This window comes from Gossypium raimondii, chromosome 5, assembly GCF_025698545.1.
Source record: "Gossypium raimondii isolate GPD5lz chromosome 5, ASM2569854v1, whole genome shotgun sequence".
Lineage (NCBI taxonomy): Eukaryota > Viridiplantae > Streptophyta > Magnoliopsida > Malvales > Malvaceae > Gossypium > Gossypium raimondii.
This window is the reverse complement of record NC_068569.1, coordinates 11,612,933-11,757,111: the sequence shown is the minus strand read 5'-3', so window position 1 is coordinate 11,757,111 and position 144,179 is coordinate 11,612,933. Positions and strand designations below refer to the sequence as shown.

General features: G+C 32.1%; 13 protein-coding genes and 2 long non-coding RNA genes across 21 annotated transcripts; 6 read left to right on the top strand and 9 right to left on the bottom strand.

Annotated features, from left to right (window-relative positions):
* The first annotated feature begins 18,435 nt into the window (after positions 1 to 18,435).
* Positions 18,436 to 21,888, top strand: LOC105770207 (uncharacterized). The gene is made up of 6 exons (XM_012591303.2): positions 18,436 to 18,715; positions 19,102 to 19,270; positions 19,399 to 20,088; positions 20,460 to 20,904; positions 20,987 to 21,068; positions 21,442 to 21,888. The coding sequence occupies exons 1-6, from the start codon at positions 18,686 to 18,688 to the stop codon at positions 21,646 to 21,648; spliced, it is 1,623 nt and encodes a 540-aa protein (XP_012446757.1). The 5' UTR covers positions 18,436 to 18,685; the 3' UTR covers positions 21,649 to 21,888.
* A 2,606-nt stretch (positions 21,889 to 24,494) lies between these two features.
* Positions 24,495 to 31,547, bottom strand: LOC105769253 (auxin response factor 6). 5 transcript variants are annotated; one of them, XM_052630946.1, is made up of 16 exons: positions 30,534 to 31,547; positions 30,169 to 30,244; positions 29,861 to 29,973; positions 28,970 to 29,071; positions 28,831 to 28,887; positions 28,593 to 28,748; positions 28,375 to 28,459; positions 28,036 to 28,126; positions 27,778 to 27,942; positions 27,563 to 27,685; positions 27,201 to 27,276; positions 26,930 to 27,077; positions 25,602 to 26,767; positions 25,229 to 25,419; positions 24,790 to 24,956; positions 24,495 to 24,687 (listed from the first exon to the last, which is right to left on the bottom strand). In XM_052630946.1, exons 2-16 carry the CDS (start codon positions 30,179 to 30,181, stop codon positions 24,626 to 24,628), a joined length of 2,715 nt encoding a protein of 904 aa, XP_052486906.1. In that variant the 5' UTR covers positions 30,182 to 30,244; positions 30,534 to 31,547; the 3' UTR covers positions 24,495 to 24,625. The 5 variants fall into 5 exon arrangements, with proteins under 5 accessions (XP_052486906.1, XP_052486904.1, XP_052486905.1 ...); XM_052630944.1 differs by lacking the exon at positions 30,169 to 30,244 and having other exon boundaries at positions 29,861 to 29,982; XM_052630945.1 differs by lacking the exon at positions 30,169 to 30,244.
* A 10,682-nt stretch (positions 31,548 to 42,229) lies between these two features.
* LOC105769859 (protein PLASTID TRANSCRIPTIONALLY ACTIVE 12, chloroplastic) lies at positions 42,230 to 47,446 on the bottom strand. The gene is made up of 10 exons (XM_012590795.2): positions 47,235 to 47,446; positions 47,102 to 47,145; positions 45,966 to 46,628; positions 45,240 to 45,352; positions 44,587 to 44,846; positions 43,923 to 44,044; positions 43,470 to 43,538; positions 43,211 to 43,264; positions 43,016 to 43,120; positions 42,230 to 42,764 (listed from the first exon to the last, which is right to left on the bottom strand). Exons 1-10 carry the CDS (start codon positions 47,266 to 47,268, stop codon positions 42,666 to 42,668), a joined length of 1,563 nt encoding a protein of 520 aa, XP_012446249.1. The 5' UTR covers positions 47,269 to 47,446; the 3' UTR covers positions 42,230 to 42,665.
* A 37,957-nt stretch (positions 47,447 to 85,403) lies between these two features.
* LOC105768749 (CSC1-like protein ERD4) lies at positions 85,404 to 89,229 on the top strand. Its single transcript, XM_012588892.2, has 6 exons — positions 85,404 to 86,011; positions 86,732 to 86,889; positions 87,003 to 87,278; positions 87,372 to 88,210; positions 88,288 to 88,543; positions 88,643 to 89,229. Exons 1-6 carry the CDS (start codon positions 85,741 to 85,743, stop codon positions 89,018 to 89,020), a joined length of 2,178 nt encoding a protein of 725 aa, XP_012444346.1. The 5' UTR covers positions 85,404 to 85,740; the 3' UTR covers positions 89,021 to 89,229.
* Positions 89,230 to 89,295: 66 nt separating this feature from the next.
* LOC105768750 (phospholipase A1-Igamma1, chloroplastic) lies at positions 89,296 to 91,144 on the bottom strand. The gene has a single exon (XM_012588893.2). The coding sequence runs from the start codon at positions 91,018 to 91,020 to the stop codon at positions 89,440 to 89,442; it is 1,581 nt and encodes a 526-aa protein (XP_012444347.2). The 5' UTR covers positions 91,021 to 91,144; the 3' UTR covers positions 89,296 to 89,439.
* Positions 91,145 to 92,433: 1,289 nt separating this feature from the next.
* LOC105768751 (proteasome subunit alpha type-2-A) lies at positions 92,434 to 96,551 on the bottom strand. Its single transcript, XM_012588896.2, has 12 exons — positions 96,492 to 96,551; positions 96,280 to 96,363; positions 96,108 to 96,184; positions 95,939 to 96,003; positions 95,470 to 95,516; positions 94,641 to 94,716; positions 94,340 to 94,407; positions 93,730 to 93,799; positions 93,545 to 93,630; positions 93,270 to 93,332; positions 93,035 to 93,100; positions 92,434 to 92,787 (listed from the first exon to the last, which is right to left on the bottom strand). Exons 2-12 carry the CDS (start codon positions 96,318 to 96,320, stop codon positions 92,739 to 92,741), a joined length of 708 nt encoding a protein of 235 aa, XP_012444350.1. The 5' UTR covers positions 96,321 to 96,363; positions 96,492 to 96,551; the 3' UTR covers positions 92,434 to 92,738.
* A 4,571-nt stretch (positions 96,552 to 101,122) lies between these two features.
* Positions 101,123 to 105,624, top strand: LOC105769580 (uncharacterized protein At4g19900). The gene is made up of 5 exons (XM_012590300.2): positions 101,123 to 102,567; positions 102,643 to 102,792; positions 103,663 to 103,791; positions 104,401 to 104,595; positions 105,382 to 105,624. Exons 1-5 carry the CDS (start codon positions 101,258 to 101,260, stop codon positions 105,566 to 105,568), a joined length of 1,971 nt encoding a protein of 656 aa, XP_012445754.1. The 5' UTR covers positions 101,123 to 101,257; the 3' UTR covers positions 105,569 to 105,624.
* Positions 105,625 to 107,235: 1,611 nt separating this feature from the next.
* On the bottom strand, positions 107,236 to 108,541 carry LOC105768972 (protein EXORDIUM-like 7). Its single transcript, XM_012589285.2, has one exon. It carries the CDS (start codon positions 108,486 to 108,488, stop codon positions 107,490 to 107,492), a length of 999 nt encoding a protein of 332 aa, XP_012444739.1. The 5' UTR covers positions 108,489 to 108,541; the 3' UTR covers positions 107,236 to 107,489.
* A 1,916-nt stretch (positions 108,542 to 110,457) lies between these two features.
* LOC105768970 (pentatricopeptide repeat-containing protein At4g19890) lies at positions 110,458 to 113,101 on the top strand. Its single transcript, XM_012589280.2, has one exon. It carries the CDS (start codon positions 110,681 to 110,683, stop codon positions 112,757 to 112,759), a length of 2,079 nt encoding a protein of 692 aa, XP_012444734.1. The 5' UTR covers positions 110,458 to 110,680; the 3' UTR covers positions 112,760 to 113,101.
* A 639-nt stretch (positions 113,102 to 113,740) lies between these two features.
* On the top strand, positions 113,741 to 116,495 carry LOC105768971 (uncharacterized). Of its 2 annotated transcripts, none has more exons than XM_012589281.2 (6): positions 113,741 to 113,907; positions 114,628 to 114,852; positions 114,945 to 115,121; positions 115,231 to 115,455; positions 115,565 to 115,693; positions 115,910 to 116,495. In XM_012589281.2, the coding sequence occupies exons 1-6, from the start codon at positions 113,833 to 113,835 to the stop codon at positions 116,141 to 116,143; spliced, it is 1,065 nt and encodes a 354-aa protein (XP_012444735.1). In that variant the 5' UTR covers positions 113,741 to 113,832; the 3' UTR covers positions 116,144 to 116,495. The 2 variants fall into 2 exon arrangements, with proteins under 2 accessions (XP_012444735.1, XP_012444737.1); XM_012589283.2 differs by lacking the exon at positions 113,741 to 113,907 and adding an exon at positions 113,959 to 114,036.
* Positions 116,496 to 116,642: 147 nt separating this feature from the next.
* LOC105768973 (hypothetical protein) lies at positions 116,643 to 117,288 on the bottom strand. Its single transcript, XM_012589286.2, has one exon. It carries the CDS (start codon positions 117,111 to 117,113, stop codon positions 116,838 to 116,840), a length of 276 nt encoding a protein of 91 aa, XP_012444740.1. The 5' UTR covers positions 117,114 to 117,288; the 3' UTR covers positions 116,643 to 116,837.
* Positions 117,289 to 118,599: 1,311 nt separating this feature from the next.
* On the top strand, positions 118,600 to 124,318 carry LOC105769357 (protein NARROW LEAF 1). Of its 2 annotated transcripts, none has more exons than XM_012589938.2 (6): positions 118,600 to 118,842; positions 119,769 to 120,214; positions 120,484 to 120,627; positions 122,083 to 122,323; positions 122,557 to 123,057; positions 123,472 to 124,318. In XM_012589938.2, exons 1-6 carry the CDS (start codon positions 118,782 to 118,784, stop codon positions 123,888 to 123,890), a joined length of 1,812 nt encoding a protein of 603 aa, XP_012445392.1. In that variant the 5' UTR covers positions 118,600 to 118,781; the 3' UTR covers positions 123,891 to 124,318. The 2 variants fall into 2 exon arrangements, with proteins under 2 accessions (XP_012445392.1, XP_012445395.1); XM_012589941.2 differs by having other exon boundaries at positions 119,709 to 120,214.
* On the bottom strand, positions 122,845 to 123,543 carry LOC128041244 (uncharacterized). Its single transcript, XR_008195965.1, has 2 exons — positions 123,394 to 123,543; positions 122,845 to 123,097 (listed from the first exon to the last, which is right to left on the bottom strand). It is a non-coding gene; the product is annotated as an uncharacterized LOC128041244 (long non-coding RNA).
* Positions 124,319 to 125,411: 1,093 nt separating the features above from the next.
* On the bottom strand, positions 125,412 to 128,287 carry LOC105771288 (uncharacterized). Its single transcript, XR_001126450.2, has 2 exons — positions 127,781 to 128,287; positions 125,412 to 127,626 (listed from the first exon to the last, which is right to left on the bottom strand). It is a non-coding gene; the product is annotated as an uncharacterized LOC105771288 (long non-coding RNA).
* Positions 128,288 to 133,465: 5,178 nt separating this feature from the next.
* LOC105767500 (protein CYSTEINE-RICH TRANSMEMBRANE MODULE 4) lies at positions 133,466 to 134,517 on the bottom strand. The gene is made up of 4 exons (XM_012587054.2): positions 134,392 to 134,517; positions 134,191 to 134,270; positions 133,885 to 134,077; positions 133,466 to 133,774 (listed from the first exon to the last, which is right to left on the bottom strand). The coding sequence occupies exons 2-4, from the start codon at positions 134,219 to 134,221 to the stop codon at positions 133,726 to 133,728; spliced, it is 273 nt and encodes a 90-aa protein (XP_012442508.1). The 5' UTR covers positions 134,222 to 134,270; positions 134,392 to 134,517; the 3' UTR covers positions 133,466 to 133,725.
* Between the last annotated feature and the right edge of the window lie 9,662 nt (positions 134,518 to 144,179).

Below are 144,179 nucleotides of genomic sequence, written 5' to 3'. Positions count from 1 at the left end.
TAATAATTCCATTGTGCACCCTTACAGGATAAAACGATGGACTCCTAAGTATTCCCCATCTAAGTTTTAATAAGCCAAAGCATCTTTCAATAATATTACGCGCTGAGGCATGTTTCATATTAAAAAACTCTTGCGGAGAACTTGGCTGATAACCCTGACGCCACTCGTTCAGATGATATCGCTGTCCTATAAATGGTGCAAGAAATCCCTCACAATTTGTGTATCCAGCATCAACTAGATAATAACAACCTATAAAATAATTTTTTTTATAAAAATGATTAATTCCGCACACAAAGTTTGATCTTAATGAATAATTCAAATTCCTCTAACTATACACTTTACCATGAGGAACTTTTAGACCATGTCTTCTACTAATGGCATCTCGAAGCACCCGTCCATCAAGAATCGAACCTTCCCAACCGGAAGAACATAAACAAATTGCATCTCAAGTGTACAAACACCTAGCATATTTGTTGCTATGTCACCTTTTTGCGTTCGATATCTAGGTTTATCAACTGTTGGCACCCTAATCTTGATGTGGGTTCCATCAAGAGCACCTAAGCAATTCTATATCACATGATATAAAACCTTGAGTTAGAATACTAATTTAAATCTAAGTCAACTAAATGTTGTACAAGCTATATATAAAACTCAGTCTAATACCTTAAACCATTTCCACCTTGTGTCAGAAGAATCGGCTGTAATTGGCTCCACTTTTTAAATAACACATCTTGTAAGCGTATGACAGCATTTAAAACACTATGAAATGCTCGCTAACAGGTTTCCCCAGACCTTCTAAAGTGATGCTTGATAACTCGATTTTTCGGTGATGGGATATGATATGTAAAAACATTGCTACTTGCTCATCAACAAGCATGTTTCTTGACGACTTCAATCCCCCTATCGATTCTAACATCTCACATAGTTTAAAAAAGGCAGTTCTATTCATCCTAACTTGTTCAATACAAGTCTCATCACTAGCATATACAAGCCTTTTCACATAATCCCGTTTTGCATAAAAATCTAAGGTATAAGACCTAATCCTTGGTCTATAAGTCTGTAGGCTAAGGCTGGCACCCATTCTAAATAAGAACCAAATCGCAATTCTACAGATTTCCAACCATAGTGTCAATGCAATACCAATTCTTTTACGCCTCTCACGTTGTGCAATTAAAGGCAGACGGGCCATTACTGCAACATATTAAAATTATAAGACACAATCAATAAAACATCGACACTTGAAAACAAACTGAACCATTATTAGTGCCACTGCTATCAAAGAAAGTAGAACCAATTTTATTTATAAACATGCTTTCGCTAAATAGTACTTTATGAAATTAGTTGATTGTATCAATCATACATATTTATTTATATTTTATATTTTTATTTAAAAATAATTTATTAGTTTATGAAGTTAGTTCATTCTGGCATGACCATCAAATATTTACATAACACTCAAATATTCATTTCGTTTTAATTATCTTTTAATCAAATACATTAATGCGGATTATGATTGTTTAATTAAAATACTTCTCAAAGCCCGTTTAATGCTCTGCCTTATGATTAGTTTTGTGTCTTTAAAAGAAGAAAATTTATACCTTCAAAGAAAGAAGACAATTTTGTAGCACATTAATGCCAAAGTTTATGCCTTTTAAATTGAAAGATATTTAGCTCATAAATATTGCCCATTAATGTCACATTATATTACACATTTTAAGTAGTAAATATACATCAACAGTTAAAAGATAATTAAATTTTTAAGTTAAATTTATTTACATCAATAAAAAAATATGTACAGTTAACCAAAAGGTATTAATATTATGATTAATTACTTTGACTAATTTACTTAATTTGAGAGATAATTATAAATTTGTTTATGGAATTTCAAGTAAATGAAGCACACCAAACGAGGCAGTTTGTTAGTTCAATGTCATGGAGGAATTCTTCACAGAAAGTTTGTAATGAAAAATAGTCGAAAAATAGAAGCTAGTTCAAATTTTATGAAGTTAGAAAATTTTCAGATTGAGTAATTTCTGTAACAAAAAATAGAAGCTAGCATACAAGTATTTGTTAGTTCAATGTCATGGAGGAATTCTTCACAGAAAGTATTTCAGATTGAGAATTCCTAGATTTTGCAGAGAACCAGGCCCTAAGCCCCCAGCATCCCAACAAATGTAAAAATAAAGAACCATAAAAACAATAACAGAAATGTACACCTAGAAAATCGGATATATCAATCTAAAATGAAAACATTTATTGTCAGAAACTAATGCCACATCTTATTATCCCACCAAGGCGCCGATAACAATTTTCGCTTTTAGATATTTAACAACCTCATTCAATCAACATTTCTGATAAATGATTCCATAATCAGAAGTTACAGCATAAATGCCAATTACATAACTGGAATGCAAATTATGATCTCTTCCGGGAAAAACAAAAGGGCTACTTTAATCTTCATTTTTAAAAGCTTAAGCGGCCGCTAACAGCAGAATCAAGTTAGAAGTAGATTTCCATTAAAAGGGTATATCCAAGTAACCTCCAAAGCACACCAAACGAGAGATAATTATAAATTTGTTTATGGAATTTGTTCACTGAATTGGTTTTATTTGTGTCAAGTTGACAATGTTTTTCTACCCTGAACTGTTGTAAGGTTGAAGAGTAATGCTGTTTTGAGTTCATGATAGCTTCTCTATGCTTATGCTCTTATTTTTGTCATTGAAATTTATCCTTATTTATTCATTTTTTTGCCATCAATGACTAACAAATCAAGAACAAATCAAGTTCCAGTTTCACATTGTACTGACTAAGAAATCAAGAACAATTTCCAACAGACAATCAAAACAATTTCCAGAACAAATCAATAACAATATCAAAACAAATTACAACAATTTCCAGTTTCATCTTCTACTCACTAACAAATCAATACAAATCAATAACATTTCAAGGGAGGATAACCAACTGTTGACCATATAACTAAAATGGTCTTGAACAAGAAAGAGGGCTGCAGGTATCCGATGATTCTTCTAAAGAGATGCTAGTAATCTTATAAAACAAGTGGTGTATTTGCTTAGTTGAATATAATGTAATTCCAACTGTAATTGCCGATGTGATCAGTAATCCCTCTACCTATCAAAATTTGCTGGATTAAACTCATTTAGATAAAGGATGATTACCAACAGGTATCTATGCATAAATATGCACAATTAGCATGTTCCATTGGAAAATATTGTTCTAAACTATGACTCTTTTGTTGCAGCAAAGCCTACCATGTTATGAGGTTGAGTCAATTTTGGGCATATTTCAGCAAAGCCTACCATTATCACCACTGCCTCTAAAGGAATGACAGTCCCTTACATCACTGCAATCTTTTCTATACCAAATTTTCTTACACCTTAAAATAGATATGGTTTGAAAAAGGAGTGGAGAAATAGTTCAAAGAAAAATAGTTTCTTCAACTACCACGTATCTAAGATATGTCCTAAAAGATAAAATGATTGCATAACATTAGGCGTCTTTACATTTCATTCATTATCTTTGAGTATTGGCAACAATGTCCAGCATAAAGGAAAAAGTCTCAGTTGGGTTTAAGTAGCAAAGCTCACCAATAAGATTCGAACGAACAACTAATACTCATTTTTTATTCCCAACTAATATGCATGTCAAAGACAACATCAATTAGAATGAAAAAGAATAATGATACATTAATCATTCTTGCCAACCTAACTTAGTTTTACAGTTTTCTACAAGTTGCATTCTACAATATTAAAAAATAATTAATTAAATTTAATAAAATCAGACCTATAATTCATACCTTGCACCCAAGTAGCTTGAATAGTGATGCAAAAAATGAGTAGCACCCTCAATTGTTTTTGAAGAGTAAATTCCTTTAACACCTAAAAGTTGAGAAAAAGAACAACTGATTGAAATATGGAATTTTAAGTTAATCATCTCATTCGAAGATTCAAAGAAACATTAACCAGTCAAAATAGATGGAGTAAACCAACAAGCGCACAAATTAATGTAGAGAGTGAGACTACAAAGAATAAAACATGAATAAACTCAACCGTTTTTACATGAAATTTTAATATGGAAGTATCTTACTTAGGTGGCTAACTAGAAGGTCGAAAAGAAAACAAGAGGAAAAGAGAACAAAGGGAGACACCATTTATGGAGATGCTCAACCTAAGTTCCAAATTACATAATCACGATTAATGACAAACACGGATTGAAACATGCTAGGAAGTTTAGGCGAAAATTAATTACGCATCGATTGCATGCCAATGTCTTGTGCCCTAACATAGAAAGAAAAAGGGTAAAACAATGGGGCTCGGGCTTGTTTATGTAGAGTTGCACATCAAGCGAGAAAGAAGAAAGAGATCGTGGCCCGAAAGTGCAATGAAGAAGACACTAACAATCTGACCATTAAAACTCGATGAGAGAAGAAGAGAGTTAGAACAATTACAGGATAATTGAGAGCAAAGAGAGTTAGAAACCTTTACCTTTCGAAGAGCGATAACACTGAAACCCACCAATTGAGAGCAATCGAAAGAGTGACACAGAGAAAAAGAAAAGAAAAAGGTCGACTGGTTGAGAAGGCAAATTGAAAGAGTGACTGGTTGTAAAGAAAAAGAAAAGAAAAGGTTGAGAGACAGAGGAAGAGGCGAAGGAATGGGGAAGCCAATCGGGAGGCGAAGGTAGAACGAAGGTAGAACGAAAGAAGAGGCGACGGTATGGGGAAGCCAATGGGAGGGTAAAACAGAGAGGGTAAACGATGCAGCACCTAATCTTCTCAAAAGGGCTGTATTACAAATCGGTGGTTTTCACCGATTAGATCTGTATTGTATTACACACGTATTAGAAACACAGTGAACCAAACGACGGAATAAAGAGGTATTAGGTGGGGCCAACCGATTAGGGGTGCCAACCAAACATAGTGTTAGTGTTTTAAAAAAATAGTTTTATAATTAAATTTTATTAAAAAATATATCAAAGACAAAATGATAATTTTGTTTCCAACATAAAAATATTGTACCCATCAATACGGATTGGTATGCACTAATATAAATACGATAAAATAATCAAAATATATTGAAATTTTAATAGACAAGACAAGAACAGTACGTAGTAATTAGTACATATCAACATGGTACTGACAATGAATAAGAATGGTGAAGCTTATTCAGACATTCATCTAAGAACATTTTAGCGTCGTCCATTTTCCCAGCCTGATACAATAACTGAATTGTCAAGTTAATTTCAACCGGGGGTTTTGCAAAACCATCTCCCTCACATGCCTTTGAACAAGTACAACTTAGTATTCCCTCCATTATCATGTCCGCATTCAATGGAAATCAAGTTTAAAATAAGAGCTGTTGTTTTCTAGACTACACGTGTTCACTACGGCTAAAAGTCTACGGAATGTCTGTTTGGTCTAAAATTTCAGCAATTTATTGAGAAACATTAAAAAAAAAAAAGTTTGGATTCTTCTCATCAACTGAATGAAACATGTGGACAAAGCTATGAAAATTCTGGGCTGTCCTGCCAGCCTAAATAAATTCTAACCAGAAAATTAAATGAAGTTACTGGTTATTTGACCAACATTTTCCAGCCACTTATCAAATTTGTGAACCAGATTTTCCTTTCCCATTCAAAAATGTTATTTTGGTGTAAAACCATGTTTTTATACTTTTTATCCTTCCATTTTCCTTCTTAAAATCTAGATTGTAAGTCATGTTGCATTTGTAATAAAAAAAAATATAGATTAAAATTTTGAAAATAATATTATTGGAAAAAACAATTATAAACATAAAAGATATTAACAATGTTGTTATAAAATAAAGTTTTTGGTTACGTAAAAATAAAAATGGCATTTAGGAACTTGCGGAAAATGATGGGAGAGGATATGGAACTAGTATCCTAACGAATTCTCATGTTCCTCTTTTTCAAGACTTGAATACTAAAATAGATAGAAAAATCAGTAATCGGTGTTTAGTAGTTTGAATTAAGATAATTTTTCATAAAATTCAGCAAAATAGTATATTAAAATAATAATAATAAATATAATCGAATAAAAAGAATCATTAAAGCCAAGAAATAAACCAACCAGGCAACCACAAGAGACTGTATAATCAGTCTCAAGTCAGAAATGACATCTTTTTAAGGGCACAATTGGAGGCCAATCTCAAGCCGTATTCAATGGCTTTTTACTTACTAAATGCTATTAAGATTAGCAGTTGGACACATTCCCATGGCCCCCACAAGCCAGTTTATAGTTTATACTTGCCATCTTCAAACAAAAAAGTTTTTAACAGTAATTTTGTGAGAGATCCAAATAAATGCACAACAAAACAATGAGACTTGCTGTAACATAGATGTGTTCATGGCCTGAAATATGAGAAGGTTTGGGTAAAAATATACGCCCGAAATATGGGTTTGGGCAAAAAAATGAGGCCCGATTTAAAAATGGGCCGGACCTCGAGCACCACTTTTTTGGCCCGAGCCCGGCCTGGCCCGGCCCGAATATAATAAATATTTTTATTTTTTTTAAAATTTTAAAATACTTTTTTTAAATTTTTTAAATTTTAAATTTTTTTAAATATTTTTTTAATTTTTTTAATTTTAAAATATTTTTAAAATACTTTTTTTATTTTTTGTTTTAATTTTTAAAATAATTTTTTGATATTTATTTTAAAAAACAGGCCGGGCCTAGGACCTAGGCCGAAATTTTTTTTGGCCCAGCCCGAACTCGACCCGGCCCATGAGCATCTCTACTGCAACATGGGTTCATTTAATCCAAACAATTATGACTGCAAACTGAAAAATTAATAAATCATGATGAAGGGTGTTCATATATATGAGCTCAATAAAAATTTAGATTTATTTATATCTTTACATTTTTTAGGTGATTAATATTTTAACGATTTAAGTCACATTTATATTTCCTCAGTATAGAATATGCATGTCAATTTTATATAAATTAAAATTTTCTAATTAACTTTTAGGTAAAAAAACTTCAAACCATTCCATAAATATTAAGGTAAACCACCTATTTAGTCACACAAGTTTACCCTTGTTCCTATTTCGGTCATCTATTTTTAAAAAAAAAAATTATTTTAGTCACTCATATTAGATAAATTGTCAATTTTAGTCACTCTCATTAAATAAGTTCTTAATTTTAGTCACTCTACCGTTAAAATGGGTTTGTTCACCAAACATAATGCTGACGTGGCTTGGTATAATAACAAAATTATCCCTCAATGTTTACCCATTTTATTAATTTATTCCGATTTTGAAATAAAAACAAAATTAACCTCTAATAGTTACACATTATATCAATTTGGTCATGATTCTAAAAATTAAGAAATACAAATTAAAATTTTAAATATATATATAATTCATAATTATTAAAATTTATAAATTATAAAAAGAAAAACGCTTGGTGTGCATTTGTTTTAAGTGGTTTGTAATGAAATTTGATTTCCTTTTTAACAGCATTATCTAATTAATTGCCTTTCAAATTCTAAAATTCAGAAATCCTTCTTGTTATTATTTTGATTTGAATAAATAATCCAAATTGCCAATGAAAATTTAAATGGAAAATTAAAGTCAATTTTATATAAACTCAAAATGGTAAGCACAAAATTTTTTGAGAGACTGAGGAAGAAAAATTGGCATTGATTGAGAAAGATGAGAATGAAAAGTGTGGAATTTAGGGAAGGAATGTGAAATATATTAACTTTTAATCATTTTAAATATATTTTACATATTTTTATAAATTTTGAATTTTAAGTATTTTTGAATTTTTGAATTTTAATTTATATTTTTGAATTTTAGAATCATGACTAAATTGGCATAATGTGTAAATATTAAAGGTGTAATGACTCAATTTTCAGTAGTGTCGAATAGTGATTTGATATCACTAAAATCGATGAAAAAGTTAGAAAAATTTATTAATTAATAATTATAAGTTAAGCGTGATTTTAAAAATATTTTTGAATTAGTGAATTTTGTGATTTAAAAGAAATTATTAGGTAAATTGGGTCGAAAACGAGGTATCGAGACCTCGATATTATAAACTAAGTCGCAAATATTTTTATAAATATTTACAGAGTGTCATTAGAATAGTATTAAAGTTTTGTTAAGAAATTTTAGTGTTCCGTGGTTAATTGATTAAAAGGACTAAATTGAAGTAAGGGTGAAAGTTGAATAACAGATTAAAGAAAAGTTAAAAGGATTAAATAGGTAAATATGCCAAGTCCCATAGATGAGGCGACATAAGTATGATAAAATCTTAGATTTTTATGTTTTAAATATATTATTTTATTTTATTTTATTTTATTTTAAATAAACAAAATTGTTGACAAGTGTGTGGTGCATATGATGAAATGTGGAAAAATGAAGTACATATATTAGTAATTATTACATATTTACTTAGTATTTAAGTAAAACTATTATATTATTATATTATATTATTAGAAAAAGCAAATGAAAAAGAAAGAAACAAAAACAAAAAGAAACAGAGAGCAAAACGTAACAGAGAAGGAAGGAAGGAAAGATGAAAAGAAAGAAAGAAAAGGGAAAATTGAGGTTTTAAGGCTTTAAAGCTAATATCGAGCCTGACGTATCGGCTTAAAAAGGACAAGAAAAGATCGTTGAGGATTAAATTCGAAGAGAATTCCAGTTTGTATTACTATAATTCAAATTTATTTATTATTAATTGTTATATTTAAATTATGTGTATGGTAAGTAAATAATAAGGTAAGTGAAATATAAGATAAGTATTGTTATTAAGTTGAAAGAAATTCAATTGAATAATGGATATATGAATAGAATTGAAATGAATATTGACTTGAAAATGGAAAAATAAATTTTGAAATGAATTATAATTGGGAATTGAATTTGGAAAATTGAATTGAATGAGTGAAGTATGTGTTGGTATTGAATTGTGTTTTGATTAGTGAATGAAAAAGTATAATTGATATTGAAAATGAATTCTTGAAAATTGGATTGTGAAATTTAAATACCCTATTAACTAGTCGGGCTAAGTCGGATATAGTTGGCATGCCATAGGATTTGAAAGAGTACGGGATTTATCGGCTTTGCCGATCAGGCACTTTATGTGTCGTATCTCAAGCACTTTATGTGTCGTATCAGGCACCTTGTGTGTCGTTTCAGGCACTTATGTGTCGTTTATTGATCGTGTACTATGTACCGTTTTAGGCACAATGTGCCGTACTGGTGTGTTTGGGTTGGAATCCGTGTATCCGTCAAAGTCCAGGCTGTTAATAGGGTGAATAATTGAAATGAGAAAATCAAATGAATTTGATTGATTGTCGTATTAAATATGAGAAAATTTAAAATGGTGATATGTGATTGAGATTGAAAAATAGCTAAAAATTGTATTGTTATTGTCAAGTAATGAAAATTTATGAATTAATTGATATTTAGGAAATTGGATAGTTACATGCTTGGTAATTATAATTCTTTATTTCTATTATAATTTGAATTATGGTAATACCACTGAGTATACACATACTAAGCGTACGGTTCTGGTCCAGCATCCAGAGCAATCTCGGCCTCAGATAAATTTTAGTGATGTGCCTTTCTTTTGATATTGTGGCAATCTAGGTAATGTATTGATTAAAGTATGCTATGTATGTTATTTATTTGTGAATTAGTGATAAGTTATCCGATATGTCCGGTAATGCTCCGTAACCCGGTTCCGGCGACGGATACGGGTTGGGGGTGTTACAAAGGGTTAATTTTTTTTTCAAAATTATAATTAAATTAATAAAATAGATAAACAATGAGTACTAATTTTATTATTATACTAGGCTATGTGAGCATTCTATTTGGTGTCAAACTCATTGTAATGATAGAGTGACTAATTTGACAACTTATCAAATAAGAGTGGCTAAAATAACAAATTTCTAAAATGGGTCACCAAAATAAGAACGTAGGGAAACTCGGGTGACTAAATTGGTAGTTTGCCCCAATATTAATATATATATTATTTTAGATCAATATGATAAATATATCAGATCGGTTCGAAAATTTACATGCATAACAAGTACAATTGTATTTAAAATTTTAACTATTAAATTATTAAAATATTAATCGTATAAAAAGATATGAAAGGGTGTAAAACTATTTTAGTTTAACATTAATGTAAGTGGATAATTGCCTATAAAAATTTAATATTAAGAGTGTTTAGTGTGATGAATAGTTATTATTTTCCTAAGAATTTAATTGATAGGAAAGTAATTTCCGTGTTTAGTATGTTAAAAGATATTAATTTTCGATTGAAAATTACTTTCTTTTACGTGAATATAATTCCTTTAAATATTGATGAGAAAGTAACTTCTTTTCATAAAATTCGGAAATTAAAATTTATTTTTGAGACAAAATTAATATTTTTTTCTTATATATTTTCATTACTTTGATGCAATACTTTTCACCACAAAATCATAAAAATTATGTAATATTGAACTAATTTCAAATGCTATTAAATTAAATTTAAAATTATATTCTAACTTATTACATATGAAATGTTTAAATATCATTTTCAATTTAATTATGTATTAATGAGGTAAATATCGTTTTTATTTAAATAATTTAACATTATTAAAAATAGATCAAATTAAATGTTTGTTAATAATAAACTACTTTTGTTAATAATAAATATCATTGGAATGTTAAAATTAATCATATTTGTATTTTATTTGAATGGGGTAATTTGAAATTTACCATTATATTCTTAGTAAGTGTTAATAAATCAAACATATCAATGTAACTTTTCAAGATTTTAATTAGTACTTTCTCAATATACAAATGTTGTAATGTTACATTCTAGGCAGAGGTGAATTTGAAAGGGGTAGGCAGGGACTTGCTCCCCAAATATCTTTTTAATTTAATCTTCTTATAAATAGATACATTATAAATTAATATAGTGAAATTAAACATTTTCTTCATAATTGAATTTTTTTCAATAAATATATAGTTAAATTTCACTTTATCCCCTTAAAAATGAAAAAAAAAGTTATTTTTAGTCCCTTCTAAAGGATAAAATTACAAGTTAATACATAATAAACTTATATTTTAATCTATGAAAAATTATATATAAATTCCAACCCCTACTAAAAAAAATTGGATTCGCTCCTGATTCGAATGACAATCCATTGAAATATTCCCGTGGAAATGTATCAAAGGCCAGCTAACATTAAACCCCAATTTAATCTTGATTAAGAACTGAGAATTTTGAAATTATAGTACGAAATGATATGAATTTCACTTAAGTCTCACACCTGTTAATATAATAGCAATTAGGTTCTTATTGTAAACAACTTCTTAGATTAATGACAAAAAAATCATATTGTAAAGCATAAAAATTTGGATTTGATCATAAACAATTCATCCTCATCTCTAATTATCAAAAATAAAATAAAATAGCAAAGTTATGAAACCATAACTAAATCAAAGATTTAGAATAAGATCATGATATTTACACATTATAGAACTTTAACCTCATAAGTTTTATTTTCAAGACTTTTAACCTTGCCAATAAGCGAAATTCTCATTAGAAATCTTGCATGATTTTTTTTTTGAATTTCTTCAAATTTAAAGTGCTTTATTTGTACCAAAAAAAAGGTGAGTAAACTGGGTTTCGGAGCTTAATTTATTTTATATATTACAAAATCAGGAAAAAGAATATCAACAATAAATTTTATCTTTGAAATCCCAAGAAAAAAAATCTTAATTATTGCTCCTGACTGAACAAATTTAAAATTCAAAATCTAGCATCCTCAATTTATTTTCCTATTCCGAGATTGCAATCCCTTCAAAAAGAAAAGTAAATAAATTAAGAACCCTCTTCTTAGCATGTGGATTACATGGTCAAAAAGGGCAAGCCGAGTCAAAACAATTCATATATACGTCATATATGAATTAAAGGGCCGGGTAGCCGGGGGGTATCAAGCCCTACCAACGACGTCCATGCCAATGGCAATGCCCTAAAATACAAAAAGGACGTAGATGAGTGAGTGTGACAATGGGAACATTACATGTGAACAGATATCCATACTCACAATTAATGCACGCAGTCCCACATTCTGTATAAAGAAGGTTTTTTTTTTTTTTTTGGAAACCTTCCTTTGAACAATTATTTATTAAAAGCTCATCAAATAAAGGGGGCGTAGGACCCCCATCATCAAAATTGTCATATCCTAAGAGATTAAGGTAGGGGACCCTTCAACTTTATGTCCTAGGGCAGTGAATTAATGGATAAAGTGTTTGCTTCTTTTTTAATTAAGGAATTGTTGTTGAGTTTAATGCCCTAAATAATTCTTTAAGTATAGACCTGCAAAAATAGGCCTTGGAATCCTAGAAAGCCAAGGTTGTTTTCTTCCAACAATGGTGTTCGGGGTTACGAATTAGGTTTTCTTTTTCTTTTAATTTATGCCTTGGATTTTGTAGCCTATAAACATTTAATAAAATCAATGATTATTGGGTGAAGATAAATTTTCTACTTAGAATTTTGCTAAGTTGTTTTATTATTATTATTATTAACATTACGTCTAGTCTTTTATGACATTGTTATAATTGTAACGAAAATTTCCAAGCATAATTTAATTTTCAAAGGCTTTGGTTATTAGAAAACAATGCAATGTCATTAAACAAAGGGTAATTTTGAAAGATTATTTGTATAAAATGAAATACAAAATGGGAATATATTAAAATTATACATAAATTATGCTTCATTAATCAATTTAATACAAAAATATTAAATTTAGTTTAATTTTCATAAATCATTAATATTCGATGTAACGTCATTTTAAGTTTAGTTTTTGTATATACGATGAGAATAAGTAGGTTTATTTATTTTTTCTAAATATTTATAATTGAATTAAAATCAAAATTTTATGTGTATAATTAAAATAAAATAAATTACATGTATTATATATTACAATTAAATTTAAGTTCATGTATAACTTTAATATTTATCTCCATAACTAACATGGATTGTTTTTACAATTATTATTTGATTAATGATTTTTTTTTGCAATGTTGAGTTAAACTAAGTTATGGTATGAATTGTTTTACTTCAATTTGCGGTGCATTAAACATAGCGTTTATAAATATTTTATTGTATGTTCCTTTTTTGTTATATTTTATGTGTTGAAAATATTATAAATTTATATAAAACATTACATGTTAATAATTTATTTTATATGGAATTTTTAACATGTTGATATATTTATATTGTGTTGATACTATTTTATGTAATGTCTAATTATTTTTCATGTACTTGTGATGATATCTCAATCCATAGCATATTTCCTATAATTTGCCATAATAATTTAATTTTTATATTATATTGATTTAATTGTTAAATCTAAATAAAATTACTTAAACTTTTCATCATCATATTTTCATTTATTAATGTAATTATTATAAATATAGTTTAAAATCTTAATCCAATTGTATTAAAAATTTCTTAATCCAATTTCAAAGAACGACGGGGACATATTCTAGTATTAATTAATCTGATTGATAGTTCATAATGAAAATTAATGACAAAAGATCTTTCTACCTACCTATCCCAAATTACATCCAGTGAGCAACAGTATCAAATCAAGTAAATTATATCGGTATTAATCTAATTATTAACTTTTATAAGAAGTTATAAAATTATCATTTAATTATTTAATTTTTCCTTTTTGTCACTCAATTATTCAATTTTTATTGCTAGCTATTAAAAGATAATTTGACAATTTTAAAATTGGTACTATAACAATATTAACCATTGACATTTACACATTGATCAAATTTTTTGGCAATTTTACTTTTATTTGTGATATTGAAGGTTAATTCTAAAATAATGAGAAAAGAAGAAAATATTATCCTAACTTTTGGGTGTTTTCATTTTTGGTATATTTTTATTAAATTTATGATGATTTGTATCTTTTAGCTATTTAGGTGAAAGGATCACAAAAGAGAGAGCACTAAATTTTTTTTTAAAAAGAGGAACCAAATTACACAATTTGTAAACATTGAGGGTTAATTTTTTAGAATCAAATTAAAATGACACAATGTATAAATGTTGAGGTTTAAGTTACTATTATGTCAATTTTAAAAGTTATTACGTCATCTTTTCGTCTACCATTTAACGGCGGTGAGTAAAGAAGAAAAATCAAATAGTTAAATAACCATTTTGTAAATTTTCATAATTATGTGTTAAAATTTATCAATAAAAATTAACCTAATTGGCGTCGTATCTAAATATATATTTTATCCTAGCCAAAATGTCATTAACAAATTATATGGGTACAAGGTTTATTTAAATATTCTTTTGCATGGATTAATTTAGTTACTTAGCTGTGTCAGGTGTGCCTTTCTTTCTATCAAAGTAGGAATAATGGAATTAGTTAATACTTAATACCTAAATAGCAATAGGGTTTAGGGCAGGGGACCATAATTGAATTCAAAGGCAGAAAGGAGATATAAAAAAGAAATCACAATTATAGCTTTATTATATCATCCAGTTAAATAATACTAACAATACAAAAAATATGTATGGGTGGACTAGATTAAATTAATAAAATTTTGCTTTTTATAAATGTATATGCAACACATGATAATCTTTCCATGTTCGGAAATTTTAAATTTATTCCAACAATTTGATAACAATATTATGTTGTAAACTATGAAAATTTGAGTACAATCTCAAATTAATTAACTTAAAAACACAATTTCTTTAATTTTGAGAATAGTTTTCATATTTGTTTTCAAATTTAGGGACTCAATTTGGTTTTTCATCTTTTATTTGGAGACGATGGTTTTTATTCTTTAAGATAAACAAAGAGACTTGTCATGCAGTAAAAGAAATTCTAAAGACATACCATAAATTTTTAAGTTTAAGAATCAATTATGATAAATCTGAACTCAAGATTAACAAAAAAAAAAAATTGTCACATGAAATTTAAAAGAATGTTCAGGGACATATTGCAAGTGCAAGCGTGTGAAGACATAGGAAAATATCTTGGAATTGATATTAGTCTCGTGAACAAAAAAAGTAAGTTCTTGCAACCTGTGATTGACAAAATGGAATTTAAGTTATCCTTGTGGAAATCGAAATGACTTGGATAGGCAGGAGGTAAGTTAACCCTGATTGAAAGCAGTGCTTTCACGTGTACCCATATATCAACAATCATGTTTCAAAGCTCTAAAGAGTACCAGTGATAAAATGAATCAAATTGTGAGAATTTTTTGGTGGGGTGATGAACCTGACAAAAGGAAAATGCATCTCATCAATTGGAATAGAATTTGCTCAAACAAATCCATAGGTGGCCTTGAATCAGAAACATGCATGCAATGAACAAAGCACTATTGGCTAAACTTGCTTGGAGGATCACTAATGGTGATAGCTGGTTCATTCAATAAACTTTAGTCAAGAAATATTGCATAAGGAATAACTTTCTCCAAACAAAAAGAAAATTTAGGGATTCATGGGTATGGAAAAGCATCATAAAGGAAAAGGATTTATTAAGAAAGAACATCTCGAGGCAAATTCAGAGCGGGTGAGGTATAAGTAATGGAGAGAGAGATCAACAAGGGACAAGTAACATGGAACCTCTGATGAATCTGAGTTGGCAGAATCTTTCTAGTCCAAATCCACTACTTGAGGGACCTTCTAAAACAAGATGGATTCATAAAAATAATGGAGAGTTTTCAATGAAGTCGGCCTACATACAAGCACTAAATAAGAAAGATGGAGTAACAGACTCACTCAACCAGGATATTTATGGAACTTCATTTGGCTCAGTAAACTCCATATAAGGTGATTATTTTCCTATGGAAAATTCTTAATGAAGCCCTCCCATGTAAGATTAATATTAAAAGGAGAATTAACACAGTGGTCACTACATGTATGGTATTCATATTCGAAGGTTAATTCACAATTGATAAAGGAATGACTAATCCAAAGCATTGACGTGGCTAGATTAGAGAACGAAATCATGAAAGAACACTTTATGGATATGAAAATCTATCTTCGGAAGATTTAGACACACAGAAATAAAGTTATGTATGAGAATCTTAGACCAAACCCGATTGCAGTAATTAAAGAAGTGGAGGTGTACATCTGACATATCCAAATAACTTTTAGAATGTTTCATAATATACCACCATAAGTTGGGAATAGAGCCGTTGATACAGAAAACATACCTTTGAATAACATGAAAATGCATCTCATTACAATTGAGTGGCATAGAAGAAATGATCGCATGGCATGAGTGGTTCACATCAGAAACCTAATATAAGAAACGATATTTTCATTGAAGGCAACCTTAGACATAGAAATAGCATTATGAGAAAATTGATGCTGTTAAGATTTGTGCTATTAGTGATATGGCAATCTGACATACAGGCTTGCAACATAAAAATTAAAGACAAATTAATTAAGAACATCATTAGAAAGATATCTATATCAGTATACTCGGAGCAAAAACCAATCCTAAACAGCATCCATTACCTTAGCAAATTGATCAGGATTGACTTAAAAAATTGGGATGTATGGAGAAACACTTAAATGGATTCAAAGGAAAGTGAAGAAGACGCTAGTAACGTTGTAATTAATTTTAGTGTTTTTCTTTAATTTTATCTAGTTATTTGATTCAATATATATAAAAAAGAAAGTATATATACGATGAAAATTAAATCTAAAAATGTTAAAATAGTAACAACCTTCTCTTTGTCATTAGGCCAAAATATCATGGACTTATTTGTATAATTATTAATTCAAGTAATCATGATTAATCAGCCTATTTTCAGCATCTTTTAACGATGAATTTACCAACCTTCTCTCCTTAAAGATATCAAAATGTTTTAACGGCTAACGCCTTATAAGCAAATCCAGTTCTTGATATGTATGTGTGGCCCTCAACAATTAACAAGGTACAGAAGAAGATGCCGGGAAAAATAAAGCTGAAAGGAAAATTTTCGTAGTTATAAAGAGGGGAAGATGGGTTTGTTTTTATTGCGAAAGAAGGGGGGTAAGAAAGCGTCATATCTAAGAACTAGATTTGGTAGAAAGTCATGTCAACCACGTTATTTATCTTCCAAGTATCAACAACAACTGTAAAGATCTTTCAACTTTCACCATTCGCACTTTGTAATAACAAAACAATCCTTATTGGCCACCTCTCAACTACTATTTCTGCATATTTTCCTCTCAGTTTCTTCTTTTTCTGGGGACTCCCTGCCCTGACATCATCTTTTGCTTCCATTTTACCCTTTTCTTTGTCCTTGGTCAAACCACAAGTATACCCTCTGTCCAAAACATCAAATCAAATGTTAAATCGGTCAGGTTTTTAATTCATTTATCATTAAAAATAATTTCATCATTTTGTGCTAAAGATAATAAAAGATGATGAATATTTTATAATTTTTTTATGAATTAAAACTATGTAAATTATTTTTGAATTAAAATTTTATATTTTCAAAGATATTGTGGAGAAAAATATGTTATCCACGTTGGTCAAACATTGGAAAAATGAGGACCACGCTTTAAGGACAATCAGTCAAAAATTCCAGCTCTTTAATACTTAAAGTAAAAGATCTTAAATTTAATGATTAGACTCTATCGGTAATGCTCCAGTTTGTCATTATTAATCATATCAGCTATGATTTAATTACTACCCCATTTTCCATTATGCTTAATCCTCTAATAATTTCCTTTAAATTTGTTTGTTTTTCGTAAAAATTAAAACTAAAAAAAAGCAGTAAAAGAGAGAGAGAGAGAGAGAAAGTGTTCATGAATATGGGGGTTTTTTTTTTCGTTCTGTTCTGCAAATGTTCATGATTGATGATGACCCAATTTTTTGATTTAGAAGGAAATGGCAGTTACTATACAGAGCAAAAATGAAATTCTACTTTTTTCATCATTACAGTTCTTGAAAAGGCTATGGTGGTTTTCATGATTTGAGGTTTCAATGTTTTTCTTTGTCTTTTGTTGAGAGAGTAACAAAAGAAACCCCACTTTTCTAATTAATAATAAAAATGTTTTTCTTTTTCTTCATATTATTACATTTACCTTCACTCGTTTTACAATTTAAGATTAATTTTATTGGAATGGAAATGATATTCAAATAATTTTTCTTTTAACAATAGCAACTCCAAAACTGAAAGTAGTTTTTTTAAGTGATCGGCAATTCCTCGGCTAATTTTTTTTGACTTTAAAGGTTGAAAGTTGGAACTTTAAAAAGAAGCGCCGACCAATATTTTCACACAAGTCGGCCCATCCTGATACGGCCACGTCAGATGGACCAATGGAGGTGCTGATGTGGCGAGATCAGAAATGTAGAAGGTTGTAATGGGGAGACGTGAGAATAAAGAAGCGAAGATCACGATTTGTGAACATTGGTCACTCTGGTCAAACTCAAGTCCGCTACATAACACTCAAAAACACGCACTGTCATGTTTTTATTTATTTACATTTTCTTTCCTATCTTGCCGTCTCTGTCTCTCCTTGTTTAACTTAGAAGCTCCACCAAGAACGAAAGTTGGAAGGGAGGGGAGGGTTTAGACTATTATTTTCATTTTCTTTCCTATCTTGCTATCTTTGTCTCTCCTTGTTTAACTTGGAAGCTCCACCGAGAACGAAAGTTGACAGCAAGAGAAAGATCTAATGGAGTATGAGAGAATGGACAAACCTCAGGTAAGCCTTTTTTTTTTCCTTTTTTTTTTGAGATTTTGTATGCTAATAATGGCTTTGGGTGGTGAATGGTTTATTTATCTGATCTGGGTTTTTTTTAACAAATTTCTCAAATTTAAAAGCTTTTGTATTTTAATAATAATTGCCTTGGGTGGTGCTTGATTTCCTTGCTTTTGTATGCATGAAGTTCAATCCTTTTTTTCTTTTATTCAAAATTGGTTGCAAAATGGGAAGGTTGAATTGGCTCGTATTACATTTTCTTGGTATAAATGGGGGCCTGATTTTGAGTTAAAGTTTTCTTGTAATTGATCAGAGTATAATATGGGGCCTGATTTTTGAGTTAAAAGTTTTCTTTCTTTTAAATCCCTTTTTTATAATCTATACTCCAGAGTGGCATTTCACCAAGTAAATTAAGGATGAAGCTGATGGGGCCTCATCATCATCGAAAGAAGGATGGATCAAACAGCAATTCTTCAAGGACATCTCCATCTAGGATTGAGGATGCTGAGTTTGTCAACAGTCTATTAACCTCTAATAATGAAGATTTTGATGAGGAAGGTTTGTTTCTTTCTCTTATATTGAAGTATGTTTCTTGGCCTGGTTTAGGGTGGGAGCTGGATGAATCCAGCCAAGTGTTTTTAGTAAGATTTGCATGCTGATTTAGAGCATATTTGACTGAAATGCAGTTCCCAGCTTAGATGTTGCACCGGTTAAAATATCCAATGAGATGGTATCGGGTTCCACCCTGAATGATCAAATTTCTGGCCAAGCAAAGGAGATGGTGCTGCAGGAGAGCATTGAAATGAGCCGTGCTAAATCGCAGCAATTCCCTCAGAGTGATAATGGGAATTCCAGTGCAGTTCATCCAATGAGGACGCTGGAAGATGAAAACCTTGATTATGATAGTAATGCTAGTTCGTCGAGCTTTGAGTTTCATAAAGGGGAGAGAGGAGCAGTACATAACTGCCTGACGAGGTCATACTCGAGACCTGTGTCATCTAAATGGAACGATGCGGAGAAATGGATAATGAACCGGCAAAATGTTCAAGCTACTTATGCTAAGAAGAATGCATTTCACAACCAAGTTAGTCGATATCCAATTTCACATATGGTGAGAGTTGCTCCGGAGTCTGCAAATTATGATCAGAGAACGACTGTTAATGGCGTATCTGACACTAAGAGGGTTGATTTCTATCAGCATGCTGTGCAGATGCCATTCGAGAAGTTCTCTTTTGTTCCTTCCGGAGCTCATCATTTTTCAGCAGAATCATATGGAGGGAATCTGTTATTTGATCAGTGTCCTCAAAGTAAGGATTTGAGGGAAGTTGCTGAGAGGGATTTATGTTGTACAAAAAGCTCCGAAGAAGATACTACCGGTAAATTTGCATATTGAGCTTTTCTAGTTTTTTTCGTTATGAAAATATATACTCATATACTGCGTATGCAGTGATGCACCGCGCGTCCAGGTTGATTATCATTTGATCACCACGACGAGCACTTGCATTACGATGTGATTAAGAACATTGAAATGCTATGACTTGAGTGGAAGGATTGTGAGGGTTAAGCCATTATAATTACATATGCATATGCCGGTTTCATATATAGGCTTGACACCATCAAGTAGAGAGTACAAATAAGGGATTATCTCCTTCATATCCAGATCGTTTTTCTATTTTGCTGTGTATTGATCATAGTTCTGTTTTTTGTATCTACTATTTATCTCATACTTTAAGATTTGGCCTTGCAGTTTTTCCTGCAGTACGATCTGTTTGTATGAGAGATATGGGAACAGAAATGACCCCAGTTGCAAGTCAAGAGCCTTCTAGGACTGCTACGCCTGTCGGGGCAACAACCCCACTCCGAAGTCCTACATCTTCAATCCCATCTACTCCTCGTGGAGGGGCGTTGTCAATGCCTTTGGACTACAACATAGATGATGAGTCACAGCATTGTCCTGAAAGTGGCAAGAAAGAATTGTCTGAGCGAGAAGCAAAGCTCAAGACAAGAAAAGAGATTGTAGCCCTCGGTGTCCAGCTTGGAAAGATGAATATTGCTGCTTGGGCAAGCAAAGATGAGAAGGAGGCCAATGCATCGTCAGGTGATACCACTCGTATGGAGGAGCTCGAGCGGATTGATTATGAAAAACGAGCTGCTGCATGGCAGGAAGCTGAAAAGTCAAAGCATACAGCAAGGTTCTAATATGTACCGATCGTTTGTGCTTGTTAAACGATTCCGTCAATTTCTTTGTTCTGAATGCATATAAAAATTTCTCAGGTATAAGCGTGAAGAGATTAAAATTCAAGCATGGGAGAGTCAGCAGAGAGCAAAACTAGAAGCAGAAATGCGGAGAATAGAGGTATCTGAAATCCCTTATTTCATCACATACTCAAAACTACTTCTTATTATAAACATTTAAAGATTATTGATCCTTTTGATGACAACTGATGGTATTAAAGCTCAATGAAAAAGAGTAAATCTGAACCAGAAATTAGTAGGAAAGACGTGTTTTTCTTAACCTCAAATCTTCTGACACGATTCAACTGTAACGAACCTTGAAATATGGATGGTTTTAGGTTAAGGTCATGCAGTTAACTTAGTTAAGTGCCATTACAAATTAATCAAAAGAATTTGACTCGGGAAGGATAGCAATCAATGATAGGGGATAATTCATGTGGCCATATGCTGAGAAATAATTATGATAATAACTATACAAGTCTTCCACCTTTCAGGCCAAAGTAGAGCAAATGAGAGGCCAAGCTCAAGCAAAGATGGTGAAGAAGATTGCTATGTCTAGGCAAAGGTCAGAAGAAAAACGAGCTGCAGCTGAAGCTAGAAAGAATCGGGATGCAGAAAGAACTTCTGCTAAAGCAGAATACATTCGACAAACAGGAAGAATGCCATCATCCCCTTACATGTGTTGTGGTTGGCCGTCATAATAATATTAGTAAACAATCAATCAATAAGAGCACAACATGCTCATACACTTATTGAGCCGAAAGTAGCACCTCTTATAACCTTGTTTTGAGTAGCATTAGTGATGGTGAATGAGTGTTGTATTTATAAAACGGCCTAGGTCTTCTTTTTTTTTTTTTTTTGTGAGTGTTGTTTACGTGGAAATGTGAAATGAATAGTGCAATTGATGCAATTAATGAAATCATGCATATTTTTGTCCTTAACATACACAAAGGAAGAATATGTCTCTAAATTGGGAATGACATGATAGAGCCTATAAGTTGAAGTTGGAAGTGTCTTTATGCTCCATTTGAGACTGGTTTAGTCTGCAAAATATAGGTGCCAAAGAGACTAGCCACTGGTCGTGGTTCGGATCAGCCTGTATACTTGAAAGACTTGGGCTTTAGCCTAGCCACAACGTTCCAAATAAACCAGATCCTTATCAACCAAACTTTGCAGACTGCAAAGTATGCTTTGTTCGGTACCAGTTGTTGGTGTTTACCGTAATTTGGGCTCCTGGATGAATCTAAATGGCTTGATATTTTCTTGGTGAATGGCCATAGACCACCCATGATCCATAAACCGTAGTAACTCATGCACGTTAGTACTCGTCTCTGGTTTGGCTTTGGCTTCAGTGAGCGTTTTGAGCTTGTTTTAAGTCTCTTTTCCCACCTTGGATTAATAGCTATGGTTGGTTCTTGATATACTAATTTCTAGTCTTTTGAGGGTTTCAAATTACCTTGGCCAACTAGTTTTAACCAAACACTGCAACAGTTTCCCGTTTCACGCCATTGGAAACCAAGACCAATTGCCAAGCATGTACTGATCCATACTTCCTACCGAACCATTATCTTGTAGTTTCAGTGGCTTTCTAAATCAAGTTGGATGACTTTTGTTTCTGTTTTTGTAATGGTTCCATGCAGATTTTAAAACTGCTGATAATTATGTTCAAGAAATGTCGCTGCTTATCTTTTTATCCAGATTTTAGAACTATCTTTTTAGGACTCAATCCAGTAGATAAAAACAGCCTACATACGTACAATGAAACTCAAGATTTGTGTTTGTTAACAATATCTTCAATCTTCCCCACATCCATGGAGATGTGGAGGGAATAAAAGAAAAGGAAATGTAGCCATCACCAAGTGACCAGAGAGGTAATGAAGGAACAATCAACTGTCCTTTAAAGCTCTGACAAAATCTTTTGAAGAAGAACCACTCAAGTCTTTCCTTTCACCATTGCCGAATCTCTTACGCCTAAAAATGAAATCTTCCAGTACTTTGACAACAACAAAATGAAATCTTCCAGTACACACCACCAGGGTGCCAACGACACACATTTTAACGCATTGGACCGTGTCTTTTTGCCCATGTTATTACATGGTTTTGGCAGAGAACGGGGGTCAAGCAAAAGCCATTGATAGGGTGAAAGTTTAAAAGGACAATAGGACATCTTTGCTCGCAGTCACCTCCCACCCAAAACATAAAGAGCTTTTTGAGAGGGCGTTGCTGGAAACCCTCCTTTAATTTTTTATTCTGAATTTGGGACTATTATTGTTTGATGGGATGCCCTACGGCCCTACCCTTTTTGTCACCATTTCCATCCCTCCAAACACATGAGTGTGCCATCTATTGTCAAACGCCCCCACAACATGGAGTCACAAAAAACACATAAACTAACCCTTCATTTCCAACTTTACATTGTGGCCATCCAGTCCCCACATCCCCCTAAAACAAGATACCTCAACTACTATCTTATATTTTTATCCTTTTTTTTACTCACAAAGATGATTATATCATGTGTTGAGATTCGAACTCTAAATTTCTTTAACAACGACTCTCAAAAAAATGACATATATAAAATCAGAGTCCTACACTCTAAATTCTCCTCTTTTAAGTTCACTGAACTTTATCCACAAGTGGGATAAATTCCCATACAAATTGGCTTGTGACTCGAGGGTAGAAGAATGAGGAAACGTGGCTCACATGTCAAGTCTACTGACATCAACCCTGGCCTATCAGTTAGGCCAAAGAGTTATCGGAAACCTTCCATTTCATCTGTTGCATGTGATTTGCCTTCTATTTCTCCACGAAAAGAGATCTATTTTGTCTAAAATTCCAGGTGAGAGATAATAATAAGTTGAAGGTTTTTCTAGAAATCTCATGCACATTAATTGCATTTGATGAGACAGTATTGCAGCAGACATCTTTTATCAGCTGCAGTTTTAGCTAGAAGGCATAAAAACATGTCTTAGATACGATGTTTAACACCTAGGAGAAAAGGATTTTCTTTTGTCTTGTTGATCTTCAGAAACTTTTCAATTTGATTTAAGATTATCATCCCAAAGTTATGATATAATCGTTGTGTCGTCCAGAAGAACTGCAATAGAAATCATCAAACGTTTCCCAGCCAAGGTGGCATCATTTATTATAGCCTCCGACACCAGGACCTTTTTGTTTCCAGGTTATGTTTGAAGAACAACCAGTCTCACTATCATCAAAAGGGTGTGACTCAGCCGAAACCATAGCTTGTCTCCCTTTCAGGTTGGAATTTGATAAACCCCCCAGCTCGGTTTATGAGCCAGCCGATGATGATAGTGAAAGTAGGGTTAATGTTCACTTTCCAAAAGTTGGAATAAAATGAATACGAGTGGGCCATTTTCACACCAAAGCAATTCAGAAATGGTTGGTTTTCGACAACTAATTACTATAGGAGACCCACTTTGATATCAGATATATACGAGTAGTTTCAATGCTTAGGAAGCTTTCGAGCTCGTTGTCATTTGTTCAGTAATTTTCATCTTAAATAAGTTTCCGACTACAGAAGAATATATAATGGCAAAAGCTAAAGCTTGCTTCACAAATATTTTGATATCCTAATAAATATGAATTGTACATATTTCCATAACAAAGGAGACGAAGATCTCATATAGTTACAGTATTTAACTTATGTATATATATGCGCTATATTATAAAGTTCCAGCTAGAGTTAGGCAGCTCTTTTCCATTAGGCAGCTCTTTTCCACCTATATAAGGATTGCAAGAGGCACACTAACATTACAGGGAGAAAAATAGCATCTTAACAGGTAAGATTATTCAGTAGTCCAATGACCCCACAGAGGCAATACCAGAGCTCAAATTTCTCGAGTCCTGCTGGCTCGCATAGTCGTCACAACTGCCATTCAAGAGCCTCTGAACTGGAACAGAGTTTAGAAGCTCCAGGCCTCGTTTGCCCATTTGCTGCACTTCTTGCGGTGAAAGTATCTTGATGCACCACACACTGTTCACAAACTCCCTGATGGAAAACGGAATATTAAGTAAAGTTCGGAATTAGCAAAAGAACTTAGCATGTGGAACCCAAAATAGATTTAAATGCATGCACTCAAAAAGGTTGAAATTTACCCCAAGTTCTCGTACACGTGCTTGTGGATGTATGTGCATGCACGTCAAAAGTGTTTTAAGGTAGAATGCAACAATTTCTTGATCAAGTGGTCCAAGAACTTGACATACATCCTAGAGTTCAAGATGAAACTATATCCATACAATAGAAGGGGAATGGAAACTTACGGCCAAGGATCATCACCAAGGAGAAGAACATCATTCTCCCGATCAACAAATACAAGCTGCCAGCCTGATCTCAAAGGGTCCTCCAACTGGCCTTCAAGGCCAAACATGCGTGCGAGTTCACTGCGCAGCTCATTGTAGCTGCTAAATTTGGAGATATCCAACGACCTCCCGAAGGACCCTGATTTATAAACCTGTTCCATAGTAATAACATTTACGTCAATTACAAAGAACCAAAATAATTGTCAGTAAAACAAAGGCAATAAAACTGCCAACAGATCAAACTTTCCAACATGCAAAAGAACCAAAATTCACAAGCCAAATGGAACTCATAATACCAGCCAAATTCATTAATCTAAAACACAAGGCAACTGACCTTAACAAAGGTTCTGGTTTGTGGGTTTTCTTGGCCCACATTCTCTGGAGACTGCAAGAATCCCAATTCTTCAATGCAACTGGAAGGTGTCATTGCTGGATTAACTGAAAAATCAGTGCCTGCAGTACTCGCATAATTAGAAGAGAAGGGTATGGTAGTGGAGTCACTCTCGCTGCCAACTCCCCTAAGGCTTGACATCCCGTTTTGCAATAGAAGAGATGAAGGCTCTATATTAACACCAAATAAGAGATGGCTCTGTGGATCAGTACCCCCTGCTTGGTCTATCGAGCACTCCCTGCCAGGAAAGGGTGGCAACGAAATAGAATTATGAGAAATGTTTGTTTGGGTGGGCCCCAACTGTTCCACCTGGGGCAGAACACATTGTGGAGATCCAGATGACAGAACTTCAACAGCAGCCCGCTTAGATGGCCATGCAGCAGATGTTATTACTGGGTTGGATCTAGGCAAGTTGAGCAGACCGGACGATTCATCTTGGGGAAAGGATCCCAAAAGACCATGCAAGGGAGATACAATAGGGCTGGTCATGGTGTGCCCATTTGAGTCAGAAAAACTCTGTTGTTGGCATAGTGAAGGTATGGCTTGGAAAGGTGACGACCGGGACTGTGAGGCCGGAGTATACTGTGACATGGCAGACACTCCAGTAGAAATATGCTGATGATCGACCAGTTGCTGGTGTTGCTGTGACAGCGGATGCTGTAACTGCTGTTGGTGTTGATGGTTATTAAATGAATTCTGCTGCTGCAATTGTTGCTGAACAAGAGGCGGTTGGGTTTGAGCCTGAGTCTGAGACTGATGTTGGTTATCTTCAACACCCTGAAGAAAAGCCTGAGGCTGAGACTGCTGCAACATCTGGGACTGCATTAAAGCAGCAGGCCTGCAGGATAGATTTTGAGGTTGCTGGAATTGCAGAAGGGTAGTAGTTGCTGATTTGGAGGGATCCACTGCTCTCATGTCTTGCAGCGCAGCAGCAGCCATAGCTTGGTGAATGTCAGTCTGCAAACCCAGCATGGAAGCAGCATCCAGCCTTGGCTGCATCCACGGTGTAACTCCAATCCCTGGAAAATTCAGAGATGGCATTCCTCTACCTGCATCTCCTTGTAGCCACATAAGTGGAGAATTCATGCCTAGACCATCATCCTTGATGCCTAAGAACAAGAGAGTCAAATTAAAAGGAATAAAAATGTCAAAAAGAATCACACACAAATAAAAGGAATAAGCTTTTCAAAGTTCAAATTCAACAGGTATAAGAGAAATAAAACAAGTGGTTGAAGCTGCACAGCCATGGATTTAGCAGCAGACTAGCATACCGTGGAAAGAAGGTAATCCTGCTGGCCATGGTCGCTTAAGTCTTAATGGAAATGGTGATGGATACATAGGGAATGTTGTCAATGGTTCAATCTCCCACAAGGAGACTCTAGGCTGCCTGTCTCCAGCTGTTGATTCATCCCAGCCAACCTGCATGAATAAGTTCAATTCCACAAAATATCATCACCATTGATAGAAAATCTAAAACAACAAAAGTACAAGATTCTCAATAAGATAAAAGGAAAAATATAAAGGTAAACATTCTCAACATGCCTTGACTGATCGCCAATGTGAATTTGGCCACCGGACAGGATCCAAGTCACTTATGCCAGTGATTGTACCCATGTATCTGGTAAATGCAAAACCATCAAACACAGTCCATAATGTTCAAAAGTAAACATATGAAACAGGTTACCAAAGAAAGAGACAGTGAACTGTTAGATGATTGACCAAGGCATTAGAAAAGTGCATTAATAAAACAACAGATCTAATATTAACACATGCCATAGCTGCAACTTAATCATTTTATGATGGAAGGCAGTCAGAAATGATAATCTGAAAAGGTACAAAATGTAAGGAAAGCTACTTTAAACATTCGGTACAAAATGAAAAAGTGAAAAGGTATAATAACTTACCGGCGAACACTTGATTCTTCTGTTTCAAACAGCATTCTAAAGCGCATACCAACAGAAACTCGAGTATGATAGACAGCTTTGATATATTTTGTTAAAGGTATTACAAATTCTGATGGACTAGCCCTGTATAGAAGAGGCATAAGTTTATAGGGGCTGAGAAATCACTAGACTGGACACTTCAATGATTAGTAAGATGCATAGCAATAGCACCATACCTTGGGTTATAAAATATAGTGAAGCGGCTATTTGTTGAAGCTGCATGAGCAGCGGCAGCAAGAAGCCCTAAGTGCATGCTATCACTCGATAAAACAGATGAAGGCATTACAGTTTGAGGTCGATTAGCTCGTCGGATGCCAAGAAGTAATTGATTTTTTTCATTCCTGTCAAAATAACCTAATATGTTGGTTTGAGCATCAAAATACCAATAACACGAGCAGAAGTAAGATACAATGGAAGACAAGCCAGCTACCTACCAGATAAAAAGAACTGAATCACCTGCAACTAGTCTTTTAGCACTTACAAATACGCTCCATCCTGTTGTCAAGAGGTGCCTTTTGGGCTGACCTGTAAGGAAGAAATCAACAACTGATAAGTACAATTGTAGTAATCAAATCACCATATGGCACAATCGGCCAGAATTATAATTAAGGTACTGTCAATCGTGTATATGACAATTACTCTAACTTCTTCAGCACGCATGATGAATTGAAAAAACCATTCTCTACAACTTTAAAAGGGAACATGAAGGAGAAAGTAGCATTTCTTGGTTATAAAGTTTCATATTTGAACACGTGGATTCCTAATAAACTCACCCCGAAATATATGCCTAAATTTCCATTCATTATCGTGTAAGTCCCTTGCAATCAACTCTTGAGCAGGAGGCTGCTGGGAGAAGTCCTGGAGGCAATCAATAGCAAAAAATTAGAAATAAACCATTGCAGTCAATAAAATTTTATTTTAACTGAGCAAAAAGGAAAAATGCAATCAAAAGCATAAGAGGACATCAATGCCTATGGTGGCAACAGTTTACCAGTGGGGGAAACACTTTTTCAGCAGCTCGGCGAGGAACAGAGAACCCTCCATGAGTGCTTGTGTCACTGGCTGTTAATGTTTTACAGAAATAATTTGTTGGCTGTCTGCTGGAAGTGCCCAATTCTGCTGGAAGGTAAGCCTCCTTCTGTTCTTGCTATGGAACAATAAAATTCAATACTTTAAGCAATCAATAAGATTGACAACATCACAATGAGAACACAGGCAAAATCACATACCGGATTCAGTGGTTGCAATGTCATTTGTGCATATACTTCATCTGTCTCAACATCTGCCTGAAGTTGACAAATTTTGAGGCTTTAGAAACAAATCTATAGGCGCAAATATCATCAGAAAACCAAATTAAGCAAGCCTTACATGCATGGTGACATTATGGAGCTGACATATAAGTTGTGGAGGTAAGCTTGGGTAGTTAGGTACGTGGACATCCACTTCCTCCTTGTTGGTTGATGCAGCTACCTACAAAGAAAACCATCAATAAATGCCTCAAAAAGCAAGTTGGCTACCCAATATGATGACTACTCAAGTAGAATGGAATGGACCACTATATTTGGAGAAAACCATGTTCATAACTTCCATTAATATATCTGATACGCCAATGATTCTAAGACCGGCATGCTATAGAGAAAGGGAAACCACTTTCTTTTTCTTTTCTTTTCTTTTTTTGAGAATTAACTGTCAACACCTTAAGTTGTCTCATATGTGTTTACATTAAAAAATATGTTTTTGAAACATTTCATGCTTGTGAACATCAAAAGTATAGACTGATAATTGTTATTATTACACAAATGCGTGCTTATATGCCAATCCTAAACAAAAAGAAAATAGTTTTCAAATTTCCAAGTATATCGAACAACAAAAACAACCAGATCCTTTCATCATAAGCACCAGAGGGGACTCGTAATCTGGAAGAAAGCCATTTCAGCTCCACCAAAGAGGAGAAAAATGCATGGATTATCACTCGATCAACTTTGTTTGAAATTTATTAAGGATAAGATAGACACAAATGCACTACAGATCTACTAGACGGTGTTTAGTGCTGACAAGGAGACATTTGAAGATCATCCTTCTGTTATTTACACTTTCAATTAATGGGAAAAGGACAATAATGATGCTATGCTGCAAAATAACTTTTTCACTTTTCCCTAGGAAAAGATAGTGAAACAATCATAATTAAGCAAAATGCAGGTTGATGCATACATACCATCTGTAAAACACAAAATCTGCTTCAAGTTCAAGCATACGAACCTGTTCGCTATGACCCTGTGGGAAGTAAACAACCCTACTTCCAACTGGAGGTAGAGAAACAAGAGGACCCGCACATGCATGCCAAAGTTCAGAGTTCAGAACTCTCTTCTCTCCTGCAAAGTCTATTTTTGCATTAATTTAAAACTGCTTTTAAAAAAATAATGAAACTGAGCTAATATTGATTACAAACACCCCCACTTAGTAAACTAAACATGTAATATTAAGATCAGGGGATGCCAAAAGATAGAAAATCCGAACTCCCAAGAAACAGAGGTAATTAACGCTTGAAGAGAGCACAAAAAACAAACCCGTATAAGACATGATGAAAACGCTACTTCAGTAAGATATAACACCATAATAAACCTCAGCTTGAAATGGACAAATCTACGAATGAAATAAAAGCAGAATAAAGTTTTTTTTTTTTAAAAAGGGCACTTCATTAAAAAAAAAAAAGAAGGAAAGAAATGGCTTTGCATTTGAGAGTTGAGAGTTTCAAAAAGGAAAAGCCACTGAAGGATGGAAGTTATTGGTATGGAGTTGTTTTAACTTTTTCTCCTGCATTTTCTCAAGCCATAAACAAAGCCAAATATTACAAACACATGAGAACTTCAACTTTGCCACCCTTCACCGCTATCAAGAAACATAAGCAAATCCTTGGAAAAAAGAACCATACCTTCCGGAGCTTGTGGACTGAAACCAGCTGAAGAAAGCCTCATTCTTTTTTGTGAATAGTTCAGCAAAAACTTTAAATCCCAAGTTAATACACTCAGAAGAGGATTCCCACCAAAAAAACCACTTCTTCAACAACCCAATGAAGCACCAAAATCCTTCAAACAAGGACACCCACACTCAAAAACCTCCGTTTCTACTCCTTTGTCTACACAAGTTAAAAACACTATGCCTAACAAGAACCAGCTCCAATTGATAAAAAACCTGACAATTTACCCATCAAACACGACTTCTAACAACAACGCGAAAACAAGACTTGCTTCTTCTTTTTTTCAACCGAAACCGGTTTTACTACAAAAGATAATCGCTTTCAGCCTCATTCGCCTCCAATCAATCTTCTTCTCCACCCAAATACCCCAAGTGCTGTTCTTTAGAACCAAAACTTAATGCTCAAACAAAAAAAAAACGTAATCTGCTCTTGTTTATGTTCCAACACGTTAGCCCCACATTTCACCTCCCAAAAACAAAGACTTTTGGTGTTTTGATCCTTAAAGTGTGAACAAAACAACAGTATTTAAGTCCCTCTAAGCTTGTAACCAATAACACCAGCAAGCGAAAACAGCCAATAGATCTCAACTTGAAAGATACCGATTTACTCAGCCCCTCGCCAATAAGTTTTTTTTTTTAAAAAAACTCAGATCTTTCTTAACACTTCCAAAGCAAAGATAAAATGATGCAAAGGTTACAATACAAGCTAAAAGAACCAAACAGCAGTGTCATTATTACTACATCCATTTGGGTTTTCTTCTCTCAGAGCTCTCTCTCCTTAGCATAGTCCAACGTTTTCAAAAGAGGCCTTGGGTACTTATAGAACTTTTGTTTGCAGAAGTTGAGAATTCAAAAGATGAAATTTTCTTTTCATGGTTTTTGAGGAAGAGGCTCTTTTCTGTTTCCAGCAATGGAAATATTGGTGATCACCGAGGGAGAAATGAAAGCAAAGGAAAGATGGAGAAAGAGAGAAAGTTGCCTGCTGCTTATTACAAGTAAAAAGAGTAAAGAAAATTATTAGCACCGAGCCGAGCCGAGCGGAGCCGTTAACATGGAAGGTAGCCAGCAGCTGGGGTAAATGGGGTCACATCAAGGGAGAAAGGATGGGGACGACCAAATCTAGAGAGAAAAAAATGGATGGACCCCACAAATCTAAGCTCTGAGCTGTTGCTTTTTTGACATTATTATTTACAGTTTTTCATTAAAAATATATAAATTATTAATAATTAAGTACTTTTTTTATATTTACATATTTAATCTGTATATATAATATCGGAAATCGAGTGTAGATGGTGGGTACTCTCACTGAATCCAACCTCCAGATTCATCCTCCCACTTTATTTTTATTTTAATTGTATATATAATTCTTAGTTTATTTTTATTTTATTTATTTCAATTATTGGTAATTGTGAATTGGCCTTCATGTGGATCCAATTTACTTCGGCTGCCACTGGTTGATGTTCGTTCATGATGGAGACATAAAATATCTATGCCGACTTCTTTGAAAGGAGGGAAAATAATAAACAACTTAATATATAGGTACTCCATAGATAGTTGTATTAGATTCTAATTTAATCCAGTAAAACATACTCTCTTTTATTTTCATTTAAATTAAAACAATACTAAAATATTAATTTTTTATACATTTTTTTGAACAAATTTAAGTGCCAAATATATATATATTCCACTACTTTTCCCCCTAAATCCTAGGTTTAAGGCTCGTTGGGTTGCAAATGTAAGCGTAATTCATTTTTAATGAACCCTCTTAACCAAATTCGACTTTAATTTTTCTTCCCACTGTGTTCTTTTTCTTTAAAAAAATTATTTATTTCTGAAAACATTGGCATCTACAGAAATGAAAAATCAAACTTAGATATTTCCAACGTTTGCTTAAAAACGTGAGATGCAATATAATAAAGATAATCGACACTTTGACCAAAAAAATGTGTTGTTTGAACCTAATTATGTCAAATAAAAACAACCTAAATCTTTAGTTATTCGTTTAATTAATTAAGACAACACAAATCACCTATTTTTCAAAGTTGTCTTTTAATTATTAAATGAAAATTCCAAACAGAAAAACCACGTCGGGGATTATGTTTCAACCAATATCATTCATTCAACTTTGTTCCAAACTTTTATTTAGTTATTTATATTGCTTCAAATTTATGCAGCCATTGAAAATGCAACCACTCTTTCATTGTAGTATGCCTCAAAAACAACATAAAATAACAACGATACGAAGATAATTACATACATATTTATCTATGCAAGGTCTTTTTTTTTTCATGGTGTGGGTTCCCACAAATTTTCGTTTGATTCCAAAATCGACCAAAACAAAGTCACCTGACATGAATTCCATGATTGGAGCTTATTGGCCCATACATGAAGTAAATTTAATCTCCCTTCGTGACTTTTAGTGGACCTTTTTTTTTTTCTTTTTATTTATTTCCTTATCCTAAATTACATTCTCAATTTTGGAAAAATATTGAAACGCCAAAAATATTACTGTCACGTTTCGACATCATCGATTTTTAAAATATGTAACTAGAATTTATTTTATAACAAAATTTCATAAATCCGACACAGTGCATCAATATTAATTACAGTATTCTTGGACAAATATCTAATGAAGAGAACTAGAAAAGGTGTAAATAATGACATTATTTTTACTAATATTCTATATATGAGTATTGGAAATTTTAGGTCCAATATTCTCTTTAGAATGTTAGTCATTATTTTAAAGGGGTAAAATAAAATGCCACTCAATTATGCCCTCTAATCTCTGACCGTAATATGACATGATTTACTTTTTGACTTCACCATATTCTCATTTAACAATAACGTAGGGACAGGGAAAAGTAAAGAGTCATTTTCTTCGACTTTTTTTTTTTAATTCACAAAAAAAAAACGGTAATTATAAAAGGAAGGACTAGCGATTTAGAGACATGCAGTATAGAAAATGTATAAAACGGATAGAATTTAAGAGAAAAATATACTCTCTCTTTTTTAAGTTTCACAAGAGATATTGAAACTTTAATACATATTTCTTACAAAATATTAATTAAATGAAAATTGAAAACATGGCCTTTTTTTTCTTTATTTAGCTTGGTAAATTAAAAGCTTTATGATTAGCATATCAAATATATTTTTAATAAAAATTTCGTATGATTAAGAAAATGATTAGGGGGTACATCTGTGGACCTTTGCTTTAATTAATTTCCACCTACAAATCATATATCATTCTTTGGGCGCTTATAGTTAAGCTTATATATGTGAGTGACTTGGTCAGAATAATCCAATACTGGGGGCCAAAGTGGAGGAATTTAATTATGATATATTCTAAGGCGGTCCAATTTTCATTATCAAACAATTCTTAAAAATAAAAATAAGAAAACCCTAGAATCAAGTGATATCCTAATGGAGGAATATATCACAAATCTTCTAGCCTAGGTTGAAAAGATAAATTAAAGCTTCTGTTTAAACTAAAAAAAAAAAATCAATGCTTCCTATATACCAATCTTCCCCAATCCGACTATATGTATATAAAGTTAAACCTTAGGTTTAGGCTTTTGACTCTTGTTTTTTTTTTTTCTTTATTAATTTTTTATGAAAGTTTGGAAGGAGCAATCATTTGAATCAAGAATCTCTTTTCTTAAAAGAGAGGTATGGCAACCAGATTTAGTTAATTATGTCTTCAACATTTAAAATTACTATTAGTTATATGAATTATTAGATAAAGTAACCATGGTAATTGATTTGATTTTACACCTCCAGCTAGTGTTGAATGTCAAATGTATTTTAATTATCGAAAAGGTAAAATCATTACTAAAAAGTAATTAATCAATAATGTCGTTGATTTTAAAGTTTCATTTTGCTGATTAGAAAAATATACTAACTTAATCTCTAAACAAAGTCATATTCATCTTCTATTTTTTAAAGTAATAAATCAGATGTAATGTCTCAATTGTAATGTATGAGACTTGAATCTCATATATTAAAATATGTCTAGTAGAGTTTATATGAACTTGAGCTCTCCAACCTCAATAGTTAATTTTAGAGTGTTATTCTTTAAAGGTTTATATTAACTGATATCAGAGTCGGATTTTATGTCTTTGAGTTGCAATCATACGACATGGGTGGTGATGTCGACATTGTAGTGTTCACCCGCAATTAGATTAAGCTAAATCAAAACTAGCCCACCTGGGCATTAGGGTTGCGGAGCCTAGTAAATTATTATGTGCCAATTGTAAAGTATGAAAGTGTAAAATTTCTTAGTGAAATTATATATACCTAAGCTCTCCAACCTCAATAGTTAACTTTTGGGATGTGGTCCTCCAAAGGTCCATATCATTATTAAAAAATTACATTTTAATCAAATATCATACCGTTCAATAAAAATTTGAAATCATTAAAATGGTATTAACAAAGGTTAGGTGTAATGATAGAGTATATTATACTTTAAATGAGAGGCGAGACTCGAACTTAAGAGATGACATTATTGAAAAAAACAACCATAAACTTCATAGACGATAAAATAAACACAAAAAATACACAAAATACGTGTTTGAATCAAAGAATTGCGTTATGGGCTAAAAATAATAAAAAGGATGAAGTAATATTTAATTTTGAATTTAACTATTTTTAATTTGTTTCATCATTTTTTCTCAATCAACATGATATCGTAATTGCATCATCATATAAATTATATTAAAGAGTTATTAAAATCAGACATTAAATGTTACTTTATACCTAATTAAAACAATTTACGGTTTGGGTTTTGTAAAAATGGAGAAACCAGATTTAATTAGACAAAGAGTTTGGTGAGAGAAAGAGAAAATTTTCTAATATAATGACGGCGATAATAAATTGCTACCATATTTGCATGAGGCAATAAATTTGGCATCCAAGTGAACCCAGAAGTGGAAATTAATGATGTCATTGTGATTATCAATTTTGATCTATAAATTAATTTAGGGCTTAAAAAGAGGCTTCCGTATCCATTGTAACGAGGAAAAACCTAATGGTTTTGGTACAGTCAGACGTGGATAATAATGGGCTTATATTTAACCTTAAAAGATTTGATAAATCAAAATAAAATGCTAAAAAATAGTTTATTATTATTTTTAAGTGTACCACATATACTTATAATTATAAATACAAGTCTAAATAACTATAAGCATAAGCTATTATCAATAAATTATCTGATAGCTCACTAAATAGAATTAAACTATCACATAATAAACGGACTAATAATTAATATAATCTAGATTAAAGTCAACAAACTAATACTAATTGGACTAAAACTTTCACACATGATGACACTCAGAAAACTACTCATAATACCTCTATCTTTGTCAACCAAGCTAAGAATTGCAAAAATAATAATAATAAAAGAATATTTTTTTTGTTTTGAACCATATGGTTATAAGTTATATTTGCTCTTTTTGATATAATACTTAGAATTACTTATAGTCTATTATCAACTCATAAATAGGAGGGTAACGTGTTTCAACGCACTTGAATCCAGGTCTTCCTGCATTAGCAATAATACCCATGTCAATCGAGCTAAGACTCAATTGAATGAATTTATTTTTATCCTGCTTTTTGTTTTTATTTTTGCAATTCAAAAATCTTAACAGCAGTGCTAAGTTGAAGAGATCCAGGCACAACCGAGTTTAGGTTATTTTATTTTATTTTATTTTATTAAAATATTAAAACAATCGTATAGTTTAGGTCACACGGATTAATTACAATAAAATTTTAGAATTATCAATATATTGAGGAAAGTTTTTATAACATTTTTAAAACTTATGAATAATATATATACATTGTTATTAATACTTCCTATCGGTTTTTTTAAAGTATATGTATTTATTACGTGGTTTAAAATATGCATTAGAATCCCATGGGGAAATTAGAAAAAAAATTCAGGGGTTAAAATTAAATTGTAATTTTATTATAATAAAACGTATTTTTAAAGGATTAAATTAAAATTTTATCATTTTTAGGAGGCTAAAGTGTAATTTTATCTTTAATAATTTAAAATTTTAAAATCTTTGAGGGGAGTCAGACCCTTCCCAGCTCCCCTAGATTTGTCCCTGCCTGTACGCTTCAAGTTTTTATATTTCAGTCCATTTATTTTTATTTCAAAAAAATAATATATTATGTTTTTTAGATTTAAAAATACAAAATCGTTAAGAAATTTCTTGTTAATTTTAGGTCTATTACAACATTTTTCTTATTAGTTGATGCATGACTATCAATTGAGTATTTATTTATTTTAAAATATCATACCAATAAATTTAATAAAAACTTTTAATGAATTTAATAATTAGATTTGAAATTTGAAATTTAAAAGCTACAATATTTCAAATGTATAAAATATTTTAACCTTTTATATTTTTCAATTAATACTTTTAAAAATAATATTTATTCTAAAAAGAAGAAGAGTAATAATAATTAATAAAGGTAGAGGGAAAAAAAAAGCAACTATATTTCATTCCTTTTTTAAAAATTTAAAACTAAAATGCCCACCATATTTCATTTTTCACGCGGTCAATATTTACAATTTCTGCCATTATTGTTTTCATTTTATTTTGAGTGGTAACTTCAAAAAAAAGAGCCTGGGGAAATTTATTTCCTGTGCCGCTTCTCCACCGTTAGGGTCCTGACGACGAGCATTACCAATGGTCAGTCCCTGAATTGGTTTTTGTACCTAAATCTTTTGTACCAAATACCACAAAAGAAGAATGAGAAACAACAGATAAAAATCGACAAAAATCGTCCATAATAGATCGAAGACTCACACGTTCAATTTATGAATAATAAAATCAACTCCAAATGCATAAAATTTTACAACTTCCATTTCAACTAACAAAGTTAAATCCTCACTCATTTCTAAGGTGAATTTCAAAGACGTAAGTCTTTAGATGCATCATTCCCATTAAACTTTGAAAGTAAGAAAGTGAAATATAGGTTAAGAGATAAAATATGAGATAAAAAAATTCGACCAAAAAAAGAGATAAAATGAAAGAGACAACTAAGATTTGTTGGTCATCATTATATACAGGGATGAATAATTAGGGTTTTTATTTTTAAGAATTAAATAATAGATGGCTTGGTTTATATACATTTAGCAAATCTAATCCCCAAGCAAGTTTTCTAACTTTAGATGCACGTAACATATTGACTGCAATATCAAATGCCATACCTACCCAAATGTCTTCAATAAAATAATACATGTGTTTCAAGACAAAAAGCACCCATCTTCGCAACTTGTGATTTTGTTAATTAAATCAAATTGGAATTTTTTGTTTATGTTTTCTTGTTTGGTTAGAATAAAATTTTAATGATTTAGATCACCTCATAATTTCATTTTCATGGATTGGGTCCACTTGGCTATCAAAACAAAAACTGAAAATATCCCCTTTATCAATTACTTGTATCATTTAGTAATGCTTTCAAAGAAAATATCATTTAATAGTAATCACTTTATCTATGCAATTTTTATTATTATGTAATCTTGATTCAATCCTCTCCATGTGGCATTGATGAATTGTTTATATTGAGCAAAATAACTTGCCAAATTCATAAGAAAGAGAATTGCATAAAATGGCAATACCTTTCTAATTCTTACAATGGAACCATGCCATCCCTATTCATGTATAAGAATCCGACTTCTTTCACGTGAATAATGGAACCTAAAATAATTTTGGTTTTGTATTTAATACTTCATCACTGTAATGAATACACTCAAAGCAAATTTTGTGATACTGTATAATAATAACAAATCATCATCTGCATTTACTTTTAAGGTTTTCTTCAAAATGTTGGTGTATAAATCTATACACGATAATGACCATATACAAACCGATCATTTCCCTTATTTATTTTCTCAATAAGTGCTTAAAAGTTGTTTAAAATTGCAAGGAAAATGATAAATTACAAAAAAACTTACTAAATTAATCTTAAGTTTATGATTTTGCGGTCTAATTATCAAAAGTTATATTGTGATCACTCATTTATCGGGTAGTTATAATTTTGAGTTTTTATTATTATATATTTATTGATTTCTTATTATAACATTCATGATGTAGGCAGCTTCATTCTCATATTTTTAGAATAAACTACAAATTGGAAAAATATTTCTATAATTTAAAAATATATTATGATTTTTCATTTTTATATTTTTATTTTTAGAATTATCCTTAAAAATATTTATGAGAAAAATTATATTTCTCAAAAATATTTTTTTTATAACTAAAGCTCATATTTTTTAGAATTATAGTTAAAAAAATTAAAAGTATGAAATTGATATTTTGCTATAGTTTAATGTCCAAATTAGTTATTAACCCTTAAGTTAACATGTCATGTCATTATTTTATTCGAGGGGATAATGGAAGCTAACGGACAAGTGATTAAATTATTCTAAAGTTATTGTTTAAGTCAAAAACATTTTAGTAACTAACTTATAATTTTTGAAATTGAATGATCAAAATGTAAATTTATTAATAATTAAATGACTTTAGGTGTAGTTTATATTTTTCTTATTAAATGAATATATTTTAAAAATACATTTTCTTTAGGAAAACCCTAGATAAAAAATTTCAATAGTCTACCAATTATTAACCCCGACATTAAAAGACACGCTAGAACTTAACTGTGGATAGTTGTAATCGTAATTCTCTAACAACTAAGATTTTCCCTTTGTATTATTATTAAATTACAAAGTTGAGTGTATATATACATATATAATTGAGACAAACACAACAACAAAAGGACAGTAATGGAGACTAGATGAGATCAGTGTCAATATAATATAATATCATAGAATATAATGTTAATGTGGAGCCCGTTGGTTTTAATCATGACAAACCGGTACTGGATGGGTCATTAATAATGATTATTAATAATAACGAAAGTAGTTTAGCTAGAGTTTAAACATTATCGAGTGACCCTATCTAAACAAGAGGCAATACGGTGCGAGAGACATAAACATATTTAGAAACCAAACAGGGTTGACCAGATGTTTCATGTCTGTGATTATGTTTCAATCTTAACCTTTTTTTTTCTTTTTATTGCTTTAATTTGTTTATTGTTAATTGCGGGGGGGGGGGGGTATTGCATGGGCATGTTTTTGGGTGACAAAATCTCCAATAAGACAGTAAATCTATTACCATTTTTTGTGTTAATTGTTTGACCAACATCATCCCCTAATTATTTTCAAGCCAACAAATGTAAAAAATATAATAAATTTTATTATCTCTACGAAGAAAATAAGTAAATTGGAAGTTTATCTACTAATTTTAATTTAAATCTCACTTATGTAAACTATGTATGAACAAATTAATTTTAATGTTGATGAGAACAATTGATGTAATCATAAAATATAATTAAAAAAAAAATATTCCTCAGCAACTAAATTATCCCAATGTGTGTGTACTTTTTTTTGGAAGGTAAAAGGTCACTCTCTTGATTTCCCTTTCTCACATCCAAAACTTAAAAAGTCTAACATATATCGTAGGCCATTGATTCTTGTGTTGAAAAACTTTACATCATTTCAACAATTTCTGAAAGAAAAACCACCATTGTGGAATGTTGTACTATAATTGTAAAATGCTTTAAAGCAACAATAAATTTCTTTAGTTGTATAGAGAGAATTTGTAGTACTTTAAAACAATATAATCTACTACTTTATTTATATTTTCCTGTGGTGGATAGGGAAGATGTTATAAATACTACACTTCAGATTTTAGAGTTATCTAGTGTCAATTTAAAATTAATTTTATAACAACATTAAATTTGAATATTTGATACTTATCTTAATCTAATCTAGAATATTTGAAAGTCCTAACTAAGAATCTACTATTAGTGCATTATTTTTAAATTATTTTTGGTTCAACATCTATTAGTGCATCATTATGATGTAAAAGGGACCACATTTGAATTTCTTACATCAAATAAGGTACACAAAAATATATGGGACAGTTCAGAAGTAATAATTTTAAGTTGCAGATTGTGTTGCTTACGGAATTTATTAATTTAAATGGAGAACAATGGACATTAAATTAAAAAAGAATTAAGTTAAAATGTTTAGATTTCTATGTGGGGGATATGATAAAATAAAATATACATGACTTGTGCATTGAGAGATTAAAAAGAAAATAATGCAAAGCACTTTTAAGATCTTGCAAAGGCATCAAGATAGATAGTGTGGGACAGTGGGGAATAAATTAAGGTAGATGGGGACAGCTTCTCTTCATAATTATATTTACAATAAATAGTGATATGTTAATAAAATTATTATTAGATTTAATAACATAATCTATAATTGTTCATAGCCCTCTCCAACCTTTAAATTGAAAGATAATATGCTTCAGCGAATTCGAACACATATCTTCCGGCATTGGCAATAATACCAATATCAATTGAACTAAAACTCAATCGATTCCTAAACATAATTTTAATTGTATGTAAAATTTCGAATCATGTTTATATTATATTGATTGAAAATATAATATATTTATATATATTTGGAAGTCATTAGTTCAAAAAAAAAAAAAACTCAAGTTTAGAAATATGGAGAAAAGGGAGAAATATTTGGTTAGATGAGATAAATCTTTTGATGCAAGTATGAACTGGGGGGTTGCATGTGATGCATGAACGACCGTTGCTACCACCTTTCGAGGTACCAAAACTCTCTCTAACTAATATAATTGCTATGCTTTGCCCTTTATTTATTTATTTGTCTTTATATTTGGTCCATTATTCTCAGCCACACTACATTAAAAGGAAACAAAGAAAGTGATTTATATGCTAATCATGGAATTTTTGTATCTTTCACAAAGTTTGGAAGGTTTTCAATAATGTGGGGGGAAAGTTATGAGTTTAGGTAACAAAATTGACAGAAATAGGTTATTTGGATATTTATATAAAGAGATGATAAGGGTAGGTTAAATTTGTTTCAATTTTCTTTTATATATTTAGAGATTGGGATACATTATCAAATATGAATATTTCATGAAAAATAAAGTAATAAAGTAAATGTGAAATTGAAGTGGATTTGGAGTTCAGAGTTGATGAAAGAATATATTGAGTGTATGTGTGTTCCAATTTGGAGTGGGAGGTTGTAAATTCAACCATCAATGGCTTAGGAAATGAGATGAAACGGTTAGTGGTTTATAACCTGAACCATAAATCTATGTGTGAAAGCAACAATGTATGGGCTGCCTTCACTTGCTCCACTTTTTCCGGCAACTTGCAATTTAAAAGAAAGAAAAAAAAAGAAGATAAAAAGAGCGAGCTTTTGACCAGATCGGATTATTGAAGGCCTCAACTCACTATTATTATTATTTTGGCTTTTCTTTTTTCCTTTCTAAAATCTGAAAAATATGGGTGAACATAAATTGAAAATGATGGGAATACACTGAGAGCGAAAGTTCCAAAATTTTTTGAGTCTTCTTAATAAGAAAGAAAATGATAAAAATAAAAATAAAAAAATACCAGAAGAAACCAAGAAAAGAAAAAGACATGCGTTGATTTAGATTTATATAATTTTAAAATATTCTATATTTTCGCCCCTACAAATGAATGAATGAAAAGGGTAACTTTTTCTTTTCAAATTTTCCCATCTTTCCTCCAAAAGACAAGTGAATAAAAACTTGTATATATTTTTATGTTTTTACTTATTCAATTTTTCATCTTCCAAATTAGCCTCAAATTTTATACAAACGGGAACCGGACCCAAATCTCTATTTCATATAGTAGAGGTCCTTTTTAACAAATGATGTGACAGTAATTGAAACATTGACACATGAAAAGCTACCCCCCTAATCTAAAATTGCAAAAGAACCTGTTTGGCATCCTCATTCAGCTGTCATAAAGTTAGCAAAATGGCCTCCCCACCCCCCACTTATCAATCATCAATCAATAAAAGAGTTGGAAGATCCTTTGGAGGTTTCACCAAAATTACCATCTTCACTTTCCCTCACTTATCCATCTCTCAACACTCTCTTCTTTCACTTTTGTAGCCATTCATTTGATGACTTGCAAATCATATTGTAAGCTGCAACCTGGTGGATAGCCCTCACTCCTCTTCCTCAAAGTCCATGAGAAAATCAGTCAAGTTCTCAGAATCATTGACTGCCTCTTCCAAGGACATTGGATCCTCCTTTTTCGGCTTACCCTGCATACTCAAGGGACAATGCATTAGGAATTTTGCTTGAAACAGACTGTAAGAAAGTGAGCAACAACAACTCCAAATTAGCATTCAAGTCTGGACGTGTGCTGTCACGGCTTTCTAACCTCTCAAAATTTTCCTCACCTCAATCCATGTGATGCTCGTGCAAGATAATCACAGCCCAAATAAAAGAAATAAAAATCATATGACACAACTTCCCAGCCAGACAAAAGAAAAAGAATGACATGAGCACGCACCTTTGACTTTCGAAGCTGAGGTGTACTTTTAAGAACACTCCAATTGCGATTGATTTTCTCTTCTTCTCCTTCACCATCAACTTCACTGTCATCATCATCTTCATCCTATAAAGAATTTAAGCATGAAGTAATCACTTCCAAAATAGATATGAAAGATAGGATGAAAGCTAAAACAGAAAAGATGACTAGACTCACTTCATTTTCACCGATATCAACAGCTCGGGCCATAGCATCATCTAAATCTGTCATCTGCAGTAATTACAATTTTATCAATAACTAGTTGAAATCACTTCTAATGATGTTTCATTTGCTTCAATGGTTCTATCATGCATCCTTTACCCAGTTAAAAATATTGAATCTAACTCGACAACCAATAAATAAATGTGACGTAGCTAATTGAAATGGCACAACTGGATTTTGTTCTTCAATCCATTTATAGTCATTTTTTAGTTACCTCGAGTTCTTCAGTCTTCTCCTTTGCCAAAATTTTCTCAAGTTCCTCCCTCGATATGATTTTGCCATGCTGATCAAAGTAAGGAAAAATAAGCACTTGATAGAGGCAATAATAGACGGGGAACAAAACTTAAGCATGGGACTTAAAAAATGACCAAGAACAAAGGGAGGAGGATGGGACACGGAAAGTTCTTCAGCAGAAAGCTTATAGCACTGGTGAAGTACTACAAATTGCAACAAGCCACCAACTATATGCAACACTTACTTTTACTGCCAGACCACAGTTTACGAGGCTACATGAGCCTATTTAATTATTTAAACCGAACTGCATAAACCATTTCACATTTTAACAGAATGACTGATCCTAAAATAAATAAACCATTTTAACTAAAATAAAATCTGCTTATTCAATTTGAGAGGAGTAAAAGAATAGGTCTAAACTTAGAATATTAACCTCCTTCAGATAGGCCAGCATGTTTGGCGTTGGTTCATGAAAATCTGGTCCTCTATAATCAATCACTTCATCTGGATCTTGAATGTAGTTCACAGTTGGGTAAACAGGATCTCCACCCCAAACTGCAAGGACCAAAGGAGTTGTTAAAATGCAAGAACCAAATATAAAACACGATGATGCTAACAGGTTTTGCTCCTTGCCAGTGATTTTCTCGTGATAGTTTTAGCAGGTAGGAGGAGCAAATAGGAAGGAAAATCACTAGATCAATATCATTATAACTGCCTAAAACAGTGACAATAGCATGCACGGTTAAATTTAGAAGTAGCACTCCAAAATATCACACCTACAAGTAGAGGCGAAGAAGCATGAATTTCAAATTTAGACCTCAGTTACAAATGTAATATGGGATTGGGAGTACAAGAGAAAAACATAAAGGAAAAAAAATACATCTTTTATTCTAGACCATAAGAGTGAAAACATGGGTCAAATACTAACTTCTACACTAATATATCCATTAATATGCATCGTAAATCTAACCAGGAAAGTAAAATTTTACAAGCTATATAGAGCTGCCAGTGTTTCAGAAAGTACAATAACTATATCTGCTTAACAACAAACAAAAAATCTAGGCACTAAGAAAAACTTATCAGTATGAAGTGCGTACTTTGCTTTATTTGATCTTCTTTCATTCGCATTGCTAGAGGATCCCTTCGAATACGGGCATCAGTGCCCATCATAATCCTGTATTCTCGATCTGTTTGATAACTGAACATTTCAATCAGTTGAGCATTTTCATCTTCACCAGTCTCTTCAAAATGTTTCTGAATAGCTTCTCGTGAAGTGTCTTTTTTCCATGCTTTCACCCATTCAGAGTAGTAAGCCACTGGACCAATTCTTTCTAGTCTTTCTTGTTCAGCTTTCAACCTGCAAAAATCAGCACCTAGCTGAGCATAAAAAAGTTCTTTTCAAAGACCTTGATTCCAAAGCAAGTTTTTGCCAATAATAATCAAGATGCAAGTTTGATGCCTTGCAAAAACATGAGAGAAAAAACCATGGCTAGCATAAATAGAACTCAGATATTTATAACTAGTTTATTAGCTCATTTCAAACATCGTTTGGGTACCTATTCTTGATTAAGAAAACCTCCTCCTTTTTGCACCACCTTTTACCTATTTAACTTCACACTTCAACTGTTATTCACTTTCATTTAGTTAACAGTCCATATCTCCTAATCCTGTTTCAGCCTTTAGATTTTAATAGGAGAAAGGACGAAAGAGAGAAAGTGAACGTTTCTAAAGCATCACATATGGGTTAAACCTTTCTTCCTTGAAAAGATGGCGCCTAGCTCTGTAAAGGGAAGTTTCAGTTAATGTTGGATGTTCACCATAAAGCTTCACTTGCCCAGTCTCAGCCATTGCTTTCAGAAAAACCTAAAAAAATAAGAGACAATTTCAGTTGTCAGCATCAAATATAGAAAATCAAAGCCTCTTTGAGAAGAAACTGAAATGCATAGAAGTGCGGTATGCATATATTTAATCATGGAATGAGGCTACTTTAGGTTTCAGCACAAAGCAACGAAATAAAACAAGGCTTACTTAAGCATCATAAAGTAATTTGACTTGTGAGAAATAGCAATACATACAGAGCTGCTGGTGAATGGACTCAAATAAGAACATATCAGGATTTGAAAGTCAATCCATCTCTTTTGACAACATTTTGAGGACATTCATATGGAGAACAGTGGTGAATTGCATAAATGAAAATCATCCGGGAGTATGATCATTGCCTTAGATATCATTGAGGTGGGACCAACTGATCCAAATTCAAACCTTTGAAAGCACATGTTTCATTGCATGAAAACACATGGAAACTAACCGTTTCTCTCTATTTACATACACACACATGCCCATGCACATATACCCTCCACATCACACAAGCACATAAAAAAGGTTAAAATAATAATTTAAAAAAAAAAACTTTTGGGCTGCTTGGTTAGAGATGAACGCAATTTCTAGCAAAGATAAAAGAAATTTTTGCACTAACTGTTTCAACATCAGGTCGTCTCCTTTGCCATCTAGACCATTGTTCTTTTTCTGGCTTTCTCCAATTCCACCATAGTTCTTCACTAGTAAGTGGTTCCTCTAGTGGTTTCTTTACTTTTGGATCAATAAACGGATGAGGGCGTCCAAATTTCTTGTCTAATTCATACTCAGTTTCTTCATCTTCTTTAGTTTCTGTCTGGTAAATTACATACTCAGATGAGGAATCTTTAGGATCGTCAACTATGTCCTCCACAATTTCAGGCACAACAGGCTCGTTTGGTTCAGTGCTCACTTGAGAAGATTGAGCAGCAGCCGATGTTTTATGCTTCTTCCTCCTACTTCCCGGGCTTTTTCCATATGACGGGGATCCTGCAGAAGTTCCAGTTGGTTCAGGTGCCCTGGCAGCCCTGACTCGACTAGCAGTGCCTTCAGGCCAGTACTCCTCTTCTGGAATACTTGCACGTGCACCAGATGCTGGTTCAAGCTGCCCAGAAGTCGAGTCGATATAGCTATAATATGGAGGACGCTCGACAGAGACATGCTCAATTGGCTCCTCTTTCTTCTCACACTTAATACAAGGAAATAAATTAGCTCTCTTCGACACTTTATTCAAGCCAACTCTAGCTTGCAATATTCCTGCTGGAAAATAGCCTATAGACGAGATCTGGATAATTCACAAAAAACGGAACGATATAGTAAATGAAGCTAAACAGAACAAAATCAAGCAATTTTCATTTTTCACTGAACAAAAATGCAAATTTTTGAACAATTTACTTCCTAATGTATGGTAAAATATGCAGACAGAAAAGTAGAAAACACAAAGTTAAAAAAAAAATAGTCCACTTATATTTTGATATCTGTGAAGTTCAGAACTGTATACTATTTTCGCATCATAAACGAACAAACTAAACAGGAAAGTTCAATGTTATAAAGCTTCTATATTTTGATTTCTGGGTTCAACAAACAAACACATGATTAAAGCAGATTACCAACTATATTTATTAGTCATATGAAATAGAAAATTACTTTTAGACTGAAAAACAATATATCAGAATTACATGCTTAAAAGTTCAAACTCAATCATAAAAAATAAATATCATGAAATTTCACCACAAAAAAAAATGAAGGAAAAAAAACCTGTAAGTGATTGTAGCCTGGTTTCCCAGCAGTTAGGAATCTATCTGCCAAAAATCCCCAAAAATGGGAATTTAATGAAATGTAAACGAAAAAAAAATCTAATAATTTTAGCAAAGAGGAAAAAAGAACGCACCTTTACATAGAAAGTTTACTGATAAAGATGACATTTTCAGTTTAACTTAATACTTGACATATAATTTGAGAAGAGAGAAATAAAATTAATCAGTTTGGGCACTGAGAAAAAGGAGAGGCATTAGCTAAGAGAGTGGGGGGGGGGGTTTGGTCTGGATTTTGGGGTTTAGCTTTAAGGACAGTGAGTGCGAGGACGTCTTTGAAAATTTCAAGTTTCAGTGAGCGGATAAGGGTCGTCAACACGGTGTAGCTTAATCTTTTAGGTTGTTAACGTTAGCTAGTATGTTTTACCCAAACTTCGCACGGGTTAATTTTGGATTAAATTATAAAATAAAATTTGAGAGGTTATATTGGCCTTACTTTTCATATATCACTTCCTATATTTTTATTAAATTTTAGAGGTTATTTTCTAAGACTTTCTCAATTTAATTTCTTAAGTTTAAATTTATTTTTATAATATTTTAAAATTAAAAAATACACTTGATTACCATATGCCAAAAGGAATATTGGAATAGACTTAAGTTAACAAATAATTTTAAGAATGTTAACGATTCTTAAATTTTACATCACTGTTTTAATTTCAATAAGATATTTAGATTAATTAATAGTATTATAAAAGTGTGATACCAAATTATGTCAAATATTAAAGTATAATTCGAACATAATAGAAAGATTACAATATAAATTTATTCATTAAAATTTACGATTATCTTTTAATGCCAGAAAAAAAAAGATGACTTAAACATGCCTTATATAAGGAAGCCTTACATTATAAAAGTTGAGTATAAAAATTAGAGTGTAAAGATTAAATTTTGAGTGTAATACATAAATTAACATATTCTTATATGATATTAAAAAATAGAAAATTCAAAATTTTAATTTAACTAATCTTGTAATGCAGAAAAAAAAAACCTTTTCGTGCTTGTCACGGAAAGGAAAGCCCTAAGTTTTATGTATAGCTTATAGATATAGATAGGAGTGTAATTGAGCCAAGCCAAGTCTAAATACAGTTAAGCTCGAGCTTGATCAAATATTTATTTTTAAACTTGAGGTCGATTGAATATTTATTTTTAAGCTCGAGCTCGGGTCGAGATATAATCGAGCTACTTGAGCTCAACTTAATTAAACTATTTTACCAAATTTTGTGTTCAAGTTCAATTCAATAATTAAGTTTAAGGTTGATAATATATATTAAAGGCAATAATGTAATTTGATAATATAAAAATATGAAAAGCTCGATAAGGCTCGCAAGTCGTTCGAGTCAACTATTACTAAGTTGGAATTCAACTCGAACGATAACTCGAGCTGCTCAAGCTCGGCTCAATAATTATCGAATCAAATTCGAATTTAAGTAGCTTGCGAGCACCAGTGTCTCATTTACACCCCTAAATATAAATATGGTAAAGGGACCAAAAATTATATATAACAATTTTCATATACAATGCAAAAGAAGAAGAAAATGTGAGATACGTGTTAGCATGAAATCTTTATCTAATGTGTTACTTATATTTTTTGCCCAACGTAGCACTTGCATTTGAAAAAAAAATTATACATATTCGTATTTAATAGTAATTATGTTAACTTTTAATGTTTAATTGAGTTTGATTTCATCAAAATTTATAAGTAATTAAAATAACAATAATTATCTTTTATCAAATTAACCCTAAAAATTTGGTGTAATCTACCCTTTTTTAGTGTATAACCTATTTTCTTTAATTTCTTTATCGTTAATTATTGAATAATGCATAAATTAAATTTCTTATGATTAATACATCATTTAGTATTTGGGTTTGATTTTTTAATGTGGTACTTGTATTTGGCAAAAGTTACACATGAATCCAAAGCTATCCATGTTAACTTTTAGTGTTCAATTCGAGTTTTAGATATTAACATTTAACTTTCATCAAATCAACTTTGAAACTCGAATTGAATACTAAAAAGTTAACATGGTTAGCTTTGGATACTTGTGTAACTTTTGCCAAAAACAAGTACCATATTGAAAAAAATTAAGTATGTAACACCCCTAACCCATATTCATCACCGGAACAGGATTATGGAGCATTACCGGGGTTTACGGATCAAACAGACAAAAATTTCAAACGTTCCATAACATATCAATATTCATAATAAAACCAATCAAAATCATATATATTGTCCCTTATATGAGCCCTCAAGGCCCTAAATACTCATTAGAAACAAGTCGGGACAAAATCGAAAACTCAAAATTTTTTCAAAAAACATAGAAAAATTTCAAAGCTGCAGGGGTCACACGGCCATGTGGTCAGGCCGTGTGACTCACACGGTTGAGAGACACGCCCATGTCTCAAACAAGAAAATGACCACTTCCAAGTGTAACACCCCTAACCCCGTATTCGTCGCTGGAACAGGGTTTAGGAGCATTACCAAGATCTACCGATCAAACTCAAATATTTCATATTACTTCACATTCATATCAGAAATTAGTCGTAAATTTATCATATCGTCCCTTATATGAGCCCTCGAGGCCCAAAACATACATTAGAAACAAGTCGGGATTAAATCAGAAACTCAGAGAATTTTTTGTGAAATTTCAGAATTTTCCAAGGTGCAGGGACACGGCCAAGTGACATACTCATGTTTTAGGCCGTGTGGCATTTGAAGTAGGGCATGCGGTCGTATTCCTAGCCTACGTAACTCTCTGATTTGCAATACATTTCAGTGCAGGGGTCACACGGCCAAGCCACATGCCCTTATGCCAAGCCGTGTGATCAATTTTGAGCATTCTGTTTTAAAATTTTAAGATGCAGGGGACACACGGCCAGAACACACGCCCATGTGCTAAGCCGTGTGTAAGGTCATTTCCAAGCCTTATTCTTCACCCAATTTCACCTTCCACCTATATAAACATTTAAACACATTCAAGAGCCAATTCAAGACATTTAAACCTAGTCAAATTCAAGTCTTATGCATGACATATTATAATACCTATAATCAAATGTCCAACTTACCAAGATAGTCTAATACTTATAAACATGTTTTACTAGTTTTTTTATTTAAATAACCCAAATAATTTAATTAAGTACCAAAATGCCCCACCTTTTTAATTAAACACCAAAATGACTTGAAATCTACAGTAAAAATTGGTGGAGCCAAATTATATGGCGCCACCAACTTGCCACGTCAGCAGGGAGCATCAAAAAATTAATTTTTTGGTGGAGCCATGTAAAATTGCGCCACCTGTATAAATACTATGGAAATACTGCAAGTTAAATGGGGGACTTCAAAACAATTTTCCATTTTCTAGTGGAGCCAACTTAAATGGCGCCACCAGACCAGACACCCTTCTTTTATTTTTTATTTTTATTTTTTTATTAACTTTTGTCTTTTTCTTTAAAGTTTTTTCTTTTTTTAAGTTTTTTCTTTTTTCTTATTTTATTTTGTTTATTTATTTTATTTATTTATTGTTATTAATTTTAAAAATTTCAAATTTATATTTGAAATTTTTATAATATATATTTTAAAATATTAAATATTATTTTTAAATTATTTTTAAATTTTGAATATTGCTTTTAAAATATTAAATATATATTTTAATAATATAAAATATTTAAATATTTTAAAGATATGACCTTTCAAATTTATTATTGGTTTTTAATATTTTAAATATTATTTAATTTTTTATAATATTTTAAATTATGATTTTAAATTATTTTTAATGTATCGCTTTTTAATAAAATAACCCAAAAATTTAATTAATTATCAAAATGACCCATTTTTTAATTTGACTCCACCAACTTTTACTGTAGATTTCAGGTCACTTTCGTGTTTAATTAAAAATGAGTTATTTTGATAATGAATTAAATTTTTGTGTTATTTTTATAAAAAAGCCAAGATATTCAAACCATTTTTAAATTCTATTTAAAATTTAAAAATAATATTTTATTTTAAAAAGTGAAATTTGAATTAATTAAAAAATATTTGTTAAAAAAGATTTATTTGTTAAAAAATAAATTCATTTAAATATATATATATTAAAAGTAAAATTTAAATTAAAAGTTAAAAATATATATTATAAGATCACATCATGTCAGTAATGTGACTAGACATGAAATTAAATATTAAATAAAAAAAACAATCTTATATAAAGGGGGTTTGGTCCCCCCTAGATGTGCTCATGGGCCAGGCCCATAAAAAAATTTCGGCCCATGTCCTAGGCCCGGGCCCGACCCGGCCCAAAACATGGGCCTAAAATTTTGTCTAGGCCCGACCCGGGAGAAAATTCCTAAGCCTGGGCCTGGCCCGGCCTATTTTCTTAATAAACATCAAAAAAATTTAAAAAATTATTTTAAAAATAAAAAAATAAAAAAAATATATTTATTATATTCGGGTCAAGTCGGGCCCAGGTAAAAAAAGTGGTGCCCAAGGCCCGGCCCATTTTCTAAATTGGCCTCATTTTTTTGCCCAAGCCCATATTTCGGGCCTATATTTTTACCCGAACCCTCCCATATTTTGGGCGGGCCGTCGGGCCGGGCCGGGCACCTCTAGTCCCCCTTAGAAGAAAGAAAAGAGAGAAAAAAAAGTTAAGTTAGTTAATTTTTTATTATATTTTATAGTTATTATAATATAATAATTATTTATATTGTATTTTTGTGTTTTTTTTTATATTATGCAAATATCAAAATGTCTTCTGGAGATACGAATGACAATTCATCGAGGATCGACGAAACAGTAAAATTAATTATGAATTAAATAAAAAATCGTTTTAGTTTTTTTTCTTGCTAAGCACTACTTTGCTCAACATGTTTTGATTCATAAATGTGATCTCTATTTAGTTATTATTATTCCTTTTAACTATTTTCTTGCATGAAATTAATCTATATGTGTTGGTTATAATTTTTAATTTTAGTACACATTTATAAATTTATATATTATTTTTAAATTTTAGTACACATTCATAAATTTATGTACTTAATATATATTTTAATAGACAAAGACAAAAAGATTTTCTTAATAGATTTAAAATGTTTAAAACTTAAAGAAATTAACTATATTAAAAATGTTATGTATAGCCAATTTTAAAATTTTAATATTTTTATATATTTTAAAAAAATTAAATATATTAAAAATGTTAAGTATAACCAATATTAAAATTATAATATATTCAATATATTTTTAAAAATATATTTTAAAATGTTAATATATTTAATATATTTTTAATAGGAAAAGAGGAAAATGAATTTTAATATATTTAAAATTTTAAAAACGTAAAAAAAATTAAATATATTAAATTTTAAATATGTTAAAAGAAAATGTTGAGTAAACCAATTTTAAATTTTCAAATATATATTTCAATTTTTTAAAATTAATAACAATAAATAAAATAAATAAATAAACAAAATAAAATAAGAAAAATATAAAACTTAAAAAAGAAAAAATTTAAAGAAAAGACAAAAGTTAATAAAAAGTAAAAATAAAAATAAAAGAAAGGTGTTATCTTCGCTCTCAATAATTACATACAAGTCCAGATAACATAAAAAGCGGGATGCAGTTCACATTGTGCGTGTAGGATGAACCAAATCCTCATTGAATTTGATTTTTCCATTAAAAGGGCTCGTACATGTTCTCGCAAGACCTCTATAAATACTTCACGGTATGAAAAGTTCTTAATGTTAGTTGCGTTCCAGGTTCTCTAATGGATTGCCCCGCAATAATACCTACAGCTTCTCCCAATTCAACCAGGTCACCATGAGTGGGGCTCTGACCATAACATAACCGACAAATCCAAGGTCTGGTATGGTGGGGCCATTTAAGTTGGCTCCACCAGAAAATGGAAAATTGTTTTGAAGTCCCCCATTTTTCCAGAACTTGCAGTATTTTCATAGTATTTATACAAGTGGCGCCATTTTACATGGCTCCACCAAAAAATTATTTTTTAATGCCCCCTGCTGACGTGGCAAGTTGGTGGCGCCATATAATTTGGCTCCACCAACTTTTACTGTAGATTTTAGGTCATTTTGGTGTTTAATTAAAAAGGTGGGTCATTTTGGTACTTAATTAAATTATTTGGGTTATTTAAATAAAAAAGCCTATTTTACCAAATACACTATCATAAACTAATATCCAATATACTTATATGATTTTCCTCATTCAACCCTTTAAACATACTCATCAAGCATATTAAGACGATTTACATATCAAAACATATCATTTAATAATCATTCCAATGGCTAATTTCAATCAACATTAAATTGCTATCAATAGTAACATTTAACCTATACATGTCATTATTACCAAAATTAGTTTACTATTTATATATATACCGAAAAGTCCGGGGGATAATGTGATGTAGCTCCGACCAGCTTCTAACCTTTACGAGCCTCCGAGTACTATAAAACAGAGGAAATAAGACAGAGTAAGCACTTAATGCTTAGTAAGTTCGTATAACGGGAAATTAACTTACCATTCATTTACTTATATAATAAACATGCATAATACATCCAAAGCAATTTGGCAATTAGCCTAACACATATAACCTCAACAAACATGTTAGTCATGTATTTCACGTGAATAACAAAAACAAGGATGAGCTCATCAGGTATCGAGTTTCCAAGTATTTCATGCATATACAAATAATAGTGTCATTTTGATTTCACATGTTCTCATGCCAGAATTTCACCATTTGAAATCTCAATGGATACTTGGGTAGTACACCTAAAATGTACAATACTATAAATCCGTGAATTCATATCCGGAAGTGCTTTTATGAGCACTTAAACAAAAAGCTCTCTCTCAAGCACTATAACGGAAAGCTCATTGAGCATTGTAACTGGAAGCTTATCAAGGTAATATAATAGGAAGCTTACAAAGAGCCTATAACTGGTAGCTCCAAAGAGCAATTAACGGGTAGCTTCGAAGAGCAATTAACGGGAAGCATCGGATAGCCATATAACAAGAAGTTTAAGTGAGCACTAACAGGAAGCTCACAAAGAGCCTTTAATCAGGAAGCTCGCGAAGAGCCATATAACGGGACGATCATAAGAGCTGCAGTGTGCCCACAACACATGTAGGGTCACAACCGATCAAGATGCTCTGAAGAGCATTTAACGGAAAGCCCGCAAGAACACTATAACGAGAAGCTTGAGAGGGCTTGTAACCGGGCGCTCTTTCGAGCTACGGTACATCCGCAACATATGCAAGAGCACTACCATTTTGGGAAACAGAACCCTGTATCCATCGAATCTCATTATCCAAACGGGACTTATTTATTTATCAGGGATTTTTAGTTACAAGATCAATTACGTACACATATATGACATTTACACAATTTACATATTCAAAACTCAATATAAGCATATAAATATACACAATTAAGTTACACGAACTTACCTCGACAATTGTTCGTGACTTATAAACTATTAATTCGAACTTTTTCTTTTCCACGATCTAACTTCGTTTTTTATCTATCCTAATCTATACGAGTAAATTTAACATCAATTTAATACAATTTACATTCAATTCAATCCAAGTCATATCTTAGGCAAAATTATCGTTTTTCCCCTATACTTTTAATTAATGATGATTTCGTCCCTAGGCTTGGAAAATGAAATTCATGCAATTTAATCCTTATCCCAAGCCTATATATTTTCATATATACCTATAGCAGCCCATGAATTCCATGAAATTTCAGAATTTTGCCATGAATTCAACAACTTTTCAATTTAATCCCTAAATCATGATTTCATCCAAAATCCTTTAATAAAATACCTTTAAATATCCATCAACATCTCAATTTCATCATCTAATAACTAAAATCATATAAAATTATGAATGGTATCTTCCAAAACTTTCAACAAAATAAAAACTAATGAAATGGTTAGATGGACCTAATTGTAAAAGTCCCAAAACATAAAAATTTCAAGGAAAGAACAAGAATTAAACTTACATGAAGAAAATATTGAAAAAAAAACTTAAACCCTCTTCAATGGTTATTTTAGAACTGAAAAATGATGATGAAAATGTCTAGAATTTCAATTTCCCTTTTATTTCACTTAAATTTGGCAAAATTTACAATTTTGCCCTTATTTCACATCAATTTCTTGATTTTTTTCTATGCTTATGTGCCTTAGCCATCCCATGTGGGTCCAATTTCCCTTTTAGTCCTCTTTTATTAGCTATTTAGGTTATTTAATCACTATTCTTTAATTAGTAAGTTTTACACATTTTTCAATTTAGTCCTTTTTAATTAATTAACTACCAAAACATTAAAATTTTCTAACAAAACTTTAATACTACATTAATGACACTCCATAAATATTTATAAAAATATTTATAGCTCGGTTTATAGGATCGAGATCTCGATACCTCTTTTCTAAATCACTTAACCTAATAAAGCCTTATAAAACACAAATTACTAATTCAAAAATCTTTTAAAAACCACATTTGGCCCGTACTACTGTTTCTGACATCACTGAAAATTGGGTTGTTACACCAAGACATTTCTTTCACTCTTTCAAGCATAAACCTACAAGAAAAATTGTACATGTATACAAGGCCTTTAAAAATACTCAAATTATGCAAAGAATGACTAATCTCAATACCAAATGTTCATACAACAAATATGCCAAAAGACACCTCAATCATCAATCATTAACTTATATATATATATATATACATGAGCATATTTGTTCAAACCTTAACCATACATATCTAATTAATCTCAATATTATTTCCATGCTATATCAAAAATAATATCACTACATTTGACCACATTTATACCATTTACCAACTGACTTGTTTCCATACCAATACATAACACAATTGACACATCCCAACCTTACCATATTAGACATACCATATTTCAGTCATGCATATCTATTCAAGACTTTTCCAAAACATACCATGTCTTGGCCATATTAAGATCGATACAACATATACCAACTTTGTTTATTTCTAAACATGCATCAAGTTGACCATATTAACCATAACCAATAAGATATCAATAGTACCTTAAGTACCTCAAATTCAAGGCAACATTTCATGCCATAATTTTCATGCAAAATGACATATATATATACCAAGCTCATCAATTAAACATTAGACATAACCCACCTATACATGTCATTATAACATTAACCAAGATATCAAAATCTACTGATATAATCGCTGGATAGTGTGATAGATCTCTGACGAACTTCTAACCCGATCGAGCTTCCGATAATCTATAAAGTAAGGCATAAACAACTACGTAAGCAATGAATGCTTAGTAAGCTCGTACAAACTTTAAACATAATATTCCAATTCAATAATAAACTTTATGTGATAAATATAAAGCTATACCAATGCCTCAAGATTTATCAACTACATAACCACTAACTCATAAATGAGTAAGTCTATCAACATCATATATTTGTTCATTCCTAACATAATAAGATTTTATAAAACATTTTACCCCATCATTAACATTTTCATAAAACTATGAATAACTTCCTTTACTTACTTTCCATTCCATTTACTAAACATAAACTTAAATAACAACATCAATTAACTAATTAATATATGTATTCATAACATAGGTAAGTTCAACCATAACATATGTAATTTCTCATACATAAGTACATTATTCAACTCATCAATCCCTTTTCATCATATCACATTTCAATTATGAACTTACCGTTTCATTTGTATAATACCAAACATAAGCATATACCTCAATCATAATCTCAAGCTTGACATAAGCCTAATCACCATCATCAATACACAAGTTAGTGCATTTATGTATATAACTCATTTTCATGTTTCAAATCACTATCCCATTTTCAATTCTCATACAATATCATCCAATATCAAATATAGTACGTTTTTGTAACAACCCAATTTTCAGTAGTGTCAGAACAGTGATTTGAGATCACTAAATTTGATGAAAAAGTTAGAAAATTTTATTAATTAATAATTATAAGTTAAGCGTGATTTTAGAAATATTTTGAATTAGTGAATTTTGTGATTTAAAAGAAATTATTAGGTAAATTGGGTAAAAATGAGGTATTGAGACCTCGATTTTATAAACGAGTTGTAAATATTTTATAAATATTTACAGAGTGTCATTAGGGTAGTATTAAAGTTTCGTTAAGAGATTTTAACGTTTCGATGGTTAATTGATTAAAAGGATCAAATTGAAAAAATGTATTCCGAGACTTCGTTTCGATAAATCGGACTAGTAAATATTTATTATAAATATTACGGAGTTAGTTTTGTAGTTAGTTAGGTCTTAATTAAGTGAATTTTTCTAAATTGAGGTTAATTATAAAAGGATTAAATTGTAATAGAGATAAAAGTTTATTATAGATTAAGAAAAATTAAAGGGATCAAAGAAGAAATTATGCCATTGCTTAAAGTTGAGGCGGTTTAACATTAAAAATCTAAGATATTTTTAACTTAAAATATATATTATATTACATTTACTTAATTAATAAGTATGTTTTTATATTATATTATTAATATATTATATATATATATATATATATATAACAAAAGGAAGAATAGAAATGAGACAGAAAGAAACTGAGAAGCAAAACGAAAATTGAGAAAGAAGAAAAAGAAAAAGAACCACGGCTTAGGGGTTTCAAAAGTTCCAAATTCAATTGGTAAGTTAATTTTTAGTCCATTTTTCTTGTAATTTTGATATTTTTGGAATCCTAGAACAAAACACTACTTAATTTAAGTTGAAATTTGAAAGTTAGTAAATTTTTAGATGTTGTTTATATTGAATAAATTGAAGAATTAGGGATTAAATTGATTGAATTTCAAGTTAGAAGTTAGTAAAAGGTTGATTTGTAAAATAAATTATAGGCTTTGAATTAATATGGACTAAATTGAGAGAATTTTGAAATTAGGGATTTATGGTGAAAATGAAGAGTTAAAATGAGTTTATAGTAAGAATTAAGAGAGAATATGGAGTTAGATTGGGAAAATAAAATTAGTATTGATAAGGGATTAAATTAGAATTTAGGTAAAGTTTATGAAATTGTGTATTAATAATTTTAATTGTTTAATTACGTAGCTAATGTCAAGTAAGAGTCATTGTCCAGAAAGGAAAGGAGAAGGTGGACAATGAGTGATTTGAGAAAATTTCGGTTAGTATTACCATAATTCAAATCTAATTATTAATTGTTAGAATTTAAATTAATATACATGATAAGCAAATTGAGGTAAGTATCATTATTGAATTGAATGATAAATACGTATTGGTATTGAATTTATTAATAGTAATTGTTGAATTTTGAATAATATGTTTAATAAATAAAAATAAGGTGAATATCGATATTGAATTAAATGATATTGAATTGTTTGTGAATTCAAATAATAGATGTTTTGATTTGATTGAATATTTGAAATTGTTGTGGAAATGAATTCAAAATTGGAAAAGTAAAATAATACCTATTAACTTATCGGACTAGATTGGATACAAATGGCATGCCATAGGATTTGTGATATGATGAGGAGATTTGTAGTTCGGCCGAGAAGATGATTCTATTATTATATGCTTCGGTTTATTCGAAGAGGCATTTAATGCCTTATTGGTGTGTTTGAGAGGATATGATTTATTGGTGTGTTAAGAAGGACTTATATTATTCCGGGTGTGTTAGGTTGGATATTCTGGTGTGTTTGGTTGGATCTGTGTATCCGTCAAGGTCTGAGTCTAGTTAATAGGGGTAAATAATTGAAATGAGAAATTTTTGAATAAATGTAATTGATTGAGCTATGGAAAGAAATGAGAAAGTGAAATTGTGAATTGATATGTGAATTGGAAATTGAGATATGAGATTTGAATATATGAACCCAAAGTTCATGATGTGATTAAGAGTAAATTTTTGTTATATGATATTTGTGAGTACAAATTGCAATAGAATTGATATTGAATATAGTGATAAATTAAATGAATTGTATATGAATTGAAATGAACTATTGGAATGAGATGTGAAAAATCCAATGGAATTAAGATAGTGAAATAAGGTATGAATACAATTAAATACAAGACTTGAAATATTGCTAATTATTATTAATTATCAAGTTGATTTAAAGTATGAGAAAATTAATGAATAATTGTAGACATAAATTAAATGTATATAATTTATCGATTAATGTTATTAATTTGAATTATGGTAATACCACTGAGCATTCCCATACTCGGCATAAGGTTATTTCCATGCGCAGGTTAGTAGAAAACCAGTGTCCGGGCCAACATCCAGAGCAATCCCGACCTCAGAGAAATTTTAGTGATGTACCTTTCTTTTGATAATCTGGCATGTTTCTAGGTGATGTATTGATTAAAGAACACTGTGTATGTTATTTATTTGTGAATTAGTTATAAGTTATCTGATATGTCCGGTAATACTTCGTAACCTTGTTTCGGCGACGATTTAAGGTTAGAGGGTGTTACAGTTTTATTTAATTACCCCTATTAACACGACTTGGACTCGGAAGGATACACGGATCCAACCAACACACCAGTTTGGCACCTAGTGCCTCATCGGATAAATCCGAAGTAGTAACTGCGTGCAGCGTTATATACATTGACACCCAGTGTCTCATCAGTTAAACCGAAGTAAATTGGCACCCAGTGCCTCATCGACTCGAAGCCAAAGAAATCCCTGTTATTTTCCTATCTTATAGCATGCCATCTATATCCGACTCAGCTCGATACAGTTAATAGGGTTCCAATTCACTTTACAAATACAACCAATATCCAATTATCATATGTCAACCTTTTGAATTCATACATATTAGAACATCATTTCAACATCATTTCGTAGTATACCCAAATTGCACATGCTAACATCTTTTATTTGATTAACAATGTCCCAATTCACACAATTTCTATATAAATAGCTATTCACATATCAAACCAAAATTTTTTATACATTGGCATTAGCCATTCAATACTCAATTCATGAGTACATAACTCATGTATCTCATTTAGTCACAACATATCTCATTTTCATTCATGTTCAGGTCAATATTCAATAAATAACAAATCTTTCAAATTCATTAAACAATTTACCTTACCGAGATTTTTCATACGAAGAACAACTTGCGGATATGAGTACATTGTCAGTCTAACCAAACACACCAGATGCTCACAAGAGCCAATGTAACAGCCCATTTTTAGTGAAATCGAAACAGTGGTTTCAGGACCACAAATCCGAGCCCGAAAGGAAAATTATTTTAATATTTTTGCATGGTCTGCATTATGATAGGAAAGACATATGAAAATTTTGTTATGAAAATTTTACCGATTATATGTTTAATTTTATAGAAAGGATCAAATTGCATAAAATGTAAAAGTTGAATTCAAGTAGCTAGAGGGATTAAATAGCTATGGAATTCAAAATTTGAGGTCCTTATAAAGAAAATAAACCATTAAGAGTAGTTAGTAGATATTTATGATGATTCATCCATGGAAAATTAGAAAAGAAAATGACTAAATTGGAAATTGAAATAATTAAAGATGGTAATAAACTAATATCATCTTATTTCATCATCTTCCCAAAATAAAATAAATGGAAACCCTAGCTAAGAGAAAGTGAGTTCAAGCAAGTTGTTTTGGCTCAATTAGGTATGAATTATTGTCCCATTTTTAGTAATTTTTATATTTTCGAGATCGTAATAACCTAATCTATCTATTTTGGGGATCAATTTACAAAGTTATCAAAGTATAAAATTTTTGCCATGGATGAGTATGCTGAAAATTTGAAATTCATGGTAGAAAATGAAAGGTTATTGATAGATAAATAACTTTTGTGAAGGAAATTTTCATGAAATTGTGATTTTAGGACTAAATTGAAAAGATGTAAACTTCATGATTTTTTTGATTTTTTAAATATATGGACTGTTATTTTTATATGAAAAATTCAGTTAGACTTGGAATAGTGATTAAATTGCATTAATTTCATTTTTCGATCCCAGAGACGAAATCGTCATTTTTTAAAAGTATAGGGGCAAAATGGTAATTTTTCCTAGGATGTGAATTGGATGAAATTGAATGTCAATTGTAATAAAATGAATTAAATTTACTCATATAGATCCGGATAGACCTATTTCGGAATTGGATCGAGGAAAACAAAAAGTATCGGATTAGTAGCATACGAACACGAACAATTATCGAGGTAAGTTCGTGTAACTAAATTATGTATATTAATATGTTTGAATTGAACGTTGTATATATGTGAATTGTATAAATGTCTTATGTATGAATGTAACACCCCAAATTCGGTCTAAATGTTATGACTGAATCTGGCGATGTCACATTGTAACACCCCTTACCCGTATTCGACGCCAGAATAGGGTATGAGGCATTACCAGAACACATACACTTAAAAACATGTTAAACCGAGTTATAAAATTTCATTCAAATTTAAACTCTTCAAATTTTTAACATGCTTTTATAAATCTTCACGTTATAACTTCAAAATACTATATTTGTAACAAATAGGGCTTTTGAGACCCAATACATACTCATGCAATTCAATACTTCATTTCCATTTCATTTAATTCACGATTCTCGTGTTCACGATTCAATTCAATTTCTCAATCCAATATACATTTCAATACCACAATAATTCATTTAATTCAAATCATATCATTTGCAATTTCCATTTAATTCACATACAATTCAATTTCATTAAGTTCAATACTAATACATATTTATCGTTTAACTTAACGTCTCCTTTTTGCATCATTTTACACTTCAAGCATGAACCTAGTATTTCATTTCCTTTCCACTCCCGTTTCCTATGCATATCACACAAGATATAAACATTACACTCAACATAGTCGCAAGCTAGTCTTTTTGAAGACTAACCACATGATAAACCATTTTAATAAAGATTACAAACTTTAAACCTTACCACCCTTTTATGATCACAAACATATTTCCATCTAGACATTTACCATCTCAATGCATAATTTTATAAATTTAATGTGGTGTAATCCAACCACAACTTGGCCAAAGCCTAAGCATATACACCAAAAATGCTAGCCAAATAGACATACAGTATAAGCATTATAAGCATGGATAAGCACCACATTTATTTTTGTATCAAACTTATCAACATGAGTTAATTCAAAAACCATTTCTGACATTGCTACATACAAAATCATATACCAAGCATACCACATACACATACTATGAAACTTTATTTTCTCACATGAACTTTAACTATAACTAATAATGCACAATTATAAACATCATTTCTTTTCAATCGTTTATCGATTATAATCGAGCATATGGCCAATTATACACAAATCATTCATATGTTCTTCCAATTTTCCTCCTCCTCCTCTCCATTCCACATCCTTAATGTGTATAATACACTTAAACAACATTAACTACAATTTCACTATTCACTCACATGTATATTCAAAGCTGTCTATTCGAGTCAAAGTCACTAAATTATTTTTACCTGGAGCTGCAGAACTCCAAATTAAGATCCATAAATTTTCCCCAAAATGAGATTGACATATCTTATTACCATAAAATTTTTAGAATTTTTAGTTTAGCCAAATAGTACAGTTTATTCTTTAAAGTTTCCCCTGTTTCACTGCTCGATAGTTCTGACCTCTCTTCATTAAAAATTAATTATCTCATTGTACATAATTCAGATATTGTTTCCGTTTATTTCTCTCGAAACAAATTTCACTGAGGATTCTAAAAATATAAAATTTATCCCATAATTATTTTTTTATAATTTTTGACAATTTTCCAAAGTCAGAATAAGGGATTCCGAACTCATTCTGACTCTGTCTAACTAAACTTAAAATATCTCAAAATATATAAATCTTTTGCTTGCTCTATTTCTTTTATGTGAAAATAGACTCATTCAGCTTCAATTTCATATATTATTCAGCCTCTAATTCAATCTCCACTATTTTTGGTGATTTTTCAAAGTCACACAATTGTTGCTGTCTAAACTGTTTTATTGCTAAATGTACTCTTTCATAATTTCACATTTTCACTTTCAATCACAATTCAATTCAAAATTCACTTTTCCATTTCTAAGTCGATACTCAATTCAATTCCACACCTATATTCATTATTCAATTGCACTTAGTCAATTTCCCGATGAACACTTCGGAAAAATAACATATACTCGGTGGATTCAGAACATAACAACCACCTTATTAATCAATAATGTCCGGTGGAATCAGCACATAGCAACCACCTTACTAATCAATGATGTTCGGTTCACATAGTAGCCCGCACATAGTACTACACATGCGACCTATCATTCTGGTACACGTAGTAGCCTGCACATAGTACTACATACGTGACCATCACTGTCACTTTTACATAGTGGCCTACACACAATCCGTGCCACACATGTGATCATTTATGTCACTTCATTCGTATCCCTTTTTATTCTAAAGGTTCATTCGGGAATTTCACTTTTTCTTACTTTTCTTTTTATCGATCAATTTTAATTTCTCGTCTTTCTTGATTTATAACAATACATTTAACTTATATAACCTTCACACTATTCATTCCAGTCCGAAAATCATACTTTAGCAAAATTATGTTTTTGCCCCTAAAGTTTTACAAAATTATGATTTTGCCCCTAAGCTCGTAAAATAATTTTTATTCAATTTCCTTACATTTTTGATCTAGCTGAACCATTTTCATAACTATAGCAGTCCACAATACTTACCTATTCACACACTTGTAACATATTTTATAACTTTTACAAATTAATCCTTTTAGGCATTTTCATCGAAAATTACTTAGTACAAATCGTTTATCACATGTCAAACATTCATATTCTTCCATAAAACATCAAAATACATGCATATCATTCATGGGTAAATTTTTAAACACAAACCAATCGAGCTTGGAAGCTTGAAAAACCCTAGCCATGGTTTCTCCATGCAATTTTCGGCTTAGGGGTTGAAGATGGACAAAAATTGGCTTTTAATTTTGTTGCTAATTCATTTTAATAACTAAATGACCAAAATGCCCTTAATGAAAAACTTTGGAAACATGTCTAACCATACCCATTTTTGTCCACCAACTTAACTAATGGTCTAATTACCATATAAAGACCTCCAATATAAAATTTCATAACAATTGGACACCTCTAACATATAGAACTCAACTTTTTCATTTTTTACAATTTAGTCCTTTTGACTAAATTGAGTGTCCAAACGTCAAAAATTTCGAACGAAATTTTCACAAAATCATTTTGTGAATCGTAGACCATAAAAATATAATGAAAATAATTTTTTTTCTCGCCCAATTAGTGGTCCCAAAACCACTACTCCGACTAGCCTCAAATTCAGGTTGTTACAATGAAAATCACTCACATATCCGATAATACCCGATAAATGTTAAATCCCGTTTGAATAAATGAAATTCAATGGATACAGGATTTCCCGTATTGGTTGTGGTCCTGCCTATGTTGCGGACACCCCATAGCTCTTACGAGCATCCTATTATAAGCCCTCTTGAGCTTCCCGTTACATGGTTCCTGCGAGCATCCTGATCGGTATTGACCCTGTAACAACCCGGTTTAGACCTTAGTCGGACAGTGGTTTTGGAACCACAAATCCGAATCAGAAAAATATTTCAATATTATTTTTGGTGTCTACAGCATGTTAATTTATATGTGTGAAAATTTTTGTGTGAAAATTTTATCGTTTGTGTGCTCAATTTTTAAAAAAGGACTTACTCACATAAAATGCAAAAGTGGCTAGCTAATTGTTAAAGTGCTTATTTGCTATGGATTTTCTAATGTGGGGTCCTTATGTCGATATTATACCAATGGATTTATGAGTGGAATTTTATGGACATATGTTAGTGGATTTTTAAATGAATTAATAAAGGTTTAAATAGTAAATTATGTATTAATGTGTAATAAATAAAAACAAAATAGCCATTCATTTTGGCTTTGTTCTTGCCGAAACTTGAAGAGAAAAGAAGCCATTCTTGTGTTTTAGGTTTGGCACTTTGAGGCTTTAAATTAGGTATGTTCTTTGTTCGATTTTTGATAATTTTTACGTTTTTGAGATCCTTGCTTTGAATACTAGCTAGCCCATGCTTAAATTTTTGAATTGGATGTGGATTTTGTGATTTGCAATTGAAGAGAGCTTGTTGTTTGATGATGAAAAATAAATATATGTTGATAGATTATTATGCTTAATTAAGTAATTTTTGATAAAAATGTGTATTAAGGATTAAATTGTGAAATTTGTAAATTTAGGGGTCAAAATGTGAAATAAATGAAAAGAATGGGCTGCTAGAGACTTAAGGAGAATTCGGCCTAACATGGGTTTATTGAAATTTTGAGTATTTTGTGTTTTGTGAAATAGGGACTAAATTATGAAAAATGTGAAATGTTAGGGGCTAAAATGAAATTTGCCGATTTATGTGTTTTTGAATAAATTTGAATGAAATTTGTTATTAAATAGCAAAATTTGAATTTATATAGATCAAAAACAAAAGAAAACAAAATTAGATCGGGGAAAGTCAAAAGTGGTCGAGTAGTGGATTCCATCCGCTCTTCTTTGTCCAAGGTAAGTTCATAAGTAAATAAATGTCGTTAAGTTGAATATATATATGTATTACGAATGACAAATTAAAACTTAATGAATATATGTGTAAATGCTGAATTATTTTATGCATGGGAGAATTGTTTACGAGTTTGATACGATTGAATTACGACATCCGAAAGCCCATATGAACCACAGTATTCTGATATGTGATTTTGTGTAAGACCACGTCTGGGAAATTGGTGTTGATTTGAGATTTACGTGTAAGACCATGTCTGGGAAATTTGTATCGTATATGATTACGTGTAAGACCCTGTCTGGGACAGTGGCATCGTTATTGGATTACATGTAAGACCACGTCTGGGATTTGGCATTGTACGAGCTTTTTGAGTTATCCGCATATCCTTTTTTATTCCGAATGGTTCTACGGGCAAAGACAAGGCAAGATAGAATCTGAGTTCGATATAAATGAATCAGGTATGTTTGAGTTATATGAAATTTGGAAATAAATGTAAGTATTGTGGTGTAACATGAAAATGTGAACTATTTGCTTGAATGTGATTATATATATGTGTTCAAGATTGAGAGTATTCGGCCTAATTGTATGAATTATATATGTTCTTTGATAAACTATTTGCTTATAACTTACTAAGCTACTTAAGCTTACTGTGTGTTTGTTCATGCATTGTTTTATAGATTTCGGATGTTAGTTACGAGCTCGGGGATCGTCAAGGAAGTCCGTCACACTATCGATCTCTATTTCGGTATTTTGAACGCTTGAAACTTTGAACGTATGACATATATAGGCTAGCATTTATTTTGTTTGGTCTTGAATTTTGTAGATATTTAGCCATGCGAAAATGGCTTGATATTAATGCTAATGTTTAAGAAATTTTGGGACATGGTATATATATGTGATATGCTTGGTATATGAATTTGGTATGATGAAAGGATATATATATATATGTATATATGGTTATGGTTCATGGTTAGTTCATTTTTGTAAGCTTGATATAAGGATGATGGATTGTTTTGGTTGTGTTTTGCTAATGAAGCTATGATAGTGATTTTCGGTCCTGTATTAGCTAAACTTGTAAGTATGATTTGTAGTATAATTTATGTGTGGAATGGTTTTGAGATTTGGCTTGATTAAATAGATAAAATGCTAGGTATATTCGGTCTATTAAGTGGCATAATTTGGAAGTGTGATAGGTAGGTCATTTTAGGTGTGAGATGATGATATGATTCGGCTTGGTTAATTAAGTAAAAGGGATGATTATATCATTGATGATACATTGGTTAATTCGATTTATGTGATGTATGTAACACCCCTAACCCGTCTCTGTCGCTGAATTTAGGGTTACGAGGCATTACCGAACAAACACAACCATTTTTAAAACCAATCTGATCACAACATGACAATTTAATTACTTTCGTATAGCTATTATAATTTACAATCAAAATGTAGTTAACATCGTACTCAAACCTATACATGCCATAAGATTAAGTTCAAATTTTTAACAAAATACCCAAAAGAAGTCAATAGTGTGATGGACTATACTGATGATCCCCGAGCTCGTAACGCGTCTCCAAAATCTATAAAATCAAATGAACGAAAACAAACAAAGTAAGCTTTTATAGCTTAGTAAGTCTATAGCATAACAACAAAAATATACATATATATTAACAATTACTTATAGACAAATGCATACATAATTATCAACAATTAAAACCGGATGTATATACACTTTATTACTTGCACACTTTCGAATTCACATATGTACTTATCATGTGCATAAAATTTATCATACTCATATATACCAATCGTCTATTATATTCGTTTGTATATATATATAGACTCATTTGAATTTATACCGAATACATAGCTAATACGTACATTCGAATATATATATTTAAATGAGTACATTTATATATATATCCCAATTGCATACATAAGCAATTATCAAACACATAGGCTCAACTTATATGTATTTAACAACCGCATATACCTAATGTACATATGCCTTTATTATTTGTATACTCCAAATGCATACAACTATGTTTAACCACAAGATAAACCAAAATGTAGATATATACTCACCAAGCGTATAAAAACCTAATGTTTATGTATTCATCGATTTCATATAACCAAAATCATAGATATAACAATTGCATATTTTCACATAATTTAAATAGATTCACCAAGCACTTAGCCGCTAGGTTTTAAAACTCGATTCAAGATAATCGCTTTTAGCCCGCTAGACCTATAGTCCGAAATGTATCACCAAGATTAAGCCCGCTAGACGTAAAGTCCGAATTATTTCACCTAAGCATCAAGCCCTGCTAGGCACATAGCCCTGAATAACCGAGATGCAAAGTTAATCTTTCATATAAATCTTTATAACACACATAGATCTTTCTCAAAACTATATCTCGATAAGAATTGTTTTATATTCAACTCTTCATAGCAACCTCACATTGAACTACATATACATAATTCACAACATTAAGTTCAACTCAAGAAACTCAAATCCTATTTTCGATTCACATGTACAATTATATATAATTATTAACATTAGATTCAACTTAAAGAAACTTGTATCTTACATTCTAACCTCTTATATATATATATATATATATATATATATTTCATATCATTTCATTCAATTCAAAACATTGCATCATTTATTCGAACCACATATACACATACAATTTATATCATTAAATTGTACTTAAAGAATTTGTATTACACATTCGAACAATATCATATATTTATTTAATATATGCTATTAACTTCATCTTATTAAACTCAAGCATGCACGATATAACATATTCAATATTTGTAAAATAAAATTTCAACATTCCAATTTCTACTTGTATATCCGGTTAACAATATGAAAATAACAAAGCTAATTCAACTTATTAAACTTAAAACATACATTCGGCTAACAATTTATATAATTCATAAAATCAAATTTAGCTTATAGAACATAAAATTCAGCTTATAGAACATATATATATTCTAATTTAATGACATACATTTGCTATTAGACTTACCTCGGATATCAGCGGACACGATCGACTATTCGATTACTTTCGTTTTTCCCCGATCCAAATTCGTTTTCTTCGTTTCTTGATCTAAACATAATCAAATTAACCTTTTTATTCATCAAAACATTCAATTAAGTTCAAAAATACATAAATGGGAAAATTACCATTTTGCCCCTAACATTTTGCACTTTTTACAATTTAGTCCTTTTTGCACAAAACACAAAATACACAAAATTTGCCCATACCACACAAGGGCCGAATATTCATGGTTCTCATACAAGTCCACACATTACATTTATTTCACACTTTAGTCCCCCAAAAATTTAATTTCACAATTTAACCCTAATTACTCAATTTCATCAAAAATTCAAAAACAATACATGTTAATCTAACAAATATATTTCATATTTCAAGCATTCATCAATGGCACATTTCAAAATTATTCACAATTCACAAAATTAAGACATGGGTTTTGAAGAACACGAAGCAACGATCTTAAAAACGTAAAAAATTTTAAAAACCCAATAAAATACATACCTAAATTAAGGATTACAAGTGCCGAACCAAGCTTTCTTTTTTTTTTCTTTGTCTTTTGAAGTTTCGGCTAAAATGATGAACCTTTTTGCATGTTTCTTTTATTTTTATGTTTTATTATAACATATATTATCAAAATTTTTAGTTTACCAATTTAACCTTAAATAATTAATATACAAAACATATAATATAAGGTCATTCTTGACCATTGGCATCCACTAACTTATATAGTGGGCTAATTGCATCATAGATCCTCCAAATTATAAAGACAACAACAATTAAACACTTTCATATTTAACCACTAAAATTTCATTTTACGCGATTTAATCTTTTTTATTTAATCAGACACTCAAACGACAAAATTAAAACACGAAAATTTCACACAATTAAATTCACACATAATAAACACACAAAATAATATTAAAATATTTTTTTTAACTCGGACTTGTGGTCCCGAAACCACTATGTCCAATTAGAGTCAAAATCGGGCTGTTACAATGTAAATGTCAAGTGTGATAGTTTTTTATATGTGATGATTATCCAATGCCATGAGAATTTGTTTATTGGTGTGGTTTAAAATGTATCTATATTTGGTTATATAAATTGTTTTGTAATCTATTTGACAAATGATAAAAATTGATCCGATCTCTATGCGAGATAAATTATGATTTATGAAGCATATTTGTAACACTCCTAACCTGTATCCTTCACTAGAATAAGGTTATAGAGCATTACCGGAGTTTATAAATTAATTTATAGGCATTTCATTTCATCAAACATTCATATTTATAACCAATCAAAATCAAAACATTAATAAGCTAACGTTGGCCAATTTCACTTATACATTCCATTATAACCAGAATCAAATCATCCAAAATTACCGATAGAACCAATTGATAGTGTGATATATCTCCGACAAGCTTCCAACTCAATCGAGCTTCCGATAATCATTTCAATGCATCTAATAATTATACATATTACCAATAATAATTCAATTCCAATAAATAAAACACATATTTATATAATATTCATCACCAAATAACATTCATTTTAATTAAAATTATACAGGATATAGTTCATACGAACTTACCAAGCTAAATTGCAGAAATACCAAAATTCGTGAACATTTTCGTAATTTTCTATTTTCCTCAATTTCCACCCAATCTTGGTCTAAATTAATGTTTCATTAAATTTATTAATTTAAATAATAAAACAATTCATTTCATGCAATTTAGTCACTTTTGACATTTTTACAAAATTACCCATAAAATTTTACATTTATTCAATTTAGTCCCTAAACCTAAAACATGCAAATTAGCCATTTTAATGAAAACTCATGCTAGTTGAATAATAATATATTTTCCTCCAACACCTCTCCATTCCACATCCTTAATGTATATAACATGCTTATATGTAACATTATCTATAATTTCACTATTTATTTATATCTTGAGCTAAGAAACTTCGAATTAATATCCGTTAAATTTAGATGAAACTAGATTCACATATCTTCTTACCATAAAAGTTTCAGAATTTATGGCTTATCCAATAAATATAGTTTATTCTTTAAAGTCATCCCTATTCTACTGTCTGACAGTTTCGACCCTTCTTCACTAAAAATTAATTATCTCCTCGTACGGGATTCAGATGATGTTACCGTTTATTTCTATTGAAAATAAACTCATTAATAATTTTAAACATATAATTCTAACCCACAATTATTTTTATACAATTTTTAATGATTTTCCAAAGTCAGAATAAGGGAACCCGAATTCATTCTAACCTTGTCTTACAAAATTTATTATATCTCATGATTTACAATTCCATTACTTACACTGTTTCTTCTATGATAAACTAGACTAAATAAGCTTTAATTCAAAATTTTTTTTATCCTCTAATTCAATTTTCACGATTTATGGTGATTTTTCAAAGTTAACCTACTGTTGGTGTCCAAAACTGTTTTAGTGCAAGATGTTGATTACTAAGTTTATAACTCCCTTGTTCGCTTTCTCTATAATATTTCCCATCACTTTCACTTATTTCCCTTCACTAATATATCAAGAACATAAGACCTTATATAAGAAAACTCTACTATAACATCATTTCCATGCTTTTTCAATAATATCAAACTTAAAAATATATTGAAATCTTGATGTTCTTAACCTGTCCTATTAGTTTCAAACTTTAACTTGATTTTCTCTCTCCTCCAGCTTCTATTTCTTGAATCTAACTTGATATTCTAGCTCCCCATAGTCTTCTTGTTATCTTTCTCTCTTGATGGATATGAAAATTCTTTTAATTTCTAAGTGAAAATGGTGAGTATTTGGTGAAAGAACCAAATTGTAAAGAAAAGAAAACTTTCTTTCTTTCTTCTTCTTCTCATGTTGGTGCACGGGAAAGATGATGATAATTCTTCATCTTTCTCTCCTTATATATTAAATACAATAATAATAAAATAATAAAATTTCTCATTAAAATATTAATAAACTAATAATTAATTAATTAATTAATTAATCTAAAATATCACCAACATCATCATTACCTTCTAGATTTCTCTCTTCTAATTGACCATTTTGCCCTTCATAATCTTTAAAAATTTCATCCTTGAGTCATCACTTAATTTGTTAAAATTGTATTTAGTCCCTTAAAATTCTTTACCTTTTCAATTTGGTCCTAATGCATCCATTTTCCTTAGTTTCTACATTATTCCACCCTTAAAATATTTGCACTATTGGTCCTTGAATTTTTCATATTTACACTTTACCCTCAAATTTTGAGTATTTAATCTTGGTCAACAAAACTTTTTCACTTTTGCAATTTAATCCTTTCTTAAATTAATATATCATAATATACTTCCCAATGTTGCCATAACTCAAAATTTCCCTTTTATCGCTTTATTTCCTTATTTTACTATATCAAGGATACCTACTTTCTTCTGTAGTAATTTTCGAGGTATTACAATATTTATATTCGACAATAATAGGTAATATATATATGTCATGGATGAATGGTTAAACAATTGGGCTAGTATAATGTGTATATTTAGTAAGGCTAGTTGGTAATAAAATGACACGCTTTTGGTTTAATATCGAATAAAGAAAATTTGTACTACCTTTGTGGTTAATTTTGATAGTTGAATGAAAGATAAATGGACTTGAATAGTATATGTAATTTTGGCATGATGTATTACCTATGAAGTGGGTATGTTTGATTAGGCAATTGAGTTTAGTAATAGCTATTAATATTATGGTGATTTGCACATACTTTAGTAGTATTAAAAGTACATTGGGGCTATGTGGTGATGTTAAGTAATATTTTATAAGATAATGATTATTAATGTCGCATGATATGGAATGAAATGGTTTAGTATGCGTTTGTATATAGGTTATTAAAATGTATGATTAATAATTCGATATAAAATAGATGTATATTGATGGATAGTTTGTTATATGCTCGTTTATAAAATGAATTATGTCGATGTTTGACTATGATAAGTCGATGTCTGACTTTTGATTGTAAAGTGATCGGAAAATGTTCCGATATGTCCGGTAATGCCTCTAAACCCTAGTCTGACGACGGATATGGGTTAGGAGTGTTACAGACCCTGCATGTGTTGCGGTCATACCGTAGCTCTTTGTGAGCGTACTTTATCTAAACATTATGAACTATTTCACAGCCTTTGGCATTTAAAAATTCAACACAAAACCCTAATTTTAAATTCTTCCACAATTTAGTCCTAAATATCAATTTCTATTTAACTATCTCCATAAAATCATCACAAAAATGAAATTAAAGCTTCAATTCCATGCTAAATCATCATAAACTTCCAGCACTTATTCATGGCAACTTTCTAAATTATTCATAAAAGCAAAAACTAATGAATTAGATAATAGGACCTAGTTGTAAAAGTTTCAAAATCACAAAAACTACAAGAAATAATCAAGAATTGAGCTTGCATGTAGTAAAATGTGAGAAACCGGCTTAAGAAAACCCTTTAATGGTGTTTTTGGCTGGAGAGGATGAAGAAAAATGAAGAGAATTCTAGATATTCTAATTTAATCCAATTTTTAACTATTCAATTTCAACTTAATTACAATTTTGCCATTAGTTCACACTGTTTCTCAGCCTTTTCCTTACATAACCGTCCATCCCATTTTATTTTGGGTCAAATTGCTCTTTATGCCCCTCTTATTTATTATTTAAGCCACTTAACTCATTTCCATAGTTTTACATCTTATTCAATTTAGTCTTTATCATTCAATTGACTACCAAAATGTTAAAATTTCGTAACGAAACTTTAATACTAACTTATTCACACTCCTTAAATATTCATAAAAATATTTATGACTCGATTTTTAATTTCAAGGTCTCGATACCTCGTTTTTATCTCAATTTATCTAATAATTTCCTTTAATACGCAAAATTCACTAATTCGGAAATATTTCTAAAATCATACCTAACTTTTACTTATTAATATCTAAACTCACATGTCAGATTTAGTAATCTCAAATCACTATTCCGACACCACTAAAATTTGGGACGTTACAAATAAGGCTTGGAACTGGCCTTATTTTGTCTACATGGGAAGAGACACGGGCGTGCGTCTCAGCCGTGTGTGACACACGGCCATGCGCACGGGCATGTGGTTTGGTCATGTGTCCCCTGCATATTAAATTTTAAGAAACAGAATGCTTCGAATTGCTCACACGGGTAGAGACACGGGTGTGTGTCACAGTCGTGTGTGTCAAACGGTTTAGCACATGGGCGTGTGACTTTGCCGTGTGACCCCTGCACTTAATTTTTGAAAATTAAATTGTCCACATGGTCTAGCACACAGGCGTGTGGCTGGCCGTGTGACCTAAGTCAGAGAGTTATATGGGAATGGACACGGGCTAGGACACGACCGTGTGTCTCACATCGAATGCCCACACAGCCTGGGACACGGGCGTGTGACCCCTGTACCTTGAAAAAAATTTGAAATTTTATGAAAAATTTATTGAGTTCCCGATTTAGTCTTGACTTATTTAAAATGCATAAATTGGACCTCGAAGGTTCACTTAAGGGACAGTATGATTGAATATGATTGGTTTCAGATTTGAAAAGTAAATAACATAAATTAATTGTATTTGTTTTGTAAATTTTGGTAATATTCTGTAACCCTATTCCGGTGACGGATATGGGTTAGGGGTGTTACAGCCAATCCCTCCAACACACCAATTCACGACTGTACTCTATCCTGCGTTCAATCCAATCTGAGTAATCAAATTCAATATTATATCTCAAATTACCATTAATTATCAAAAATAATAAAAATAATAAATATAAAAGTTGTATCATGTTTGTAACACCCCTTACCCGTATCCAACACCGGAATAAGGTACGAGGCATTACCAAAACACATACACTTGTAAACGATTTAACCGAAGTTATAAAATTTCATCTAAATAAAACTTTCAAAATAATTAACATGTTTCTATAACTTTTCACAATATATCCTCAAAATATTATAATCATAATAATTAGGGCCTACGAGACCCAGACATACTCATACAATTCAATGCTTCATTTCCATTTCATTTAATTCGCAATTTCTCATGCTCACAATTTAGATCATATCACTAGCAATTTCCATTTAATTCACGTACAATTCAATGTCACTAAGTTTAACACTAATACGTATTTACCATTTAACTCAACGCTTATCGATTATATCATTCAATAACACATTTATGAAATTCTTAATTTTGCAATGAAAATATCACTTTAGCTTAAATAACAACATCATCCCGGTATAAATACACTACCACTTATTCATTTACTTTAATTCATTTGGGCCCATTTGTCACTTACCATCCTTAATCAAATTAGGGAACAGTTACGGAAAATTGAGTACTTCACTTTCACTTTGACATATGACCTCTTATCACTTGTCTTGATCGATAAGTGTAGCTAGGCTACCACTTATCACTTTGCCATTTGATCGATAAGTGTAGTGAAGCTACCACTTATCACTTTATCACTTGATCGATAAGTGTAGCCACTTATCACTTTGTCTCTTGATCGATAAGTGTAACCACTTATCACTTTGTTTCTTGATCGATAAGTGTAGCCACTTATCACTTTGTCTCTTGATCGATAAGTGTAGCTAAAGCTACCACTTATCACTTTGTCTCTTGATCGATAAGTTTAGCACTTATCACTTTGTCACTTGATCGATAAGTGTAACCACTTATCACTTTGTCACTTGATCGATAAGTGTAGCTAAAACTACCACTTATCACTTTGTCACTTGATCGAAGTACTCAAATCCCTGCTCCACTTAATTTGATCATTTATTCGATTTTCACATTTTTATTTTATTCTCATTTCAACAATAAATACATTTCATCATACATTGTATAATTCATGAAATTAACATTTAATCATTAAATTTCAGCCATATGAACTTACTATTTCATTATCTTCCACACTTGTTTCCTATGCACATTACACAAGATATAAACATATCATTCAACCATAGTTGCAAGCTAGTGTATTGAAACATAACTCTTTTTGGAACTAATCACATGATAAACCATTCATGACATTATTTCATGCCAAATCATATACCGAATATACCATACACACATGCTATGAAACTTTATTTTCACACATGAGCTTAAACCATGTCCAATAATGCACAAATTTAAGCATCATTTCTATTTCATCATCTATCAATTATAATCAAACATATGACCAATTATACACAAATCATTCATATATTTCTCAATTTTCCTCCTCCTCCTCTCCATTCCACATCCTTAATGTGTATAACACACTTAAACAACATTAACCATAATTTCAATATTCACTAACATGTATATTCAAAGCTGTTTATCCGAGTCAGAGTCACTAAATTATTTTTACCCAGAGCTACAGAGCTCCAAATTAAGATCCGTTAATTTTCCCTGAAACTAGACTCACATATATTCATAGAATAAAATTTTCAGAATTTTTGGTTGAGCCAAATAATACAGTTTATTCTTTAAAGTTTCCCCTGTTTCGCTGTCTGACAGTTTCGACCACTCTTCACTAAAATTAATTATCTCATTGTACAGAATTCAGATGATGTTTTCGTTTGTTTCTTCTAAAATAGACTCATTAAGGATTATAGCCATATAAATTATAACTCATAATCATTTTTTACAATTTTAATGATTTTCCAAAGTCAGAACAGGGGAACCTGAATTCATTCTGACCTTGTCTCACAAAATCTATTATATCTCATGATTTACAATTCCATTGCTCACATCGTTTCTTTTATAAAAACTAGACTCAATAAGCTTTAGTTTTATATTTTATTCATCCTCTAATTCAATCTCTACAATTTTGGTGATTTTCAAAGTTACACTACTGCTGCTGTCTAAAACTGCTTTAGTGCAAAATGTTGATTTCCATTTTGCCCCAAATTTCACAGTTTATACAATTCGGTCCTTTCTCAATTAACCCTCAATTAATCTAATTTTCTATTAGTACTTTACTAGGCATTATAAGTTGTTACACAACTATTGAAATTCAGAATTTCCACATATAACTCTATCTTCAAACTCTTTTACTATTAGGTCCCAAACATTCACTTACTATTCAATTCTTTCAATAAAATCAGCATATGAACAATTTAAAGCTCTAATTTCATGATAAATCATCATATACTTCCAGCACATATTCATATCAACTTTCAACTTCTTTCATAAAATCAAAAACTAATGAATTTAACAAGTGGGCCTAGTTGTAAAAGTCATAAAAATACAAAATTTCAAGAAATAGTCAAGAATTGAACTTACTTGTAATAAAAATATGAAGAACCAGCTTGAAGAAGCCCTTCCATGGTGTTTTAGCTGATGAGAATTCAGAAAATTGAAGAGAAATCTAGATAATTCCACTTTGGTCCTAACTTTATTAAGCAAATTTTGCAATATTCCAATTTTACCCTTAATTCTCTTTACTTTCTGCTGATTTCATGCCCCTGCTGTCCAGCCCAAATAGGCCTTGGGTCTATTTACCTTTTAAGCCCTCTTCCTTTTATCATTTAAGCTATTTAATTATTTCCTATAATTTTGCATTTGTTACAATTTAGTCCTTTTGTTCAATTAATTATCGAACTTTAAAATTTCTTAACGAAAATTTAATACTAACTTTTAACACTCCATAAATATTTATAAAAATATTTATGGCTCGGTTTAAAATCCCGAGGTCTTGATACCTCATTTTGATTCTAATTATTTTAATATTTATTTCTAGTGCACTATTCACTATTTCAAAAATTTTCCTAACTTCACATTTAACTTATACTTACTAAATTAATAATATTTTCTACCCATTTTTCGAATTTAGTGATCTCGAATCACCGTTCCGACACCTCTAAAAATTCAAGCCATTACATTTTTTTTTTCGTCGGATTTGTGGTCCCGAAACCACTGTTCCGACTAGGCCTAAAATCGGGCTATTACAATGTTAGTCTACTAAAAAATGCATGTCGATGTTAAATTCTACCCATAAGAATTTACCTGGCTAAATTGCAAAAATGTCAAAGTACATGGGCATTTTGGTAATTTTCTATTCTCTTCGATTTTCCACTCGACCTTGATCTAAATTAATATTTTCATTCAATTTATTAATTCAAACAATAAAACGATTTATTTTATGAAATTTAGTATTTTAAATATTTTACAAAACTACCCCTAACATTTTACTTTTATTCAATTTAGTCCCTGAGCCTAAAACATGCAAATTAACCATTTTTAATGCAAACCCATGCTAGCAAAATATTCATGGCATTCATTAGAGCCCATTTTTGCAACAATTTCACAACAAACCCTTGTATTTTTACTATTTCATCAATTTAGTCCTTAATCGAAAAATTCATCAAAATTACTTAACAAAATACTTTTAAATATCTACCAGCATATCAAATTCATCATTTAATAACTTAAATCATATAGATTCATCAGTGGCAACATTCACAATCTTTAACAGTTTCAAAATTGAAGGTACGGGCTAGCTGGACCTAGTTGCAACGATCTCAAAAACATAAAAATTATTGAAAACGGGGCTAAATTGAACTTACATGCACCATTGAAAGAATGGCCGAAACTTGAAACTTCCATAGTTTTTTTTTTCTTTTTATTCGTGAAGAATAAGTCACCAGAATAAATACAATTAACACCACCGCCTGGAAACTTTGACCATAGTTTGATTACCATTTAAGTCCCTTTCCTTTATTCAATTAACCATTTAATCACTCAAATCAAATAGTGATTAAAATTTACATCTTTTACAATTTAGTTCTTTTTAATTAATTAACTATCGAAACGTTAAAATTTTTTAACGAAACTTTAATACCACCTTAATGACAATCCATAAATATTTATAAAAATATTTACGGCTCGATTTATAGAAACGAGGTCCCGATACCTCATTTTCTAGAACCACTTGACCTTAGGGTCTTATCACTTGAACTTAATTAATCATTCGAATAACATAAATTATCATATCAAAAATCTTTTTAAAATCATATTTAATATTTACGAACTTACTCATCGGATTTGGTATCCCCGAAACCACTGTTTTCGACACCACTGAAAAACGGGTTGTTATAAAGTATCACAATAAAAAATCAAACTCAAATACCAAATGATGTATTAATCATAAGAAATTTAATTTATGCATTATTCAATAATTAATGATAAGAAATTTAAGAAAATAGGTTAAACACTAAAAAAATAAGGTAGACTATATGAGTCGTCCCAAAACTTTATTTAAAATTATATTTCAGTCACCTAACTTTTAAAAGTTATATAATAATTACTAGCATTATCGAATTGTTACATTTTAGTCACTGCTCATTAACTTCGATTATCCCTTAATAGAATGATGATATGACACATTAATTCAAAGGGTTAATAACTCAATTGGCACGTGAACTATAACCAAAATATCATTTTGATATTTTTAAAAGGTTTAAATATGAATTTAAGTTTTCAACTTAACAACTTCTAACAAATTAATATTAAAGTCTTATTTAAAATGCTTACATAAAACATTATATTAAAAATTCAAGAAATTACAAAAAAATTGAGTTTCTCATTCACCGTCATCTTCATCTCAGCAAAACCCCAGTTTTGTTTATTATCTTCGTAATCTTCATTAATCATTTCTTTTATGTCTAAAATCAAAATATTCTCGTTTTTATTTTTCATATATTCAATCTCAGTATTTAAAAAAAAAACTCAACATCTTTCTAAAGTCATTCTAAATAAAAATCTAAATTAAGTTATAATTTAAAGATAAAAGGTTTGTTAATGGAGGATCTAGTGCCACCACTAAAAATTTTATCTTTTAGAAACTTTACATCACATTTCTCATCAACACTAACACAACTTCCAGGTCTTGAATCAAAATCTAAAATACACTTTCCATCAAAAGCCCCAACCCTCATTTTGAATATTATCTACCTATTAAAATAAAATATTGATAATGCTAATATATCGTAAAGAAAAGAAAAAAATAGAACAAACCGATTGTATGTGGAAAGGTAATGTAACATCTAATAAAAATAATGCAGTAAGATTAAAACACTTTATTCAAATCAATATCAAACAGAGAAAATAAACTTCTATACAGATTTTTCTTGTGCAGCCTGTACCGTACTTTGTATTTTATTTTAATCAACAGAAATAATCTCCCTATCTTGCACTTGTATTTTATTTTAATAAGAATTTGAGTCGCAACTCTAACATCTCCAAATCTCTCTCTTTGTCTTTGCACTAAATTTCTCTGTAGTCACTTGTAATTTTACCGTTTTCCAAGTGATTATTGGAAGTGTGGAGGCAAAGGCTTCATCGGAGGTAGAGGTGCTGCTGTCGCAGAGGCTCTTGCAGTTGAGGAGAAAAAGGAAAAGAGAGGAGAGTGATGAAGATATGAGATTCTTTTTCTTCGATTAAGTTTGGGTTCCATCGTTGCAAGAAGCTAGAAATTATAAAAAAAGGAAAAGAAAAAGAAAAACAAGAATGAAGAAAGAGAAGAACAAACAGAAGGTAGAAATTACTCGTGAAGCTAGAAAATTATGTAAGTATTTTTAATTTTTTACATATATTTTTGAAGTTTAATTTTTATAAATTATATATTAAATTTTTATTCTTATGATCTTTTAAACGTTTTTATATTTTTATTTAATTTTATGATTTTTATATATCTACTTTAATTTTTAAGTTTTAAGAATTTTTTATAAAATTCAATTATAAGAAAATTTTCAAAACTAACAAAATGATATTTTAACTATAGTTTAAGGGTTAAAGTAGTTATTAACCGCTTGAATTAATGTTCATCCATCAACTTCAATGTAACAATTCAATAATATTAGTGACTATTAAATAATTTTTGAAAATCCAATAATTGAAACGTAATTTTAAACCAAATTTAGGGATAGATGGTGAAATTTACCAAAAAAATATTAAAAAAGAAATCATTTTTAATGTAACAAAAATGTTTTCCATATCTACTTTACTTTCTATAGATTAATTATTTTGGTTTCGTCTTGTTGCTCCGAAACATTTAACAAGATACAACTTGCGCCAAAACCATTAAAATAGCAACAAGTTAATCGATCACAAACGCAATATTTTTGGCTTTGGAGCCTACAATCCCCTTTTAAAAATCCCTTCATATTTTTTTAGTTTCTATTAGAAGTAATTGCATTCATGGAGGAGGAAGGTTACAACGGAGCAGTATACTGATTACGAACATGTTTCTATTGCTAATGTTTTTAGCATGCCAATCTGTAATTTTGTTATAATCCCTCTTTACAGAGCTGAATGAGATGCCGGAGAAACCTTCAGCTATTCTTAAAATATAGTCGACCTGTTGTCATATTCACCATTGCGTCAGCAACTCTGTTGCCTTCTCGATAAGTATGCTGCATCACCCCCTACCGCTAGAGCATTGGAATGCTGACTATCGAAACTATTACACCGCAGATTCACCACCACTAAACTATCCAGCTCTAGCGCTACCCTCCTCGTTCCGCAAAACCAAGCCTGCTGCAGCTCGTCATAAGCTCCTCATAATTCCGCTTCAGTCATACACCGCCCTATATTCCTCGCTAATCCAGCCATCAACTCACCCCTCCAGAGTAAGCTAAACCAGACTCTGTTTTACATGCCTCATCCGTATTGACTTTGAACCAGCCAATAGGTGGATTCTCCCGATGAACCAAACGGCACACTCTAGTTTGAAAATTGTATTCCCAACCTGCTTGTCATGAAATGCTGTTTGTACCTCAGCCTGCAACCGTAGACATTCTCTGCTTCAACATAATCAGGCTTTTTTACATATAATATAAAAAAAATTAAAAATTTCAAAAATGGGATACCAACTGGATTAATTACGAAACTGGTATAGTTGGGGTGGTGGAAAGTGCCAAATAGGCGGCACCACCCTTTTTTTCTGACACATGTCAGTGACCGTTAAACAATTTTTTTTTATATCAGGTGAAGGCATCTTTATTGGCGGTACCAATATAAGATTTTAAACGGTTTAAATACGGGTTAATGGTTGTGCTCATGTAATAGGCGTCACCAATGGTGCTAATCTCATAGGCGGCTTTCAGCTCTTTACCTAATTTATGTTCTTTTAATAATTTATATTATTTATTTACTTGAAAAATTGGGTAATTTGAGGTTCTAATTATGGTTCTTTTATGTTTGTATGCTATTATTTATGATTTTAAATTTTTTTAGAGTAATTTTGTTCTTTCTTTTCCTGGAAAATTGTGTAATTTGAGATTCTTCCATTAAGTTATTTGGTTCTAATGTTGTTAATTTCTGTTATGTACTATTATTCGATGATTTTAACGTTTTCTTTCTAAATTCTAATCAAATTGCTTTGTTGTTCATTTGGCGATAATGGTAAACTAAAATGATAATTTTTTCTGTACGATTTTGCTCATAACTACAATTTATTGTAGGAAGAGAGCTGACAACGATACTATCGTGGTTGATGCTCCAACTAAAGCCAAGAAATTTGCTCAAATGTGTCACCTATGAGATTGGTACTATTGGTGCCGCCTATTACAAGGGCACAACCACCAATCCATATTTAAACAGTATAAAATCTCATTTTGGTACAGCCAATGAAGATGCCTTCACCTAATATAAAATTATTATTATTTTTTGTTTAACGGTGAATAACATGGGTCAGAAACGAGGGTGATGCCGCCTATTTGACACCCTCTACCACCCCAACCATACTAGCTTCGTAATTAATCAAGTTGGTATCCCATTTTCGAAATTTTTAATTTTTTTATATTATATATGTAAAAAAGCCACATAATCAGCATTATTCCTTCTTGTCCATAAATCCAACATATTGAGCCAAAATGTATATTTCAATTATTCATAATAATATAATTTATTTTGTAAAAAACAACTTTTAATTATTTTTTAACTGAATTGAAATTATATCAACTCATTACATCAATTCAATCAAATACTTCAATTATAGTATAACTTGAATACAGTTTCCTCTAAGTAGTGAAATAATGATTAAGACTTTATAATCTGAAAACATTATGAAGCGGAAAAAGATAACCTAGTATTTTAATGGATTAATCATTTAACTCAATTCATCATATTTACAAATAACATAAGGTGTACAAAAGCGCGTTGGTCCCGCCATTGCCTTCCACTACCAATACATTTCATACAAATTATTTTTGCAGTTTAAACCTTCAACTTTCCCTTATCCTTCACACTTATCATTTCACCTTTACAAAGGGTTTCATGTTACACTGTATCTATTTTTGTCTTTCAAAGTCTCGCCAGTAAAAACAAACAAAAAAAAGGTATATTTTTTACCCTAGCTATCTTCTTCTCTGGATTCCTTGATATCAACATAGCAATCCCCCATTCCATATAATTATGGCGGTCGAAAATTAAGGGTTCATCGGAAGGAATACCTGGCAACAAGCCTTTTCTAAATCCACTTCGAATTTATCTTCCCCTCATATGAATCTTTCAAATTCAAATAATTGAAGACAAAGGCACTGTGCAATTGACTGAGAAGTAGCTTATTAATATTAACAAACACGGCGTTTGGTCCTCTATGAAACTGAAAAATCAAGGTGATTTTCAGTGTCTAGTATCACCTTTACTTGCATATGCATTATTGGATTATCAAAATAATTAATATATTCCAATTATATTAATCCATTTTTGTTATGTATTAATTACACACAATGTGTTGAGCAAGAAAATTAAAACTAATGAATTGTAAAGAATCTCATTTCTAAAAATTCAAGCCAACTTTAAGCACATTATTAGAATCCAAAGTTACGTAAAAGATAACACATAATTTTATTAGGTTCTATCCAACTCGATTAATGTGATAATGGAGAGAAGTTGAGAAAAGGCTTGGGCCAAGGTGGTTGGTTGATAAAAGGTTGCCCTTCCTTTCAAGCAAAGTGTTATAATTTGCCAACTATTCGTATATGATCTTCTACTTTTTTCAAAAAATAAAATAAAATTTTGGTCAACAAGAGTTCCCATGCATTATTATATCTGCCAAATCATATATTAGCCAAGTGTGAAATACAATACTTATTGTTTCACTTTTACTTTTATCTTAATGATTTCTTTTTCTGTAGAATGATAAAAATGAAATACTACTAATATTTTTGTTAACTCATTGTCAGTCTTTAATTGGGATGTCAAGATTTTTATTTCTTTTGCCATTCTACTGAAGCAAGATATGATTTTGACTATTTATTTAGCTTTGTAGGGTTCAATTAAATGAGATTTTTTTTAAGAAAGATATTTTCGGTTCCATACCATCTTCCCCTTTCATCAACTAACATGCTTTTAACACATAGGCACATGTTGGTGGTCCCCACTCGACTATCTGCCCCGCCACGTGCCTCTCCTGGATCAGTCTTTCTCAGGAAAAAACGGTCTAAATTTCAAACAAGTCCGGGGTCCCACATTCTCCTCGACCGTGAAAAATATTATCTCATCACCTGTCGGCAACGCAGAGATTATGCCACGTGTCAGAGCGAACATCAAATCCCTTCCTTTTCGCTTTTAAGTTGGTAAAGAAAGATATCTCAAGTCCCTACTCGGCGGGAGTAAATTCCGACATCGCACTCGCTGTTGCCTGACGCCGACTGCATATAGGGATCTAACACGTGTAACATACAGAGAGACAGTAGCTTTCATTTGTCGTTTGTTTTCGAAAATCATTTGAAGTTGCTGAGACAAAAAATGAGAGTTAAGCTGGTAATTTCTGAGTCACACAGATTTTTTAGTGGATAAGGTAGATAGACACGGACAAAAAAATTTATGGTATTAGCTTTTTTTCCACCTCATTTTTTAAGTTTTATTTTATTTTTTGAGTTTCAAACCTTCCGTTTATATAAAAAAAATTAATGAGTGAATTTAATAAAAGTAACAATTAAGCAGATGTGCATTCTATAAAAATTGTTATTTTAAAAGGTTTTACTTTTCAACTTAAAAAATACTTTTTATATTTTAATATAAAATTGCATGCAAATGCAAAACAATAGATTACTACACTTTTCATTTTATTATGATCACCATTTATTTCCATAAAAGATGATTTTAGTCCTTAACATTTTATGTTCACCTATATTAAAAACATAAGTTTGTTTTAACTATAAAATGTAGTAAGTCTCTAATGAAACAAATTCATACAAAATGAAATTTCATTACGAGAAACCAAAGGATCCCAAATTTTTTCTCCATTTTAGTGTCTTACCGACAGATTTGCCCGCATGTAAGCAACATAAAGTGGGAAAACCAATCATTCACAGCTTGAAAAACCAAATTATGGCGATTGATTAGTATTTATCAGTTCATTAAAACTTACTTAACCGTACGTAACTGTAAGAACAAACATAAATTTTTGTCTTGTCCTTTTACTTGACCACAGACTAACAATCTATCTCCATGAAATCCGCTTTAAAACACAGTTCTCTTACGCCAATCCTTGCATTAAAAAGAGAGAAAGAGAAAGAAAGAGAAAAAAGATGGAACATAACAAAGAATGAAATACTCATTTTCATACCCCACAAAAGGAAAAAACCAGCTAATCCAAAACCCCAGTTCTAGATATTTTTTTTTTCATTTGAAAACTTTGGGTTATCGTAATCTGTAACCACCCACCAACTCATAAATGCCAAATTAATTTTTTTTCCCTTCAACTTTTAAATCCTTTCCTCTTTTGTTTCCCCTTCTTTTCCTAGACTGTTATTTTATCAGGTCTTTTAACGGCTACCACTTCATTCCCTTCTTCTTCTACCTTCAGTTTCAGAAAACAGAGGAACTTTTTGTTTTTTAAAGGAAGAGTGAAGGCAGATGGATTTTAGTTCATTCTTGACGTCCTTAGGGACGTCTTTTGTAATATTCATAGTGTTGATGGTGCTCTTTGCATGGCTTTCGACGAGGCAAGGGAACGCGGTGGTGTATTATCCGAACCGGATCGTCAAAGGTATGGAACCGTGGGAAGGCGGTTCAAGGACACGAAACCCTTTCGCTTGGATAAAGGAAGCCTTGTCTTCGAGTGAACAGGATGTCATCAACATGTCTGGGATTGACACTGCCGTCTACTTCGTCTTCCTCAGCACTGGTTTTTGTCCTTATCTTTTTGTCTCCTTTTTCAGTTTTCTTCACACGTGTGAATCTTATGTACAAATGTTGGCTTTTCAGTTAGCCTACTCGATGACCTGTCCTGTCCTTTTTTTTTTTTTTTGAGTTTGAGATCTGTTTGTGTTTGTTAATGAAGTTCTAGTTTAGGAGGGTTTTTTGGAGGTTGATTAGAAAGTTAGCTTTTTTCTTACTTTAGTTTTAAACTAGGGTTAGAACTTTTGTTGGTTTGTTGTTATTTTTGGGAATTTGTTGCTGAAGTGAATTTTATATTGACTTCTCTGTTTCTATTTCTGGTCGTTTTTTTTTTCTCTACTTTAATGGGACTCTTCTTGTCTTTTCTGATATATCAGTCAAATATACAAAGTACTCTGAATTGTAATACCAGAAATTGTGTTAGTTTATAGTATGTTAGCTGGACTTGGACTTTGTAAATGTAGGGTATGGTATATGTTTGGAACCAATATATCTAAATTTTCCCAGTTTATTTTTTCTAAGATACTTGTAGAGAACCATATACCATAGTAACACAAACATTTTAAGAAAAATATAAAAAAAAAGTAGGAAAATGATGGTAAGGAAATGTAGGATCTTTGTTATTTGATTCCAGAACAATGAAGAAATTTTCTGTCTGAATTTGCTTGATGTAATGAATAAAAGAGTCTGAAAGATGAACTCTGAAATTCTATTTCTTTTTCGACAGTATTGGGAATCTTGGTTTTGTCTGGCATTGTACTGCTTCCAGTTCTTCTACCCATTGCTGCAACTGATGATGGTGTGAAGAAGAACGAACATACTAGTAATAATACGAGCAATGGAACTTTCAGCGACCTAGACAAGTTATCAATGGCGAATATTGAGGTAAGCTATGTAACATTCTCATGAACTGGATTTGTTTTTCTCCGACCAAGTACGATTACGATGTCACAGATGTGTTTTGATGTACAAAAGTCTGTTTATTGTTGTCTATACAGGTGAAGAGTCCAAGGTTGTGGGCATTCCTGGTAGCTACCTATTGGGTGTCTGTTGTCACCTATTTCCTTACATTTAAGGCTTACAAACATGTTTCTGCTCTAAGAGCTACCGCTCTAATGTCTAATGAAGTGAAACCTGAGCAATTCGCGGTTCTCGTTAGAGACTTGCCGAAAGCCACTTCAGGTCAAACTCGAAAACAGCAGGTTGATACATACTTCAAATCTATATATCCTGAGACATTCTACAGATCAATGGTGGTCACTAACAACAAAGAGGTAAGATGATAATAATGTGCATCTCTTTTCGAGTCGAAACCTTTTCGTTCATCGCTGTTCAATTTTTTAGGCAAACATATTGTTGAAATTTAGGTTGATAAAATCTGGGGAGAGTTGGAAGGGTTCAAGAAGAAGCTTGCGCGCGCAGAATCCATATATGCACTGTCCCAGGGAAATGGTCAAGGCACGAGACCAACCAACAGAACCGGCTTCCTTGGTCTCTGTGGTAAAAAAGTAGACAGCATAGAGTACTACAATGAAAAGATTAAGGAATTGACACAAAAATTGGAAGCTGAACAAAAGGTCACCCTCCGAGAAAAGCAGCAAGGTTCTGCTTTGGTTTTCTTTACCAGTAGGGTGACTGCAGCCCTGGCTGCTCAAAGCCTACATGCTCAGATGGTTGACAATTGGACCGTTACTGAAGCGCCTGAACCTCGTCAACTCATATGGAGCAACCTGACCATCAAGTTTTACGATAGGATAATACGACAATATGTCGTTTATATTGTCGTGTTTCTGACCATAGTTTTTTATATGATTCCCATTGCTTTTATCTCTGCAGTCACAACCCTTAAGAATCTGAGAAAACTTCTGCCATTCTTGAAGCCTATTGTTGATATAGCTGCACTAAAGACGGTATTGGAGGCATATCTTCCTCAGCTTGCACTCATCATATTTTTGGCATTATTGCCCAAGTTCCTCTTGTTCCTCTCTAAAACCGAAGGAATCCCTAGTGGGAGCCATGTCATAAGGGCTGCATCTGGGAAATACTTTTATTTCATCGTGTTTAATGTTTTCATTGGTGTTACTATTGGTGGGACTTTGTTCGCTTCAATTAAGACCATTGAGGAGAAACCTAACTCCGTTTTCGACATGCTGGCAAAAAGTCTGCCTGGCAATGCAACTTTCTTCCTTACATTCGTGGCTCTAAAGTAAGCTTTCATCCTTTTGTTATCGCAATTGCTTTAAATGTTTGATTTTTAGTTTGATTGGGTTATTGGTTTGACAGGTTCTTTGTTGGTTATGGGCTTGAGCTTTCTCGAATAGTCCCTTTAATCATATATCATTTGAAGAGGAAATATCTTTGTAAGAACGAAGCCGAGTTAAGAGAAGCTTGGTTTCCCGGAGATATTAACTATGCAACTAGAGTTCCTAGTGACATGCTTATCGTCACAATCGTTCTTTGCTACTCGGTTATAGCTCCTGTGATCATCCCATTTGGAGTACTTTACTTTGCCTTGGGTTGGCTTGTTCTCCGGAATCAGGTATTTTTCCCCGTTAATTTTTCTGCTTATTGATAATTATTCTCACAATTTGATTTTAGTTTCGATTTATTTATTGGTTGTATACCCTTCGTATAACAGGCACTCAAAGTTTATGTTCCGGCATATGAGAGCTATGGAAGAATGTGGCCTCACATGCAAATCCGAATCATTAGTGCCCTGTTCTTATACCAAGTTACCATGTTGGGTTACTTTGGGGTGATGAGATTCTACTATACTCCCATCCTGGTTCCGCTCCCGATATTATCTCTCGTCTTCGTCTTTGTCTGTAGGAAGAAATTCTATGGGGCTTTTTGTCACACGGTGCTTGAGGTCGCTAGCCAAGAACTGAAAGAAACTCCTCACATGGAACAGATATTCAAATCCTTTATCCCACCAAGCTTGATCTCTGAGAAACAAGAAGATGAGCACTTTGAAGATGCTTTGTCTCAAGTTTCAAGATCAGAATCTTCTGTTTGATGTACATTTTTTTGTTTGTCTTGCTTGTGTCTTTCCACTGAGGTACCACCATGTCCTTGTCTTGAATCTCAAGTGTCCTTAAACTTAGATTTGTCTGTTGATAATATGGTTTTAGGGAACCTTGCTGTCAGATCGTTTGTTTCTAACACAATCACTTCCTTTGGATCTTCAGCTTGAATTTCTTAAATTAGTTCTTGTTCAGTGTTTAATGGAGTTTTGTGGATTGGTCACCTTGTAAACAATTGCTTCTCTTTCAAGCTAACCGTATAATCAAATTCAACAAAAGAGAGCTAAAAGATCTCATTTTCAGATCAGATGTTCAACAAATAAATGACTCTTATATCAACAGAAGAAATGGGATAAAAGAACACACTCAAAATTGGACTTTGGGTTCATGTTTCTGAATCAACAATTAATCTTTAAAGTGAAGGGTTGTGATCAGATCCGATGCTACGTGGAGAAGGGATGTGTTCAACTGGTCTCCCTGGTTTAACCCATCTGCCATATTGGTTCAGCACAAGTCCCTTGAATGGCCTTTGATACCAAAACTCTGGGATCTTCAACTCCTTTATCAACATGTCAGTTGACTTGTTAACCAAGGCAACATCTCTTCTTGCATTCCAGCGAAACTTTGATGTCTTGCTAATGTATCCATCTAACAGATGGAGGTAAGTCTCCAAATTATGAGACCCCGTGTAATCCGGGTCACGTGTTAAGTATGGGGACATGAGTACATCGAGCTTCAACTGCGTTCCAACATGCCGGTAAATCCATTTCAATCTTCCTGTAACCGCTGTAAACTTGTTAAGAATGGTGTTGAGTATGAACCCTGGCAACTTTGGGACTATGTCTTGCTTGGCAACAACCCTTAGTGTCTTCACTCCTAGTTCCTTGAGCTTCTCCTTGAAATGTATGTTCCCAACTCTTGGTGCACCGAAAGAGATGACGTTGATGAAGAGATGGGGGACGTACGTTGCGGCATCGTAGGCATTGAGGAGTGCCAATGCGCCTCCAAGGCTATGACCGCAAATTGTTAAGCTAACTTCCTCACCTCTGTCTCTGAAAAAGCTAACAAGCTTCTGGATTTCTTCCTTGACTTGTTCCGATGCACTCAACTTGTTGTACCTTGAGAAGTCGCCCTTGGAAGAGTAGATGCTGAGGAACCCTCTTTGCACCTTGATATTGGTTTTCCCAAGACGCTGCAGACGTGTTTTGAGGTCCGTGTACCACTCGGTTGGAGCCACCGTGCCCCGCCATGCCACGAGGATATCTCTCCTCCCAATCCTTGCAGTTTCGGCATCTCCGCTGACTGCAACATATCCCATCCAGTTGGAATCCTTACTCCAAGTACAATAAGTCCTCTCCAACCATTCAGGAACATCGACATGGGACATGGCATAAATGTACTTGGTAACCTTGTAACCATGTTTAGTAAGGCCTAGTTCTTCAAACAATTTGTGCCTATTGTATCTACAGCTTCCACAGAACTCTGATAAAGGATCAAAGTCGAAAGCATCATACGTTCCTTGGACGAATTCTCCGTACTTGACAACCTCTCGCCTTAGCCAAGGGTGGAGAGGCTCAATAAGGCCATCCCAATTATGCAAACCATGAAGCTCACGCCATCGTGTGGATATATTCTCGATGGGGGACTTGGTGGGAGTCATTGCATGACCGTGGTCGATGAAATCGGCCGCGGTGTAGGGCAATTGAATGAGTTGTGCCAATGGCATCGTGGGACGAATTGTCTTTTTCTTTTTCGTTACATGCTTAATCGGCTTGATGATAGCCATATCATGATGATTAAGTTTAAGAGTCGAAAGCTTGCTCAGGTTTGATGCAAGATGGAGATGAAGCCGATGCTTGAGAGTGGATTTCAAGGCCTTCTTCATACGCTGCCAAGTAACACTAAGCTTCAGTTTCCATACCCTTTTGGTCCTTGGCCTTTCTGTTTTCTGCCTATCGACATGTCTCACCGGTGACAACTGCATCTTATCCATGAAAGAAAAACCTGGTAATATACTAATATCGGTGTAGTGGTGGAGAGCAAAAAGAAAGAACCGTGAAAAGGTGGTGGATGAAAATGAATAATATAGAAAACGGTATGTTTGATGTAAATTTGAGAAAGACATGGGATGGAAGGGTTTATATAAATATTGATTGTTTAATCAGAGAACCAAACTGTTAGACCTTTGGAACAAGTAGCAACACTTTCTTTTTCTGGGAACCTTCTGAATTCTAAGCTGCGATCGCCATCGCCATCTCGATGGTCAATTATCAACTTTTTTTTGTTTTTTCTTTGTTCCACGCAAGTCAATTGGAGACTGAATCAAATGATAAAAACTTAATACACGTCGTCTTGTTGTCTGTATAAATTTATTATTTTGATAGTAAATATAAAGGTATTATTAATTTTAAACATGAATATAATATATGTTTTTGAATATACCATATCGTATTTATTATATCATCTTCGTATCTATTCAACGTTTCATGTTGATTTTTTTTAAAATTTTTTTTACTTTTTGGTCTAGGGTTAACCTCAGAGCCATCACTGCTAACCCTTTAAGGATAACAAAATAATTGGTAAAAGCCATAATGTCGTCGCCAATGGCAGCTGAGCTTTCTTCTTGGACGTTGGTTGGGTCAAGTTTAATTTGAGACTTAAAAAACGTGTGAGGCTGTGTCGCTTTGTGAATTGGCCATATTCATGAATTCTTGGGAGGCTCCTCTTCTTAAGCAGCCTCAACTGACCAAAGATGTGGTATGACTAAGTTCGTATTACTGTTAATTTCTTTATAAAAAACTATATTACAATTGACTTATTACGTTTAATTGGGTTTAAATATATGATTTAGAGAATACTTAATGTTAGAGGTCCAAAATAGAAACTGGATAAGACCATATATGACAATAGTTCTGGGTCTCACTGCCCCTGCACAAATGCGATCTTCCTAGCTCCAGGCTCCACCTATAGGCCATTGGACTGCAACTTCATAAACAAGAGATTGAAAATCCCAACCACCTTTTTAAAAATAAAATAAAATTCAACTTGCAATCTAATATTAACTATTCTCAGTTGACTATTATTTGAAGTTAATAGCATCATCTCCGATTAGATAATTTCATGTGTATATTACGTTAACCATTTTATTTTCTATAATTTAAAGCTTTTAATATTTGTAGTAGTCACCTGGTTCCCATATGTTTAATTGCTTTGGAATTTCAAGCTCACCGCATGGCATAGCATTGATCAATTATTGTTTTAACAATGTCTTCCGGGATGAGCTTGGTGAACTAGAACTAAAAACATTGACAGTGGTAATCAAGCACGGATTCAATCCATTGGGATTTCACCTATTGATGGTTTCTTAAAGTATAGTCAGAGTTTAATTCGGATTCACGCAGGCATATGCATGTGAAAATGTTCGTAAATTGAGTAAAGAATCCCTCATTTGACGGCAAAAAACTGCCCAACAAAGGATTGGTTTTAAATGAACAAGGCAGAAGGGTTTAAACCTAGAAGAGAGACCCTGAAGATATTCCCTATAACCAACAGGAGCATGTGAGCATGCCCTTAAAATTGAGGTGCAACAAAGCTAAAAACATGAGTATACCAGAAACGTAAAGTAAATCATTTTTGACTGAAATGTACGGTCTCAAAACAAATGTTGCATAAAAAGGAACACTTCTTGATAGTCTCGAGAAAGAAGATAAGCTACTCGACTTCAGCCAAATAATCATCAATTTCAGCCGGGGTTAGTACCCTGCAGTACAGAAAGCAGAAGTAATTAAGCCACTAGAAACAACCGTTCTGAATTTCAGAAATAAAAAATAGCATGAACAACAAAAATAAGTGCAATAAGCATGATAGCAGTAAACAAACACAACATTCAGAAGTGCATTTCACAAAGAGTCGCTACTTTGTAAAACTTCCTAAAAGGCCATATTCCATCACCATACCACCGGCAAAAGGGTTTAGAAAGTGGGGGAAAAGGTCAGAGCGGTGCTTGCCTGAATTTCTTGTCAGTTCCAATAATCCCAATTTCAATGTTTTTCCCTGAGATTTGTCCTTCAAATCTGCAAAATTGAGAGAACGGGTTGTAAGATTATTAATGACACAATAGTAAAGACAACCTAATACCATTTTTTTTTTTGAGGTTCTTTGATATATATATATATAAGGGATCTTCCTGTGCGGTAACATTTAAAGATAACCAGGTGGGAGAAATTTTAGCATTGACATTACCCCTCTTTGAGAGTCAAAATAGCAGTATGCACAGCATCATCAAGCTCCATATCATCAGTGTATCTACAAGGAAAGAACAAATCAACTGCAATTTCAGTAACAGAGAAACAGAATGTAGGAGAATGTCCATCTCAATTCTGGAAATAATGGGCATTTAATTTATATAATTTTAAGCTAAATAAATTGATATCCTAACATAATCAGTATAACATATCATATAAATTTTTGGTAGATTTAGAATTGAATTCTATAAGAACCAGATTCTAGGCAAATACCTTTTCTCAAGAAATGTTTTTGCATTTGAGACATTTTTCCCCATTGCTGAGGCTTTCCATGAGAAATAGGAACCAGATGGATCCACCTAGTGATAAGGAACAAAATCATGAAGCTGAAAAGCACATAAAACACTGTATGCAATCTCTACCTGGCCATATAATCAACTATTATCTATGAGAAATACCTGATACAATTGTGGACCATTGTCATCATATCCAGCAACCAGTAGAGATACACCAAAAGGCCTTACACCACTACAAAGAAAAAGAAAGATACATCAAACTTACTATCAAAGCAAGAGGATTGCACAATTTAGCATTTTCACTTTTTTGGTCCAATTCAAACGGACCCAAAACATAGCAGCAAGGCCATGGATCATAAGGCATGTGAAAAAATAGCGATCTACATTGCCATTTTTCTCTGAAGTTCCCTTCTCATATTCCACTTTCAGCTCCGACATAATGCAAAAATATTAAGGCCAAAATTACACTGGAAAAAACTTAGTAATATACAAAAATTCTAAGACAAAGTCTTCTAAAAGAAACTTAGTATTATACAGAAAGTTTTAAGAAAAAAACATTATTTAAGAATTATGCTACTTTCACTTTGGCCAAAATAAACTATGCTACTTTACAACTCAATAGCTGACATGAAGCAAAGATGACCTACTTTTGCATAACAGACTACCATCGAAGCCTGTAAACAGTTTGATTCCTCAAAATCTTAGCCATAATTCTGAGAAAAGAGGAGAAGGAAGAATAGTTGTTTTTTACAGACAAGGACAAAATTCTTACCCAGACTGAGTGAACTCCTGCATCACAGCTGCAGTTTCCCTTACAAGCTGTGTTACTGGAATTGGTTCCTGCAAACAAAAACTAGCACATCTTAGAATCCAGTCAATATATGACATATAACCTTTTATTTTTGAACTGAGTTATTGGACAAATGTACAAGGTAAATGTACAGATAAAATTAAATTTGATCGATAGAACAGACCAAAGCTACAATACCATGATTTGATCTGACATAATTTTTTCCCAGATGCACATAGGTTAGAAATTAAGTAAACTAAGCGTCATTAAGAGCCATCAATACCTTATACAATCTATGATACTGTTCTGCCTGCTTTCTACTTTTCCGAACCAAAACTCGAAAATCAGGGCCCATACCACTGCAGAACAATATGAAGATTTATGTGAATCTATATATCAAGAAATATAGAAGTTATATTAGCAGCAAAGAACTGTATTAAAACATAGAAATGGTGATGAGCTATTTACTAAGTAGCCTAGTAATCAAGCCTACTTATTTTGAAAGAAACGCATTTCACCTTTCTACATGCCTAAATGTCTTTCAAAATCAAAAGCACAGTTTCCTTTCTTTTGTTGGATATAGCAATATGTGGCACAAAATAATAAACCATAAAAAAAACTATATTACATGGTTAACAACTTACAGAGCTTCCTTACAAAAAAAACATAACAAGACAGCAAGATCATAAATAAAAAATTCTCTGACAAATAGGATATGAGTAAATGAATTCTTCATATATCAATCAAGGCATAGAACAAAAAGAAAAGGAAGGGAAGCTTTTTAAAAAAGGAATAAATTCCATGAAACAAAAAATGGTCATGTACTGGATAGTCGATATTTAGAAAAAGAGTATTCTACGACAGACCAACTTATGAAACGTGAAGTTAGTAACTTAGGGTGCTCCTTTTGAGCTCCCTGTTTGGTAAGTCAACAATGTCATAGATGCACATGAACAGGTACTTGCTCAAGACATTGGCGAAACACAGAGATAATTACAGATTTAATTTTCAAGCAGTTTAATGCAATATGCATGCTAATCAGATCCAATATATCTCCAACTAAAAGAACAAAATAACCGAGCTTTCCAGATAATTGCAGAATGAAAAGAAACCTGTAAACAACTCCAATATTTGGTGTCAGACACTGTATTTTCTGAACCTGAAATCAGACATCAAATGTCCACATTTTGTGGTAATTAACAAAAAATCATCAGCATGGAACTAGAAATTGAATACCCTAGGCTTTTAATCTTCATACATTATAAAGTTGAATTGCTTCAAAAGAACTAACTAATTCTACCAGGAAAAGAAAACTAAAGCATCATCAATTATCAGTTATCTTTTACATGATAACATAGAGCCTCACATATTTTCTCAAAACAAAAACTAAAAGTAATTAAGCAAATACAAGCATTGCATGTTTCTATCGCTAGGAAGTGAGTGCATTCAACCATTCCCTAATTTTTGGTAAACCCAATACCCAAGGTCATATTGACACCGAGGTCGATGTAACATGGGAAAATCTAGAAACTCAAATGCAGATAGAAAGTGTGAGTGTATGGTACTAAATAATATACTCACAGAGGTTTCATCAACCAAGATTGAAGGCAATTTCTTCTCAGTAGCAATTACTACCCCATTAGCAGCTGTAATTTAAAACCATTTATTAGCATAAAAATCAAAACCATCAGCAACTTTTTTACTACTTCTAAAATCCCAAAACCCTTTTTTAAAAAGAAAACAAAGAAACCTTTGATTCCAAGAGATGTTTGACCCGATCCTACTGCTGTCAAGGCGTGCTCGATCTGAACTAGCTTTCCTGAAGGACTGTTCAAGAACACGACAAAAAAAAGAACTTTTGTTCTAAAAAAATTTATGAAATATAGTACATTAACAAAGCTATAAAGCGATGAAGACATTACCTGAAAGTTGTGAGAGAAAATGAATATTGACTGTCTCCCATGGTTTTGATTTAAGGAGAAACGGAATTGATAAAATACAAAAACCTGAAAATCCGAAACACTGAAAATTGTTAAAAGAAGAAAGAGTAGAGGGAACCAAGCGGAAATCACTAAAAGAGAAAAGGATTTACTTCGGGGATTATGAACAAAAGAAAAAAAGTGTGCACATTTACTTTATGTAGTTTGCTAGATCGGAGAAGTTTTCATTTCTTGTCGAGGAAGAAGGTTCGCGGAGATGTGGGTTGGGCTTTGTTTGCATAAACCATTTTTAAACTCCATTTAAGGCCCATGAGCTTATAGGGTTTGAGGATTTCCAGGGGAGCTGAGTTTGTGAAACTCCAATTTTTTGCTCTTTTATCATCAGAATTGCACAAAATGTGCTCTGCAAATTTCCTTGCTTGCTTTACAGAAATTAATATTTAAGCATGCAAACGGAAGAATTTGATGTGAAACTCAAAATTTTAATTACAATGTTTTGACTTAAAATTTGAAAATTTTAATCATAAATTAACTTTATCATTCACAAACTTTTTAAATCTTCACACATAGTGAAAGAAATAAAAATAATAGAAAATATTTGAGCTATGATTTTTTAAATAATAATTATTTTTACATAATATTTTAAATAATAGTTATCGATTCACTTGAAATAGTTTCCAAAATGATTTTTGAAAATGATTTTTTTGAAAAGTTAATATTTTCTAGTGTTTAAATGAATTTATGGACATTTCTTAAAAATATTTCATAAAAGTTATTTTCAATTATTTTCAATGAAACAATCAGACATTTGAGATTTTATTATCTTTTCATTGTTTAATTGTGTTTATTTCATAAAGCTTATTTACATTTTAATTAATCATGTTTTAGTTTTAATTAATCTTAATTTACTTAATTAAGCTTAATTGTTAATTACGTACATTAGGGAAAATAAATTTATGTTTAATTAAATTGAAAGTGGTAAATATTTATTTTGAATATTACTTGGTTGAGTAAGTTGAAAATGATTTAATTTGATAAAACCTTAAGTAAGGACCAATTTGTAAATTTTTGAATTCTAAGGGTTCGAGTGGTAAAATCTAAAATACTGATGTAATAACTAAATTATATGATTATGAAATATGAAAATTTGGAAAGTTGAGCATAAAATAGTAAAGTTTGAAACTATGGGGTTAAATTGTAAAGATTTCAAAACTTGAGTTTTAGGACTAATTTACATTATTTGAGAATTTACAATTTTGAAAAATAGAATATGAGATTTTAACTGTTCAAAATCAATAACTAATTTTTGGAAATTTTGACAATTTTAATTGTAAGGACCAATTTATAAAATTTTGAAATTTTAGAAAAGGAATTGTTTTGGAAAACTGTACAAAACGAGGTTTAGGACTGAACAATGGAATAAGAAAATCTATTTTGAGGAATTAAATTGTAGGCTAGTAAAAGTTTCGATTCTAAGGACTAAATCACAAAAATATAAAATTAGAATATAAGGGACTATTTTCTTCGACAATGAAGATAGAGCATTACCGGAGTTTATAAATTAATTTACAAACATTTCATTTCATCAAGCATTCATAATTATAACCAATCAAAATCAAAACATTAATGAGCTAACGTTGGCCAATTTAACTTATATATGCCATTATAATCATAATCAAATCATCCAAAACTACCGATATAACCAATGGATAGTGTGATATATCTCTGATAAGCTTCTAACCCAATTGAGCTTCCGATAATCATTTCAATGCATCTAATAATTATACATATTACCAATAATAATTCAATTCCAATAATAAAACACATATTTCTATAATATTCATCACCAAATAACATTCACTTTAATTAAAATTATATGAATATAGTTCATACGAACTTACAAAGCTAAATTGCGTAAATACCAAAATTCAAAGATATTTTGGTAATTTTCTATTTTCCTCAAATTTCCACCAAATATTGATCTAAATTAATATTTTATTCAATTTATTAATTTAAATAATAAAACAATTCATTTCATGCAATTTGGTCACTTTTTGACATTTTTACAAATTTACTCTTAAAATTTTACTTTTATTCAATTTAGTCCCTGAACCTAAAACATGCAAATTAATCATTTTTAATGAAAACTCATGCTAGTTGAATAATCATATATTTTCCTCCTCCTCCTCCCCATTTTCACATCCTTAATATATATAACATGCTTATATGTAACATTATCTATAATTTCACTATTTATTTATATGTTAATTCAAAGCTGTCCACTTGAGACATAGTCACTAAATTATTTATATCTTGAGCTACGGAACTCCGAATTAAGATCCTCTAAATTTATATGAAACTAGACTCACATATCTTATTACCATAAAATTTTCAGAATTTATGGTTTAGCCAATAAGTGCAGTTTATTCTTTAAAATCATCCCTATTCTGTTGTCTGACAGTTTCGACCCTTCTTCACTAAAAATTAATTATCTCCTCATACGGGATACGGATGATGTTACCGTTTGTTTCTATTGAAAATAGACTCATTAATTATTTAAAAATATAAATTTAAGCCCCTAATTATTTTTCTCAAATTTTTGATATTTTCCAAATTCAGAACAGGGGAACCCGAATTCATTCTGACATTGTCTCATAAAATTTATTATATCTCATGATTTACAAATCCATTACTTACACCGTTTCTTTTATGAGAAACTAGAATCAATAAGATTTAATTTTATATTTTTTTCATCCTCTAATTCGATGTTCAAAATTTATGGTGATTTTTCAAAGTTAACCTACTGCTGCTGTCCAAAATTGTTTTAGTGCAAGATGTTGATTACTAAGTTTATAACTCCCTTATTCCCTTTCTCTATAATATTTCTCATCACTTTCACTTATTTTCCTTCACTAATATATCAAGAACATAAGACCTTATATAAGAAAACTCTACTATAACATCATTTCTATGCTTTTTCAATAATATCAAACTTAAAAATATATTGAAATCTTGATGTTCTTACCTTGTCCTATTAGTTTCAACATTTAACTTGATTTTCTCTCTCCTCCAGCTTCTCTTTCTTGAATCTAACTTGATATTCTAGCTCCCCATACTCTCATTGTTATCTTTCTCTCTTGATGGTTATGGAAATTCTTTTGATTTCTAGGTGAAAATGGTGAATTTTTGGTAGAAGGACCAATTTGTAAAGAAATCAAAACTTTCTTTCTTTCTCTCTTCTTCTCACGTTGGTGCATGGGAAAAAATGGTGGGATAGTGATTGTTCATCTTTCTTTTCTTATATATATACTAAATAAAATAATAATAAAATAATAAAATAATATTTAAAAATCAAATTAAAATATTAATAAACTAATATTTATTTATTTATTTATTTAATCTAAAATATCTCCAACATCATCACTGCCTTCTAGATTTTTCTCTCTTCTAATTGACCATTTTGCCCTTCATAATCTTCAAAAATTCCATCCTTGAGTTATCACTTAATTTGGTAAAATTATGATTTAGTCCCTCAAAATTCTTCACTTTTTCAATTTGGTCCTAATTCATCCATTTTCCTTAGTTTCTAGATTATTTCACCCCTAAAATATTTGCACCATTGGTCCTTCAATTTTTTCATATTTACACTTTACCCCCTCAAATTTTGAGTATTTACTCTTAATCAACAAAACTTTTCTCACTTTTGCGATTTAATCATTTCTTGAATTAATATATCATAATATACTTCCCAATGTTGCCATAACTTAAAATTTCCCTTTTTGTCACTTTATTTCCTTATTTTACTATATTAAGGATACCTACTTTCTTACTGTAGTAAATTTCGGAGTATTACAGTAGTAATTTTCGGGATATTACATATGTTGCTTTGAAAGCTTCCTCTTTTTATTTCTTTGACAGTGAAGACAGTGAACACAAAATTATCAATTTAGAAAATGTCTTACAGAAAAAAAATTGGTAATACATTTTTCTTAAAAAAAGCCTTGATTTTACCTTTTTTTTTTGTTTGGAGAATGATTTCCTTTGATATTTCATTTTCCATCAAATAAACATCAGTAAAATAATGAAAATATTTTACGAAAAATATTTTACATGCAAACAAACGCATCCTTAATTGTGTTGGTAAAAGTCACATTTTAAAAGTTTGTGTACTTTAATTTATAATACTATATATAAAAGAAAAGGTCTTTTTTTCTACAAGTGTTTTTACTTTTTTATATTATTAATAATAATGGTTAAATTTTAATTTTGATCATTCTATTCTTTAAAATGATATAAAAGGGCCAAAATATAATATTGTCATTATACTATATTTAAATTTAAGATTTAATCTTCTTACTTTAATTTTTGACATAATTTGATACATCAATATTTATAATGCTATTAGTTAACTAAAATATTTTATTGTAATTAAAATGTCGATACTAATTTTAAAAATTATTAACATCCTTAAAATTTGTTGTTAAATTTAGATCCATTACAATATTATTTTTTGTAACATGATTATCTACTAGTAAAATTAACAGAATAATTTTAATGGAGTCAAGAATTAAATTTTAATTTTAAATTAAAAACTAAACCATAAAAATTAAAATAATTAATTAATCCAAAAAATAATTTTAAGCGCATAATCCATAGTAGTTTGCATTGTTAAAAAGGTGATTTATTTTATTTGAAAATTCTTTTTTTACATATTAGCGATTTTTTTTAACCTGCAAATTAATACAATTTTAAAAATGGTTACCAAAATTGCGTAACGTTACGCAGAAGTTACCCCTTATAAACAGATTTTACAAATTTGGTTAGAACATAGAAAAATATGTTAATTTCCCACGATAGCCAAATGCTCCAGGTGAAGGCTAGGAACTTTCTGCACTGTCGCACTCCGTCTTCTCTTTTATCCATTGCCGGAATTCGCTAAGAGTTCAACGGCGGGGGGAAAATGATTCGGAATCTCCGATCTCGGCGGCGGCCACGTTACGGCGCACAGGTATGTGCTGTGATCTCAGCTCTTCTCCTCTTATTTTCAGTATCTGTTCTCTACAGCCGCCTTTCCCTCTCTTCCAAATCCCACATGTATCCCCACCACTCCTCCGAAGATAACAACGACGCGGTTTTCCACTCCATCCCTCTCCTCTCCGACTCCGAAGACGTCGCCACCACCACCATCACCTCCTCAACCGACGACAAAATTGACGAACTCGATACTCTCGAAGAAAACGACATAACCGAAGACGACAACAACAATGAGATCGAGCAAGAGGAGCAAGAAATCACGACTATGAATAAAAAAGACAAGATCTTTTCGTCTGGGCATTTTTATTTCGACCATTTAAGTGGATCAATCAGAAGAGCTTTCAATAAACGTTCGATTCAAGATTGGGATTACGATGGAGGGTTTTTGAACGAAGGGTTTTCGGGGGAAGATGTCAAAATTAAGGCAACCTTTGGATCCGATGATATCCCATTGGATGAGGAAGTTAGGAGCAAGATGACTGAAGTGGAAAGTATTGAAGATGCTTTGCTGGTCAAGAAAGTTGCTGGGAGAAAAGTGAACCCTTTGAGGGAGAAATGGGGTGATTGGTTTGATAAGAAAAGTGATTTTTTGAGAAGGGATAGAATGTTTAAGTCGAATTTGGAGATTTTGAATCCTTTGAATAATCCTTTGCTGCAAGACCCTGACGGGGTTGGTGCTACTGGCTTGACTAGAGGGGATAAAATGGTGCAGAAGTGGATTTTGAGTGAGTTTAAGAAGGTCCCTTTTACTGGGAAGAAGCCCTTGGGGATTTCCGAGACGGGCTTGAAGGTTAAGAAAGGCAGTGAGAGTAAGAAAAATGAAAATGCGAGGAATGTGTTAAGCGAAAGAGAAAGTAGTAGTAGTGAAGATTTGAGTTCAAATACAAATAGGAATGAAAGTAGAATTAGGAAGAATGAGGTCAAGAATGGAGATTTGGAGACTTATAAGACTAACACTGAGTTTTCAGGCCATATATATGCGGATGGAAAGAGATGGGGTTACTATCCTGGATTGGACTCAAGGTTGTCTTTTACAGATTTTGTGGATGCATTTTTTAAGAAAGGGAAGTGTGATATGAGAGTTTTTATAATATGGAATTCCCCTCCATGGATGTATAGTGTTAGGCACCAAAGGGGGCTAGAGAGTCTGCTTGCTCAGCATAGAGATGCTTGTGTCTTAGTGTTCTCCGAAACGGTTGAGCTTGATTTCTTCAAAGACAGCTTTTTGAAAGATGGGTAAGTTTTGTTCTGGTTCTGCATTTTGATTTATCATACCAATGCTTCTATAAATGGTTTCTTGTGCCTGCACAGTTACAAAGTTGCTGTAGCAATGCCAAACCTTGATGAATTGTTGAAAGATACACCCACCCATGTATTTGCATCTGTGTGGTTTAAATGGAGAAAGACAAAGTTCTATACTATCCATTATAGTGAGCTCGTTCGACTTGCTGCTCTTTACAAGTAAGCCTGCTCATCTATTTACATACTTTTGTGACGTCTAGGATGCAATTTTAAATTGTTTCATTAATTTGCTTCCATAAATATTGGAAACTGGATCTTGGTTGTTCAATGAATTATACTCTTTACAAGTAAGCTTGCTCATCTGTGCACATATTTTTGTGAAGTTTAGGATGCAATTTTGAGTTGTTTTTATCAATTTGCTGCAATACATGTTGGAAATCAGGTCTTGTTTCAATGGATTATGCTCTTTTCTGGTAGTCAAATTCATCTGTTTTCCCTTTTATTATTATTGTTATAGTTTATATTTGAGATTTATAGATAAACTAAGGCATTAAATTTGTTGGTACATCAAAATTCATCCGTTTTCCCTTTTATTATTATTGTTATAGTATATACCTACCACATTCAAAATTTATTTTCTTTCTACTTTTCCACTCCCTCTTTCAATCCTTTCTCTTTTCCACTCAACTCAACCTAGCACATTCTAAATGTGCTTAACTTTTATGGGCACATTGTTGAGGGGTAAAAGTAACTAACCGTCAAATCAAAAGCTTAAAGTGGTGCAGAAGGGAAGCAGTCTCCCTTACTCAATGTTGAGGATCACGGTTCTATTTGGAGTTTTGAGCTCAGTTCTCTTGTTTTTAGTATGGTAAATGTTAATTATTACTCCTAGTTGGAGCACGACATAGAGAATTTATGACAATCTCTTATTTCTTTCTGCTTAAGTTGAACTTTCTAAATCATTGGTTTTAATAGGTGGCTACATGACTGACTTCAGTCGGTAGACTGCTACCTTTTAGCTTCAATGTTTACAGTTTTTGTTTTCCCTGTACCCTTATTCCTGCTTGTCTTCCGATATCTGTTTTGCAGATATGGTGGCATTTATCTTGATTCTGACATTATAGTTCTGAAACCGTTATTGGCACTCAATAATTCTGTGGGCCTTGAAGATCAAGGAAGCTCTTTGAATGGAGCTTTAATGGCATTTAGAAAGGAGAGGTAAATGTTGCACTGTTTTTTATGTTCTCAATTATTTTTTCAAGTTTTTGGCTTGGTTGAAACTAGTGTTGCTTGTGCTTGGATTTTTCAAGTAATAAAAATATTTTTTATTAATTCTTGGATTGCATTTGTTTTCTGGAGTATTACTTTAAAGTTGCTATTCGTTGGAAGGGCTTTGGTAGTTTGAGTATTTTAAGAGTTTTACTACTTGAAGCTGTTGTGTCATCTTCTCAACATGATGCTGCAATTTTTTGGTTTTATCATATTCATTTCTTTCAAAAGAAAAAGCTCTTCTTCTTGTTTCCTTTCTTCGAATAATTTTTATAATAGAAAGCTATATCTGTTTTATTCTGTGTTGAGGCATGTTCTAATGACTAGACGTATATTTTGGTCTATAATTTATATCTAGTTTCTGAAATGAAAGTCTCTCCCTCAAAGTTTTGGGTGGGAGGGATTGTAGGAGAGCTACACTCTGGGGTTTTGGAAGGGCACCTCCGAAGTAGAGAAATTTATATTGTTTTTTCTTTTCGTTTTTATATGGTTTTGGTAGATTGTTGGTTTTTCTTATACCAGCAATTAAATCAATCTTGGATATTTGCATTCGTGCAGTCCTTTTATAATGGAGTGTTTGAATGAGTTCTATTTGACGTATGATGATACCCGATTGAGATGGAATGGGGCTGATCTTCTATCAAGAGTTGCAAAAAGGTTTTCGAATGAAAAGAACATATCCATCAAACGGCCAGAGTTGAATGTGCAACCTTCCGCTGTTTTCTTCCCTATTAGTTCTCAGCATATTATAAGGTACCATCCCATATACATCCCATCTCTTGGAAATGATAAATGCATGTCTCTCGTAAAATTTACAATTCCAAGTCACTTTAGGCAATATGCATGTATGCACGAATAAACATGAAACCATCCATGTACATGTTTCTAAGCATATGTATATTTTGTTCTTATTATTGCAAAATCTGACTAGTGATGCTCTCCATGCTCCCCCAACTCCAACTTTCTTCTCCTACTGCCTTTTTTTTCTGCTTCTCCACGGTGATTGATTAGTTTGTGGGAAGGTGATTCCTTTTGTTATATCTTCTTTTTGGGATATCTCTATTCTAGTAAACGCACTATTTTGCCATGTTTTGGCTATATGCCTAGAACCACACTTTAAATAAGTAGATCCTTGGATTTCCAGGTGTAGATGGTTCCAAGAAGAGTTATTATTTTAGGATGAACATTTAGTCATTTGACCATCTCCTTTATATTTCAATAGCTTTAGTAAGTTTGTTTCTCGCAGTTTGCCGAACTCTGTTAGAACCTAGAAAAAACACCCACTTTTACCATAAAACAGATTGTCAATGGCCTGCTCTTGCAGCAAGTGTTCCATAGCCAACAAAAGGTATTACCTTATAACTGTGATCCTCAAGGAACACACTAACTTGCATTTATGAAAAGGAAATTTTTACAGTTTGCATGTTAACATTTTCTCTACCTTGCCTTGCGATTCTTTGCACTTTAACTAGTTGACTTCTTTTCATGTTAAGTTATAAATTGTTCTCTTCTGCAATTACTAATTTGGATAAAAAACAGATACTTTGTTTCACCGACGACGGAATCTGAGAAATTGCAGCAAGATGCTTTATTCAACAGGATTCTGACCGAGTCTGTGACGTTTCATTTCTGGAACAGCTTGACGTCTGCGCTCATTCCAGAGCCAAAGAGCCTCGTAGCCAGGCTTATTAACCATCCATGTATTCATTGCTCCGAATTGTTGTGAATTTCACATCTCTCTTTGGTGTTGCCAAAGAATTAATCAAAGCAATTATTTTTTAACCGACGGTCACAAAATGGTTTATGATGTTTTTAGGTTTTCAATTTCATGTTAGAAATCAACATAGTTGTAAAGTCTCTATAATCTCGTTCCTCCATTTTTGCCAATGGTTAGGCTCCCCAACCAAGTCAAAGTTGATCTTTTGTAATTTTATTTGCCAATTAAATAGCTCAGCTGGTAATATATGCCTTTGGCCGTTGTGCAAGTAAGACATGGTTGCCTAATGAATAGAATTGGTTTCTTTATTAAAAAGTCATTTTGATCCATCAACATCCAAGTTATTACATTGACATGTTGCTGAGTGATATCCAATGTTAGATTCTCGTGAATTGTAGTTAGCATTGTGTCCAAAACTTCCTCAATAGAGAAAGCCAAATGCTAAAGTAATGGAAGTTGGTCGGGTATTGTGAAGACAAGGATACCAGGCAAAAGTCACTGGTGTTTCATTTGATAGATCCTATGATTTCACAGTTGATTTATGTTATGGCCTGTTTCGAAATCATGATTTGGGTAAAAGTAAATGGATTTCTATTTGAAAATTTATTTTTTTTGGATAATTAAATTTGAATTTTGAGTAAATATAAGTCTAATTTTGATAAGAGTTAAATTTTGAATTTTAAAATTTATTTTAAAACTTGGAATTTTCAAAATTCAACATTGATTAAAACTTTTTTATTCTCTCTTCTTTCACATTTCTTTCAAAATTTAAATGATAAATAATTAATTTTACTTATAATATATCATTAACTAAGCTCAATGTTCTGTGAATTGAAGCAGCGAACTGATTAGACCACCAGTTCTTGGTTTAACTGGTTCGACTAATCCAATTGATTTAATTGAATAAATTAATAAAAATAAAAAAATTTAAAAATAGATCAAATCGGTTCAATCGTCGGTTTGACCAGTTCAACCAATTCACAAGTCAACCAATCTGACCCCTTATTTCGGACTTGTATCTCGATCGATTCTTGATCCAATTCGAATTTGGAAACAACGACGAAGCTTCATGCATTTAATTTAATAGAATATAAATATTCAAAATTTTAATTTATACCATAGTTTCCACAATTTTAATTTTAAACTCTTGGTTTTTAATTTATACCTAAGTCCACTTAAGCCTAGTGTAATCGGTCTGACTAGCTGGGTCGATCCAAATTTCAAAACTGAACTAGTAGTCGAACTGATTAGGTCATCAATTTGCTGGCCCAATCAGTTTGTTCGATTTGATTTGTATGATTAGTTTGACTGGTCCTTCCGATTTTATTAAATAAATCATTAAAATATTAAAAAAATTGGTTCAATAGGTTCAACCGCCCAATCAACTGGTCTGTATCAATTTTCAAGTCAACCGGTCTAATACCTTTCTCCAAAACAGTACCCTGGTTGGTTCTCGATCCGACTGGTTAGTCCAGTCCAGTTCAAACAACCATGTTCAAAATTCTCCTAAATAATTAAATTAAAAATATATTTTTAAGATTTAGAATTAGTTAAAATTTAAATCTAAATTTAAATTATCCAATCAATGAATTTATATTCCCATTTGGATTAATTCAAAATCCTAAATTTCAAATATTTTAATTCTCAAATAAAAAATTATTTTCATAAATTATAAATTCAAATCCAAATTAGAGTTATTTATTTATTCAAATTGTGCTGCTAACATACACGAAAAGTAAATGCGAATTATACAAGCAAAGGATCGTCATCCCTGTCGCTCTTTTCTTAAAAGTACATACAATATTTATCAAGAAGGTAGCTCACTCTTTCTATTACATTGCCGACCAATTCCGTTATGCTTCCGCGGGCCTGTCTTTTCATCTTGCCCATCTAGCAAGAAACAGGTTAAACTGCTTTACGTGCTGCACTTTTAATCCATGGCATTAGGTCCAAAGCATCTTTTTTTCACAGGATCCCATACCCATTGAACCAAAAATCTTCTTCCTTTAACTCCATTCACATTGTAGCCATTCCCCCCTGCATCCGTGGAAACTTTACCCACATACCCACCGCCACCGCCTGAACCGTACAAACCGAGGCACATGTCTGCGATTTCACCCGGTGCAATTGGATTATCACCAGCATACCATGCATTCACCAGTGGATTACTCGACGATTCAGCTAGCTCGTGAGCTATAACACTAACCATCCCGTCGACTCCGGCATCTCCATTCGGTGGGCGCATGATGTCGTTACCTCCCATCGCACTCGGCGGTGGCGCCCCCAAAGGCCGGGCAAATGGATAGGCACACACGCCTGGACACTGAGTCCCACTGTAACCAATCCAGGCATAAGGAACCGTGGCACCAACAATGGATGGGAAGGAGAAGTAATGAAAGCCGCAAACTGCCCTGCAGAATTCATCAACCTGGACATCAGATGAAGTCAGCACCAAATAGAGACCATTGCGAGGATCGAGAGGCAGTGGGCTTGGCTTGGAAGTGACTGCGTTTTTGATGATGTGTTGCATTGATAAACGATTTAGACGAACACCATTGGAAAGTCTTGAATCAAAGAATTCCCCCGAAAGGGAAAGGCTATCAGTGATGTTGGATCCTGTCTGGTCGGTGTAGAGCCTCACAGTTTTCCACCAATCAGCAACAGAAGGAGAAAGAGCTGGAGAAGAAAAGGAATTTAAGAAATCCCTAATAGTAGCTTGGTGGGTTGAATTCCAGTTACCATACCAGATTATGTACAGCTTGATAGGCGATGAAAGGACTGGACCCATGTGGTACACAAGGTTAGCCAGGTCTGAAGAACCCTGATTATTGGGAGCTCGGTTAAACCTAGTTTCTAGACTCCATGAAAGATCCAAACGAAAACAAAAGAACGACAATAGCAAGAGAAGATAACAAGAGAGCTTGTCCATTTTTTTTTTCTGTTGTTGTTTCTTTGGATGTTGCAGCTTTGTGACGGTTAAAGACAATACAGATTTCTTATATAAGGAAAGAAAATGGAGGGTGGTTGAGATTCTTCTTTATTATTTTTCTTGAGGCCTACATCCTTATGATTCCGAGTTCAGCTCTTTTCCATTACTTACTTTTATGGTCAATATTTAATGTTTAATCATCATTTATAAATATAATAATGTTCAAATCCGTTGTTTCTTTTTGTTTTATAGATTAATATTTGGTATTATAGGTTCATTTGTTTTAATCTTAAATCACATGTATTAATTAAATGTGTAGGGCTAAAAAAATAATTGCATAATGTTGGATGAACAACAAAACTATTTTTATTACTTAATACGGTGGTTACTGCATCTTTGGCTTTTCAGTCCTCTTTTAACACACTATAATCTTTTATGACTTTCATCTACCAAACACTGAGAGAAAAATCCAAAAAGATAATCAACTTGACACCTTGATGATATTTTTCTTTTTCATAAATGCCTACCTCAAACTTTTAATGACATCCAATAATTTTAAGGTTTGAATTTTAATTTCTTTTAATGAATGCCATTTGTGCTGGCCAATCAAACCTTTGATGGTCCAGAGACAATGACCTGTCTACATTTTTGGAGTGTATTTCCTGACAATATTAAACTAAAGGGAAAAATGGAGAGTGAAGAGCAGTAAGTAAAGTGTAAAATGATGAATGCATACCCTCAAATATTGAATTTGGATCCAAATAATATAAAATGGGAGAGAATGAGTTAAAAGGATCATTCAAAATGGGAACATTTTTACAAAAGTGGAGGAGGCAAGTTGATTTGGATTTTAATTAATTCCATTAATGTTTTGGGTTAGATGAGGTGAGAGCTCACATAAGTACCATGTGACACTTGATTATTGGTAGTTATATATATGGTGAATAAGAAAGATAAAAAAACAATGTAGTAGTCTGCAATCATGCAAAGCAAAGGGCAGGAGATGCATGTGATGGATGGACCCATAACCACCTTCAATTTCCCATGCCTTAATTACAGGGGATGATTGATTTCTAAACATGGGAAAAATAACCCTCCATTTCCTCACTAAACCAATAAAACTTGGCCCATTTTAAGCAGAATATATTTATACCAGCCCTTCCCACTTCTAAGGTCACTTTCTCAAACCTTGAAATACATACATGTGTCGTATACAAATATCTTCAATTTATTTTAATTTTTTTAATGAATTTATATGCTTCTTTTAACTCAAATTTGAACATGATCGTATTACATTTTCTTCTGTGAAAAGGAAAAAAAATTACGTTCCTGAGTATAGTTGGCTGTTGAATTCTGCATTTAATTTGCTGTTCTGGATAGCATTTTTTGGTTATAATTTGGCAGTGTGGGCGATCATCAAGGAGCAATCAAATGAAACATGTAAAGGTGTTGAAGGGTGCATGGGCTGTCAACTTTGTTTCAGATTGCCTTTTGTGTCGGGGGAAAAAATGTACTACTTTAAACTGCAGAAAGAAATGCTACTAATTGAGATATTAGACTAAGAAATAAATGGTTGTGCTGGGTTCCCAACAAGTCAATTCAATTTATACCAACAAAAATAACTGCATTATCTATCAGTCAGCATGCCAGTGCCACCACGACGGAACCATACTGCCATAATGCTCTATAAGACAGCCCCAAAGCCATCCTTAACCAGCCAAACCACTGTCATGTTGGTTAAAGAAGAGGTTTTGATTTCTTCGGATTTCACCGTATGTAATTACAATATATAAAATTTTCTCAATTCTTTATTGACTATATTTTGTATTTATTTGATTTTATAATAATATATATTTATTATTTTGTAACTGTAGATGTACAATAACTTTAAAAAATATATATGGTGATTTCAGCCACCAGATAATCAGAGTCAGAATAAATATTTTTTGGATCTGACAAATTACGAAGTGAAGCCCAAATTAAGGAACCTGTAAATTTCATTATAACCAAAGCCCAATATTTTAAATTCGATTTGAGTTTTTTAAAATAAGTTTTCTTTGTCAAGTTCAATGGCTTCATAGAATCATACACTTTCGCTTTTGATTTGGCACCGAGTAAAACGTTTCTGCGTCGAATTGTAAATTGCAGTTTTGATTTTCTTTGTCCTAATCACCCTCTTTTGGTGTTTCCTAATGATTCTCAGGCAGCATGGAATTAAACCCAGATTATCACCCAATCCCCTCTTCATTCTCAACCAATCCTATCTCCATTTTAGCACAAATCCCATTGATGCCCAATCTCCATTCCCGTCATCAGAAACCCAATCCTTTGTTAAAACAATCTGTTCTCAAGTCTATGAATCGTATCAGCAACAAGCCTTCTCTAGATTTTCACCTCCAAGGCTCAACCTTAACATCAATCCTTATTCTTTGACCCATGAACAAGCCATTTCAATCGTTGCTTTTCTGGCAAATGAATCTGGTTCCATGGTTGCTCTAAGTTTCTTTTACTGGGCACTTGATATCTACATATTTAAACGTTTCATGAGGCTTTACATTGTAACTGCCACTTCTTTGATTAAAAACGGTAACTTTGATAGAGCCAATGAAGTAATGCAGTGTCTGGTAAGAAATTTTTCTGAAATCGGGAGGTTAAAGGAGGCTGTTGGGATGGTTTTTGAGATGCAAAATCATGGCTTGAAGCTAAATGCTGAAACCTTTAATTGTATCTTGGGGGTTGGTTTGGAAATGGGGTTGCTTGATTATTTGGAGAAAGTGTTTGATGAAATGTCTGAGAGAGGTGTGTGTGGGGATTTTTGTAGTTATAAATTGATGGTAGTTGGGTATTGTAGAATGGGGAGGGTTTCAGAGGTTGATAAGTGGTTGAAGGAAATGCTGGAAAGAGGGTTCATTGTTGATAATGCTACTTGCACATTGGTTATCAGTTTGTTCTGTGACAAGGGTTTTGCAAATCGAGCACTCTGGTACTTTGATAAGATGGTGAAGATGGGATTTAAGCCTAATCTGATTAACTATTCTTGTTTGATTAATGGGTTGTGTGAGAAGGGTAGTATAAAGCAAGCCTTTGGAAAATTGGAAGAAATGGTTAGGGAAGGATGGAAGCCTAATGTGTATGTACATACTGCTTTGATCGATGGGCTTTGCAAGAAAGGATGGACTGAGAAGGCTTTTAGGTTGTTCCTTAAGCTTGTTAGGAGTGATAAATACAAGCCAAATGTCCATACATATACTTCTATGATCTGTGGTTATTGCAGTGAGGAGAAGTTGAATCGGTCAGAGATGTTATTGAGCAGAATGAAAGAACAAGGTTTGGTTCCTAACACCAACACATATACCACTCTTATTAATGGCCATTGCAAAATGGGAAGTTTTGACCGAGCATATGAATTGATGCGTGTAATGGACAAAGAAGGTTTTACTCCGAATATATATACATATAATGCAATTATTTGTGGTCTCTGTAAAAGGGGAAGGGTTCAAGAGGCCTATGAACTGCTTAGAAATGGCCTTCTGCATGGATTGCAAGCTGATAGAGTTACATATACCATTCTCATTACTGAGCAGTGCAAGCAAGCTAATACTGAGCTAGCTATGGCCTTTTTTGGTAAGATGATTAAAGTTGGCCTCCTGCCTGATATGCATTCATATAACACATTGATTGCAGCATTCTGCAAGAAAAAGGAAATGAAAGAGAGTGAGAACCTTTTTGAGGAAGCTTTAAGGCTTGGATTGGTTCCAACCAAGGAAACTTACACATCCATGATAAGTGGGTACTGCCGAGCCGGAAACTTAAGCTTGGGGCTCAAGTTTTTCAACAAGATGAGTGACCACAGTTGTGTACCAGATAGCATCACATACGGAACATTGATCAGTGGACTTTGCAGAGAGTCTAGGTTGGAGGAGGCGTGCCAGTTATATGAGACTATGATGGATAAGGGGCTCTCTCCATGTGAAGTAACTCGGTTAACACTTGCTTACGAGTATTGCAAAAAAGATGATTCTGCCATTGCCATGGTTATGTTGGAAAGACTAGAGAAAAAACTTTGGATGCGCACGGTTAACACCTTGATCAGGAAGCTTTGTAGTGAGAAGAAAGTGGGCATAGCAGCATTATTCTTTCATAGATTATTGGATAAGGATCGCAATGTTGATCGTGTAACTTTGGCAGCATTCGTTACCGCATGTTATGAGACTGACAAGTTTGCTCTTGTCTCTGACCTGAATGAAAGGATCTCTAAAGGAATTGGTTAGCAACCTGGCTGTAGGGCAAATGGTCTATGTAATCAATCAAAAGCTTTTCTGCTGAAGCAGGTAACGTGTCAAGACATGAAGTTCCCTTTTCTGAATTTTTCAAAAAGAAGTCAATCTTTCGATCCCTTTTTCCTTGGTGGTTCGAGATTCTTCAGTTCCTTTCCCGTCCATTGGCATTTCTGCTGTCAACTGAAAATTCAAAGGACCTGCCTACTGGATAATTTAGTGCTCCTCATGTATTGAGGAATGCATTATTATAACTTTATTTTGTGAAAACAAAAATAAAAAGTTTGCATCGATCACATTGAATGGCAAAATGAATTTCCCTGTTTATCCTCTCAAGTCTTAGCGGATGCTGTTAGTAAGATGTTAGGATTCGAAGGCTTTGTTTCCAGGAAAGAAAGGGGCAAACCTTTGTTATTGTTACCATCCTAGGAACTAACTTTAGTTGTCCAATAATTAATTCCTAGCTCACTTACAATGCAAAACCTTTAAAGATACTCTAATTCTTATCATCATTTTAAAACTTTCTAACCTCTAAATCGTGTTCTTTTGTTGGTAGAAAAAAGAACATGACATTAAAAACTAGTAAATAGTGCGAAATACAACCATATCACTAGCATCATCTTGCAATAGTGGCAATAAAGAGTCTTGAGAAGAACCGCAAATACAACTAAAAACATTCAACTAGAGTCATTAAAACATAACATATCCGAAGAGGACAAAGTGTGAAAACAGTTTCTTTTTCTTTCTTTTAAACCTCTCAAATCCCAGTGATAAATGTTAAAACTGATTTGTCCTTGAATGATGTCAATGTTTCATCATAATTTTTTCCCCCTAAATGAATTGTCTTAGCAGCTCATATAGTCAAAGTCCAAAAGATCTTAGCTTTTTCTGATGTCATCGCTTTTGTTACAACTACTGATATTATTATATATATAGCAGCATTTGTTTTAGCCTCCTCAAAGGTCAGATGCATTGCATCTGTTAATTTAAGCAGCCAAGACCAAGATAAAAGGGTATTTATAGGAGCCCCGAAACACATAAATATAAAGGACCATTATAAAAAGCCCATGCTCCCTTTCTTTTGCAAAACCCCGTCATTATTCGGTACCAACAACTCCACTCTCTCATTGTTTGCTTTCAAGGTAAGACTTCTGCTTTAGTTTTGATCTCTCTTGACTTTATATTTCTGGGTTTTAGTTTATACGCTGTATCGTTTCCGTTAGTCTCTTTACCTACTCTTGAATATTTTAACTTGCTGCCGAGAAACAAAGGTGATGGGTTATTGTTTAGTTCAGATCTCTTTTGATGATAATGGGTTTCTATCATATCTCTATTCAATCTTTTGACAAATTCATATTGTTTGTTATTAATAATGGGATAAACAGTAGGAGAACTAGTTAATCTTTGGTGCATGTTGAGGAATTTAGACCATATGTGCTTTTTATCTAGTAAATTTTACTCCCTGTCTTACGAGTAAAAACGGTTTCTATTTTTAGGCTTGCTTTATTTGCTCGAACTGATATATATATATATATATATATATATAAATTTTCTTGATGCATCATATGTAAATTCAATTTATTGCCTTGAATGATGATGAACTTCATTTCATGGTAAATATTTTACTCTCCAGCTAATAGCTGAATGAGTCAAGTTTCCTTGATTATACAGAAACAGGATAGAGAGAATTCATTGAAAGAAATATATAAACAAGATTTATATGGGAAATTTAAGACAAAGGACCGCACTTATGTTTTGGGGTTGAGAAAGTCTTCTTGCTTATTATTTGAATCTTGAAGATTGCATGATTTTGTTGGACTTTGAGAAGTCACAAGTTTTTGAAATGATGCTTTTTTTTTCAGCGTACTTGTCAAATGGCTCGATCTGCACTGGATGAAATGTCAGATTCTGGGGCTTTTATGAGAACTGCCTCAACATTTCGTAACTTCATCTCTCGAGACCCTAGTTCTCAGTTTCCACCTGAGTCAGGAAGGTATCATTTGTATGTATCTTATGCTTGCCCTTGGGCTTCCAGGTGTCTTGCATACTTGAAGGTCAAAGGACTTGACAAGGCCATTGGTTTTACGGTGGGTGAATCATGCCATGTATTTTAAGCTCTTGTAGTTTGATTAAATCTGTCATAAAGCTAATGATCTTTTGTTGTTCAATTGTTCACCAGTCAGTCAAACCCATATGGGAAAGGACAAAGGAAACTGATGAGCACATGGGATGGGTTTTTCCCACTTCTGATACAGAAGAGCCAGGTGCTGCACCCAACCCCTTTAACGGAGCAAAGAGCATAAGGGAACTATACGAGCTTGCAAGTACGAACTATACTGGGAAGTACACAGTCCCTGTAAGTTCATAAAGTATTAAAAGCACCTCCCAGCTCTCATTCTGTTTTTCCGTTACATTTCCATGTTCAAGTTCTTTCAATTTATTTTGTGCTTTCTGTTATATTATAGGTCCTATGGGACAAGAAGTTCAAGACTATTGTTAGTAACGAGAGTGCTGAGATAATCCGCATGCTTAATACCGAATTCAACGATATAGCTGAGAATCCTGCTGTGGACCTATATCCTCCACATTTGAGAGCCGAAATTGACAAGACGAATGAGTGGATATACAGCGGAATCAATAACGGTGTTTACAAATGTGGGTTTGCTAGAAAACAAGAGCCTTATGATGAGGTATTTTCATGTGGTTGTTATCTTCGGTTCAATGTGAGACTTGTCGGTCTTTACATTCTTGAAAGAGTTATATTCTTCTCTAAAGCATGTATTGTCATTGGACCATCAGGCTGTAAAACAACTATATGACGCTTTGGACCAATGTGAGGAGATTCTTTCCAAGCAGCGGTACCTTTGTGGAAACATTCTAACCGAGGCAGATATTCGACTGTTTGTAACCCTCATAAGATTCGATGAGGTATTTCATTTTGCCCGTACAGCTTTCTAATATTATGTATTTGAGATAAACTAAAAACACCTTCAATGGTGACCATTAACGTTCATTGCTTGAGACTCAGACAGAGGCAAAGGAAAAAAGCTTTGATTTTCTTTTTGAAAAAAAGATGGAAAACCTTGACATCTTTGCAATAAAATCGTTTCATGCCCATTGATGACGAGTTTGTTTTCATAACAGGTCTATGTCGTACATTTCAAGTGCAACAAAAAGCTTCTACGGGAGTACCCGAATTTGTACAACTATACCAAGGACATTTACCAAATTCCAGGCATGAGCAGCACGGTGAATGTGCAACACATCAAGCGCCACTACTATGGTAGCCACCCTTCTATAAATCCATTCGGGATAATCCCTGTTGGCCCAAATAGTGACTATTCTTCTCCTCATGACCGAGCACGGTTTACTGCTTAGGAAGTATGTATCCCATAGTAGAAGCTCTTGTTTATTTTGTTCAATGATGCACCGATGCTCGCTGTTGCGGTCGACAACTCCCCTTGCATTTAAGATGAATTAATTCTGGAAAAGACGATTATATGTTATACTCTCGTAGATCAAAGTTTTTAGTTTTTACATTGTGGCAGGTTGTTTTTAGTTACCAATAAATACCTGGAAGGGGAACGATGGTCGCTTCAGTATTTTCTTTGATAATCAGCTTAATATGCATACAAGCAGTATATGGAATTATATATATTTGTATCTAATCAAAGTTTTACAGTGTCATTGGTGATTAAAACTAATGAAATATTCATCTTAGTTATGGACATCTGAAGTTTTCCAGTTCTGGGTGGTTCGAGCTTAGAGGAACAGAAAATTCTTGGTGGTCTATAGAGAGAGAGAGAGAGAGAGGCGTATATATATGAAATGCAAATGAAAAATAATAAAAGATAAAACTTTATTAGCTATCCAGAAGTGATGAAATGTAATCTAAATTCAATATTTGAAATGATATAAACGCCATTCAGAAGTAATCACACTGTTAATAATCTATGTGTATAAACCATAAAATTCTGATGTTATTTACCAACAAATACAAACTTTGTATCACTCTTCTCCTCAAAAGAGGTCAAAATGGTAATTTCCTAAGGGAAAAGAATCTCAGGATCGTTCAATCTGGTTGATGAGAAGAAATGCAGACTGAGAGAGAAAGCTGGGCCTGCTGGCACTGGGACCGCTTCAGCCGGGTTCCGCCGCTGCCGCACAGTGTCCTAACCGCCTCCGATTCTTCGGGGCACACAAACGAGACCAAGCACTCCGCTAGGGCTCGGTTCAAGTGCCGACAGGCCGCGTCCCGCGTCGCACCAGGTCCGAAACGTTGGTGGCACTCGCTTAGCGCCCTCTGGAGATTCTCGCACCCGGTTCGATCGCGGCCGGCTTCTTCCATGTTTATTGTATGCGACCGCGTCACGCTTCGATCAAAAAGATCCAAATCATTGAAAAAAAGAGGAAGAAAAGGTATCACTTATCACAAGATTGTTTATGATGATGATGATGATATATCAAAAGCTAAGGGCGTGTGCCACGTAGTAACTAGTACTAAAAGTTTTTATTATATAAAGGAAAAGGTTTTAAACTTTTTAAAATAAAATAAAATAAAAATGATTTATTAATTAAAAAAAAAAAACAAAACAAGGTCGAAGAATTATGCGAATTTAATCCAATCCAAAAGAAAGATTAAAAGAAGAAGAAATGAGGAGCAAAAGACTTGACCAAAAAGGCCTCAAAGTGAGTGGTGTCACAAAATGAGCGATGGGTGAATTGTGGTGGGAATCCATATGTTTCATTGGGTACATGGATTCAATAATTGCAATGTTGAACTTTTCTCCATGGACCCTTTCACTTCCTCCATTTCTAATCAATGATGCAAAATAAAAAATAATCATATACTACAAGTCATGAACGAACTGTACCTGAAATATGTCCTCTCCCCCCACAAACTTTTCTATTCTATTGCTGCATTATATTCCACTTTAAATCTTGGCAATTTGATTTCTATAAAACTTTAGGATAAAATTTGATAATTCCTTAGTTTTGCCAATTATGCGGTGACATTCTGCAAATTTAATTTATGTCCATTCAAGCTTAATTAATTTGTACTCCTGAGTAAGTGTATGATGCTAGTAATGGAAAATCTCTTTTAGATAAAACCCATTAAATGAGAGAGAAAAAAAAGTAAAAGTGATAAAAACAATAATAATAAATTGGGGATGTTGAGGGCTTCTTCAACCACCAAATTTGACCCCATATGCCCCCACACTACATCTATTTTCTATCTTATATTATATGATAACGACCCAACCTTTAAATCATAACCTCAAATATATTTTAATTATCTCTATCCCAATAACCAAAAGCAAAAAAATCAAAGATGATAATAAGGGAAATTCAAGAAAAAAGATTATTACTACTAAAATCCTAAATCTGAAAATGAATGAATAGGTGGGATTTAGAATTATTTCGGAGAAGAATTTGTGCTGCTTTTGGGGAGCAAATATGGATGGCCCCTATTTTTTTCTCCATTATTCTAAAAATATCAATGTCTAAGAAAAAAAAAGAGAAAAGAGTTATTTTACTCTTTGCCCCATTTCTTCCTCCATTATATATTTTCTCTTTATCATGCTTGCACTTTCTTTTCCACCATTCAATGAAATGAAGACTGAATAAATGAAAGAAAGAAAGAAAGGTATTTTCTTTTCTTTTTCTCCCAATTTTATTTATATTTTCCACATTAAAAATCTCATCATTGGAATAGTTCCTAGATAAGTCTATATTCCGTAATGCAATATGTAATATCTCTATTTATTAATTTAAAATTTTGCTATTGACAACAACAAGAAGAAAAAATATATATTTGCTTGGCCACAACACTATAGCAAGTAGCAGCTAGCAGATATTTGGGGCCTTTTCTCTTTCTCTCTCTTATTAGAGCCATCTTTCTTTCCTTTACTAAGAAAAAAGCTTCAATCTTTCTAAATTCAGTGCTTCTCTTTTCTTTTTTCTTTTCGTGGAGATACAAATAGAATAACACAGTCACAGTGAGTGTCACTAAAGCATGGAAATCTCCAAAGGGCTTGACTTGGAGTCCTCTATACCAGCTCCATCATTGTTTATAGGTGAGTTTTAGCTTACTATATGCTTAGGATTCTCGATAAAGGTTATATCTTTTGCTGGGTTTGCATCTAAATTTGTCCAAATATTTTATCTCTTCTTTTGAGTTTTTAATTATTTTTTTAATAATTTCCGGGGATTTAATATGTTGAATTGTTGCCTTTTAGCTTTCTGGGTTTTCATTAGTCCATTATTGCTCAACTCCTAAAATAGCCATATCCGAAAGGTTCAAAATTTTGCTTCACTTCTTTTCAACATCCTCCAATAAAAAGGGTATCTATTTTGGCTATTGTTTATCTCTCTGCTGATATCAAACCTGTTATCCCCATTGGTCATATTTTCTCTCACACTCTTACATGCCTCTTCCAGCTTGGAGAGGATGATATCATCATTCCATCTGGATTAGCTTTCAGTTTTGAAAACACTCTTGGAAGGATTTTCCTCCTTCTATGGCCACTGGACATTGAATGTAATGATGTCCTGTTTTTGTTTCTATTTATTTATTTATTTGTGTAAATTATTGATTATAGGGTAGTTATCTGTTCTATCGAATCTATCCATATTTAATAAGTTAGCTAGGATTAACATTTCATAGATTTGTATTGTATTAGTATTCTCTCTCTGTAAGGGGTTAGAGTTCACAGCTCTTGAATCTTATTTCTCTCTTATTTTTTTCATTTGATCTTTTGCCATTTGCAGTTGTTCTGGTTTGCCATTTAACTACAATTGTTTATCTACTTAATAACTATCAATTTTTCCACTTTTGGTATTATCAGTAGAATTGCATGTAATCGAATAACTAAGTTTGGTTTGCTTTATATTAGTAAGATATGTTCTGAGTTTTGAGACAAATTGAATTATATGGTTTAAGAGAGCTGAACGATGGAGCGGACCAGATTGGATTTAAGATTTCATAACTCTGGATCAACAGAATCAGAGGAATCCGCTTTAGATTTGGAAAGGAATTGCTGCAACCATGTTAATATGCCTTCATCAAGTCCTTCACCTATTCAACCCTTTGCATCCGGCACTCAGCATCCCGAGAGCAATGCTGCCTACTTCTCATGGCCTACTTCAAGTCGATTAATTGATGCGGCAGAAGATAGAGCAAACTATTTTGGGAACCTACAGAAAGGTGTGTTGCCAGAAACTCTTGGACGGTTACCATCAGGGCAGCAAGCAACCACCTTACTTGAGTTGATGACCATTAGAGCATTTCACAGTAAAAAGCTGCGCAGGTTTAGTCTTGGCACAGCAATTGGGTTCCGTATTCGACGGGGTGTTTTGACAGATATACCAGCTATTCTTGTCTTTGTTGCTCGTAAAGTTCACAGGCAATGGCTTAGCCAGTTTCAATGCTTACCTGCTGCTCTTGAGGTAAGTTTATGCCCTTCGCTTCACTTATTTTTCAAACACTTTTTGGCTTCACTTATCAATAGCTGCTAATGTGGTGGTACAATATCTGCGGGAAATTCACTATTTCATGTCAGATTTGATTTATTTAAAGTTGTGAATTGTTGATAGTTTTGAAAGTTTCTAAACAGCATAGATCTGATCAAGAAATTTCAAATGTATGACTAACCTTTCTTGAATAGACTTATCTGTTGCATGGAAAGTTAAAATGTTTGTTTAAAATATTGTGTCAGGGGCCAGGAGGTGTGTGGTGTGATGTAGATGTGGTGGAGTTTTCTTATTATGGTGCACCTGCTGCAACTCCAAAAGAGCAATTATATACTGAGCTTGTAGATGGCTTTAGGGGAAGTGATCCAGTCATTGGTTCTGGTTCACAGGTAATTGTTCTTATTATGTATGTACAACTTGGTGATTTGATGGGCACTCAAAGACATTCAGTGCTTAAATATATAGATTTATTAAATGAAGAAAAGGTATTTATGATTTTATTGTATCTTAATGTCTTCAAGTATGTGGTTAACATTGTTTCCTTGTGGGATGAACAATTGCAAGCATTTTATTCGTTTATGGTTTCTTGATCACAACATTTTTTTTACCATTCCTAAGTATCTGATAGCATATTACTGCTAATGTTTGTAAATATGAAGTATTGAGTTTATCATCTTCAGAATAGTAATTTTGTTGCAGTAACTTTTTTTTTTCTCTGGGACAAAACTTTAGAGTCCTGGTGGTGCTCGTACTAACCAAGCCACCATGATCCTTAAAATTTCTAATTCACACGCTTTCTTCTTATGCTTGCATTATTCTTACATATATGCTGATGTTAATGTTGAAAACTCACAATCTTATACGTATTGCTCTTGGCTCTTATCATACTGGTCATTGAATTGTAAAAACTAAATCCTTCTCAACTATCCATAACAATGTAAAGAATAATGAGAGTAGATAAAGTTTTGGTATTCTTTTGACCATAGTATGAACAATATTGTGAGAAATTCTGCAAAAAGTGGTCTCGAGAATAAGTTTAAGGAGCTATTCTGTTGGAATACCATGAAGAGTGGCATGGTAGAACTTTCCTCGTAGTCTTTTTCTGAATTTCTGCCCTGTATTGTATCATCCATATTACCTGCATCGTCATTTTGGTAATAACTATACATTGGCAAAGAGTCCTTTTCTGACATGTTGAATCTTTTCAACCACTTGATGGAAATTTTTCTAATGCCATGCAATCTCATATTCTAGTCCCTAGCATATTTGCTTGCTGTCCGAATATTGTTATGGGGAAAGACTCGTTCTTAAATAGTCACTTCCTCTTTTGTTGCCTTAAAAAATTCTAATAGCCATTTGAATGATTCTCTATGACTATCCGATGCTTTAATTCATTTCGCTTTACATCTTGCTGCACAGTTGAAGTTGTCAGCTTGATAATGAATATGGCAGTATGTAAAAGGTTAACTGTGGGTTTTTTGACAACATTTTGCTAGAAACTTGATTTCAGAGTTACCTGTTTTCTACTGCAAATATTAATGAAGTGTTGAAGGTGGTATGCTTTGTTAATGATTTATTTATGCTACAACTGTCACTGAATCAATCATCTATCTCTCCGTCTTAGATGTGGAGACATTTCGACAACTTCAAGCTTGAGTTCTCATTCTAGATTTGCTTGGTATCTTTTTGCTGGCATCATGTGTACAGTTCCTTTTCGAACTCCATCCCAAATCCTTTAGATGAAAAAATGGCTTTTTCCCTCTCATACTCTGCCCTGGACTTCTTGAGAAATGTTGATATAACTCTTTACTTGTCTTGCACTCAGTTCCTCCTTGCACATGTAGGTTGCCAGCCAAGAGACATATGGAACACTGGGTGCTATTGTGAGGAGCCGAACAGGAAATCGGCAGGTAGGTTTTCTTACAAATCGGCATGTTGCAGTTGACTTGGACTACCCAAATCAGAAGATGTTTCATCCTTTACCGCCCAACCTTGGGCCTGGAGTTTACCTTGGTGCCGTAGAGCGGGCAACCTCATTTATCACCGATGACCTTTGGTATGGAATCTTTGCTGGTATAAATCCAGGTAATGCAGTTCTAATTTTATTTTTCTGCCGTTAATCATTGCGTTAGAAAATTTAAGCAAAAATAAATGATAGAAATTGAACTCGTATCAGGATGCTACGATCAATTTCATCAAAGATTTATCAGGTTTCATAATCCTGAAGGATGCTATGTTTAACTTTACATTGGTACTAATGCATTTTTCATTGCGTCCTGACTCCCTTACATGCCCATTACGGTTTGGTCCTCCTGCAGAAACATTTGTGCGGGCAGATGGGGCTTTTATTCCGTTTGCTGATGATTTCAATATGAACAATGTAACTACAACTATAAAAGGCATAGGTCAGATCTGTGATGTCCATATCATAGACTTGCAATCTCCAATCAGCAGTCTCATTGGGAGGCAAGTCGTCAAAGTGGGAAGAAGCTCCGGCTTGACCATTGGGACAATAATGGCATATGCTTTAGAGTACAATGATGAGAAAGGGATCTGTTTTTTTACTGATTTCCTTGTAGTTGGCGAGAACCAGCAGACTTTTGACCTTGAAGGAGACAGTGGAAGCCTCATACTATTAAAGGGTCAGAATGGGGAGAAGCCACAGCCTGTTGGGATCATTTGGGGTGGGACTGCTAACAGGGGTCGGTTGAAACTCAAAGTTGGCCAACCCCCAGAAAATTGGACTAGCGGAGTTGATCTTGGACGTCTTCTAGACCTCCTTGAACTTGATCTCATCACAACCAATGAGGGGCTTCAAGGTATGTATTCTCAAAACAATCGTGCTGCAAACTATAGTTCCTGCCAAGCAAATTACATGTTGAAATGGGAGTTCCATTTCCAATGGCTGTAAAGGTTAAAAAGTATATAGACTCCAACATTCACTGAATGATAATGAAAATATTAATCAAGCGGTATTTTAGTGTGAAAGGTTTATTTCACTTTTGAGTACTGGTGTTATATCCCTTACTTTTCCTTCATATCATTTATTATTTAGGGACTTTAGATATGCGGTAATTTAGGTAGAATGTCTCACTATCAAGCAAAATGAAGTGTAAATAGAAAAAGATAAGAAGTGGGGAAAAGGTCTCTTGTACCTTTATGGTTAATATTTTTTGCATCTGGTCTTGAACTGCGGCATTGACGCTATCTATTTGTCTTCATTACTGACACAGCTGCAGTGCAAGATCAAAGAAATGCTTCCGCAGCTGGGATGGATTCTACGGTTGGGGAGTCTTCTCCTCTGGTCCGGGTTCCATCCAAGGATAGGATTGAAGAAAACTTGGAGCCAATTAATTTAAATATCCAGCAAGTTCTGACTGAAGACAAGTCCTGGCAAGGGCTTGTGCTACCAATCATGTGTACCGAACATAGAGCTGAAGATAGGGTTGAAGCAGGCTCTAATGTGGAACATCAATTTATCCCTAGTTCCAACGGAAGGTCTCCCGTTAATAACCAACAGGGAAATGGAAATGTGGAATCTAGAAATCTTTCAGCATTAAGGAATGGATCAGATGAGGAGATTTATGTCTCACTGCAGTTAGGAGAGCCGGAACCAAAACGAAGAAAATATTCTGTAGCATCAAAGACTTGAAGTGAGAATAATGGAGTAGAGGCAATTTGCTTGGAGATATATCATCCTATCAAAATCAGGTCACACAATTATTTCTGTTGCTTAAAATTTGTGTGCTTTCCTGATTATTATATGTATGAAAGAAAACTGTAAGTATCGGACCGCATGAAGGAGTTCGAGGTTACCTGGGGGAATTATGTCATTTTCCCCCTAACACCATGCTAGGTTTACATGTATGCATTATACGGTCTTAGTGGGAAAAAAGAAATAATGGTTAGGCGGTAGTAGCACCTTGGCTATATTTTTCTTTGATTCATGTTACTGTGTCGAATTGGTGTACCATAAAGCACTCCGAAAGTGGGAGTATGGACAGCTATCAAGAATGAAAAACATGGAAACAATATGTTTTTGATGAATCTACAACTTGGTGATAGCACTTGGGTTCCCCATTCCTCTTTGTTATGATAAAATTTAGTCAGGGTATTTTCAGGTATGGTCTTGTCTGAATGCATTCATAAATTTTTGGTATTATTTAGGTTCGTTCTAGTTCGTAGCTGTTCCTCCTAACAATGTTGTCTCCAAAGTTCGAATCTATGCCTTACTATTGCATCAAACCACTTATTACAAAGGTTGAATTCAGGGTTACAAAGATCAAGATTCTCTTTTCTTCCTTGCCTGAACTAATAAAAACCATTGCAGTAACTGGGGTTCACATTACTTCTATAATAGAATTGCTCAAAATTCTGATGCATGGTTTACAAGATGGTTTATACATTATTTGGAAAATCAAGGTTCATAAAGAAATCATTAAGATACATCATTCGAAAAGTCTGGATTCGGAACCAGTAAGCATTTTTTTATCCTTCTAAGTTGTGATTTTCTAAAATAAAAAGAAGCTTTTAATTATATTTAGCTTTAAGAAATGTTTATGTCAATGCTTATCTCTTCTAATCATATGCATATTAAAGTAATAATGACGACAAAGAAAAACAATAAATTTAAATTTCCTTAAAGAAGAAAAATCTTCAAAACTAATTTTAGTTTCATAGTATATGTCTAGACATGTAATATATAGTTACGATGATTTCAGAAGCTTTTCCAAACCTTCATGTCTTGTGAGAAAAGAAATTATTATTTGGAAAACAATAATTACTATCATCAATAATCTTGGAAATGACATTCTCAAGTTCATGCAGCAGTGCAGAAGGATCTGAAAATATTCCATACACAATAAAACACATAATACATATATGGATTTGATGGATAAGGATCTTCCAGCATAACATGAGAAAGAAGCTAAAACAGCTGCAGAGAGTGGGGTAGGTTTAACTGATGAAATGACATAAACATTATTATATAAGCATTATTGCTTTCCAAAAGTGGAATAATTTTCTTGTAATTGAAGTGGTCATGTATTTTAAAATTACAAAATATTTAATATAAAAAAAAACTTAAAACATAAGTATAGAATTATTTTTAAAAAGATTTAGCAAATAATTGGTAATCTAATTATGAAAAATAATTGAAAACATTACAAATTAATTTATAAAATCAAATAATTGATAATTATGATTGATGATAATACTAATTATACTGTTTAATTTACTTAAAAACTACACTAGTTATGACCTTTCGTGCACGTACTAGCTAGGGAAATAAAGATCACACAGAATCATTTATTCTAAAATTAAAACCCTCTGAATCTACTTTTGCTAGTAGCTGCCGGTCCATCATCGAAATCAAATTAAGTTAATTAGAACAAAAGAAAACCATTAATGGAAAAGGAATGCAAATACTATTCATGTATATATATACATTTACATATTGGAGCAGTCAGTAAATTATTTTATCTCAAATCCACAGGAAAGATGAGAAAACACAAAAAAAAAGTGTTTGGGTTTATTAGATTAAGCAAAACTAGCCTCTCAGGGTTATTTTAAGAAGCTTTTGGAACTGTGGATACAGTTCTTGTACCTCAGACCTTACCAAAATAAAACCCTGAAAGTTCAGTTATCAGATCACGATGTCAAACATAATTCATTGCATGCAGCCGATCAATGAGTCGGATACATTGCTACACACACACACACATATCCTAATGTAATGAAAATGAAAAGGGTTGAGTCCTAGGCTAGATGCTGACCCCTGAAAATCCCCAAAAAAGAAATGGTAACTAAAAAGAGAAACCATTGGAGATATGAGTAGGGTTTTTTTTTTTTCAATTTGAATAAAATTTTCATATGAAACAAACTATAACCAAAACTTATAAGGACATGACTGTCTACATTAAAGATTTTGTCGATCCACAAATTAAAAGGCCACCAACTGCGGTGTCCCAAGATCATGTACTAAAAAAAAAGACCATAGCAGATGATATCAGCTGTTCAAAACTTAAATGCTGAAAGTAACTATCTCCTTTTTTGCCAGTAAGTCCAAATTAATACCAACCGTCCAAGCTGATTATTGTTTAATATATAAATCTGGGATTTTGAGAAACAAATTCATGAACGAGACTAAAGATTTGTAAGAACCAGCTAGATGCAAACATGAACTGGTTCTGTAATGAAGACATGAGTCTAGTTTACGCTTTCCTACAGTAATTATGTGTCTAAAGATAAAACAAAAATGGAAGAAAATATACACACAATCATTTCATTTCACATGCTATCGTGTTTATTCAAACATTCATGAACCATAAATTGCATGACTAGCTGTGTCTCACCAATAATATTAATATGCCATTATTTCTGATCGTATGGCATATAAATACACAACTTTCAATTCAATGCATTATTTGCTGTACATATATAGAATTCATCAGCTCCCAGTGAAATGGTTATTACTATACTGAAAGTGTGCATTCAAATTGGTGGGTCATGAAAACATCAAATTGGTCCCCTAACAGTGTGTTGGGAGGGAGGCAACTGAGGCAACCAAATCACAGTTATTTTTGTCTCCTCACTGAAATCAAGTTCAACTCCCCAAGCAGCAGTATGAAATAAACATTGTGGTAAATTATAAGGGGCATCAAATTTCAAGAATCCCATGTATATATATAGTTTGCAATATGTAATTGGGGTGATACACCAATATGTCATAGTATTATAAAATAGTACTGTGAATCAATCTGATTATCAATCATGTTTTTCTTGTGTAATGGGATTTTGTTTTACTTTATGATTATGGATACCACCAAGGAAGTGAAGACAAAGTTGCACACACAGGCATGCAAACAGCTCATGAAAACTGTGCATAGTCAACATTATCTTTTCTTCCTTGGAAAATAAAAAATAATTATCTTATAAGGTATATAATAAGAGGTCAAACAAGCACCAGGATGAAGTTGAAAGTTCATCATATACATATGGCTTCATGTATCAAGTGTCTGAATAAATGTATGCAAGCAGTAAAGAGAGAGAGAGGAGATATGCAGATGACTGCAATTTCTTAGAAAATCAATATATCAGGAAAACTTCATCAAGAAATGAAAAAGTTTTGAGCCAAGCATAGAGGAATTACCTGGAAATGAAGGTCTTAATTACTTAAAGAGCCAAAATCTCAAGTATCCATATGATATGTAGGTAGGAAGAAAGTTCTTTTGTTGGTGAGTGAGTGATTGAAGCTGCAAGATGATCTGATAGTATGAACCGACAACCTATGAAGCTTAAGTACAGGCAGGGTTCTTTATAAACACATCTAAGTTGCCTGGTAATCTAAGACTCTAAAAGCCCTTAACCAAATGATTGATAAACTTCTCCTGAAAGAAAGAAAGAAAAAAACTCATCTTGGACTCAAAAGAATTTTGATCTAAAACCGGTCATAAACAATCTAACTTAACATACCTGTACAAAAACTATAAAAGAGGCCTAAGAATACAAAAATAAAAAAAGGGTGATAGCTAGGCCCATTACCAGATCATGCTGGCAGCTTCAACCTCTCAAACCAACATACCAGAGAAACAATAAGCCGAAAAATGGAGTAAACAAGGGGCTTTCTTACCCTTTTGCTGTAAATTAAGGCTCACACTATGTAGGGGAAGGAGAAGGGTTTTCGTATATAGGTATAAGATTTGAGAAAGGGAAGAAAGGTGCGAGAAACATGCATGTTTTTAAGGTACCAAATCCCTCGTGATTCTCATCTGCAATCTATATAATTTAATGCACCTTTTCCTCCTCCTTGCACTGTGTCATAGAGAGGGGGTATTTAATGGAGGCTCTTGGTTCTTCTTTACAGCTATTGACACTGACTTGTTGATATAAATTAGATCAACAAGGGAGCAGTTGGACTTTTAAACAAATTACAATAACACAGAGTTTAACTCCAAATCAAAGAAACGGTCAACCTGTTAAAAGTCTCTTTGGAAACCAACAAAAACCCTTAAATTCAAATTCAAAAGTAAAGACTAAAAAATACTTTTTTTTTTTTTCTGAGATAGAAGCACAAGCTGGACATTGATGGTTCAAATTAAGCATGCAATGCTTGCTTTTATCGATATGTCCTTTACCCTAAAGCAAAGAACATGGTATCTATATAGATGTTTGTTAAAATAAAAATAAATAAATCTTTTTTTTTTTTTTATTTTATCTTGTAAGAGAACATTAAGCAGGCGGTCGATAAAGACGGTCCGCATGTGCTTAGTGACCTGTTGGTCCCTTCGATAAATATATATGTATGTATATGATTAAAGATTATTATTATTTAAATAAAGATGAAGGGTATGTATTGGCCAGGTTGGTGGAATCGGTACAGGGAGGAAGGAGGGGCATGGTTTTGTCTTTAGCTTTGGGTGGTTCCTTGTGTCTTTGGTTTTTTTTTTCATGGTTGACAAAACAGTGACATATTAGACAAAGCCCTAATGGAACGGGAAGGACCACACACCTTTTTATTAGCTTTGATTAATTAATGGAAAGGCTCACATGGTTTTGCCTTGTAATTTAGCTTCTAGGCTTTGCCAGATAGTGTGGGTAGAATAATGAAAAGATTAATTTTTTTAAATAAAAAATAATTTTATTGTTTAGGCATTTAAAATAATTATCTTTTTAACTGTTACTTGATAAAATTGAAAATTAAAAATATATTATTTTACTATTATATCAATTACAAGTTAATTAAGATGAAAACAATACATTTGTAATCTTGTAAATATACAAACTTGACTGTCACCACTCTATTTTGAGACAATTGAAAAGTTGAAGAACATAAACTAAAAAAGGTAATTGCTTTATGATAATACCAATTATGAGTTAATTAAGATGAAAAAATATCTTTGTAAATATACAAATTTGATCCGTCCCTTTTTAGTTTGTTTTAATATTTGTAAAAAAATATTTTTTCTTTTTACTAAACACACCCAAACCTGGTTTTCTTTTGTATTTTCACCCTTTTTTAAATTTATTTTCCATAAAATACACTAAAGAGTTAAAACGTATAGGTGATGTGGTGGTTGTGATTGTGAATGTATATAAAAGCAAGAGGAGTCTTAATTTCATTAGGTTTCTTATATATATATATATATATCATTATAACTATATTCATTTTAAATGTTTTCTTGTATTTAAAGGGGAAAAAATCTTTTCGTTATTATTTTTGGTCCCACTTGTGTGTTATAATACAGCCTATGTTTCTTTCAAGATAGGGCTTTCCAGATGCCTTATGTTTGTTCCACACATGAGTTTATACAATTTTCGATCCGTCACCGTTTTGAATATTTCTTTTACCTCTGGTCTTCATTCATCATTGATATTGTAAAATTTACAGGGAAAAAAATTACCAAATTTTTTAATTACATAACAGAAAAGAAAAGCATACCTTTTAGTTTTCATATAATAATAACATTTTTTAAATGATAGATAAATATTTTTAAAAAAATAAAAAGTTTATAATATAGTGAGAGAGAAAGTTATAGCTGAATTACAAAAAGAGAAAAATAGAAAGATATATGTGAAGAGGGTAGTTCTACAATTTAAATAATTATAAATAGAAAGTTATTCCTATTATAAATTTTAAATCTTATTTTCATATTTCATTCTTTCAAAAATAAAAAATATTTTCAATTGAGTTGATGTTCAATTGATGAAACTTTTTTTTTGTATCTAACCTGTGACGCCTTAATATGTAAAAATGTTAGAAGAAATATTGTTTAATTCATTGAACGTGTGAAAAGTTATTTAATTTTTGTAGAAACCTTTTACCGATAGTCGTATTGAGTTTTAATTAAATTTGATTTAAAATGTTTCAAATTCTTTGTTAAATAGATATTGAATTCCTTACAAATGGACTCAATAAATATGAAAAATTTGTTTTCATTATTCTCCATTTTCAAAATTTTCAAAGTTCCCAGTTTTCCAAGTTGATGTAGAAATGGGCATAATTAATCGTTGATCATTGATTGAATTTCACTATTTGGAAATCAAAGTCTAGGTAATTAGCTAGCTAGCTAGTTTTGGTGCAGATGGAAAATGACAATAACCAATTAGCCACCGAGGGGAGGGGGGACTTGGTGGTTTTGTCTGCTCCCTTTGACCTTTCCATACAAAATATTTTATTCATTGGAAAGAAATTTGTTACTTGTCTTATCTGCCTTCAGTATATATTGATATGTCAATGTTAATATTCTTCTTAGGCTTATCCCGTGGGAAGAATAGACACCTCTCTCTCTCTTTATAGTTTGCTCATACGCATATGGAATCTTTTTTAACTTCAATTCCTGTAGTAATTGAAAAAGTCAGAGCAATTAAACACGGATTTTTATGCCTTCTTTAACTTTTTTTCACATCTTGTAATGGCCTAAATCTTGAAAGCACTTCCATGCAATAATCACGTACATTTCCACGTTTCAATGTTCTCTTCTATGCTTCGAAGCCATGCATTATTGGGATTAAACTTTGACATACATATAGAGAGAGAGAAAGAGAGTTCCAAAAACATGTATGTATACACATATTTCATGAAGTTTCGGAGGATATGATAGTATATTTTCGTGTAAAAATTTTGAACTCCTTGAATTGGGTTTTTGGGATATTTTTTAGGTACTACAACTCATATATATATAGATAGAGATAGATGGATCTTCTTACCATTTTGGGTTGTGAATGGAAATATCAGTTATGCATGCAGAAACAAGGAGAATAATACAGCTTATAATGCACTGTGTATATGTAGAGCTGATACATTAACAAGGTGCCAAACAAGAGGAACCTTTTTTTTTTTAATTTAGAATATTTCCTTTTCATTATATATTTTAAACCCCAAATTAGCTTAATTAATTCATGGTGTAAAGCAACATTAAATTTCAAATCTTAACATCTATGATCTTTCTTTTCTTTTTATTCTTGAATTATGTAATTTTCTTAAATCTAAACTTGAATAATTGACCAAACATTTACCGTGATTTTTGCCAACGACATTGAGGTTTAGAGGTGTGAGACAACTTTTTTTGATTTGTAGTTTGAAGAAAATTAAAGTTGATGATGATTAAAGGAAGGGTTGAGAAACTTTCTTTTTGTTTTTTTCCCCTCATCCATTTAAACAATGTTTTAGGGTCCATCTAAAATGTCATTATGTTTCTATGTTTCCTATGTTGATCATGCATTATTGATGGTAGCTTAAATAAATATATATGGGCATGGCAAACATGTTTAATCAAATCCAATTCCATATGAATTAATGATCATTATTCAGATACATTAACTATATGATTACTAGCTTCTTCTTTCTTTCTTTTTTTATTTATAATTTGTAATCCCACTTAACTTTTATTGCGTTATTTGTATTAATGAGAATTTGGCTCTATGAAAATTTAAGTAAAAAGTTACTGAATTGTTTTACCAGAGGAAAAACATATCAATGATTGTGTTAATGCCATTAATTAGCAGTTGGGAGGTAGCTTAGCTAACAGTTGTAACGAATGTATTAGGACCAAGTCTTGATGAGAAAGGCATTAGGTGATGTTTGGTAGCATCAACCAGGGTCACACCAAATTTTAGCAAATAATTAGTTCAAGCATTAATTGGGGACATATCCTTTCTTAATTTTGATATCTTATGACATACTTTTATATATAATAAAAATAAAAAGTCACAGAATAAATAGATTTATGAAAAAAGGGAAAGTATTTAATAATGAATTATATATTTAAATCAATTGACTTATTATATCATCCATGTATGAAACAGATATAGGAGGGTTTTTTTTGTTTAATATTAAGATATTATGATTTTTATTTCTTAAAGGTAATTTTGTTTTTATTTCTAAAAATAATGTTTTTATTGGATTCTAAAATTAATGCCAGTTATCTAAATAAGGGTGAATATCTCAAAGATCATTCTATTATGGATTAAATTAATTTCTCTATTATTAAATAGATTAATTTTATCTTATATTATTAAAATGAGTGAAATAAGTTCAATTTTTTTAAATTTAGCATTACTATAATTAATTATATTTCTTTTACTCCTAATACCTAGATAATACAATTATTTTTTGGCAAATTTAACCTAATAATATATTTTCTACAATTTCATCAACTATAAATAATATTAATCGTTACAAATATATAATAAACTATTTTCAAACAATGCATGCATATTCTAGAAATTAACCAAATATTCAACATATTTCACAACAATTATATTAATAAATCAATTGTAAACATAATCACAATATATTCAACATATTTCACAAAAATATATATTTTAAAATTCTTAAACCATCATCATATTAAACTATATTATTAATATGCATGGATTTCTTAACAAAACTTCCATCAAATACATAATTAATATAAAAAATTAAGTATCTATACTTAATATATTATATATCAAAATTATTGTTCATGGATAATTTACAAGTGCTATTGGAAATTACAAAACCCTAAAAAGTAAATAAATGATAAATAATTTAATAATTTAATAGTGCCAAAAAAATAAAATTATCTAATTAATCCTAAAGTAAATTTTAACAAACTTACCATAAAGTTATGTAATGAGCTTAAGTGGGTGGGATTAAATGTTGGTTCAATAAGGATTGGTGGGAGTTGGTCTGAACATGGAAAAGTGTAAAGATATATCTTTATCCCTGCTAAGTGCAAATGAATCTCTATACTTCGAATACCATTACTTTTTTTTTTTAATAATTTTATTATAAGTTTTAATTATATATTTTTTAAATAATACTTAAAATTACTCATAGCCTCTTCCCAACATATAAATAGGAGGATAATGTATTTTAATGCACTCGAATTTATATCCTCCTTCATTAACAATAATACCTATATCAAATAAATTAAGACTCAATCGACAAAAACCAGTCTATCTAGATTACCGCCAATTGTGTTAATTTTGTGCCGGGTCGTACCCCTCATAAAAACATGGAATTTCAAGCTGTTTGAGGATATAATGTTAGTCCTACGTACGTCATTTGGATATATTTTTTTAAATATTATTTTGGTAAAAATGACAATTGCTTGTATTCGTTATAAATGCCGAAAAAAGAAGCAGCAAATTTATCAACTGTTTAATTCGAAAAACCATACAGAAGAAAATTCATTTATAAATACAGAGACGAAGGACTGAATATATCATGCATGACAGCTCAAATGAAGCATCGGCAGAAGGGTTATTTCTATATCACGGATCCCCAAAAGAAAATTACAAATTAATTTGTAAGATAGGCCGAAATACAACCTTAAAACAAATTTCTAATAACAAGATTGTTTTATTGTGAGGTGAGATCAAGGATTACATATAATGAAAGGAAGTGACGAAGTAAATAAATAAAATCTGTAAAATGAAGAAAAAGAGGAAAGCCAGCTAGCCAAGCACAGGCAAAAGAGATGGTATGTCTTAAGAGTCCTCACTCAAAAGCAGCAACAATCTAGGAGGCAGCAGCAACACAAGGCAGCACAACTGTATCATCAAGAATTCACAAACCAAATCAATTTCATTAATCAACACCAACTATTATGCATTGTATAAAGAGATAGGAAAGAGAGAAAAGAAGAAAATGTCGGCTTTACCATCCCCTGCAGAATCCACTTCCCCTACTCTTAGGCGGTGGGGGTACTTCATCTTTCATGGGGTAAGCTACAGGCGGTGGAACAACATATGGACCCTGGACTTGAGGAGGATAGTATGGTTGAGCCATAGGTGGAGGATACGCTTGCCCTGGCGCCGCCGAAGGATATGAAGTTGGAGGTGGAGGATATGCCACTACAAGACGCACAGAAACCCGTTAGTTTAACTAAAACTTTGCTTCATTCTATTTAAATATATACCGGACATATATAGAATGGGTTGCTCTAATTTTCATTGTTATTAACTACCTGCTGCTTGTTGTCGATTGTCGTAACTCATGATCAGACAAAACTATGAAATCTTACAAAACTGGAATCCTGAGGAAATCCTAGAAAATGAAATGATTGAACTGTAATTAACGGGCATGCAGTTGTATCCCCCAAAGAAATGAATTGATAAAGTTATATTTATACATCAGATTTCATAATCGGCGACTGCTGAATTCTTACTTATAAGCCTTTTGGTTTATTACATGCGGCGTATTGACTTTCCCTCTTCGTTGATATGGCTGAGTCAAAGTTTTAGATTGATTTCCAGTTGATTGAATCCAAGAAAATGGATACAGGAAGGTGGTATGGCAGCCTATAGTTTTATTACAAATCAAATCTATGCTTCCTTTTTTCTTGTTTTCATCCATTTACACGCTAAATTGGAGAGAATAGTTTTTTTCTTTTTTGGCAAATTAAAGAGAAATAGTTGAGTTTAAAGACATTCTAGAAATAATCAAAATTCAACCAATGGAAAATGAAGCAATGACTTAGCTTGCCTCTAGATAAGTCTACCTCAAAGTTGGAAAAAGCATTGAGTCTGATATGAAATGTAAGGGTTGATTTTTGGTTTACTTGAGCCGGATTCTCATAATTCATTTCAAATTCAGTTTCTCATTTTCACTTTATATGATTTTACTCATTGTTAAGAATATATTCCATGACATTAATTTAAGAAAGATCAATTACTTGTAGATATAAGCAATTTTAGTCTTTTCTATCTGGTGTTTTAAAAGTATCTGAATTTATTAAAATAAGCTATCAAATAATTAATTAAAATATTTATTAATTATCATGTACATTGATTTTTTTTTTCTAAAGAAATTTCATTAAAGATCAAATTATCAACTTTCGATAACTGAACTAAAAAACCAACCCAAAAAAGGTAAAATAAACAAAAGATACTTAATGGTCTTGCATGCTCAAATCATCGACGCCTCAATTTAAAGTCGTGCTTTATCTTGAGCCACCCACCAGCATCCTCCTGGTGCGTGGATAGTGCACGAGGCTCAAAGAATGAGGACCGATGGAGAGAAAACTGAGGGTGTTGAATCCTCCAAACCGTCAAAAAAAAAAAAACTTGATTAAGCTCTAGCAGTAGGTGTAATCCACTTGGATGGAAGAGTATCAGGTCTTATCCTCCTAACCTTCACACAAAATCAATCCCCCTCCAAGAACAAAGTAACTTGAACATATAGTAGTCAGCACGAAAACCAAACCACCCTACCCCTCTGATAGGATCAATGATCCTTTAAGACCTGCTAATCTTGTTGGGCGCTGGAGGGTCACACAAACCTTTCTATAACTCCTTTAATTGAATCTAGTTTCCGTTTAATAAATCTAATAGCCGAAGATTTTCCTCAAATCGATTAAAGATTAAAATCACATTTCGACATTTCTTTCTCTTAGGCTTTGCGTTGTCTTTCATAACCTTCAATCCCGTAGCTCTTTTGATTTGTGGAAAATTTTTGAACCTCTTTGCGCCACTGCTTTCCATGATTTCTATCTCAGTGATGCTCTTAGTCTTAGACTTGAATTACTCTTTAGATCCTATCCCCACCTCATCATAAATCACTTCTAATGTTTCTACTTCCGTGTTTATCAGTTTTTCTTATCAATTTTTTTAAGCTAAAGTCGAATTTAATAAAAGGTTAATCTTGACAATTAGGTCTATTTTAGTATCTAAACTTGAAATATATAAAAAATTGATATGTAACATAATTTTAGAGTATCATATCTAGACTAGTGGTTGAACTGATCAAACCATCGAATCATGATTTAATCAGTTCGGTTATTAAATCAACAATAACTAAAATTCATAAAAATCTAAAAAATAACTTTTTTTAATAAACCAATTCAACTTGTTCAATGGTCAATTTTTGTCTTGTTCAATAGGTTCAAGCTCTTTGTTTGGACTTTTATGCTCATTGATTCTCAGTCAAACTGTAACACCCTAACTCGAATCTTTCGTTGGAACAGGGTTGCGGAGCATTACCGGAGTTTACAAATTAATTATTAGACATTTCATTTCATCTAGCATTCATATTAGAAACCAAACAAAATAATACATATTGTCCTTTAGACGAGCCCTTGAGGCCCAAATTATGTATTAGAAACAAATAGGGACTATATCGAAAACTCAGAAAATTTTTCGAAAAATATTTAAAATTTTCAACATTGCAGGGGTCACATGGTCGTGTGGCCAGGCAATGTGACTCACACGATTTGGAGACACGCTCGTGACTCAGGCCGTGTGCGCATTCGAAATAGGGACACACAACCGTGTCTCAGCTCGTGCCTGTGCCTGTGTGAGTATACTAAATTGGGTCATATGGCCAAGTCACACGCCCGTGTCCTAGGTCGTGTGAGCATTCTGTTTTGTGCAAATTTAAGATACAAGGGACACACGACCATGTCATCTGGCCGTGTGTCACACACGGTTGAGACACACGCCCGTGTCTCTGCTCATATGGACGAAAATAGGCCATTTTACAAGCCATATTTCTCACCCAATTTGTTACTAACCTAGCCCCACCAATTCACAAATCTACAAACTATAACATGACATTCAACACAAGCTAAAATAAGTGGCTAATCTTAAAAATTTACATATAAGCCAACATTAAACAAAATACCTATACATGCCATTATGACTAAAATTAAAACATTCGAAAATACCAATAGAACTAATGGATAGTGTGATATATCTCCAACAAGCTTTCAACCTAATCGAGCTTCCGATAATCTAAAAAGTAAAGGAAAATAATTACTTAAGCAATGAATGCTTAATAGGCTCGTATAAACTTTAATCATATCAATTCATTTTAAATAAAAAATTTATATATATCCAGAATAATCCAATATTGATACCCCAATATTCATAAAGTATATTCAACAACTTTAACTATTCCAAATTTCTAAATTTTCATTTGCATTTCTTTACTTTCCTTACTCATTCCATATGTATAACTCACCAGTCATAAACATACCATACCACCATAACCACATGCATTACCCTTTTTAAAATTAATCACGCAATAAACCATTTCATAAGAAATTGCATAACTTAAAACCTACCACTCTTTCATGAGCACAAGTATATTTTCATTTGAACACTTACCCTTTCAACGCACCGTATAAATAAACATATTACCATTTAACCAATAGCTGGCCACTTGTCTAAGCATCAACAATAACACTTGTTAGCATACTTGAATATGTTTCACATAAATTCAACATTGATAAACTTATTTTATCAACATATCACACTTGAATTTTTTACTCATCACAACTTCAATCCATAAATACACTTATTTCAGATCAACACCAATAATAACATTAAGTCTTCAAACATTAATTTCATATGTCACTTATCAGATCTTACTGAATCGGGGAACGACTTACGGATATGAGTATATAGTATTCAGAAGCCCGAAGGCTGCACATAAGTGCTAAACAGAAACCCATAAGGGTTGAACGGGAGCTCGTAGGAGCTGAACAGAAACTCATAAGGGTTAAACCGAAGCTCAAAAGAACTGAATGGAAACCCATAAGTGTTAAACTGAAACTCATATGAGTTAACAGAAGCTCGTGAGAGCTAAACGGAAAGTAAACACGAAAGTTCGCAACATGTAATAGCCTAATTTTCAGTGGTGTCGGAAACAGTGATTTGGGATCACTAAATCCGACCAATGAGTTAAAATTTAATAAAATAATAATTATGGGTCAAGTGTGAATTTATAAGAATTTTTGAATTAGTGAATTTTGTGATTTATTGAATTTTGTGATTTAAAAAGAATTTAATAGGTAAATTGGGTCTAAAATGAGGTATCGAGACCTCAAGTTCATAAACCAAGCCATAAATATTTTTATAAATATTTATGGAGTGTCATTGAGTTAATATAAAAGTTTCGTTAGAAAATTTTAACGTTTGGATAGTCAATTAATTAAAAGGACTAAATTGAAAATAGTGCAAAATTTGTTAAATTGTGATTAAATAACTTAAGTGACTAATAAGGAGAGATTTTAAAAAATAAATTAGGCCCAAATTATATGGCCTGGACGGTTGGGCAAGAAAAATCAGCAAGAAAGTAAGGAGAAACAAGGGCAAAATTGGAAATTTTACAAATTAAATATATAAAACAAAGATAAAAGTGAAAAATCTAGAGATATCTTCATAATTTATCAGCAAAAACACCATAGGAGGTCTGAAATAAGCTTTTTTCTCATATTTTTATACCATGTGAGTTCAATTCTTGCTTGTTCCTTGAAATTTTTATGTTTTGTGACTTTTACAACTAGGTCCAACTATTGAATTCATTAGTTTTTGATTCCATGGGTGATTTTGTAAGTTGCCATGAATAAGTTATGGAATTTTATGATGAATTATATAGATTTGAAGTTTTAATTTCATTATATTATGATCTTATTAAGTGATTTTAGTAGAAAATGATTTTAGGACCTAATTGTGAAAAAGTTAATAATTGGGGTTTTGCACTGAAATTATCAATATCAAAGGCTTTTTAGTAGTCTAAAATGGTTTGATAAGGTGTTAATTGAGAAAATTAGATCAATTGAAGGGTTAATTGAGTAGGGACCAAATTGTAAAAATTGTTAATTTTGAAAGTAAAAGTGTAATTTCAAAAATTGAAAGGCATAAATTGTGAAGTAAATTAGTATTGAATTAGATGCTAATAAATGGAAAATTTTATATTATAGATCGGGAATTCGAAGATAAACGAGGAAAAGAGAAAGTATCGAACTAGTTTCTGAACTTTTACAACTTCTACGAATTGGCCCAGGTAAGTTCATACGGCTGAAATTTTATGATTAATTGTTAATTTGGGAATGATATATTGTATCAATTCGTATATTGTTGTTGAATTATGATTATGGTAAAAATGAGAAGAAAAATGAGATTGTTAGTTCAAATTAAAGAATACGCAGGATTGGGAACATACATTCGGTAATTAGTGATGAATTGATGAATAAGTCCATGGTGAATCTATGGCAAATTGTGAAAAATAGGTATGGTGTTTCAGTGAAGAAAGCATACTGAGTTGTGAAAAGTAGGTATGGTGTTCGGTGAAGAAAGCCATACTGAGTTGTGAAAAGTAGGTATGATATTTCAGTGAAGGAAACCATACTGAGTTATAGCAATGTGAAATATTCAAGCAAATCGTGGTACCGGAAAAACGATGTACTCAAATCCGTAAGACGATCCTTAATTTGACAGGTATTTGTAAGTGCAATTGAAGCTAAATGTCAGAATTGAATTTGACATCTGATATTGAGCTATATTGGATAGATTTATTGTTTGAGATTGTGGTTGGTAGGAAATGTTGAATTTTTATTTGTTTATTAATGTTGTTAGTGAAATTTTGGTAAGATTTTATTATGAGCCTATTGTGATAGCCCGAAATAGGGCCTAATCGGAATAGTGGTTTCGTAACCACAAATCCGAAGTGAAATAGTTTAATTTTATAAATTTTTATTAGTTACTGATTGATTGAAATATTGTGTGAAAATATGGATAGAAAATTTTAATGCTTTAGTGCTTAATTGAATTTTTAGGACTAAATTGAGAAAAATGCAAAGTGTGTCTAATTAGTGATTAAATGACTTAATTGAATTATTGCATGAAATTGGAAGTGTTTATGTGGCAATTAGATCATGAATTAGTGTTATGGACACAAAAGGGTATTTCTAGAAAAATATCTAAGTAATGGGTCAAGGGCATTTTGTCCAAATTGAATAAAAGACAAAATAAAGATGAAAACAAGTGTTCATCTTCTTAAAATCAGACGTTTGCTGCCAAAAAAATTCATGTCACCATAGCTAGGGTTCTTGAACTTCCTAAGCTCAATTGTAAGTGATTTCTTGCCCGCTTTTGATTATTTTCGTATTTTATGCTTATTGAAGCTTGAATTTCATGTTTCTACCATTTAATTTAAATGAAATTAAAGTTTAAAATTGACCCATTCATGATATAATTGTAAATTGATTAGTGATGTTAGATAATGAATGTTTGAAGTGTTAATTACAAGTTTTACTAGATGAATTTTGATGAAAATGTTGAAAAGGGCTAAATTGTGAAAGATGGTAAAGTGTGCATAAAGTTGTGATTTTGTGAAATTGAGGGCTGTTATGAGCATGAAATATGATTTAGTGAAGTTTGAAATTTAAAATTTAGTGAATTTTATTTTTACGAGCTTAGGGACAAAAGTGGAATTTTGAAAAGTTTCGGGAAAAATGTAAATTTGCCAAAATGTTGTGTATGAATTGTATTTGAATGAAATGTTGATAAAATGTATTAAATTGTGTTAATATAGATCAAGAAAGAAGAAATAGTGGAAGTGATCGGGGAAAAGAGAAAGTTATCGACTAAATTACAAAAAATAGTCGTTTTGCATCCGAGGTAAGTTATATGTAAATAATAGTTATATTTGTATAAATTGTGAATTATATTTGATATGTGAATTAATATTGAATGTGGAAGGAAAATTGTTCATGAATTATTCAAGTAATAAAGTGTTAAGTGTAAATTCCCGGTTGAACTTAGGAATAGAATTGGATACAAGTGACATGTCACTAGAGACCAGTGTTACAGTGTTACAGTGTTACAGTGTTACAGTGAGTCCCGGGTGCTGGGTGATCTAGCATGTGTTGCAGACACCTGACAGCTTGTGTGAGCAGGCCCGTGGACATTCCCAGTGTTATTGATCAGTGGTAGCTTCGGCTACATTTCAGTGGTAACTTGCTACATATCGCTGGTAGCCGGCTACATATCGATTGTGGCACTTATGTGCTAAATCTCTACGTATCCGTGTATATTCCAACTGCTCAACGGGATTAATAATGAATTAAAGTGAATATGAAATGTCAAGTGTGAAAATGTATATGCAAGTGAATTGGTAAGATTGTGCATGTGTAAGTGATTGAAATTGCTAAGAAATGTTTTGATTAGTTATATGTTAAAAGTGTTAATTATTAAATGAGTAATTATTGTTTACATGTAACTTACTAAGCTATTTATAGCTTACACATCTCTTTCTTTCCTTTGTTTTATAGTGATTTGAACTTGATCGAATAGTGGACCGTCGGACTCAGATCACACTATCATAGCCATCTCGGTATTATGTGCTTTTCAAAATGTTTGAACTATGGCATGTATAGAGTCTTAATCATTTTGAGCATGTTCAAATGATATGGCTAAGATTAGCTATTGAAATGGTTAGTAAAGATTATGTTTTGGTATTATGTATGTGTAAATGGTAACTAATTCAAAGAAGCAGTTTCTTTGACAGCAGCAGTGACGTGAATGTAAAATTCACCATAAATAGTAGAAATGGAATTAGAGAGTGAATTATATATGGAATTAAAGCTTATCAAGTCTATTTTTATATGAAAGAAACGATGTAGGAAAAGGAATTCTGTATTTTGAGATATTTGAATTTTAGTGAGACAGGGTCAGAATGGTTTTGAAGTCCCTGTTCTGACTTTAGAAAATCATTATAAATTTTACAGAAAGAATTATGGGTCATAATTTATATGTGTAGATTTCTTAGTGAGTCTATTTTCAAAAGAAACAAACTATAACCTTATATGTATTCTGTACAAAGAGATAATTGATTTTTAGTGCCGAGAGGTCAGATCTGTCGAGCTGTGAAACAGGGGATACTTTAATGAATAAACTGTACTAATTGGCCAAGTCAAAAATTCTGAAAATTTTATGGTAAGTAGTAATATGAGTCTAGTTTCAGGGAAAATTTACGGATTTAAATTTTGAGTTCTGTAACTTGAGTTATAATTAAATTAGTGAAAGTCACGCAGGTAGACAGTTTTGTTGTGAACAGTGAATTTAATTTTAAAGGCAAATTTTTATACTCCGAATCGGTAAGTTAAATTGGATAACATCTCGTACTCGATTCCGGCGACGGTCTCGGGTAAGGGGTGTTACACCTATGAACTTACTACGCTTTCTGCAAGCTTACTTGTGTGTGTTTATTATTTCTTGTAGATTGATATATATATATATATATATATGTTCGGAGGATCGGATCTACATCAATTATCACACTATCCAGATTTGCTCCGGTAGATTTTGTTAAACAACTTTTTGATTTACATGGCATGTATAGGGAATTGAAGTAAAAAGTAATAGAATGAATGGCTAAGTAGGCAAGGTAAATCTGAATGTGATGGTTGTGTTAGACATTGAAATATACATGTTTTTAGCTTGAAATGGTTGATTGGTTGAACTTTATTAGTATTTAAATGAAGTAGTTGAAATACTGAAATTGGTTGTGAATTGAAATTTGCAGGGAAGGTTAGATAATTATAAAGGAGTTATATTGAATTTTTTAAATAAAATAAAATTGCAATGGAATAGTTTTGGACAGCAACATTGATGTAACTTTGAAAAATCACCAAAAATAGTGTAAATTGAATTAGAAGCTAAGTGAGATATGAAATTAAAGTTTAATGAGTATACTTTCACATGAAATAAATAGAGTAAGAAAAGAGTTATATATTTTAGATATTTGAATTTTAGTGAGACAGGGTAAGAATGGTTTTTGAAGTCCCCTATTTTGACTTTAGAAATTCATTAAAAATTGTACAGAAGGAATAATGAGTTATAATTTATATGTCTAGATTCCTTAATAAGTCTATTTTAAGTAAAAATAAGTGGAAGCACCTTATGAAGTCTGTAAAATGAGATAACTGAATTTTAGTGACGAGTGGTCAAGATAGTCGATCAGTGAAACAGGGGAGACTTTAACTAATAAACTGTACTAATTTGCTGAACCAAAAAATTCTTAAAAATTTATGTAAAAAGATATATGAGTCTAGTTTTATGGAAAATTTACGGATCTAAATTTTGAGTTTCGTATCTTGAGTTATAATTAATTTAGTGACTGCTGCGCACGTGGACATCCTTATTATGAACAGTGAAATAACTTTTAAAAGTAAATTTTTATGCCTCGAACTTTTAAGTTAAGTTAAGTAACGCCTCATGCTCGACTCCGGCAACGGTCTCGGGTAAGGGGTGTTACACAAAAAATACTGAACCTCGGTTTGCTTGGGTAATTTTCCGTCAATTCATCCTTTGCATTTTCCGTCAATTCATCCTTTGCCACAAAACAATTTTACTCAATCCCGCGTTCCACTTTAACTGGATATTCTTTTCAATTCATAATTTAACAATATTTCATTTTATTAACAATATGCTAAATACATAATAATTTAACAACATTCCATTTTTCAACAATTTATTAATTACGTACAATCATTCGTCAATTCAATATAATTATTAAACTTTAACCATATGAACTTACCTAAATTGAATTGTAATAATTGCAGGAGTTCAAGGACTATTCCACCATTTTTCTTTTTTACAAGTATCTATGGAATCTTGATCTAAAATATAAAATTACTCATTCAATAGCACATATTTCAGCTCCAATTTATTTCACAATTTATACCCTTCAAATTTTCAAATTTACATAATTACCCTAACTTTTTCAACTTTTACAATTTAGTCCCTTAACTAGTTAATCTATCAAATCAATTAATTTTTCTCAATTAATAATTTATCCAAATATTCTAGGCTATCATACAACCCTTAATAAAACAAAATTTAATACCAAACCCTAATATTTTAACTATTTTCACAATTTCATACTAACATTAATATTTAACAAAATCACTTTATAATATCATCATACAACAAAATTAAAGCTCTAAACCCACTTGATATTAATAATTTCTTTCAATATATATTAATTTAGATAATAAAACAATTCATTTCATGCAATTTAGTCATTTTTGACATTTTACAAAATTTCCCTAAAATTTTACTTTTATTCAATTTAGTACCGAGCCTAAAACATGCAAATTAGTCATTTTAATGTAAACCCATGCTAGCTAAATATTCATATATTTTCCTCCTCCTCTCCATTCCACATCCG

Coding starts and splice junctions, on each gene's coding strand:
- LOC105768749 (XM_012588892.2), top strand. CDS start 85,741: ATGGATTTTAGTTCATTCTTGACGTCCTTAGGGACGTCTTTTGTAATA. Junction 86,890..87,002: donor TATCAATGGCGAATATTGAG/GTAAGCTATGTA, acceptor TTGTCTATACAG/GTGAAGAGTCCAAGGTTGTG. Junction 88,211..88,287: donor CTTACATTCGTGGCTCTAAA/GTAAGCTTTCAT, acceptor TTGGTTTGACAG/GTTCTTTGTTGGTTATGGGC.
- LOC105768751 (XM_012588896.2), bottom strand. CDS start 96,320: ATGGGAGACAGTCAATATTCATTTTCTCTCACAACTTTCAG. Junction 96,185..96,279: donor TTTTCTCTCACAACTTTCAG/GTAATGTCTTCA, acceptor GTTCTTGAACAG/TCCTTCAGGAAAGCTAGTTC. Junction 93,800..94,339: donor CAGGAGTTCACTCAGTCTGG/GTAAGAATTTTG, acceptor TTTTCTTTGTAG/TGGTGTAAGGCCTTTTGGTG.
- LOC105769580 (XM_012590300.2), top strand. CDS start 101,258: ATGATTCGGAATCTCCGATCTCGGCGGCGGCCACGTTACGGCGCACAG. Junction 103,792..104,400: donor ATGGCATTTAGAAAGGAGAG/GTAAATGTTGCA, acceptor GCATTCGTGCAG/TCCTTTTATAATGGAGTGTT. Junction 104,596..105,381: donor AGTTCTCAGCATATTATAAG/GTACCATCCCAT, acceptor GATAAAAAACAG/ATACTTTGTTTCACCGACGA.
- LOC105768750 (XM_012588893.2), bottom strand. CDS start 91,020: ATGGATAAGATGCAGTTGTCACCGGTGAGACATGTCGATAGGCAGAAA.
- LOC105769859 (XM_012590795.2), bottom strand. CDS start 47,268: ATGTCATCTTTATCAGTAAACTTTCTATGTAAAG. Junction 44,847..45,239: donor CATCTTTTCAAGGAAGAAAG/GTTTAACCCATA, acceptor TGATTTTTGCAG/GTTGAAAGCTGAACAAGAAA. Junction 42,765..43,015: donor CTCAGCTTCGAAAGTCAAAG/GTGCGTGCTCAT, acceptor TTGAGTATGCAG/GGTAAGCCGAAAAAGGAGGA.
- LOC105768971 (XM_012589281.2), top strand. CDS start 113,833: ATGCTCCCTTTCTTTTGCAAAACCCCGTCATTATTCGGTACCAACAAC. Junction 113,908..114,627: donor TCTCATTGTTTGCTTTCAAG/GTAAGACTTCTG, acceptor TTTTTTTTTCAG/CGTACTTGTCAAATGGCTCG. Junction 115,456..115,564: donor AACAAGAGCCTTATGATGAG/GTATTTTCATGT, acceptor TTGGACCATCAG/GCTGTAAAACAACTATATGA.
- LOC105769357 (XM_012589938.2), top strand. CDS start 118,782: ATGGAAATCTCCAAAGGGCTTGACTTGGAGTCCTCTATACCAGCTCCA. Junction 118,843..119,768: donor AGCTCCATCATTGTTTATAG/GTGAGTTTTAGC, acceptor CTGGATCAACAG/AATCAGAGGAATCCGCTTTA. Junction 123,058..123,471: donor AACCAATGAGGGGCTTCAAG/GTATGTATTCTC, acceptor TTACTGACACAG/CTGCAGTGCAAGATCAAAGA.
- LOC105768972 (XM_012589285.2), bottom strand. CDS start 108,488: ATGGACAAGCTCTCTTGTTATCTTCTCTTGCTATTGTCGTTCTTTTGT.
- LOC105769253 (XM_052630944.1), bottom strand. CDS start 30,576: ATGAGGCTTTCTTCAGCTGGTTTCAGTCCACAAGCTCCGGAAG. Junction 27,078..27,200: donor CACATTGGCGATCAGTCAAG/GCATGTTGAGAA, acceptor TTATTCATGCAG/GTTGGCTGGGATGAATCAAC. Junction 24,957..25,228: donor CTTGGTGATGATCCTTGGCC/GTAAGTTTCCAT, acceptor GTTTTCCATCAG/GGAGTTTGTGAACAGTGTGT.
- LOC105768973 (XM_012589286.2), bottom strand. CDS start 117,113: ATGGAAGAAGCCGGCCGCGATCGAACCGGGTGCGAGAATCTCCAGAGG.
- LOC105768970 (XM_012589280.2), top strand. CDS start 110,681: ATGATTCTCAGGCAGCATGGAATTAAACCCAGATTATCACCCAATCCC.
- LOC105770207 (XM_012591303.2), top strand. CDS start 18,686: ATGGAGTATGAGAGAATGGACAAACCTCAG. Junction 19,271..19,398: donor TGAAGATTTTGATGAGGAAG/GTTTGTTTCTTT, acceptor ACTGAAATGCAG/TTCCCAGCTTAGATGTTGCA. Junction 20,905..20,986: donor AAGTCAAAGCATACAGCAAG/GTTCTAATATGT, acceptor AAAATTTCTCAG/GTATAAGCGTGAAGAGATTA.
- LOC105767500 (XM_012587054.2), bottom strand. CDS start 134,221: ATGAGTTACGACAATCGACAACAAGCAGCAG. Junction 134,078..134,190: donor CAATCGACAACAAGCAGCAG/GTAGTTAATAAC, acceptor TGCGTCTTGTAG/TGGCATATCCTCCACCTCCA. Junction 133,775..133,884: donor AGTGGATTCTGCAGGGGATG/GTAAAGCCGACA, acceptor TTGATGATACAG/TTGTGCTGCCTTGTGTTGCT.